The 144,179-nt window shown below is 37.5% G+C and overlaps 2 protein-coding genes across 17 annotated transcripts; one reads left to right on the forward strand and one right to left on the reverse strand.

The window, feature by feature from the left end:
* Positions 1-1,345: 1,345 nt before the first annotated feature.
* Positions 1,346-73,032, forward strand: MSH5 (MUTS-homolog 5). Of its 16 annotated transcripts, none has more exons than XR_016049316.1 (35): positions 1,346-1,714; positions 2,825-2,856; positions 13,745-13,839; positions 15,646-15,726; positions 15,797-15,866; positions 17,445-17,508; positions 19,516-19,670; positions 19,753-19,854; positions 19,927-19,954; positions 20,031-20,062; positions 20,164-20,221; positions 22,298-22,384; positions 23,084-23,140; positions 24,729-24,830; positions 24,974-25,018; positions 44,955-45,029; positions 46,152-46,202; positions 46,297-46,375; positions 46,981-47,054; positions 47,155-47,254; positions 52,265-52,361; positions 52,583-52,672; positions 52,822-52,886; positions 52,966-53,024; positions 57,208-57,284; positions 57,392-57,478; positions 57,571-57,632; positions 57,773-57,877; positions 70,276-70,329; positions 70,420-70,508; positions 70,640-70,671; positions 70,755-70,778; positions 72,197-72,312; positions 72,404-72,509; positions 72,612-72,959. XR_016049316.1 is itself a non-coding variant. In XM_020674485.2 (35 exons), the coding sequence occupies exons 1-34, from the start codon at positions 1,667-1,669 to the stop codon at positions 72,488-72,490; spliced, it is 2,436 nt and encodes an 811-aa protein (XP_020530144.1). In that variant the 5' UTR covers positions 1,346-1,666; the 3' UTR covers positions 72,491-72,509; positions 72,612-72,959. The 16 variants fall into 16 exon arrangements, 12 of the variants coding, with proteins under 12 accessions (XP_020530144.1, XP_020530145.1, XP_020530146.1 ...); XR_016049317.1 differs by having other exon boundaries at positions 72,636-72,959; XM_020674485.2 differs by having other exon boundaries at positions 57,816-57,877.
* Positions 73,033-86,496: 13,464 nt separating this feature from the next.
* LOC18445745 (GDSL-like Lipase/Acylhydrolase superfamily protein) lies at positions 86,497-88,564 on the reverse strand. The gene is made up of 5 exons (XM_088858194.1): positions 88,234-88,564; positions 87,933-88,075; positions 87,606-87,842; positions 87,150-87,399; positions 86,497-86,912 (listed from the first exon to the last, which is right to left on the reverse strand). The coding sequence occupies exons 1-5, from the start codon at positions 88,478-88,480 to the stop codon at positions 86,692-86,694; spliced, it is 1,098 nt and encodes a 365-aa protein (XP_088714320.1). The 5' UTR covers positions 88,481-88,564; the 3' UTR covers positions 86,497-86,691.
* Positions 88,565-144,179: the final 55,615 nt, after the last annotated feature.

A 144,179-nucleotide genomic window follows, 5' to 3' on the forward strand; every position in this document is an offset into this window, starting at 1 on the left:
GTATTTAGTTAGGTTTTAATAAATATTTGATGAGAATCTTCATACAGGGAAAGAACATCTCAATATTCGCATATTGATGCAAAAAAAATAGAAGTTATTAATGTAGTACCCTCATTTCTTATTGGAATACTAAAAAACAACATTTATAATGATTTTTAATAATTTTTTTGAGGTCGAATCCAGCTGATTCGGCCAATTCTAAATCCGAAACACCGATTCACTGACTCGGATGGGTTTTTGGCGAGTCGCAATGGACTCGCCCAAGTCGACACGTCGCATAGCTATTTATAGAACAATATGTGACACTCATCCTTGGATGTGAGATAATTTCCACAAGCATTAAATTATAACATAGCTTTAATATATATTTTTAACTTTCCATTAAAGTCATACAACACGACGTAGCCTGGTTGGTTATCACTTCCACTTTCTTTGTGGAACTCTCGAGTTTGAATTTCAGCCTGATCACACTATCCATTTTATTTTTGTTGTCCAAAAAATAAGCAGAAAATAATGATTTTTTAAAAAATAAAAACTAAAAAGTTTTTTCTATTTGAAATCTCTCTTTTTCTACCAACAATCTCTTTTACTAAATTTATTCTAGAAACCTAAAAAATTAAATTTTTGAAAAATTAAAATTTTATTTCGAAAATTGGTACGCATTCTAATAATTTCTACATTAATAACTGAATCTTTTATTTTATTTATTAATTTTTTCATTATAAATCATGTAATGTACTATTTTTCTTACAGTTGTCAATAATACATTTTAGTTTAGATGATATTATAAAATATTTTGGATTTGTTGTTTTTTGTATGATAAAATAATTATAAAATATAAACCAACATTTTTAATTTCAGTATATCATATTATAGTTAGTTAGGTTGTAATAATTTGGATTTCTTTTAACGGATTAGGGTTTTCCGTCAATTCGAGATTTTAGTGGCCATTTTTTCATTGATTTAGTCAGCTCTTTATTGAAGTCCATATATGATTATATACTTTATCCATGATAATTCTATGATTTTTTTTTGTGTGATGTAAATTTAATGGTTAACATAAGTTTATACAGGGAAAGAAACGTCTCAATATTCACAAATTGATAAAAAAAAATGACAGTTAATAATGTAGTACCCTCAATTCTTATTGGATTCCTAAAACACACTATTTATAATGAATTTTAATAATTATTTTGGATTTTTTTTAAAATTTAATCCGGTCGATTCTCGATCCAGATCGATGATTCACCGATTCGGATGGATTTTTGAAATGCCCGATCCATGGCACTGATACGTTTTTTAAACCACTTATCCGTTTTTGAGATGTGCATGCACCGATCCACCTATCCATTTTTTAAACCTAGGACTCGTATCATCCCAAGAATCGGTCCCGGTCATTACCAACCCAGATGGATGAACCGAATCGGAACTGGCCGGAGTTTTGACCCGTCTATTCGTCAAAATTCATGGCCCTCTTCTCAAAGCGCGCACCGGCCGGAGCCAGGCTGGAAAGGCGACTCGTGGCCTAGCGTTTCATTTTGCCCTTCCCACTTTCAAATTGGAAATAGAAGAGTATTTATAGTTCAGTCTTGGCGCTCAAAACTCATACGCAGAGCCTACACTACAGTTCTTGGTTGTTAGAGAGAGAGAGAGAAAGAGAGAGAGAATGGATCCAAATGTAGGAGTCGCTGAAACTGAAGCTCAAGAATCACCGGTGCTCTCTCCATCTCACTCTTCTCCATTTCACTCTCTCTAACTCAACTTTTTATTTTTTTTCCGTCATATTTTTATCTGTCTCAATTGCTTCACTGCAATTTATCTGAGGCGTAAGTTGACTCTCTCTGACATTTTTTTGGTGCATTTTATTTGATATTTTGTCTGAACTGGCTTTCACGTTCAATCTCTTTGGTATTTTGGCTCGTTTGGGATAAGTCTGCAAAACTGAGAAATCACAGAGAAGATTGCGAATGTGAGATCGTTCTTCTGGTTTTGGACAAAAGATTCCGAAGAAACAGTGATATAAACTAATTATTACACAAAGCACTCCCTTGATTGATAGGACTCTTAAACCCAAAATGCTATGAGAAGCGCAAATCCTTATATAGATAGATGAAGGCCACAGTTTCTGGTGTGTCGTTTTTAGAAACTTAGACATGAATTCAATCAAAAGGCTAACATGGATCCTGTAATTTTCAGAAAGTAGATTGTTATTTACTAATGGATGCTCTTATGTGTTGAACAGTGTCATTAGCTCTTTTGTATATTTGCATATGAATAGAACAGGTTAAGGCAGTCTGTAAGGAATTCAATGAATTAAGTAGCTAAGCTAGAGTAGTCATGCTGGCCTAATGACTAGGAATTAGTGGTCTAAGCAATATAAAAAGTAGGAAACAAATGCTCCTTATCAATGTTTTAAGACACGAATCTTCCGGGTGGATCAGCCCTCCACTTTACCGATCTGGATTGGCTTAATCGGATGATTTGGATCGGCCAAAACGGTGATCCAGCCTAGTCTCCCTCCTAATCTGATCCAGATATGCGATTCCTGACCTGGATTGCCAATTAAGAATTAATGACAGATGCCCTGGTCGATATAATAAAAAAGGAAAGTAGGAAACAATGGTCTGGCACATAAGTATGATATAATAAAAAAGAAAAGTAGGAAACAATGGTCTGGCATATGATTTCTGTTGAACTTGTGATAATCCCTCTATTTGTTTTATTTACATGTTTGATCATGTAATGTACTACTGGAAAAGTAAGTTGAGGGTCTGGTTCAATATTTCCTGGACTCAATCAAGTTTTTCTTGCAACTGGCATGCAGGTCTACATGGCATGCATCATGCAATCTCACAGGTGATATTACTAATACATTTGGTAGAAACTATTATAGGGTGTGCCTGCTACTTTATTGTCCAATACTTTATTGTAACTTGATAGCTTAACTGAAAATACATTTTGCTACGAACTACATGCCAACACAATATTAACTAGATGATTGCATTTGTAAATTAGTGTGTCTGTTGTGAGATTTTGTCAATATTATCTAGATGATTTCATGGTCAATTTTATGTTTATGTTGTGATATTATGTTCCACATTCGTAGTAGGGGGCTGACATGAGTACATGACATGTTTCTGATGTGAAACTGTTTGGATAGTTTATGATTTCCCAGGTATTACAGAATTCTGTGATTGCCCATGCTAATTTGGTATTACTGCTTTTTTAAAGGTGTTTTGTCATTCTTTTATGGGTCATTATTTTGTCAGAGAGCTCTTGTGGGGGAGTGCATTCCTAGAGAGAGCTTTCGGGTCACATGAGTAAGCAGTCTCATAGCTAAAGAGATATAAAATCGAAAATGCACTGTGCACTTTACAAAAGTGGAATGTGCTTTCCCATGTGCTACAGTGTCTACTGCTTTCCCACAAAAGAAACATGGGAAGCAGTAGTCCAGCAGGAAAGAACTTTCTCATAGAGTTATTTCCCTCAAAGCAAATGTGTTTTGGGTATGTGTGTGAAATTGTATATGCTAGAAGTAATAAACCTGAAGATGACAAACTAAAGAAGTCTTTGAGGTCTTGGATGGCCGAAACATTCATTCTGTAGGTTTACAAAGAGGTTCATTGTATTTTATTTTCAAATAAATCTAGAACATTCACAAAAGCACATTATTAAGGTGATCCATAATAGTTGATGTGGTCATTCTTCTCACTTAATGACCTTTTCCAATCAGCTTCTGTTTATGTAGAGCATGAAGCAGGCTGTTTACTAAGTATAGCAAAACATGCTGATCAAAAGGCTGTTCAGTGAAAATTAATTTCATATAAGCATCAAGGACAAGGAACACATCTGGGAGTTGCCAAATTTTGCTATAGATATACGTGGCACAACTACAGGGACAATTTACCTTGGTAAGGGTGATTGAGGATTGCATCTGCAAGGAGGCAGAATTAGTTTGGTAATTCCATTTACCAGAATATAAATTAAGATGAAGGATCATTTTCAAAGATAGAAGCAAGGAGGGTCTCTATAATTTGCAATCTTGTATAAAAAGCCGTTGAATGCTAGCTAAGGTCAAGGGTCCAGGTGAGCCTTCTAGTGATGTGGCTGTTGATGGCATGTGGTTGTATCAATACTGGACTTCAAAAGACAATTTGTTTCGATATCTCCAATTTAACCAATTGCTACACATCTTGAAATACTCTTATTGACAGTACAATTTCATAGATAGGTTGTACCAAAGTTGCTGTGGCCTAGGCAGTTGGGTGTTGGCTGCACTCTGTAATGTCGGATGATAGCAGATTCCATATGGTTATTAGATTTGAAGAACATACTTAATATATGGAAGTGATGCATGATGATGTGTGTTCAAACATTGATATAAGGCCAGTTAAATGTGAATCAATTTGGCTTAAGTTGCGTTAAACTACAAATATGTTGATAACCTCTTCTAGAAATGGTGGATCAGTTAGTGTCTTCTGTTCTCAGTCTCATAAATGACATATTCAAGATAAACATAGCAGAACATTCTAGTTTCCTTGCGAGATTACTCTCTACTTTTGTGCGAATTACAGTCCCATAATCAGCTGGTGTTGATCTGCTCGCACTTTCTTCAAGTTATTTTTTTGAATTTAGGGATCTTGATTTGCAAAATTGGGGGATCTAGATCCTTGTTAATGGGATCCAGATTCCTCTCATCAAAATGATGAGTCCATGAGTAAGTGGAATTGAGCCTCCACCAATGTGGAGTCGAGTTTACATTGCTACCAAAGATCACTAACACATTTGGAGATTCATTTAAAATGGGGCAGTGGATAACCAACATATTTGAGTTGTTGCATCAGGATCACTACCATTTTCGTCAAACACTAGAGCTTCTTCTATTCCTAAGAACTGAAATTTGAATCCTTATTTTGGGTCTTTAGTTTTACTTCTCACTTATGCAACTGATGGAGGGCAAAATTATTCGTAATTTTAATTTTTATTCAATTTCAAATGATGTACATTATAGTTTTAGTTTTAGGGTTAAATTATAGGGATTGTCTACAAAGAGAACATTTATCTTTTGTCATGGAGGTCACAATCATTCTTACTCGATGTCAAATTGGATGGTTTGGGGTGAGTTATGAAGTCCGAGAATTTTTTTTTGGAACCTCGTGTCTATTCAATGACACTCTTACAACCACAGGGGCAAGAATGATTGTGATCTCCATGTGTAAAAGATAAATGGTCTCTTTGTAGACAATTCCTTATTTATAGGGTTCTTTAGGTTTTTAGGGATTATAGGGTTTTTATATGTTTTATTTATTTCATGATTACTATTCACAAGTACTATTGATCGGGGTAAAATTGTCATTATGAATTTTTAGTTTAAGTTAGGATATATGCGTCAATGTATTATTTGTTTGGACACTTTTTGTACTTGGAGCATTAAATAATATTATTCAGAGGTGTGTGGGGGCCTATGAGAAGGCAGTCATGTGATTTTCCAGAACTAAGAAAAAAGAAAAGCTCAGTCCTTAGCAACTCTAGCTTGGGTATGGAGAAAACCCTAGGTTTCTTTGAATTGTGGTTGTGTTTGGCTTTGTTTCTTGCTGATTTTATTGTTCTTCAAAATTTTCCTACATCAATTTGGTATCAGAGCTTGGGGTTTCTTCAACAACAAGGCCAAGGCACTACATTCAAATCTAGGGTTTGCTGATTTTGGCCCAAGTTTTGCCGAATCAGCCTTGATCTTGCTGATTTCAGTAGGTTTTTGTTGGTCATCTGCCTAGAGTTTGTGATTTCAGTAAATTCATGGCGGTGAAAAGGGCTGTGGGAGGGGGTTTTGTAGACCCGCTTCGTGATCCAGACGACAATTGAGGAACTTGAATAGGAAATTCAACAGTCGAGCAACAGTCAGTGTTGAAAAAGTTGGTTGCCTGGCTGCTTAGACGTAGCCTAGGTGGGTGGGTCTAGGCGGGCCCCTATATGGTTTTGGGTACCCGCCTAGTGCCTGCCACCCCTTGAAAAGCTAAAAAAAGGAGGATAGAAAACCAAAGGCAGATTAAAAAAAAAAGGCCTCTCTCTCTCTTTCTCTCTCGTTTATCTCTCGGTTAAAATAAACACAATTAAAATATAGGGTAATATAACTTGAGTAAAAATACAAATAAAAAACATGTTGACACAAAATTTTAGGAGAAAGACACGAGTCTATCTCATGCAAGGGAGTTGTTGATAGAAAAAGGAGGGGAACATGTGCCCTCGCTACGTGTAAAGATGCATGACCTCCATTAAACCACATTTCACACATCCCATCCCCCTCTCTCCTCTCTCTCTATATCTCTCCTCTCTCTTCCCCCATTTAAATTTGAAAACCCCTTTGAGGTGAGGGAAACTAGGAGGATAGATATGTGGCGACATAGAAGAAAAGCGGGAAGTTTTAGGTGGATGGAAATTGGGGAATAGGGGGGCACGTGGCTAGTCAATATACTACATAAGCCATGTGTCTCAATCTATTCCCCACCCACCCCTCTCTCTCTCTCTCTCCCTTTCCCCTAGGTCTACCCCTCATTTCTCTCACATCTGTCTCTCCTCTCAAATCTCTCTCCACCCTATCTCACAAAACTCTCTCTCTTCCCTCCCCCTCTATCTTACTTCTCTCTTCCTTGGGCTCCCCAAGTATTTAGGCTCGCATCTAGGTGGGTGTCTCTGCCTTTATGAACACTACCAGCAGTTTGTGAGTCTCAATAATGGACAAGATGGTGATCTTTCAGCTTAAGAGTATCTCGAGTACACGCTTTTTCATTTTCGTGCACCGCGGGGGCCATTGAGTGATGAAGATAATGACATAATACCTAGACGTGTTTTTGATTTGAAGGATGAGATTCTCGATTTTGACACATATTGTATTGAAATCAACTCGTTATAGATTGAGATTCACCAGTAAACTTCGATACATACTCTGATGAACAACAAGATCATTTAGGGGATGTGATCTTAAGGATCAAGATGATGATAAAGATATTTTGGAAGAGGGTGAAGAATATGGAGAAGGTCGCACGAGGATTGATCCAAATCGTGGCTTTTGAACATCTCATTAATATCGAAGTTTTAGAGCATTCAAGAAATTTAGGGTATTGGAATCAGAGTAGCACAGCTAAAATGTGGTTAACTCATAAACCATAAATTATGGCACTGATCTTTTTACCACGTATAATATTTTCTGATAAAATGTGGTTAACTCATAAACCATAAATTATGGCACTGATCTTTTTACCATGTATAATATTTGAGCTGACAAAGAAAAAGAGGGTTGAAGAATGTGGTTTTGATGCTGAATTCATTTTAGCACTCTTCAAACTACGATGACGAGTTTTTTCCAACTAGAGGAGAATGATGGAGGGAAAAATTATTCTTATTTTCAATGCTCATAAAGGCGGAGGCGGCTGCGGAGGATGAATTTTTTCCAACCACAGGAGAATAATGGAGGGAAAAATTATTTTTATTTTCAATGTTCATAAAGGCAGAGGCGGCCGCCTAGGTGGCCAAGTTATTGCATCAATATTATCCAATTAAGAAAAACGTTTATATAAGTTGCAACCATAGTTAAGGGAATCTTGTGGGTAGGGTGACGATCCTGCTTTGGAACCTCGATCGGTTCTTGCAAGGGATCTTGTAGGGACTCCGTTTTTTCGATTTTGGGATCTTGCTCCAAAGAAAGGGGACCACTTCCATTCATCGGTGGAATCCAGTTCCATTTCGAAATAGATCCTTGCTCCCATCAACCATGATCCAAGGTTTTGGTAGATTAAAATCTTGGGTTCCATGTTTGTGGCTTCTATTTTCATTAATGGATGATACCAAGTTAGAGATTGCTATTGTCCAAAGTTCCCATTATTTATAAGTTCTATAATGGCAAAATCCAGTCCCTTTTTCGCATAACATGAAGTTTCATTCTTTTATATTCTTAATTTGAAGTAGGCATAGTCTAGAGTGACCCATTATTTTATTAAGTTCTATTGTGTAAGCCATCCCTCTTAGTTGTGAGAATATATATTTCATTTAAAATCTTATATTTATGATGTTCTATTGTCTTAAATCTGATTACAGTTGTGAGATGAGAATATATGCTTTCATTTCAAGCTTTAAAAAGCTTCTTTTACATCAGTCAGAGAGAGAGAGAGCAAGAGTGAGCGAGAGAGAGAGAGAGAGAGAGAGAGAGAGAGAGAGAGAGAGCAGTTCATCTTATCCTCTTGCCCCTTCGGTGAGCTAGCCTTTGAAAAACAATAGAAGCAGAGGAGACTACATTGGAAGAAGATGACTCTTGAGTGGTAGGATTCTGGGTTGTCGGGGACTCTAATGGAATGGTGCATGGCAAACTTGTGTCATGGCCAGAAAATGTATTGGTCATAAGAAAGACTGACTTTAAAGCTACATAATTAATCCGTTGTTATTAACGAAAAAATAAATAAATCCATTGTTAAGGGCGGGGGGACACTTGATAAGGGATCCTTGGTAAATGGCACTTGTGGACCTCGGGGCCAATCAATTGAGGACCTTAATTCCTATACTTTAAGAATCTTGATATTAAAACAAGAGGAACCCTGTTATATGACATACTTAAACCTTGATTCCTTAACCAGGGGAATTCATACTAGCTCTACTTCCAACCTCATTTTTTGTATAATGGAGCTTAGATGATTGCTAGTCAAAACATTGAACCCATTGACATCGGATCTCGCTCCTTGACTTGTTCATTGTACAGATGCCGATCCTAACCCCAAGGGAGCTTCCACTAAATGGTGGTTCGGCGAATCCCGAATGGATCTCGCTCCCGCCTTCAACAACTTTTGGTTGCAATGTTAATGTAGAATTAAGGTGCACGTCAAAAATCCATCATTAAAAGTTGTTTTTATGTTGGAAAACCCTCTAATTAATCATCTCACCATAGCGATGTATGAATATAAAAGAAAAAAATTCAAGTTTCAAAAATAGTTTATCTTGCATCACATTATCCGGACCATCCATTTTCAAGATTTTCATATGTTTATAGATATTATTCATTTGAATCTTTTTTGGAGTTCGAAATTTTATAATTAGCGATAAAAATAGATTCTCAATCCATCCTAAGAAATTTTTATACCAAAATTATATTTAAGATAAAATTTGAAGGCGTTAAGGTTGAGTCTTTTCATATGTAACACCTTCACAATGATATAGAAAAGATATTTATGCAATCTTTTATTGTACAAACAATAAAGGAAATTATTTAGTCAAATCATAAGAATAGCCCTCTTTACGTACCTCTCTTTATTTCAATTACTAATTTAGGAAGGCAGAGAAAAGAGACCCAAAACCGTAGATAAAGCTTGTTGGCACTATTTACATTCTGTTTTTATTGTTCATGCCCCAAAGGTATTAGAAATTCTAACACCTCAGGCCTTTTTATTACACTATGATAAAAATTATCAAACCTACCCCTACTCAGTTAAAACGATATAAAATACCAACATAAGTCCCTTCACTGAAAAGAAAATTCATAATGACACTTGTACCCCTAATAAAACAAATAATTCAATAAGTATTCCAACCACTTTTCTAAACATCTCCTAAAATCCTAAAATTATAAAAAGTCATAGAATTTCTAAAAAAAATTAAAAACATTAAAAAAATAACCCTAGAAAATTCCAAAAATACATCCTTAAAATTCAATAGGAAAAACTCGAAAACAAGAGGCATCTTGTCTTGCATTATTCTCCCCTGGTTGGAGAAAACTCGTCATCGAGTTTTGAAATAAGCTAAGATGAATTTTGAGCTAGTCCTGCAACCTCCTTCAACCCGAATAGTAAAAATGCGATTCTGGGACTTGTGAGTTATTGAACTAATCAAAACACAACGGTTTGCACTGAAACTCAGTCTTTGCAATCAGTTGATATATCCATAAATACTCCATAAGGAAAGGGTCAATTATATGTTGATGGAATAATCATAGGTACATACACTTGGTTCAGTCACATTAACTAGATGAAATTGCATCAGTACAACCGTTGAACTATACTGAAATTGCCTTGGTTCAGCCCTAGAATAGACCAAGGGAGCATCTTCAAGATGATCATCTCCAACCCTTAGTTCACTAACCAAATCGACAACTTCCTTTTCCAAAACTTCTTCATCTTCATCTTGACCTTTGTTAGCTTCCTTGTTTTCCCGGTTCTTGATCATAAATTGGATCACTACCTTCTTCATGTAAACACTCATCAAAGACTGTTGGAGAGTCCCAATCAATGACTTGTTGATTTTGGAAGCAAATTGATGAGAAATTCTTTGGGTTTAACCAATCTGCCTCGTCTACTACTCGGGACGTAATCATACTGCTCCGGATCACCAAAGTCTCCCCATGGTCACTAAATGTAACTTCTGGCTGTTCTACCTCAAGTTCCTCATCATAAACAGGGTCTCTATCAATTGACAGCTTGCTGTCCTCGTCGAGGAACTCCTCTCTAAAGTTCACAAATTTTCTATTCGGGTACCAAGAGGGGACATTTTCAACTCTTGAACACTTAAAGCACTTAAGTGAAGGTACTATTTAGGTGATTTGGGTGACTAGAACTGGCCCCAACATCCATTGTATCCTGCTGTTTGGACGGGCCAGCAGGTCATGAGGATTGTTCCGCCACCAAATTTCCATTAAATTCTCTCCCACTACCACTTGTATTACCTTGGACTGCCCTCCACCTTGATGATGGACACCGGCGCTGTCCTTCAACCTTCACTGCTAGGTTGTAAGACTCATCCAATGTCCAGTAACGCTGCAAAACTACCACATCATGTATAGATGTTCTCATACCACCCACATAGCAAGCTAGGGACTTTTCTTCTCTTTCAAGCACATCACTTTGTGCCCTCAACTGATGAAATTCATCCGTGCACTCATCCACACTTTTTTCTCCTTGACAAAGATGATTCATCTTGTGGTAAAGGGACTGTAGCAATTTCAGGTAGATATTTTTCCTTGAATTTCTATTTCATCTTTTCTCAAGTGTTAATTTTGGGCTTTCCCATTCTCTCTCACCTTGCTCTCAACTGTTTCCACCATACCGAAGCACTTTTCTTCAAATTAAATGGCAATAATTTTAAACCTTTTTGTTCTCTAGTACATCCTTATAATAAAAAACCCTTTCTGCTGTGTTTCACCAGTCTATAAAGTTGCTGGGCTTCGACTTTCCTTCAAAATCAGGAATATCTATTTTTAGATCTATACATTTTGAGTGCGGCCCATACCTCCAATCATATTCCTCTTCACTCGAGTCATCCCGTAAAACACTATAATGAAAAGGGTTGTACTGAACATCATCTTGGACAGACAAAACTTTGTCTTGCCCACGATCGATGCCTGCAATCCTCCTTGTAAGTTCTGGAACTTGTTGTCATAGATAGTCTGCCTTGATCCCGCTTATCACCAGGTGGATCCATATGATCACCCTTCCCTCGACCTCTTCTTGTTGCCATAGGTTCACCGAAATCACAAACCCTAGGTAGAGAACCAACAAAACTTAGCCAAAAACAACAAATTTTAGGCTGACTTGGCAAAACTTAGCCTAAAATCAGCAAACCTTAGACTTAGCTGTAGATTTTCAGCTTTGTTGTTGAGGAACACCTAGGCTCTGATACCAATTTAATGCTGGAAAATAGAGAAAAGAAACAAAAAACAGTTTAATGACCATCAAAGCATGCCAAATTTGAGTGGATCTGGCTTTTCTTGTACAAAAAAGTGGTCCCAAAAACCCTAGATAGGGCTTGCTGGCATTACTCATAGTCTGTTTTTACTCTTCACTCCCCAAAAGTGTTAGAACTTCTAACATCCCAGGTCCTTTTATTGTATTATAATAAAAAAGATCAAAACTACTCATACTTAAGTTAAAGTATTATAAAAATACCGACATAAGTCCCTTCACTTAAAAGAAAATTCGTAATGGCATTTTTACCCCTAATAAAAAAAGTAATTCCATAAGGCTTCCAATCACTTTTCTAATTATCTCCTAAAATCCTAAAAAATATAGAAAGTCATAGAATCTCTAAAAAAAATTTAAAAACTTAAAAGAAATGACCTTAGTAAATTCCAAAAACACATCTTTAAAATTCAATGGAAAAGATAAAAAATAATGAGCTTCTTGTCTTGCATTAATTTAAAAAAAAAATTGAAAGTTTGAGATAGAGAGAGCAAATATGTATGTAAATCTAGAGAAATCATTCTCTCTTGTACGCATTTGTAAAAGATGGCGCCATGCAAGTCAAAATTCCATGACTATTTGTGAAATAAGTTGGAGCTACCATTCCATGCAATAAGTCCTATTTTGGGAGCATAGAATTTAAAATTTTCTACATAACTCTGCCTTTGCCGGCCCCTAGCCGATCATGTTGGTCCCAAGCTTGGGTAAAGGAGGAGGGTTGTGTTAGGTAGGGAAGCAAGCATAAAACTTTACGAAATCTTGTCATGAATCTTGAACCTGTGAGCAGAATAGCGGAACGTGATTCATTTAGGCGACTCCAAATGGTTGGGATAAGGCTTAGATGATGATGAATAATTTAAAATTATCTCTTTTTGATTGATGCCAATCGAAGAATCTCTTTCCCTTTAAAAAGTTTATTAGACATAGTACTCAATATTTATTGCCCTCTTTCTCTATTGATATGCATTTATTAATTCCTTTTTTTTTGATGGATATGCATTTATTGTTTTCCTTTTGGATTGACATATTTTTTTCTCCTTAGAATACCTAAAGAATATGAGTGTGTTGACTAGTTGACAAACCCTTATTTGATTGGGCTTGCACTTCTCCATGGCTTGTAACCAGACAACGATCCTGCTTATCCCACTTTCCTTGAGTGGGATAGCTACCGATGTTATGAGATCCAAAAACTAAGTTCCTTAAAATAGATTTTGAATCCATAAATAAATGAGTCGGGAATGTGAGATGCAAGAAGCTACACTTATTTGGTTAAAAAGTAGTAGCTGGTGAGGATCTCTTTACTCTAAGAGTGTTACACCTAAGCCTTTATTTCTGTCCATATATACTGAATCACGTGTTAATTCTAATGCCGCATTAGATTTGGAAAACTGTGTGGGAAATGCTGTTCCTTGATTTGATAAGGAAAAGCCTCTCCAATTTTGCCACATTCTGAAACATACTGATTAATCCTTTATGTAGCACAAAATAATAGAAGACTAAAGAAAACAAACTAAATTTGCTTGGAAACTATGTAGTATTGACACATAAAGAATGCATGATGGAGCAATGATAACCCTCAACACATGTATACATGCTCTAGATATATTGCATATGCACTTTATGATACATTGCAATCTCCACTTTGTACATCTGGTCCTTAATTTGCATGCCTTGATTCATGCAAATTTGGTATGGATCAGCTATTGCATAATGATACATAACCTGTTCGATATGATGCTATCACAGAACTTGAGACTATGTGATGATAACTTTAACGATATGCAGGCTATAAGCCACATAAATTATTGAATTCTTTGCCATCATGGCTTCATCATTTTGGAGTATCCTAACCCTTTTTCTGAAAGTAGTATTTCTTATTTATCTGGAAGTTTTCCTCTTTCCCTAATAGAGAAGAAGAGTTATCGCAATCGAAATCTCATGGGACAATTCATATTGTTCAGACTTTTACTGCTATCTCATCCTATTGTTATGATACAATTGATGATTTCTGACTTGAGTTTGTGCTTCTTCAGCATTGGAGTTGCTTACTATGATACCAGTGATTGTCAACTTCATGTCTTGGAGACTTGGGAGGATGGAAGTGGGGATTTTCCCATGATTGATCTTGGTATGCAAGCTTAGAGTAATTTTTGTTAAATCTCTGGCTATATATATATATATATATATATATTGGACAAGTCTTCCCAACGCCTATAGGCGAAAATGAACAGTGATTTCGCCTACCCTCATCAACGTCCAAAGTTCATTGCACGGCCACGATTGTCTGGTAGTGTTTCATCTTTTATTTTTTTCTACAAATTGGAATGATCTAAAATTTGGAACGTGTGTACATCTTAGTGAGACGCACCTAATAAAAACATAAAAAAAATAATTAGCAATTTTTTTTGACCAAAATACCCTTGAAACTTTTCGAGGGTATTTTGGTCAATTTATTTCATGTAAAATATTTATTTGATATTTTTCTACCTATTTTTGATGGATACACGCTCCAAATTTCATATCATTCCGATTTGTAAAAAAAAAATGAAAAATGAAATACTACCGAACAATCGTGACCGTGCGATGAACTTTGGATGCTGATGAGGGTAGGCGAAATCACTGTTCATTTTCTCCTATAGGCGTTTTGTAGTATCTCCCATATATATATATATATAGAGTTGACAACCCCTCAAAATACAAAAGTTAATGTTAGAAGGGGTTGTAATGGGTATATTTATCAAAAAGATCATTACTTATTGTTGAAAAAATTATTTTAATAGGTAATTTCATCATTAAACAAGGTAAATTTGAAATTTTTAAAGAAGTACAATGCCATTTTAGAAGTTAGTGTCCTGGAACTTTATTTGTAGAGTGCCATTCTCCTTTAGTAAAAATTTCAACTTTATCCTTTATGAAGATGACAAAAATACCTTTTGTCTTGTAGTGATATTTATAAAATTACCCTTACTTAATGATGAAGACATCACAAAAAGTAACGTTTTTTAAGGAAAAAGCCACAAAGTTAGTAAATTCACCCTTCACAATTCATTTTATCATTAACCTTTGTAATTTGAAGGGTTGTGAATTTTACATTATCCCTATATATATATATATATAAAAACTTAAAAAATGCTTATAGGTGAAGTGTTACAGTGTTTCGCCATCGTCATGGATTTGCTATGCTCGTGGCAGTTCATTGAATGGACCCGCAGCCGACGGGGAGCCTTGCTTTGCAGTTCGGCATGTTTTTTTGACCATCACGGACCTAGTATGTCAGTGATGGTACGACCACGGACATGCTAGGTCTGTGGCGGACGAAAAACACACGCCACCTGATTTTTTCTGATGGTAATGAGCCTATGGGCAAAAACGCTATTCATTTTCGTCCTTAGGCGTTGTGTAGATGCTTCCATATATATATAGGAAAAACTTAAAAAACGGCTATGGGGGAAATTCTATAGTGTTTCGCCCCGCCACGGACTTGCTAAGTCCATGGCAATATTTCAAACGAAACCGCAACGGACGGCACGTGGGCCGTGGCGGTTTCCACGTGTTTTTTGACCGCCACGGACATAGCATGTCCTTGATGGTACTGCCACGAACATGCTAGGTTTGTAGGAGTTGAAAAATCCACACAGTTTGAAAAAACGGATGGCGATGAGCCTATAGGCGACATCACTGTAGCATTTTGCCTATAGGTGTTGCGTAATCTCTTCCATATATATATATATATATGTTCTTTCATCTGATGCACTGCTACACATCCTTTTGAGGTGAATTTCTGGATTGGGCTCACTTGATCATAGTTACTTCTTTTCATATATTCCTTGTTCAATCACCTTAGGCAGCCAAAAATTTAAATGCTCTGGTACTTATTCCACTAAATGGATGTTGTCTGCCGTAATGTATTCTTTTTCCTGCCTATGTGTTTCAGTTAAGTATCAAGCCAAGCCCTCTGTCATTTACACCAGCACCAAAACTGAAGAATCATTCTTATCTGCTTTACAAAAGAGAGGTCAGTGGTGCATAACATGGAAATAAACTTATTTGCCTCAAGCTCTTACTTAATTTACGAACGATGACAGATGAAACTGTGGCACATGAGGTGAAGCTTGTGAAGAGCTCAATTTTCAGTTATGAACAAGCATGGCACAGGTATTAGTGACTTGCATTCGTTTTATCAGAGCTTATACATTTTTTGGACTGATTAAGATGCCACGTCATTTAAAAATTGAGGTATTAGACTAAATGAGTTGTGGATTGTTTTTCAGTGGAGTATTTTTAGGGAAACGTGGATTTAAAACTTTATTGATTGGGAAAATTAATGGAAGGTTGAGGATACGGTGAGGATGGCGAGGGTGAATGCATAGATATCTTGAATTGAGAGAAGCGGGAACTGATTGGCGTCTGTTGCTCATAGAGGAATAAAATGTGGCTTGAATGAATTAGAAAAAGCAAGGAAGGAGGAAGTGTTATGGAGATAAAGTCAAGGAAAGATTGGTTTGACTTGGGAGATTGCTTCCATGCTTTAGAAGGGATGGATATATACCACGGCTCAGAACCTCAGAATGGAAAAAGAATTTAGGGTAACATCGCATTTCAGATGTTTGGCACTATTGGAATAATAATTTGAAGCCTAAGTTCTTTCTTTTACATTTTGTGTTTCGTAGTTACAATATGTCTCTATTTGGATGTCTCATATTCCTTTGTGGTGAACAATTTGCTATGAAAACATGTAGCATTTAAAAGGCACTGAAAATCAATAGTACAATCTCCATTTTCTTTTATATTATATACATACATTTTAATTGTACATTTGTATTTTCTATGTATATTTTTATATTGTACATTTGTATGTTCTATGTATATTTTAATTGCACATTTAGTCACTGGCTGATTTGAAATTTTGTCAAATGGCCTTTTTTTTCTTTTCAAATTATAATTGAGCAAATGCCAATTTGGTCAATGAACATGCTCTATGTGGGGGTTTAGTTGTTTTATTTGAATGACAATTTGTTATTGTATGGTGCAATGGCATGGTTGTGCTGGTGGTGATAGTGCGATGATGGTGGGGGCAGTGTGATGGTGGTAGTGGTAGTATTATGATGGCAGTGGTTGTGGTGGCAGAAGTGTAATGATGGTTGTGGTGGAACAGCCGATGTGGTGGTGGTACATGGTAATGGTTATGATAATGGGTATGGTAGTGGTGGTGGTGATGGGAGGGAGGGTGGGACAAGAGAGCGGGGCACGGAGCAATTTGAATTTTTGTAAAACAACTTCTAGTGGTTTTGAATAAAAATTCAATTTGGGGCCCAAATTGCAATTGCAAATAGATTCAAAGCTGAAAATCAAACACTCCTTGTGGTCAAGTTGCAGGTAACAAAAGTTCAAATTGGTCCAAAATGCAATTTGGTCTCGAAATCAACTGTGTTTAGCTTGTTATGGCCTTGGAAGTATTCTGATGAAGTCAGGTACAACATCTTGATTGCGTTTTTCTTGTGCCATGTCTTGGAGTACTTCTTCAGGGGATATAAATTGGATGCATTTGATGCTTTCTTTCTCAAAGTTAATTCCTGTATTCTCCCTTAGGGGATAAATCATAAGAATATTGTGCTTCAAACAATTTGATTCCACTGAGCTGTGGAGTTCATGTATATATTTCTATTGCCAACTTGCTATATATGTTTTCCTTGCTCAAATATAATCGTCACTGGACAAGGTTATCTTTTGCAGGTTGATACAACTTCGAGTTTCTGGAATGGATGAAGGACTAAGCATTAAAGAGAGGGTCTTCTTTGTATGATATCTCGTCTTCATCACATAGATTCTGTGACGATTTTGTCATGTGCAATGTATTGTTTTATATAATGTGTTTCATGTGCATTGTGATGCATCTTCTTTGTATTTTGGAGCCATGGCAGCCGATATTTGGCATTTAGTGGTCAATCTATTTTTATTTTCCTTTCGTCTCTTTTCACCTCAGGCTGATATAACTGTTGTGCAGCGATTTTTGGTGTAGTAACCCCTCAGATAAGGAACATTGCATGCGTTCCATTTTCCTCTCTTAAGTATCTCGAGATCTTAAGGGCAAGTTAGCTATCTTGCACATTGTGTTTGCCAAAGTAGAGTTCCAACGAGTGGTTGTGGTTAAATTTGGAGATCTGCAATTCCTGTATATTCTGTTGCTTCTTCTTGATGCTCATCTCCCTCTTCTCTCTCTCTCTCTCGTGTCTATATATCTATCTGCCTTTCTGTGTGCAAAGACCCACATCCTATGTTGTTCTAAAGTAATGATTCAGACTTGATTTGGAGCATCAGAAGTAGGATTTTGTACTGGACGGTGAGCCATGGCTTGTGTGAGTAAAACTTTTTTTGTTGTTGTAATTATTGTTGAAGTGTCTACATTTGTTCTATTTGGTTATGTACTATACTTTTGTTTTATTTAGTCAACGTGAGCAGCTTTTTCTGATAATTTTCTTGGAAATAAGATGTGGTATGTAGTCTACGATGATGTAGTCTATAGGCTTTTCAAAGAATTCAATCTCACCTGATTTTCGACATTCTGTTGGCGTATGTTGTGCCTGTGAAGGACCTTTAAGTCTGTTGATGATATTTTTTGTTCTTTACCTTGTCCCACATGCTGTTATAACATGGGATTGCTTCAAGGAAGCTCTTGAAGGACTGGTTTGAATGTTTATGTTCCATAGCATGATGCAAATGATTTATGGGTTAGGACTTTCTCCATTGAACTGCCCATAAAGGGTTTATAGATTCATTTCCTTATTCTGCTTTATCCTACTTTCTATGACTACCAATTAAATTATGGTTCTTTAAGCATAGCTCAATATGCGTGTTATGTGAATCTGGCAGCTTTTGATGCCAAAAGTTCATTCTAATACATTATATTTTCTAGAATATTGTACTTTTCTTCTAGATTGCGGTACTTCTGTTTCTAGACAGTACTTTTTTTCTCTAGATATCAGAACTGGTCAAAAGGAATATTGGTCTCTTGAATTCTTCACAGGGAATGGGCATATCTCATGACATGTGGTGTTTGATATGTTTGTATTTCTGTTGGTTCATTGGGATTCTTCCATTTTAAATGACAGTGGAGTTTTATATATGCTTTGACTACTCTTGAGATTCTTTCAGTGAAATTTTATATTCTTTCATACATTTGGAATTCAAGTTGATTTCAGGCGCTTCACAATTTCACATAGTGGAATTCTATTTTTTAGCTGCTATAATTGGATTTTGTTGTAAAAACTGCTTTGGTTGCCAGAGTAATGATTATGAATTTCGTTTAAAGGTCTTAAGTCTATGTACAAGGACATAAGAGTGTGTTTGAGAAACTCAATTTTCTTCAGATTTGATAAGTCTGTATTATATACAAGGACATAAGAGTGTTTTTGAGAACCTCATTTTTCTTCAGATTTGATACGTCTGTATGTCATTTTGAGGGGGTGGGAGGTGGGACTTTAAGTAACGTTGAGGACTGTCATAGTAAAACTTCAAACAGTAAATTTATGCAAAGTATTTGAAGTTTCAAAAACATGTCTTTTGTCTTTGGCATGTGCCCATAACTTTGGACATGTGTTCCAAGTTCCATAGATATTAACAGCTATTTTATGCTTTCTATCATCTGTTGTTTGGATTCCTTTTGAGTGCGTGGTGTACATTGTATTTAATTGCAATCTAATCTTGTCTTGTAGATTATGATGTTATTCTGTACTGATACTTTTTTCTGTAAAATAGATTGCCTTGAATGTCTTTTTCAGCCTAAATGTTCCCTTGTTGACTACAGCTGAACTCAATGATGAATACTGGAAATGAAATGTTAGTTCGCACAACTGGCGGGCTTCTTGCTATTCTAGAGAATGAGATGCTTGTTGATACCGTTGGGCAGGTGGAATCTGGAAATGCGCTGATAACCATAGATTGTGTGACAGAGATCTCACTGTATCCTCCATACTATGCTACTGTGTTTTTATTGGTGTTGTTAGTTAGCCAGGTTGATGTTGATAACTTAAGCAAGCAATAGACGGAATTTTCTCAAGGTTGATGCCACTGCTCATGAGGCACTGCAGATTTTCCAAGTAGACAAGCATCCAAGCTATATGGGCATAGGGAGAGCAAAGGAGGGGTAAGTTGTGCTTGTGGATGATTATATTGCTTAAATGTTAAAGCATTCCTCATGAATTTCTCAAATTTGCAGGTTCTCGGTTTTTGGGATGTTGAACAAGGTATTTAATGGTTACATGATTTCAGGGTTATCTTGCCATGCTAAAATTTGGACTAAACTGTTTCTGGTATTTGCAGTGTGTTACAGCCATGGGCAGGCGTCTCATGAGGTAAACTCTTTGGCAAATGTTAAAAACAAAAGCTGGTGATGCATTTTATTTAGAATCTCTGAAAGCTTTAAGAGATTGAAATAGGTGTTTCTACTTTCCAGAACTTGGTTTTTGAGGCCGATATTAGACCTTGATTTATTGAACGATCGACTCAATACTGTATCCTTTTTCTCACTGAAACATAAAATTAAAGTGAGCTTTGCATGCTTTGCTGCTTAAATTTGAAATTTGGTTCCTATCCTACTATAAATGTTTTGAGGTCTCTGCCCTTTCAACTAATAATAGTTAATTCACGTGGTGCTTTAGATAATTATAGGAAACAAACGAAAACTTGGAAATTCTTGGAGGACATAAAAACAGAGGAGAGGAAAAGGGAATCAGAAATCCCTCTATTTCTTTATCCCTCTTCCTAGAGAAAACAATAGTCTCTCTCTTCCAAACATTTGTTACCTACCGAACCCCCACCTTAGCCAAGCAATGTCATCCAATGTTGTATGAGAATGGATGCCTCTCTCTTTCTTTCTCTCTCTCTCTCTCTCTCTCTCTCTGCTAAAATAACTCTTTACCTCCAACGCTTTGGAGAGAAGATGACTATGGCCAAGGTAGTTCACTGCTAGTTTCATAATAGTAAATTAACTTAATTCTTAATTTCAGAATTTTCATTATCCAAAAACTAGGAAAAAACCTTAATTTCGGATTTTTGGATTTGAAAATCCAAAATTTTAAAAACTAACTCAATTCCGAATCTTGAAGATCTAAAATTTGGGCAATTTCATCATTCTAAAAAGGTTTTAGAAAGAAATGGGTATGAATCTCATAATGGAAAAAATTTAGGTAAATTTTGAATAACATAAATTATAGGGATTTTTGGGTAAATTTTCTTTTTTTTTTATGATTTGATCTCTTCCTCTCTTTCTTTCTAGTTTTGAGGCAAATTGCCTCAAACTCAAAATTGATTTAACATTTTGATATTGTTGTGAAGATTTAGAATGGTTTCTCTCTCTCTTTCTCTCGACAGCAAAAGTCTTTTGTTGTATATCGAAGGTTAAATAAGAAAAATTTCTCTATCACACCCTTTAAAGGACCATCTATCTCTTTGCATTGCATTCGTGGTCTGTTGGGATGTGTGCATAGTTACCCAAATTTCTCACTGAAGGTTGCGGTTCCGATTTGGCACTCCAATTCGGTGATTTTGATTAGGAATCTTCACGTAACCCATTTGTATGAAGTTTGGACTTTCGATGCCTTATTTGAGGAATCCTGATTCAACACTTATAGAATCTCGTTTTTATTATTTGTTGATTCTCAATACTGCAATTGTGAATATCGATTCTACACTTGTTGAACTGGTTTCCACATTTCCCGGAATTTGACCACTTCCCCATCCCCCCCAAGAAGTTTTCAAGGCATCAAACTATTCGAGCTAGACACCCAATCTCAAGCTGTAAAATGTAGTCATCTTTTTTGACATTAAAAGACCAATAGAAACCAAAGTGATGGTCCACGTTCTCTACTTAATTCTTTAAGTATGCATTGTATTAATCCAATGGAGAATTTGCAAATCCAAGATTTTAGATATCATGTAATACAAATCATGTAAGCATGCATATATGGTATGTCGGTCAATTCTAAAGATATCGGAATCTCAATTCCATAAATGAAAGACTCTCGATTCCATATTTTGGCTGATTCCAACTAGGTTGGAAACTCGATTCCAACGAGCTAGGAATATCAATTTCATCTCTGTAGGGATCTCAACCTATTTTGGTCGAATATCGATTCCTGAAAATAGGAATCTCGTCCCCCACGATTTTTCTTGTACGAATGTTGATTTCAAAAATAGGAATCTTCTTAGCATTGGCAATTCTGTGCTTCCGATTCCTAAATTGATGCGGTTTTATAATCGCTTCAGGTAACTATGGATCATGTTCTTATGTTTGATGTATGGTAAAAGATATTTGCTTGGTTGTGTAAGAGGGATATATTGGCCAAATTTATTTAAATACTTAGCGGTGAAGAGAAGTTTCCATTCTCATTGTGATTTTCACCTTCATCTATCCTCCTCTACTTCGTTTCCTAGCTTCTTGTACATTTTTTCTATCATCATTCGAGCTAAGTGCCATGTGGAATTAGCATAAACATCAATTTTTCAAATACAAAATGAATATTTTTCTCGAGTTTTTTAATGTATAAATTGTTCATCATGAAAGGAGTTTCCCACCTAACAAGAATAAGATATCTTTCTTTCACTATTGTGAGGAATTGATGGTTGCTTTTCGAGAAACTTTGAAGTCTGTGAGAGATATTCCCCACATACTGAAGGTGAAATTCTTTTCTTGGATGGGATTATTTTCCCTATTTCCCCTTGCAAAAGGCGACTCAAATGCTTACCATTCTATATGAATGCACTAATTTTGAAACATAATCAAAGGCTGAAGTCGTTGATCTTTTTAGTTGGGTTAATCAAAGCTTGTTTTATACTAAATATCATTTGCAACGTTTTGGCTGTACACTTTCTTAAGTGGCCCCAAAAATCATTTTCTATATCATATACGATGTTATGAATGTCATGCCTTTTGATATATTTGATATTGTTATACACACGTGCTTTTCTGAGGCATTTCTCATATACACACCAATTAAATCTTGTTCCCAATAAAAAAAAAACGTCGAAAGATTGTTTGTGGTTTGTATGGATTGTAAAGCCTTTATGCCTCTCATGTTATACCTTTTTTGTTAAGGCTTGTAAAGCCTTTGTCCCCCTCCTTTATGCACACCAATAAAGTCTTGTTCCCAATAAAAAATATCAAAAGATTGTTTGCGGCTTGTATGGCTTGTAAATATCCCTCCTTTACAAGGTGGTAATTGTTGAATGATCTATCCTTTCTCTTTCTAAATATACCGATGAATCTTTGCTACATGAGCTCTTGATTCCTCGCACTTCAATGCTGCTTCTTTGTTTATTTTTGGACTTATATCTGATAACTCCGAACTTAACTATTTGTTTTGTTTTGTTTGAAGAAATTCAACTCTCCTAGTTCGATTTCTACAATCGATGAATGGTCAACCATATTAAAGGTAGGTTCACTTTTTTCGTTTCCTTATTCTATGGTGTCTATTGCATATAAGCTTTCATTTCTTTACTTTTTGCAAATTGAATATGCAAAGGTTAGGAGGTCCAAAGTGGCGATTGGTTTAGATGTGAAACTTTTTACCTCTTCTTTGAAGCATCGCGTGGGTGTCTCTACTCTCTGGTTATTCGATCCTTCCTGAATTTGCTTAAAGAAGTTTAAAGAGAGATGGTATGCGTATGTTTTAATGGTCTTAAATAAATCATTAGGAAGCATCTACTGCTGTACCCAGCCATTTGTAAAGAATGCTAATTATGTACATTTGTTGATAAGGAATGGATGTAATCATCATTTTCAATTGATATTTAGATGTAACATACATCAAGGCCTACACTTGCAATAAAGAACTAGGAACTTCATATTATCTTGATGAGTTAAGAGCTAGATTCACAGATTAGGGTAATTAGAGACTGCTTTATTGGATTTGGTGATCCTTTTTCATCTCATGTGGTTGAACAGAAAAAAAGAAAAATTATGTTGCACATTTCTTTCTTTACTGGACTTCTGCAACATATGATCCAACTTGTGGACACTTTTTTGACGTACATAGAGCTAAAATACTGATAGTAATTCTTCTCTTGCTTTATTAATTTTTTTGAGGAAAATTTTTTTTATTAAGTCTATTATTGTGTAATGATGTAAGCTACATTTAAAATGTCTATGGTTTAGCTTGACTTTGTTATTATGCAACAAAACATTTGTTCATGTTTCTTTGTAAGTCAACATTTCCTCACAAAAATGTTTCTTTGTAAGTATTTGAAGGTTTCCTTGTAACTTTCCTTGGGGTCATTATAATTTATATTTTCTTAAGCATTCACCTTAGGTTAATTGTGATATAATGATCTTGTATTTGTAATTATAAGTGGCATAGAGAAATTTACAACAGGAGAAGGGCGTAGAGAGAAGAGAAATTTGGCCACAAACACCTTGATATCAAACTCAACATAATACTAAAAACAAGATGATAACAGCTAACTGTGGATGTGTCTTCAAGGGACATTATTTCTTTCTTCTTCAAAGAAAGTGCCTTTATATGTGAGGGCCTTCTCTCGTCTTTTTATACACGAAAAGAAGAAATAAAGACAAACATGGACTTTTGTTTTTTGTTTCTTTTTGTTTTTCATTTCCATCCCCTTCCCCTAGCACATCACCCATCTCTCTCTAATCCTTGCATGCACGAACACATCAAATCACACCAAAATAGGATTTCCACATGATCTTCCACTTGAATGGAACCATGAAAGTGAGTGACAAGACGGCCCTTAATTATGGCAAGTCCTCCATATTCAATTGTGCTGTTCTCCTGACTCAAATTACCTTTTAGTATTATCACATTGCTCCCTGATTATATATTCCAGAGGATGTGCTAACCATTGTTTTCTTCATGCTGTCCTATATTTTTCCTATGATACAAAATCAACTTTCTGGTCACAATTTTGGGCTGCTTATTGGGCTTTTTTTTAAAACATCTCTCTAGTCATGGTTGTACTATGTATTGTTTGAGCGAGAATCCTTTTGTTATTTCTTCCGTCTAGAGCATTGCCTCTCTTTTGCACATTGGGAGACTTTTTGAAGTTGAAGTTCCTGGAAGGTTGCAACAGCAATTGGAAGGTTTGACGTTGCACATTTTTGAGAAGGTAGAATGGTTTTTCATATGTACCTCTTCTATTGGATATTAATATATTGTCAAGAATTTGTGTTGCTAGTACGCATGTATCAATGTTCTCAAATCTGATAGTGAGATGTTTATTGGAATTCTATTGCTTTAAATTCTGTGCAGGCTTGTACGTCGATTACGACAGAGTTGGTCTTTGTCTACGAATTGGTCAGTTTATTTCCATTTTGTAGATGCTTGTATCACGGACAATTGGTAAATGAATTTATGACAAACATGGCTCTCCTCTTCACTTTGTCTTGGTGTCAAATTGGCTGTTTTGTATCAATTTCTTTTATGCGTCCCTCACTTTCTATTGATGAATCAAAAGTTTTTGATAGCTGTCTTGCGTTTGAAAATGGTTTTATGGTCTGGATCATGGAATTTCAACAGGAGTTACTGGGTTGTACAGAAGATGCTAAAGTGATTTAAAATGGTACACTGTAATGAACCTTTATAGAATCCTTTCTAGGGTGCTCATTGGTTGTCCTGTTCTTTTGTTTGCAATGATCGGAAAATTTTACGGACTTGCTGTCACTATAAATACCTTTGGGATTCCACAGTATAACAATTTCTACTAATGAGTATTTGATAACAAATTATAGGAACTTTGTACCTGGGGTGACAATGGGCTTTTCTTAGGGAATTGCTGTCCTTCGCTCGCTCTTGGACCTACTTGTCTAGGTGTTCCTTTGGTGTTTTCTCTAGAGTTGTATAAAGTCAATTGTTTTTACAGTTTTAATTTTGGATTTGATGTATGAATTGTCTTTCTTTAACTTAACCAGGAATACTGAATTTCAATCATGTTCCTTGTAACCTACATAGGCAGGAGAATGGCGATGCTTGATTTCTAAAGTTATGAACTCTACATTTGGATTGTATCCTCCTTAATGACTGGAATCATTGAGAAGGCATTAGGCACACCCATATATATGGGGGACTGATGAGGGAGAACAGTCCATTTGTGAAACCCTATGTGGATTGAGAAGCTTGTACGAGATGTGTAATAGTTTAATAGTTCACTTGCCTAGATCAATTTTGGAACACTATCATGGAGACCAATCCTGTTTCGATGGTTGGTGGCATACTTTAAGGATCGATCTATTTGAGGTGTCACATCATTGACTTGTTCATCTTAGTCTCTCCACACTCAGTTATATAACTGGCTATTTTGCATGATACGAAGAAGTCTAAAGTGAACAATACCTAAGAGCATACTAGTTGTTATTCTCATCATGGTAAATCCTCTTGGACTTGTGCTTTGATAGGATTCCTTGACTGGGCATATCTATATCGTGGTTCATAAATCTGTCAAGTTGACTAAGAACTTGCCCAGGTCTAGAAAAGGCTTAAAATCTGGGAAATCTTGATTTTCTGCATCTATCATCAATACTTGATGGGTTTCTGTTGGTTGCGTGGTTTGTGTGTGATAGGGTTTGCATTTCAAATAGTTTTAAGCATCTTTTATTGATTTCATCGATCATGGACAAAATATTTCAGATTTTTTTAGCATCTTTTATTTATTTCACCGATCATGCACAAAATCTTGCATTTGCAACGCCTATTCTCCTTTGAAAAATATAGACAGAGAAGAAAAACAAAGAGATAATAACACCTTATGACATCTTTGCTATCATGTTCTAGAACAAGCCATGAAAGTAGACTTATCATTAATGTTTATACGGGGTTGAATTCAGCAGAACAGAGACATGGCATATCAACTAGTTGAACACTTAATATCCCTATTTCTGTCTACAAATCTATTGCATATTTCCTTTGGGATAGACTATTATCATACTTGGACCTTGCTACCTCAATCCAATGAGAATGCCTAAACTCTCTCAAGTCTTTCGTCTGAGCATACTGTCTTAGGTATTCCTTCAATTTATTAATTCCTTCTTGATCACTTCATGTAATAATGATATCAACCAAGAGGGTCTAGATGTGCCTGTCTGAATTAGAATCATCTTGGCTATATGACTCTTAGGTAATTTGTGAGGTCAGAGAGAAACAAATCTGAGCCATCCATCCTTGGAATCAATCATTATGATTTAGGGAGGAAACTAGGAATCTTATTGGTCGAGGCCTAATTTTCTTTCGTTCCTCGCAACATGCGCGCCGGGGAGAAAATCCTCTCTCAAACAATCGCGGGAGGTCCGCACACGTGGCAAGTTTGCCGGTGCCCGTACGCAAGCTCTCTTGAGTGCGGATAGAAACCAACAACGAGAAAGATTTTACGGCGGGGATACGTTCAGACGCTTACCTCGCCGTTTGGTTTTTGGGGAACATGCCGGGTGGTTCGTCCTCTGAGAACAATAACGAAACCTCCGGCTGTCTGCCAGCGCGGTTTGGACACGGGCTCTCTTCAGGCATTCAACAGGTCACTTCTCTCTCTCTCGTGCTTGCAATTGTGATGGGGGTTCGATTATCCCTCTCCGTGACGATTCTCTCAGGGGGGGCTGACTGACAAAAGGATAGAGTGCGGAGGAAGGGTGGTGAAGGTCTTCCTCTTCGCACGAGCGCTAGGCGTCCAAGCACTTGAGGCAACCGAAGAGTTGGATCCCTCTTGACTACCGGCTCAGGCTGACTCCTCTCGAGTGACTGAGGAAGAGAGCGTGTGGGTCTCTCTGCTCAACTCGACTATACAAGAGGAAGTTAGAGCAGTGGTTCGAGGGTTAGAACTCTTGAGTTTGCTCGTGACCACGCGTTTGTCACGGACAGGGTTACTGTGCAGAGCAGGTAGTGATTAAAGAGGAAGGGAGAGAGGGCTTGGGGTGTAGCCTGGTTTAGGAAAGAGAGGGAATGGGAGTGCGCACTCAGGGGTATTTTCTCTCTTTGAAAGTTTTCTTTCTCCTCTCAGCGGGATTAAGGGTTTAGGAGCAAAAGACAAGTGAAAAGCAAGTGTGATGCCTTTATTTGAGTGATGAATAATCCGCCTTTTTACACTTGACCCAAGCTTGTTTATATTGAGAACTCACCAAACAGGGGTGAATGCTAAAAAGCTACGCTTAATTAGAATTAAAAGAATTTAGAACAAAATCTCGAAATTCGGTACAATCATCAAAATGCCCCTAAAACCTTTTGTGCTATTGACGAAACCATCCCTCTTTGAGGGGTCTCCTGCTATTGCTTGATCTTGGAAGCTTTTTCGGAAAATTGTAGCGATGGTTTAGACGATTTGCCATTATATCTTCAATGTTCGTTCGATTTTGGGCATTTTGATGCCCTTTAATTGTACTGAGGCAACCCTTTTCCGAGGGGTGGAAGTTTGGTTAGATTCGTGAACTTTTAGCGCCAATTCCATTCGACCTGTGATGTTTTGAGTCTTTACTTTGTTTGCAGATGAAAGAGGAGAATATCACAGTCATTTCGCACCGAGTTTGGTTTATTTTGGTCTTCATTTGCAGCATTTCTTAATTTGGGAGGTCACCGAAAAAAGGGATTCCGGTGACCAGGCGGACGTGCTGTTTTTTGTAACCTTGGGATTTGTGCTTAACTGACTTTGGATTAAGTACAACAAGACTACCAGTTTGCAGCTCTTCGTGAGGTGGTCGCATTGAACTCGGTTTCGTGATGATCCGATGTGAGGATCTCGAGTTGTGCTTAACGAGGTTCGAGATGTCTTCCTCTTGAAACCTTGATTTTTCTGGTTTCATGCTCATCTTCTTTTCTAGAAGAAGTTTGACTCTAGGTCATGCCATGGTGCATGCCTTATGTCAAAATGACGGGGTGGCCACGATTTAGAATATGTCCAAATTTGAGCTTTTTCTTATTCCAGACGAAGTTTCTATGGATCCTTGAAGTCCATTTCGAGATGTGAAGTCGCAACCTTCAGGATTGGGGACTGGTTCAGTGAAGCCGTACTGTGATAGTGTAAAACCTATCCGTTTTGAGGAAATTTGGGAGTAGGACCCTTTTGGGTGGTCCGATTGAGCCCAAATTTGGTCCTGGGGGTTTTTTCAATATTCGGAATGCAACGGCGGTTGTCTAGTACTGTTCTGAAGCCACTAATACAGGGCTACAGTTGTAAGGTCCTTTTTAGGCATGATTGTACTCTTCCCAGGTTGTCTAGTTTGAGGCTTATTTTGCAGTACAACTTTGGTCTGGTAGTGTCTTGGGTACCAACAGTACCAAGTTATCACTGACTCTCTCCTTATTCGTGTGGGGGATATAACTACGTAAAAAATGACGTACAACAACTTGCCCTGACGGATGTTACGCTTCGAGAGAAACGAAAACTGCAAAATTCGAAATGAAAATTTTGTCGTCGAAGTTCATCTTTCGAATCCTCACTAGGACGTATTTATTACCTCTCAACAGATATTTTTTTCCTGATCACCGGCGTCAGCGCAGTTCTTGAGGGGTAGACCTTGCTGAGCGTTTCTCTGAGGGACGACAAAGTGGTCTCTAGCAGTCTGGAGCCTTGCTTAGGGGCTTTTTTCCCAATTCTACTGGAGTTCGTTTTCTGGGAGGATGTGCTGATAGGCTGCCTCGTGGAGGGCTTACCATTCCATGTCAACAGAACCTCCTAATGTCCCGGCTAGTGGGTTCCCTTGGAGGGCGTTGCTCCCAATCTAGTTGGTAAGAAAAGAAAATTTGTTTGGCCTTGAGGCCGGTGGTGTTTGTTTTGGCGCTGGGGCTTCAGCATTGGGGTCGGAGATTTGTTTTGTTGGCACTTAGGCCAGAGATTTGTTTTGGCGTTGGGGCCAGAGAGTGTGGTGTCGGCGCTGGGGCTAGAGAGTGTGATGTTGGCGCTGGGGTCGAGAATTGCTTTGACGCTGGGTCGGAGATTTTGATTTGGCACAGGGCCAAGGATTTGAAGTTGGCACTGGTGTCGGAGATTTGTTTTGCTGGTGCTTGGGCCGGAGAGTGTGGTGTTGGTGTTGGGGCCAAAGAGTGTGATGTTGGCGCTGGGGCCGAGAATTTCTTTGGTGCTGGGCTGGAGATTTTGATTTGGTGCTGGGCTGGGGATTTGAAGTTGGCGTTGGGATTGGAGATTTGTTTTGTTGCCACTTGGGCCGGAGAGTTTGAGGCTAGCACTGGGGCTAGAGAGTGTGATGTTGGCGCTGGGGCCGGTCTGGCATTGGGACCATAGAGTGTGATGTTGGCGTTGGGGTCGGAGAGTTTGAGGCTGGTGCTGGGACAAGAGATTTGTTTTGGCACTGGGGTCAGAGAGTGTGATGTTGGCACTGGGGCCGGAGAGTTTGAGGCTGGCGCTGAGACCAGAGATTTGTTTTGGCACTGGGGCAGAGAGTGTGGTGTTGGCGTTGGGGCCGGAGAGTTTGAGGTTGGCGTTGGGGTCAGAGAGCGTGATGTTGATGCCAGGGTCGAAGAGTTTGAGGCTGACGCTGGGGCTGGAGAGTTTGAGGCTGGCGCTGAGGCCAGAGAGCGTGATGTTGGTGCTGGAAACAAAGAGTTTGTGGCTGGCGCTGGGGCCAGAGATTTGTTTTTGTTTGGGACAAGTGCCATTTCAGGTTTTCGCTTGAACCGGGTAAGAGTGGTGCCACGAGGGTGGTTTTCACCAAGTCCTTTTGTTAAGGCATTTTTACCTGTGACTTCAAGGTCACTTCCACCTTTTGATTTCCATTTTTACTCATGACGCCCTTGCAGGTTTCCACCACGCCCAGTTTTCTTGTTTTTAGGACACTCTTACTCATAGCTTCATGGCCGTGCCCGCCTGTCATTTTTGCTCATGGCGCCCTTACGGGTTTTCACCATGCCCATTTTTTTATTATTTTGATAATTTTACCTATAGCTTTAGTGGCTATGTCTGCCCGAAAGGGGAGTGGGAAATCATCTTTGGGACAAGCTGAATTTAAATCCCAGAATTCAATAGAGACCTTGATCTGCTCATTTTTCTTTTTGATTGGCACAACATTAGCCAACCATTTTGGGTATTTGACTTCCCGAATACATCGTGCCGCTTTAAGCTTGTTTACCTCCACTTTGATCTGGATCTCCAAGTCCGCGTTGAATCTCCTCGGTTTTTGCTTGACCAACTTGTATGATGGGTTGATCCCCAATTTGTGAAACGCCACGCGCGGATCAAGACCCGACATTTCCTCATAGTACCAATCGAATACATCTCGGTTAGCCTTTAGGAATTTTGTGTATTCCTGCTTTTCTTCGGGAGACATGATGGCGGAGATGAAAGTGGGCCTTGGGTCGGTTTCGTTGCCCAGGTTTATTTTCTCCAAGTCGTCCTCCGTAGCTTGTCCGCTGTCTTCTAGGACTTCTGGGGCCTCATCTCTTTCTTCCTCATCGGGAGGCGATGAGTTATTGATCGGGCCATGCTTCTTAGGCATCTCGACTATTTGTTCTGTGGGTGGTTCTCCTCCCTTTGTCTCTCTTGCCTCCAGTCCCACAGACTCTTGGACGGCTTGGCCGGTTTCTGTCATTTCCTGTGATCCTTGGGTGGGGATTTCTTCAGTAGTAAATTTTCGGGTGGACGACGGTGGTTCTTGCGATACCGTTACTTTAGAAATTTGCTTGGTGGGGAAAGGCCACTGGGGTAGGCTTGGTCGCCCCCGATAACCAAGGCCTTCCTGTTGATGGTGCTGAGACGATGTAGCTTCGATGATAGCAAAGGGCCCCAACATTTCTTTTCCATTGTTCAAGCCTTGAATGTTAGACGGCTCGTAGTCCATAGTTTTCATGATTTGATGAGCCTCATGGCTGTATAAGTCCCATCTGGGTATGACTGCGGCATCTAGGAGGGGATTACTTCGTGGATTTATCCGAACAGCCACTTCTCGAGTTTCTGTGGGGAATCCCGATAAGGGAGCGGGAGTGGACTTTGGAGGGGCAGCCTCCTCCATCTTAGTCTTTCCTTTCCTCAGAGCCTCCGCTTGGTCAGGCGAATCTTGTTTCTGATCCTTTAGCACTGACATTGGATCTTGTATTTGGGGCTCATATTGCTGATTGAAGCTATCAGCAGGATTGTGGATGGGGGAAGACGGGCCATTTCTTTCCTCCTGCCAAGCGAGTTGAGCCTCTGATAGGGAGGTTGGAAAGAACAGTCTTTTGGGTGTTCTATGTGTGGTAAACTTGGCCTGTGAGCTTGGTTTCATTACGTTCTTTTTCAAGAACGGGAAGGGACATGACTTCGGGAATTTGTAAGGTTTTGTTGGGGCTTCGCTAATGTATTGCGGGGGATCGGGACAAGTCATCTTTGTTCTTTTCAACGTGCAGCACCTTAGGTATTTGCAAAACTTTGAGTCGCTTTGTGGGATAATTGGTTTGAGGAGTGGAAGCATCCTCCCACTGTTTTAGATAGACAGGGATGTGTAAGACCTTCTGATCATCTTTTCGTTCTACCTTAATTGCACATGCCGTTCCAGCTTCGAGAAGGGGGATGGGGATATGTAGCATTTTCATGCCATCTTGAGCATAGGTGACTGTAGATGTTGGTGGGCTTACACCTGTAGCAGTGCGTCTGCTACGCTCACTCTGGGTTTCCACTGGCAAGGATTCTTGTGTTGAGGGAATCGGGGGTGAAACTTCCTCTTCGTTTTTTCGATCTGGCGTGTCTTCCGGGGGTGAGGCGAGGTTCTCGTCAACAAGGTTAAGAGGGATTATTCTCCCACATCTCTTTTCCTCTTGAAAAAGATGATTAAGAGATCCTGTCATGCCTCTACATCCTCATGAGAGGTTGCGGCAGTTTCTCTCAATTTCGAGTCCGTACGAGCTTTCACAGGCAATGCAGGCTCCTGAAAGCGTATTGGATTTGCAAAATAATATTTTGCATTTGCATAGTGTGATTCAGCAATGGGGAATGACCTTTTGTTAGCATAGACCGCGTGTTGCTTCCCATCCCCGCTATATTTGAAACATTGATGAAGCGTGGATGGAACCACACCATGCTCATGCAGCCAGGGACGACCCAATAGGATGTTATAAGAGCTACCTTGTCTGAATGACATGGAATAAAGTGGTAGTGTTCAAATCTCCAATTTTGAGTTTGGGTCGGATCGTACCAGCTGGCTATTCTCCAGACTGATTAAATCCTTGAACCGTTAGGCTTGTAGGTTCGAGGTGGTCTACGCTCAACCCAATTCAGGTAAGGATCCTACGGCGCATTATGTTCACTGTTGATCCTCCGTCGAGCTTGATTCGATTGACCTAACTGGCGTGCAGCGCGCCTGTCACGAAAAGGAGTCGGTTGTGCGGTTTCTCCCCCAGTTGTATGTCATCGTCCAAAACCGTGATTGCCATGCAACCGTTGAGTATTTACAGGGTCTACCTCGAGTTGCTCGACATCTATTTCATATAATTTTGGACTGGAGAGTGCTTGTACCAGGACCATTCGGAGGTCATTGGACGACATGAGGGCATCGAAGATACTTAGGAGAGCTGAAAGTTTTCTCAGATGCCCGATCACGTCGTATTTAACTTTGTCGGCCTCGAGATGGGTAGTTGCCCAGCTCTCCGTTGATTTCAGTGGAACAGGTGGCAATGGGATGGTTTTTGTGATTTCAGTGGAACAGGTGGCAATGGGATGGTTTTTGGGGGAGAGGGGTTTGTCACAGCCGTCAAGGAAGCGTCAGCCGTTGTCGTAGGTTCAGATAGAGAAGGTTGACTAGGCTGTGCAGCTGGAACGGGCGTAGGGGGAGTAGGATGGGATGAGGACTGTGCAGGCGCGAAGATTTGGGCGTGGGCAGGCAAAGTGTTTGCATGAGAGATTGGTGCGGCTCTAGGGTGTTTCAAAAAGGGGGGCAGCTCATTGAAGAGAGTGACAGGCTCTGAATAGGGGACCGGTGGTGGTCCAGGATATTTCAAGGTTTTGGATGCGGTGGGCCTCTGGTCTAATTTTAGTCTTCTTGACCGTAGTCGCATCCAGTCAACAGTGGCTGCTGTACATCCTTGATGAAATACTAGCATGTGGCATGCTTATCGATTCGAAGAGTTAGCTCCTCTCGACTCCCTTGGTACCTCTCTCGAATCGGACTTGACAGATCGCTGGGGTTTCGCTGTTGTAGGCTTGGCGCTTGAAGGCCTTGGGGCCAACACGCAGGTCGGTCGGGCTCAAGATAGCCTTGGGGCCATGTTTCCTTTATTTGCTCATGACGGCCTTGGGGCCGAGGGTCGGATGGAGGAGGCCCACCCTTCTGTGCCCCGATGACATAGTAGTGAATAGTGTTGCTCGCTTCAGGTTCTTCCGCGCTTTGTAATAGTTCGAACCTGTTTTGTTTCAGCAAGTCTTCTGAGGTAGAAGACTCTACTTTTTGCTTTCGGAGCAGCACTTCCATCCCTTTTGCTTGTTTAAACCGTAGGCTCTGGTAGACCTTCCCCCAAAATCTAAAACGATTCCAATTTCCTTCTCGATTGGCTCGCTCCACAGAGGCGCGGGCAAAGTTAGTCAACTCGGGCAGTGTATGGCGCCCGGGAAGAAGGCAACTCGTAGTTGACCTCGGGGGCTATGGTCTGTCTGAAGAAGGGGGGTGTTGACTGGTCGTTGTCTAGCGTGTCCTCTTATCTCGAGCCCTACCTCGGGGGCTAGCTCGCACGTGCAAGGAAGGAGGAGTGGAGAATCGGGGAACTTATTCGAGTACCATGTAGCGAGTGGCTTTGGGAGAATCGGGGGCACGATGGACGTTAATTCCCTTTATCGCTGACATCGCCGTTGGATTTGCATGTGTGTGCATGATCCACAACAGTGTTTGGGGTGGTTCTAGGCCCAACCCCTTTTGAAGTGAGAGGTTGAGTATTTGGAATACTCGCTTGTTTAGTTGGAGAGGCCTTGGGCTCGAGCATGTATGTGCACTTGTTTGTGAGACCTTCGATTATCTCGAAAGTCGTGTGCTAGTTTGGTTACAGGATTCTTATGCATGGCATTGGTGGTATTGGAACCACCTGTGTTGAGTCCGAGTCTGAAGAAACCTGAAGTAGTTGAGAAAACTGGGATGGGCCGTTGCCTGCCCCGGCTCTTCACAGTGATGATTAGACTGTTAGCGATGACGTGAGTGCATGTGTACACTGCGATTGCAAGGCTGCGCGGACTGGCATAAGAATTTTCAAAGCGTGGTGTGTGCAGCGACGTGCTAGTGGTAGCGACTCCTTTGTGCGACACAGGTGGGGTTACGTTTTGGTTACCCACAGAGACGATGGTCTTATTGAGACCTACCATGAGAAGAGAAGTAGTGGCCTAGGGACCATGTTGAAGCTTGCGACTGAGGGGTTGCCCGCTAATGAAAGGGTGCTTATGCGAAGGGGTGGCTGTGGTGCCACCCATGCGGTTGACATCAACGGGTTTCGAGGATGATAGACATGGATCCTTCTAATGAGATACTCTTGTCTCAGGAAAAGCAGTATACTCAGAAATTGCAAACTCTTCTGACCAATGAAGAAAGATTCTGGAGGCAAAAATCAAGACAAAACTGGTTAAAACAGGGGGACTCCAAGACCAAATATTTTCACTTATCGACCGTGGTCAAAAGGAGGTCTGATAGAATTATCTCTTTGAAAGATCAAAATGAGAATCTCTTATCTACTGAAGATGATATTGAAAATCATATGATTGGCTATTTCAAAGACTTACTTGCCGCCTTTCCATCTCAATTCTTCTCAAAAGGACAAACTAGTGGACGCAATATCTATGGAAGAAATTAGAGCATGTATTTGGGCTATGAGAAATGAAAGTGCGCCAGGACCAGACGGCTTTTCAGTGGAATTCTACAAGTTTGGATGGGAAGTCATTAAAAAGGATCTTATTCTGGCCCTTAAAGATTTCTTCACTAAGGGTAAGCTGCTCAAGCAAATCAATTCCACTTTTATTTATCTGATTCCTAAAGTAGATGCTCCTAGGGTGATGAAAGATTTTCGACCTATAGGTTTGTTTAATGTCTTATACAAAATCATCAGCAAAATAATCTCCAATCATCTACGAGTTGTTCTTGCTGATTTTATTGACCCTAGGCAGGCTGTTTTTTTGAAAGGTAGGGTTATCACTGATAATATTCTCATGGCAAACGCACTTTTGTCTCTTTGCCATAGGAACTCAGATCGTCCTAAAATGTGTCTGCAAATCGATTTGAGCATGGCAGAGTTTCTTGGGATTTTATAGTAGGTAAGATGCATGCTTTGGGTTTTCCTGAACTATTTGTTTCCTAGGTTCACTTATGTATTTCCACTACGTCTTTCTCCGTTCTAAGGAATGGCCCACCCAAAGGTTTTTTAAAGGTAAGCGAGGTTTGAGGCAAGGGGATCCTCTATCTCTTTATCTTTCGTTGCTGGTCATGGATATTTTTAGCCATCAGGTTGATTGTGCTTTTTTGCAAGGCATGGTTTACAGGACGTTCCCTTTAGGGTGTGACTATGGGGCCTCGCATCTCTTTTATGCTGATGATGTGCTTATTTTCTGTGAGGCATCCATCTCTACTGCCACAGCTATGCGTGTACTTATTCAAAAGTTTGAGAGGAGTACTGGTCAGATTTTGAACTCATCTAAAAGCAAGGCCTTTTTCTTCGGGGCACCACGGAGAGGACGGTGGAGAATTCCGTCGGAATTAAAGTTTGTTGAAGGGTTTTTTCCGGTTCGCTATTTGGGCCTACCATTATTTCGTGGACATCTGAAGCATAGTTATTGCCATAATCTGGTGGGTAAGATTTTTGGTAAGATAGGGTCTTGGCAGCCTTTATGCCTCTCATATGCCGGCCGCCTTCAGCTGCTTAAGTTTGTTCTAGGGGCTTCATCAATTTTCTGGCTATTATCCTTCATTTTTTCGAAGAAAACATGTAATATGATAGAGAAACTCCAGAGAAACTTTCTATGGGCCGATGAAAAAAAAAAAAAGGTGTTCATCTGATAAAATGGAAAACAGTATGCCTACCTATGGCTGAAGGGGGTCTTCGGGTAAGGGATATGGCGGATTTCAATATCGCAGGTATGATGAAGTTAGCATGGAGGATTTTGGAAAATCCATCTGCATTGTTGGCACGATTCTTCAAACATCGATATTTTAGAAATTCCTCGATTTAGGAGGCTGAAGGTAGAAGAGGATGTTCTCATGCATAGAAGGGGGTTTTACTTGGCTTATTTCATTTGAGAGGCAATATGCTGTGGAATATCGGTAATGGTCAGTAGGTAGATTTTTGGATGGACCCATGGTTAGAAGGTCAGCCTCTCGTCCACAAAGCTAACATTCAGGAATCTTTGGTGGTTGCTGTAGGAAGGAGGGTTTCAGATTTTATCAGAGGAGCTCCTCTAGCTTGGATTCTGCCGCATCCCACATCTGATTCTTTGAAGAATATATGGAGAGCGGTTGAGAATTATACTCTCCCTCTACAGCCCAAGAAGGACTCACTGGTCTAGATTTATTCTGCTGATGGATCTTTTCTGTTAAAAGGGTATGGAATTTTATTAGGCATCACGGTTCTTCACAACCTATTTTTCTTGCACTTTGGTCCTCCAAATGCCACCTAAGGGCGAAGTTGTTTTCATGGCTGGCCTTGCATAATCGATTACCCACTTCATTCTTACTACAGCAGCGAGGAATGCAATTGGACTCTTTATGTCCCTTTTGTAGTAGCCATGATGACAATCTTTTTCATCTATTATTTCAATGTGCCTTTGCACAGGATGTATGGAGATCACTCGCTTAGAGATGTGGGAAAAGGTTTGTCCTTGGTACCTTTGTCCCTGATCTACTTAGGTGGTGGCTCTTCAGGTTTAAATCAGATGAACTTTGTAGTATTTGGTCTTCCATCTTTTTGACTGCTATTTGGTTTTTATGGGAAGAGTGCAACAGAAGAGTTGAGTCAAGACCCACCAAGAGAGAGCTTATTGTTAAAAGGATTACCATACATGTTCAGGCACTAGCAGAAGTTAAGAAATGGTCTATTCATTTATCATAAAAGGCAATCATTGGTAACCTTCGGATAACTTGCAGCAGCAGAGGGCTGTGACATTTACCTCTGTAGAGTGGTCTTTTCCTGAGACTCACAATTCTTGAGAAATCCAGGCTTAGCAGGTGGTGGTGGAGTTATTAGGAACAGTGTGGGTGGTTTTATTGCTGCTTTTGCAAAGCATTTTGGTCTTTCTTCTAATAACCATGCAGAATTCTTGGCATTTGAGGAAGGAGTTCAATTCGTTATTCAAGTTAATTGCTTTCCAATTCAGATTGAAAGTGACTCGGCTTTGCTTGTGAATGTCATTCAGAATCGATGCAATGCTCCATGGAGGCTAAAGACGATTGTTGCACCAGACTGTCTTCTCATCGATGGTCCATCACACATGTTTTTCGTGAGGTTAACATGGTTGCTGATGCCTTGCTAAAAAGGCAACTGCTGACCCCGGTGCTACTTTGTGGTGCCATAGACCATCAGATTTTCTTTCCTCTCTTTTATTACATGATCTGGTGCAAGTACCTTTTCATAGGGTTGTACCTTAAGTGTTTTCCTCTGGTTATTTATTAATGAAAAATGGGTAGGGGGCCTTCTCCCCCATTGACTTACCCATCAAAAAACACATATCCCTTGAATGTTTGACCTACAACCACTTTTAGTCAACCTAGGATAAAACCAATAAAAAACACATCTTCTATTTTGACTAGAATTCCTTTTCTCTCACAAAAATTGTAGGATTTCGTTAAAAAATATTTAGTCAAGATCAAAGATTGAAAAAAGTATTTTTAAAAACCAAAACATTCTTTATTCCCACTAACTACGCTCACTAAACCTTCTTTATGGATTTCACAAGATTTCTTTCTGAATTTTTTTGTTGTTGTTGTTTGTGGGCAATTCCGTGGGGAAAAGGTGGTAGGAATGGAACTCAAGATGTCACATTGTGGAACCCAACTGCCCTAACCACCTAGCCTTGACCCCATTTCTTTTTTTCTTTTTTTTTAAAAAGCTTCATTTAAAAAAGAAAAGAAAAGCGGATGAGGGTATCTCATTACTATGTTTGATGGGTGGGCCTTATGGAACCCATATCCCACACATGTAGGTGTGACATATGTGGGAGGCTGGATCCAAAGCTGTCATGACCCGGCCCCCTGATCCCTGCCGTACTTGCCGGAGGGCAACAGAGTACGAGACTGTGAACCAGGGTAGCGAATGCCACTCAGGAAGGAGTGCGCTCAATGCCTTAGAAAAACGGTAATCAAAGTAAACCACGAAATAAAATATGACTTCCACAACACACACAAATACATCAAAAGCTGGATAAACCAGTCCTCGAACTGTAAATACACTGATCATAAATTTCCCAATATATTACATAGCCTTCAAAATTAAATACATAACTATGACCAAACGGCCATCAGAAACATGCAATAGAAGGGAACTTCTGCAAAAGCACGAACTCCAACCACCAGTCGCGAATCCTGAATCGTCCGCCTTTGACCTACGGCTATCAATCTACAAGGATGGAAGTAAATGGAATGAGCTATAAAGCCTAGTAAGCGGATCACGGTACCATGCTTTCCTGTCTAGGAATGTCATCACACAACAATGCTAAAGGTGTTATGCCATTCATATAAACATGAGCCTTGTGTCATACTCATATCTATTAATATATCGTGCTTGATTCATAGTAAAACAATAACAAATCAGATCAATCATATATGATAGGAAGTAAAGATCAAACAAATCAGTCATTCACACCAATTCTAGCACATTAACGTATCAAAGTGACATCAATAATTACCAACTAACTCACTCCCTAATTCGCCTACTCCCGAAGTAGAAGCCCTATTCATCAGGCCAAGCCAATTTCATTGTTTAGGACTTCTACCATCACGCAAGAAGGAAGACAATGACCATGAGTGACCCATTCAGTAATGCCTTCACACGCACACACGCAGTCCTCAGTGCGCTTTGGGGCTTTTGATAGGCACATGCCTTGTAAGACACGGTTCACTTTTTTTTTTTTTTTTACATCACATAGAATTTTGGGGGGTGCGACCCGCCCATCACATACTCATCCTAACTCCCCTCCTATCATAGGGAGTTAGGGAAATCAAAACACGCCACTGGATCACATATCAGTTATCACATCATGGCTATGCAATACGCTCAAAGCATGCCAATAAATCACGTATCACTTTGGTTGTCTCAATATCATGCACACATATCACTGATCACATGGGCCTTATCACATAGCACTTATCACATGGCTGACCGCATAGGTCATATCACATAGCTCTTATCACATAAGATTTAGCAATTGGCACTTATCACATGGCACTTATCACATGACACTTATCACATGGCACTTATCACCTAACACTTATCACATGGCACTTGTCACATGGCACTTATCACATAACACTTATCACATGGCACTTATCACATAACACTTATCACATGGCACTTATCACATAACACTTATCACATGGCACTTATCACATAGCACTTATCATGGCACTTGTCACATGACACTTATCACATAACACTTATCACATGGAACATATCATGTAGCACATATCACATGGCACTTGTCACATGGCACTTATCACATAACACTTAGCACATGACACTTATTACATAACACTTATCACTTATCACATGGCACTTATCACATGACACTTATCACTTGATTTGGTCAGTAAACAGTTCATTACAAAACATGCAACAGTTTTGGAAATTTCTTGCAATCACAACAGTGACACCTTCATAGAAAAAGGGATATAATTTTCAAACTACAAAGAGTTTCGGCATGGTTCCAAAACCATTTTTGAAGTAGACTCAGTAATATTTCATTTAAAAGTGATTTGGGCTCATTTGGACATGATTTGGTCAGTAAATAGTACAATACAACAACATGTAACAGTTTTGGAAATTTCTGCATTCACAGCAGTGACATCTTCATAGAAAAAGGAGTATAATTTTCAAACCATAAAGAATTTCGGCATGGTTACAAAACCATTTTTGAAGTAGACTCACTAATATATCATTTAAAAGTGATTTGGGATCATTTGTACATGATTTGGTCAGTAAACAGTGCCATACAAAAACATGTAACAGTTCTTGAAATTTCTGCATTCACAACAGTGACATCTTTATAGAAAAAGGAGTATCATGTCCAAACCATAAAGAATTTTAGCATGGTTAAAAAACCATTTTTGAAATAGACTCACTAATATTTCATTTAAAAGTGATTTGGGCTCATTTGGACATGATTTGGTCAGTAAACAATACAATACAAAAACATGTAACAGTTCTTGAAATTTCTACATTCACAACAGTGACTTATTCATAGAGAAAGGGGCATACTTGCCAAACCACAGAGAATTTCGGCATGGTTCCAAAACCATTTTTTAAGTAACTCACACATGTTTCATTTAAACGTGGGTTAGACTCATTTGGATACCATTTGATCAGTGAACATTATTATACAAAAACATGTAAAGTTCCTGGAATTTCATTACAGAGTTTACAGAAAATGACTAATAACTTCCAAACAAAAATAGGAATCAACACAAGGTCTTTTCCATCTTAAAAAAGATTCACAGGGGTACTGTCCGACGAAATTTCATAACCAACAGAGATGTCTTCAATACTCAATTTATCACACAAATAAGAGTCACACTTCTGGAAAAACAGGGCACATTCTAGCATAATTTCAATAACATGCAGCCACATTCATATTCAAAATCATACCTATAACCATGCTTAAATCTCATACTTTGAACTCCCATTCTCATTTTCAAAATCACATCTAGAATCATACTTAACTTCATACTTGGATAAACTAAGAATGCATATTTCTACAAAACATGAAAGCATGAAAGCTGAATCCACTTAAATGCACCAAAGACTCCAAGCTTCCCTTCACACAGCCAAGCTTCCAAAAGTGGTTTCAAGCTTAAGGCTCTAAGTATAGAGAGGGAGAACGTGGGTGAGAGAGAGCAAAACCTTTGAGAGGTGTGTGAAGGGGGGTTACTTATAAGCAAAGAGGAAGGGGCAACATTGACAAGTGGCAGCACACAAGTGACAAGTGGTGGCAGTAAGTGACAAGTGGTGGTAGATAGTGACAAGTGGTAAACAAGGGGGAGAGCAAATAATCAAGAGGGAAAAGAAGAAGTCCCTTGGACTACCCTATTCAATTGTGCACAACGGCTCACATGCACGACGGCTTACATCCTCATTTGCGCAAGGCAGCCCACACACGCATTCGCACTCGGCGGCAACGACCCTCTGCTCTCTGCGGTATCAACTATCTGTGCTCGGCGGTGATGACCATCTGCGCTCGGCGGCATTGTGTTCGGCGGCATCGTGCTCGACGACATTAACTAATCTGCATTCGATGGTGATGACCATCTGCGCTTGACGGCATCAACTATCTGTGCTCGGCGGTGATGACCATCTGCGCTCGGCAGCATTGCACTCTGCGGTGTCTTCTTCATCCAAGTTGCGCACGACAGTGAAATGCGCTTGGCGACATTCTCTCTCTTCATCGTGCACAACGGCATTCTCTCTCTTCATCGCGCACGACGACATCTTCCTTGCACGCACGGCGGCATCTTCATGCACGCACGACGACATCCTTCCTGCACACACGTCAGCTCCTCATGCGTGCACGATGGCATCCTCCTTGCAAGCACGACGGCTCCTCTACTGGAAAAGTTCGGGTCCTTACATCGCCTACATGTTCCTCCTAGCCCCTTTAATTCCATAAATTTCTAAAATACCCTTTAAGGGTTTTCACATTTGGAAAAAGATTTTAAAATTCCTATTTTTTTTTTTAAAAAAATTACAGAAACATTTCTTAGACAGAAAATAAAATTTCTAGAAGTGCATTGATACCAACGGATCACTAAAAGTGACTATTAGGGCACTCGACTTGACCCACTTCTCAAACTAACCCAATAAGACTCTTGACCCATAGTTTTATGTAGGGCCTCATGATTGTCTCATCAAAACTGGCTTATAAATAGCGAATCCATAGTCCTTTATTGTGGATTATAAGTTTCCTCCCTTAAGAGCAAGTCACGTACCCATATCACTATAGTGCAGGAGGGACTCTCTCTATGCAAATATACACATATCCCTTTGTAAGGTTGCTTTGTGGTATGCGACTGTCATGTGTACATGTCATGAGAAGATTTTTTGAGAATTTAGCCTTGGCTCTCACAAGCCCACATCCGCACACAGGAAACCACGAAACTCTTCTGGCCTACAACCCATTGCTGGGCATCTCTTCGACTTCAATAAAGTATGCCCTTTTGGAAACCCTTCTTGGCAGTGCCACTTGCCTAAGGTAAGGGTTTTTGACGTGACCAAGGCCATAGACCCTCTAACCCTAGCTCAGCCAACCAACATACACACGTCTGTTGAAGTGTGCAAGCCACTATAATCCTTTATTACATGTTCTCACAGACTTGAAAGGCCACAAAATAACTGCTCCAGATATGATCTCTCGAATAGAAAATTTGTTGAGCAATTGGAGTAAATGTCTCAAAATAATCAATAGTAAAAGTTTGCGCAGATCCCTTTGCAACTGACGTAGAATTTCCAGGCTTACTTTTTTTAGCTGTGAGGTAAGACAATCACAAAAAAAAGGATATGCAAGATTATATTTGACCGAGCACTATTAGAAGCCCTAAATCACTGAATTGAGCCTTATAGATCCAACGGATTACAAAAGGCAGGCGGTTGCAAGGAAAAAGACAGCACAAACTGCCACATAGTAACTTGTAGCCACAATACTTATCAGTTAGATACAAATGAACAAGGATCTCTCTTCTAGAACTCATAAATGAACCCCATTGGGTTTCCTTTGGCATCGGCCAAGCACTTTTAACACTATTCAGCAACTATTTCCTTATATTTTCATCTCCAAGAAAGGAAATGTTAGCAACACACATTCATAGCAAATGCAAATTACCATATTGGTTTTCTGCAGTGAAAGAAGACCTGGGTGCTTCTTGGTGTGATCATCACTAGCAAAAATATGGTTTCCCCCTTCCTTTCTTTTTCCTCGAAGGAAAAACAAGGTAAGAGGATCAGTTCACCTATAAGGATCTTGTTCTGACACCATGTTGAAAAAGTTGCTACAAGAAGAAGACTGGAGAAAGAGATGGAGGGGCTTGAGAGAAGAGAGAATAGTGCGTGTGAACAGAATTGGGAGAGATGGCTGGAGCATGTAGCCTCCATGCACCTCTCATACTCATTTATAATAATAAATGGCTTTACAAATTACAAAAATGCCCCTATATGTAGCCCTAATGTAACTAATGTCCTTAAGTTGATAAAGAAAAACAAGAATTGCACATGACCCATAAGAAATAACGTATAGACAAAATAATCCAATCTTTGACAAGGTTAACTCCTTTGATATTCCCTTTGTCTTTCACTTGTGGAAGAAGGGGCTTCTTCTCTTTTTTCTCATTGTCAATTTTAGTCCTCCGGTTGCCCACCTCTCTCTATTTAAAACTTTTTTGACAATTTGTTGGCTTATGCTGTTTTTCATGAAGGTTTTCGTATGAGATAAAAAGGTTGATAGTTTCCTATATTAAGATTCAAATAACATGCAATCCTTGTAACCCTTCAGATGGAATGTATTGAGTTATTTATTGATATGGAGAACTTATGGTTTTTACGAGTATTGGATCAAATTACCACTGTATGGGCTCCATTTCATTGCATTAAGGCTTGGCCACTTCACAAATTCCAAATGCATTGTCTTCTCTTGGTTAGTGAAACTATGACTGGAGCAAACCAAATGCTAATATTAACCTTGGTCATACCTTTCTACTCAGGTTTCGACGAATAGTAAACTAGAGCATTCAACATTCTTTGTGATGAAAAGTGTTGCCCTTGCACCTTGAAATTTCGATGTCCTATTATACTATTCCAACACTAGTTCACCGATTGTCAATTCCACATGAAAATGTTTTATAACGTAGTAATGTACTCTGTGAATCTGAGGCTTGCATATCTATTGTATTTACATGCTAATATGACAAAATAGTTAAATTGTACTGGCAAATTTGATATGTCCATACGTACTTGAAGTGGTATTGTTACTTTATTGGAACACTTTGCAATAGAAAAGTAATTTGTTCTGAGCACTTTCCTGTATGATTCATGAGTAAAGTAGTTAAACGATGGTTTTGCATGGGTAACTTACTTACATTTTGCATTAATTCGAGTTGGTTTTCTTCAGGTTAGTGGAGTAATTGATGTCAGTAGAAGCAAGAAAGAGTGTGGGACTTTCATCAAACAAGGATTTTGTGACGAGGTTTGAGAAACAACATTTTCCTGTCTCTTTTGATGTTTTGTGTGATATGTTCGAAGAGAAATAGGATGTTATGTGTGATACTGTAGCCTACTGTTGATGCAATAACTTTAACATAATTGGCCCTTTTCAAACATGTTCTCTTTCTTATCCTATGTGTGGTTAGTAGAATCTAGATGCCCTTGCCACTTGAAAAGTAATGTTTTTAAGTATGTAAAATCTGGTTTGGGAGATTGATTCACAACTATTGTAGATAGAAATATTTTTTTTGTTGCTTGTTCCATGTTCCAACATCTTCAATTCATTGTAGGATTCAAACCCTTGACCTGGGGTTTATACGAAAAAACCCATATCACTGTTGTCTATAGGTCCGGAAGTTTGATCTTCTGGTCCATTAGTTTTACAAATCTATCCCCCTTTTAATGTTTTTTATCAGTATATAGATTAACAATAATGGGGTGAACACTTATTGTTTTCTTCAATATAAACCGGGCTCCATAGTAAAAGTTATTAAGTTAATAAAAGACAATACAACATGACTTTTCAGTTTTTCCACTACAAAGAATACTACTTTCCTTCCTTCTTTATAGGGAAATGGTAGGTTAGCATGGTTGGTTTGAATTCTTGGTCTCCCTCATGCATTCTGAAAGCCTCATCACTAGAAGAAAGCCCAAGTAGAAAGGATACAATTTCATAGCTAAAGTAGATTTAAAGGGTTTTTTACCAAGTATTTGAAACACTGGTTGCGTTTACTTATACTATGTTCAAAATGTGAAATAGAGTTCTATGGACTGTATGATATATAATGGTGTCATTCATTCCATATATTTATTGCTTTAAACTTAAACAATGAGATCTTTGTTTTACATGCAAAACTCCTTTTCGTTAAGGTTATGATTTTTAGTTGGTGCTAGTTCTGATGGTTCTTTCGTCTCAGTTTCTGCTTAATTATTTTTCTTCTTTCTAGTTATGCAATTTTAAAACAATTTTACATCTATTTACTGGATGTTGTGGATTGTTCACTATAATAGAAATTTCATGTGTTTCACACAAACATCTTTTCTCTCTCAACTGTACTAGTTGGATGAGTTGCTAAACATCTTTTATCTCTTTCGACTGTACTAGTTGGATGAGTTGCAAACCATATATGAGGAATTGCCACAGTTCTTGGAGCAGGTAGAAGCTTATTTCTTTTTCATGTGGGATTTCAAAACTATGATTTGCTCTGTTTGATGCTGGCAAAAAATGAGTTTTATGTAAATATCTGCAGGTCTCGTCCCTTGAGCTCACACGGCTTCCTATGAATGATAGGAAACCTAGTGGTTGTATTGTTTATGTGCAACAAATTGGTAAGCCTGAACTTGATTTGGCTGTGCTTTAAGTTTATAATGATTCTGTTTTGCTTTGCATTTGCATGGAAATTTTTTTTTGCCATTTGATACTTTGTTTCAAATCTGTTGTTTGAGTGATTAGTCCTAAGGGGTTATTTGTTCATTATATCTCATGGAGATGAAAAAGATATTAATAGAGGTATCATTTCTTGTGTGTTGGATATTCAGGGGCCGTGTAGCCAATAGATAAGTTGAGGATTGGACTTTATTATTATTTTGACTATTTTATTTTGGTGATAAAACTTTTGATTGATGATATGAAAACATTTTGATGCTTAGAACAATTTTTCTAAAATGCCCTTTTGATGGACTTAGATAATTTTTGAAGGCGTAGGCAAAGTTAATGCACTGAACAATCATGCTGGCATGTGGAGAATTGTATAAAACATGTTTTCTGTATTTCTTAGTCATTGCCTGAAGCCATATCTATCTGTTATTGTTTATAATCATATGGATGGTAGTCACTTGCATTCCTTAAGGTCATCCAACCATTTTCATATTGATTTTTGTTTTGTGTACGTTTTTTGTCAAGGAAAATTAGTTGTTTCTAGTTTGTTGTGTAGGGTATTTGATGTGCATTTATGAAGAAAAACTTGATGAGACGATCATTGAGAGTCTTCCAGACATTGAATTTGCTGTAAGTCAGCTGTATTTGCGATAGTGATTTTTTTGTTCTTGCACTTATGATTACTAGAACTATTCTTGAAAAATTTGTTAACCAGTTGATAAAATTTCAGTTTGCAGATGGGGATGATGTTGAAAGAAGATTTTTTTACCGTACATCAAAGACAAGAGAGTTGGACCTTCTTCTTGGAGATCTTTACCATAAAATATTGGGTCCGTAGTTTCAATTTCCTGTGTTTCTCCTCTTTGTGATGTCCTTATATGCATTTGTCTGGTCCTTTTTTATCTTATGCCCTCTCCATCCGTGTCCTCTTTATTGTTTAGAAGTTGAAGATTAGAATTTCTAGTATGTGAGTTCTCTCGCATTGCTATAAACTATGAGTGTCTTTTCTGATAGTTTATTTCAAGGGTAATGATTGTAAATATTTTATTTGATGTTTCATTTTCCCTTTAGATTTTAGCTTTTTCAGCTGATGAGAATGCCTAGATTTTCTGTGAGTCTTTGTATTTTGCTGGGGGACAAGAATTCAATCATGTGGCTAAGAGAAAAGTGAGACAGTTTCTCTAGCTCAAATGGTGAAACTGAGTACTGTAAACTTTGTAATTGTTGTAATGGAAACCGTTACATGAGGTTTTCTGAAGGCATACAAACTGATACACAACAGCTATAGGTGAAGAGATAAACTAGTAACACAAACAACACATGTCGACAACACTGAGGTCTGGTCCCACTAAGAAATATTACCTACTATATGGTCTTCATGTGCTAATGAATCCACTAGATAGTTGGCCATTTGTCGGACATGATGGAATTTACTATGCGAGATATATGGATTGTGGAATACACCATGTATTGTAACACTGAGAGAGTCACAATCATGTGGCTGACGTGCCTTTGTGATTAGAGAGAGAGGCCAACTTAGTCACAAGTGTGTAGAGATTTTCTCCATAGAGAGTATTTCTAAATCAGAGGCTAAGGTTTTGGGGCCTAGAGTTTTGCCATCATTATGAGACTTAATCTTGATCTTTGACAATAGAGACATGTGAGGTGAAGAGATTTCAACCCTTCATTCTTTAGATAAGCCATCATGATTAAAGGAATGAAGTGGAACCATTATTGCCCAGTTTTCTTAACTCTATTCCCATCAAATAATTATGTAAAAAAAATACTATGTTTTTGGAAATCTAATTTCAATCAATCTCTACACTTACTTATTTGAAATCAATTAAATCCAACTCATAACACTTTCCCTTAATTTATAAACAAGTGGATGGCTTCCATCACAAGCAACATCAAAAGGCAAGAAGAGGAAGTGGGGTATCCCACACATGGAGGGCCATGTCGGTCCCACGCCCCCACTAGTGGGCTCCTATGTGGTGGGCCCGAAGTCGCAGTAGGCCCTCACACCCAAAATTAAATTTTAAACTAATAAAAATAATTTTATAGAACCAGTAATGATTTTATCTTGCTCTCTAAATTAAATACATCAAGAAAATTGATTTTTTCCTTATTTAAAAATCCTTTTTCAATAAAATAAAGTATTTAGAAAGGTCTAAAAAGTCATTTTGATTATCTAAAATATAGATAAAATATAATTAAACATATTTAAGAAGATTTAATGGGAATGGGATCCAAGAGTTAAGAATATAACAAATATATTGAGGACTTCATCATTTCTAGAAAATCGCATCTCACTGTATCTTCTCGACTGACCCAACAGTTTCCATGACCCACAACCCTTTGCAGGGGTTCATGATTTTGGACTATCAAAGTCAGTCAATAAATGAAGGAGACACGATCCTAGTACAACACAGTCCAGTGTTGCAGGGAGTCATCTGTTCGGTTACTTCGGTATATGTACACAACACAAACCCTCATCAAGAGGGCTGCTTCCCGAACGGTTATTTGGTGTACATGCCGTGTGATGGTAATGATGAAGATTTTGGTCCTTGTCCTCTCCGACCGACCACCACACACAGGGGTCACACCCAGTGCCCTGGCCAACCACCTTGAGCACAACTTTGACTTCATCAGGGGACCTTATTGGTTGTGCACAAATGCTCAGGGCTACGGGTTTTAGACATCAACCGTGAGCCCTAGCTTGTCAAAGCTCAAATGCATTAGCAATGCCTCACAGTCCAACTTGGACCACACTCCTACTGGAGTTATCATATCACTATAAATAATTTTAGTACATGCCCTCATAAGACCTTTCAATGACCACATAACCCCAATAGAGATCGCCTTCATAACATTATACACAAGTTGGGCGTGCATGACATACATGCAACTAGAGGGGTAGTAGAGAGAGTGTATATTTTTGTATATGTAGTTCTAGGGATAATTGTGGAATTTTCTTTTTATTTTGTATTGTTTTTGTCATTGTTTAGGACTGACTAGTCATTTTTTAAATTGCATGGAACAAAGTTGTTTTTTGTAACTTACTATGTGTATACATGTATAAAAACAAAATCTAGGCCAATCGTTTTCCCTCCAATGTGCCTCCTTTGCCTCTATCTTTGCATGCTCTCTCTCCCTTCAATCCTAGAGATCTAGGCCAACAAACATTTCAGGATGCTAACACCACGATCTTGCATGACCTCAAGTCCTCTCCTAGTGAGCGACTTATTTTTTTTGTGTGATTCAAGGCTACTAAGTGAGATCCTATTATGCAGACTGGGCTAGGCTATCCCATTGATACACACTCTGCCACAAGTCAAAGAACTTTTATTGGAGACAATTTTGTGACCAGGAAAAATGAAAAACATGTTGCGGCTCGATCCAGTGCAGAGGCTGAGTATCGTTATTACTATTGCAACATGTGAACTTATTTTGTTAAGAACACTTCTCTATGATATGGAAATTTATCTTTTTTCACTAATTCCTCTTTACTATGATAATCAGGTTGTAATGGAAATTGCATATGACCTTTTTTTCTATAGGTGCACAAAAAATATTGAGGTCGACTGTCATTTTGTTCATGAAAAGTGATTGGTACGATCATATTACTTTAGATGTGAAGACAGATCAGCTAGCTGATATCTATACCGAAGCTGTGGGAAAGACTTGCAAGTACATATTTAGTTTCAAGTTGGGCATGGTTGACATCCATGCACCAACTTGAGGAGGTGTCTAAAAGATAGTATTGTGTATTATCTATGGAGTATATTATGTATTATAGTCTATAATTTGTAGAACTGAGAGTGTCATTGATGTTAAGGGCACCTACATAACTACTTTCAAGGAACAAAGAGCAAACATGCATTGCATCATTCTAGCAAAAACATACTGGACTGTAACTTCATCCATTTCTCATTCTCTATAATCTCTTATTTTGCAATTTAAAACCCTAGAATGTCAAATTTTCCTAGGTCTTTGCGAACTGACTTATCTCGTCACAAATCATGAATTCCCTCCACGATATCTGCAAATTTCCATGGGGAACGCCACCTGCTGAGCCCATCGGGTAACTTTATATGGAATCTCCTTCCACTTGGAGACTATCTTGGAGACAGGAAGAGAATGCGTACTCCTATGAGGAGGGCTATATATTTAGAATGCATACTCCTATGAGGATGGCTATATCTCCAGCTGTATTATTATCTCAAACACGCATTGGCCTTTTGTAAACCCAAAGTGATCTCTGCTAACCCCTCTACAATGGATGGACCTGATTTGCCAATGGAACTTCCAACCTTTAGGGACTCCTAGAGGTGTCTTACTTCATAAAGTATAAGTGGAATGATCTGGAACCTAGCTCTGTACCACCTTCTCTCTTCTTACCAGTTCCATTACTCAAGGGAACCTAAAATCTTTCCTAGCGAACGCCCGATGCATAATCATATCATGTTTCTAATCCACATGGATTCAGCTTTGGAGTATATCCCCTCAGATTCTCTTGTTCTTGTCTAACCAAATACGCCAGAAGATTGCAGGAAATGTATGTTCCCACAAAGTCCCACCCTTCTGTAGTAATGAACATCTTTCCAACTAAGTGTACCTATGAAACTTTTTCGAAATAGTATGCCAAAAAGGTCCAGAATGTATGCTCAGATCGCCCTAGCATAAGGGCAATGTTAAATGCTCCACTGTCTCTTCTGCATCATGGCACAAGAGGTATATAATGGGGAATTGTGTATCTCTGTGTTGTAGGTGACCTCTGGTAAGAACTATATCTAGCACCATCAGCCACCCAAAGCATAAAACTCTTGATTGAGTACTGCCCATTATTTTTCCTGGTTTCCAGTTTTAGCAGGGAGTGTTAGAAAATGAATGAAGAACCTTTATCGGGTAAGGCACAAAAATCACATTTGGATTGCAACAACTGGTTCTCCTTCAATTACTGCAAAAGCTCTAGGATTAGGTGTAGAGAAGAAGGCTATCAATTTGTCTGTGAGAAGTTTACTAATATTACATGTGATGCTGAAGTTGTTAAGACAAACGAGTTAGTTTCATACCTCATCAAGAAAGCCTTGTCTAATGAAAGCATCATCTACTCGGAGATCTAGTTAATTGAATGTAACCTCATATTCTCTTGGGTGACTCCCTCAGTCTTATTGGATGGCTTAAAATCAGAAGTAGGTCCTGCCTTTGATACTTATATTATATACTATGGTTTCACTATTTTATGTTGTACTAGATTGGTATTGGGATTTTATCTTTAGTGCCACCTTCAATTATTGCTCTTAACTAAGCTAATGCTTACAAAAATAAGTACTCTTTCCATATTTCCCTTAAGTTTTATTAGTTTACAATGAAAACCATTGTGTTGGAAAGGGGGTATTTATGACTACCAAAAGTCCTTGCTAGAAATTGTATAGTTGAAAAATTGACCTTATTTTGACTATTGGCCCAATTTTATCGCTTTGACGTTGAGCTCTGATATTGGCATGCCAATATTTATTTGTGATAGAGTATAGAGAAATGTATCTCTCCAAGTTAATCTTCGTCACAACTGAATTTAAATTTTTGTAGAACACATTGTGCAGTTGAGGGATAGGTTCTTTGTTTAAAAATTTGTAAGTTTTATGTTTTTAACCTTCTGTGAACAGTGGAAATATGGTTCTCAAATGTCATTTGGTTTTTATTTTCCTATGGAATGTTATTTATATCCATCTTCATCTCCATCTGAGACTTTTAGATGTGATATTTGTCAACTTTCGCATGCACTGTGTCCTTGTATATGTTAATCCATGGTTTTTATAATACTTTTCATTTCACAGACATGGAAAGAGCGATTACAAGAGACTTGGTTTCTCAAATCCACCATTATGCGGGTCATCTACAGAGGGCTGTGAATTTTACGGCAGAGCTTGACTGGTATTGTCACTATGAATTGCAAGAGGATAAGTCCAAATCTTTTGATATATTGTCAACTTTCAATTAATATGAAAACATGCAAATAATTTACTCTGTTCGAGTCTAAGTTTCTTTTTTTGACTCATATATGTGCTTGTATACTTAAATTAAGTAACGTTCTTCAGTTTTTTTTTTTTTTTTTTTTCTCTTTTTTTGTTTCTTGGTTGTTTTCTTGTTATTAGCATTCTCTCTTTGGCATTGGCTGCAAAACAATACAACTACGTCAGACCACTTCTAACGGAAGAGTCTATCATTAATATACGCAATGGCAGGTTAGATTTATTGCCTTGAATCATGGATAAGTCAAAGCATTGCTTTTAAGATTATTTTTAAGGTTTTGAAAAGAATTATTTTCATCCAAGTTTCTATGTTTGTATATCCAGTTGTAGAGGTATTGGTTTTAATTGAAAGGGTATTGCAGGCATGTGTTACAGGAGATGACGGTTGACACTTTTGTCCCAAATGATACACAGATCATATCTGACGGTGCGAAGTAATGAAACAAATATTAGTAGCCTGTGTTGTATCTCTTATATATTAACCTTTCAAGGCTGTGCTATTTCAGGATGGATCAACATCATTACTGGTCCTAATTACTCTGGCAAAAGCATTTACATCAAACAAGTTAGTGCAATAAATATTTCTTAAAATTAATTTCCACTAAATGGAGATGCATTGATATGTTTGTTGGACTTTCCATTACGAGGCTATCTTCTTTTGATCTTGTATGATTTTTACAATTAGATAATGTGATGGCTAGTCATAGAGGTCTTAGCCGTAGGGATACCGATTTGATTTGATTGTGTAAGGAAATCAATAACTTGACGGAGAGGGTTACACAGTTGTTGCGTAAGCGAGAACAACAGCAGGGTTACACAGTTGTTCCGTAAGCAATAACAACAGCATCATGCTCTAAATGAAAAGGAATCTATAAGCGCAGATCCAAATCGTGAGGGTTTTTTGTTGGGATTTGTGGCCTTTAAAGTTTGTGAGAGTATGTAAATAAAGAATTATAATAGATTATACACTTCAGTGCGAGTGTGTGTGGTAGTTGATTTATCTTGGGTTAAGCATTCTATGGCCCTGGTCATATGGCACTACTAAAGATGAGTTTTTAGAGGGTCATCACTTATTGAGGTTAGAGAGATGCCCAAGGATGGTTTGTAGGCTAGGAGAGCTTTGTAGTCTCCTGTGTGTGGATGTAGGCTTGTGAGAGAGACAACTAAATCCTCAACAAGCTTCTACACGGCATGTACATATAACAGTCGTATAATGGGAAGCAACCTTGCAAAAGGATACATATACATGTGCATAGAGAGAGTCCCCCTTGCACTATAGTAATATGTAAAAGGATACATGTATATTTGCATAGAGAGAGTCCCCCTTGCACTATAGTAATATGTGTGTGTGTCTTGCTCTTAAGGAAGGGAGACTTTAACCCGCATTACGTGGTTTCACTATTTATTGATCAGCTTTGAGGAGCTAATCATAAGCCGCTGCATGAAATTGTGGGTTATGGGTCTTGGTGGGTTGGTTCGAGAATATAGTTGGGGACCATGGTTACTGCATTGGGTGGATTGCCTTGACAGTAAGTTTTTTTACCTATTGGTGCCAATCCATTTTTAGAATTTTTGGTTTCAATCTAAGAAATATTTTTGTGCTTTTTAAAAATTGTTCAGAATTTTCAAAGTAATTTTTAGCAGTGAAAAAATCTTAAAAGGGCATTTTGTAATTTCTAAAAATCTCTAAGCCTAGTGAAGAAGCCCATGTCTTTACATTTTTGTTATGTCTTTTAATCATTCTTATCTTACATGCGTAGAAGTGGATATGGGTCAAAGATTCAGGGAATAAGGTTCTTAGATTCCTTCCTATATCGTGATGGATGATTCATGGGATGAATGGCTCTAATTTGCTTCTCTCTCTCCCCGCATATTAAAAAGAGGGGCATGCCCAGTTCTAATAAGACTAATAGAGGTGCCACTTGTGACATGACCTAGAAAGGTCCAAAGGGGGTCTAGGAAACCCTATTCATGTTTTGTAATTTTAAACCTACATCTAAAAAGGTATTGCCTGATGATCCTTCCCAACTCATAGAATTCAACAGGGCCAATAGGATTAGAGAGAGCCATTGGTCAGGTAATCGGGTGTGGGGTGTACCAAGTCTTAAGAGGGTGACCCTAGCCAAACTCAAGTAAGTCTTCAGGCCTGTTCTTGGTTTATTTACATCATTATTGGTTTATTTATTGTAATTTTCAGGAGTATTATTTGTGTTAGGATTCAAGGTTAAAGTGATGACGGGCAGAGCACAGTGAGTTGCCATGACTATCTTATTTAGGAATGACAAATTTCTCCTAATTTTGCCTCATATTTGGAGCATGAAAACCCTAGGAGGGCTTCCAAGAAGAACAAGAAGAGCTATAATTTTTCTTTTTTTTGTTTAATTTTAAGTTATATTTAAGTTAGAACCTTTTCAAAAGTTTAATCGTATGGGCAAATATTGTCCAAAACATTAAATAGACAATATTTTAAGTGGGGTAAACAAACTTCTATTGAAGAAGAAAGAACAGAAGCCTACGTAAGCCCTAGGTGGGGACAAAACCTTGGGGTTTTCTCAAAATTGCTTGTGTGTGACAGAAATTTCTTTCTGATTTCTAGCTGATTGTTACTATTTTCTCAAGTTCTTTGCATCATAAAGTTTATATTTTGTCCTTGAATTGAGTCATACTTATTTGGCAGTAAAAAGAGAAGATCTCAAGTTGTATTTAGGGTTCTTTTTCTCATTTACAACATTGTTTCATGGTACCTGTAAATGGAATTCAGTTGTATTAATAAAATGAAAAGAAAAAAAATTGAATTTTATTCCCTAGAATTCCACATAGCCACTTCCTTCATTTTTATGGAGGTTGGCATGAATTAAAGTCCGAGTCTAAGTGGGAACGAATTGATGACATGTCAAGTTACGAAAATGGGTTTGATGTGCAATGACATTGATGGGAGCATAATTTTGAAAGAGAACAATGAGGAGCCAAACTTCAATTAGATTCATTAATCTTTAAATCAATGGATGGTCCAATCTTTGATAGTGCTCCTATCTTCAGTAGTGATCCTATTTTTGATAGAGAACTAGTTGATCCTATCTTTGATGTGATCTTATTTTTGATGAAAATGAAGAACTTGGATTTCCTATCGATGATGAAGAACAAGTTGCCAGCGATTGTGATGGTAATCATTGCGATAGGGGTGGTGGTTTAATGTTAAAATAGGAGGCAACTGGTGGCAGTGAGGCTAAAGAGCTCTTTTCTCACACCAATGGTGGGGCTAATGTTTCCTGTTTCCAACTAGGGGATTCCATTCCACAGTGGTAGACTACTATAGCTGCGTGCACTAAAATCCTTAGCAACTTATTTTTTTATGGGTATTTTGATTAGGGCTATAACTCGTAGGTCTCAGGATCAAGCCCAAATGTCAATGTGCAATATTTGAGTTGAAAGAAACCTTGTATTGAGGGGAGGATTCGTATTAACTCATTTCAAAACCTGAGGCCAAGTTTTCTCCAACCAGTGGCGAATGAAAGAGATCAAGTGTTGGGTGATTCAAAAATTTAATCTAACTTTTTTATTTTTTAATGTGGGTGTACATTTATTTATATTATTAGGATTATTTTTTTACGGATTATAATGTGGGGATTAATCTCCAATACTTAGTTTTTATTTTTTATCCAATACTTAGTTTATATTTTTTATTATTATTCTTTACTATTCCCTGGTTACTGTTCATGGGTACTGTTTACAAATATTATTCATAGTATTGGTATTACTATTCATGGGTATTGTTCATGTTTTACTATTCATGGGGTTTTTTGGGAATTTTAGTATTGTTTAGGGTTTATTTTAGAGTTTTAAATTGTATTTTTGAATCTCAAGTTAATTTTAGGGGTCTACATGCTTGTAAAACGTGGGACGTCACATCATGCATTGGAATGAATTTTATTTTTATGCAAGAAGAAAGTTCTTCTTTTGGCTTGATTTACAGCCATGCTTTTTCTCCATTATTGCTGATTTTTATTTGTTGAGGTTTAGAAAAAGATTGATTTAGTTCGTCACATTTCCTTTCTGCATCTTTTTTTGACTTACAAATTGGGGTGAGGCTGTAGTCACTGGGATCTCCCAATCAAGGGGTGAATCCTGCTCTGGATGCTCGCTTATATACTCTAGAAATCATTAATTATATATAATAATGTTATGTGGATTGTGCTAACTACCCAGGGACCCTAGTTCAGTGCATTCAAGGACCTTGTTTTTAACCAAATGGAGCTTGGATCTATAGAACTTACATTTGATCCCTAGAAGTTGGGATAGTACTCCCCAACTTATTGGGATCTTGATCTCTAAATCTGTAGTACAGATGGTGATCCCAAGCCAAGGGACCTTCTAGCCTTTCACAGTTCCTCGCTCCTGATTCGATCCTTGAACTAGTCCCCGTAGGATGAGGCATATAAACTCACTTTTCTATCCTACCACTTTTCTATCCTACAATACGGATAGAAAATTCAGTATTTCTATGCAACATTCTAGAAAAGACTTTTCATTGACTTCTCAAAAGCCATAAATGAAAAATCACCATTTTTACTCTTCACTGATTGTGGCATGCCTGCGTTTTGTTATGCACATTCTTTTTCTTTCATACTTTTTTGAATTTTATAGTGTTTGTCATTATATTTTTTCATCTCATGAAAAGTTGCAGCAAATAAATATTTTTCATTGTGAATTTATGATGAGGCAATCTTATAATGCCATTGTTGTCTCAGGTAGCTCTGATTGTTTTCCTTTCTCATATTGGAAGCTTTGTGCCAGCAGATGCTGCTACTGTAGGCTTGACTGATAGGTTTGTCACATAAGAATACAAATAAAATATCATATATCTCTGTTTGTTCTAGATAATGTTAATTAAAAAAATCATGCGAACTTCTTTAGACACCTATTGTCATGCAGAATATTTTGTGCAATGGGAAGCAAGCCTTTGGCAAGTGAAAGGTCAACATTTATGATTGATCTGCATCAAGTTGGAATGATGCTTAGGTGGTTCTATATGCCTACCATTTCTACATTTACAATCTATATTGTTCTTCATCCATCTTACCTGCTATATTGATTGTCATAATACCGTGTAGGCATTCAAGTTCACGATCCTTGTGCCTGTTGGATGAATTTGGAAAAGGAACACTAACTGAAGGTGGGAAATTTGGCTAGATGTTACCTGTATTGGATTGTGTTTAAGTCCTTGTAAATTATGTTGTATCATTTGAATTTCTTTTCTCTATGCACTGCAGATGGTATTGGCCTCCTTGAATTTCTTTTTTCTATTCACTGCAGATGGTATTGGCCTCCTTGAATTTCTTTTTTCTATGCACTGCAGATGGTATTGGCCTCCTTGCTGGAACTGTTGAACATTTTGCTCAGTTTGAACATCCACCTAAGGTCTGTTATATATATATTCATGTTCACTATCTTTCCTGCTATATTTTGTTGAACTTAAATTTATTTGTTGGATTTGAGTATGGTAGTTTTGAAAGAACCAAGCTTTGAAAAATCAGTTATCTGGATTGGAATCGCCCGATCCAGATCAGATTTTACCCTGCTCATTCCGGATCATGTAACGTATTGGTATCCGGCTGAAACCCCCAGAACCGGCTGTTTCAGAGCGGTCTGTACCAGTTCTATCACCGGTTCCCATGTTCTAATTTTTCAATTTGCGGTTCTTAACTTCTTTTTCAATTAAAAAAGTGTAGTGATGGCCCATGGCCCACCACAATAAGCAATGCACATGTAGTGATGGCCCACCAAGGTATGCGAGCTGCCTCCATTGTTAGACATGTGGCCCTTGATTTCCCCATCGGTGAACTTGACAAACCTAACATGTGATGCTTTTCCCATAGGTTGTCTTGTTAAAAATCAAACGTGGCTTGGCTTCGCCATCGCGTGCTTCAACCACTTACCAACGTTTAAGTCCCTTTATACGGCCTTTCCCTCCCACATTTCTTCGATGTGGACAATTCTTCTTTGTCCCTTGTATTGTAGTGAATAAACTCAGTCCAATAGTATTAGCTCATGGGATAACTAAGCTCATTGGGATTGAAAAAAAAAAAAGTATTAGCTAATTGGGATATTAAAAAAACAAAAAATGATACTAATACTACTTTGTTGAACATTTTTTTTAAAAAATAGTACTAGCTTATAGGATATTTTTTTTAAAAAATAACACTAGCTCGTACCACTTCAGAATCTATTTTCAAGTTGTTTTATCAATCATTCCACATTGCAAGTATGAATTTATTTATTCATTTTTTAATATTTTTAACCATGATTGCAAATTTATGTTTTTAAATTCTATATTTTTGTCCATATTAATTATTACACAATAGATTTATTTATTTGTGAGGTTGTATCATAGTTGTTGGAGGTAGGAGCAGGATCGGGAGCGGTATTCCTCGAACTGCCCTATAGTTGAAGCTCCCTGGGGTTAGGATCGACGTCCGTATAATGAACAAGACAAGGGGCGAGATTCTTAGGTTTATGAGAGCGAGATTCTTAGGTTTGTGGGAGCAAGGTCTAATGTCAATGGGTTCGATATTTTGACTAGCAGGAATTTAAGCTCCACTATAAAAAAAAATGAGGTTGTAAGTAGAGCTAGTACGAGTTCTTGTAGTTAAGGAATCAATGTTTAAGTATGTCATATAATGGGGTTCCTCCTATTTTAATATTGAGATTCTTAAAGTATAGGAATCAAGGTCCTTAGTTGATTAGCCCCAAGGTCTGCAAGTACCATTTACAGGGATCCCTTATCAAGTGCCTCCCACCCTTAACAATGGATATATTTATTTTTGCGTGAATAACAACAGGTTAATTATGTAGGTCTGTAAGTTAGTCTTCCTTATGTCCACTACATCTTCAGGCCATGACACAAGTTTGGTATGCACCATTCCCGTTGAACCCCTGGCAACCCAGGATCCTACCACCCAAGATTCATCTTCTTCAAATGTAATCTCCTTTGCTTCTATTGTTTCCCAAAGGCTGGCTCTCCGAAGGGGCAAGATGACAAGATGAACTACTCTCTCTTTCTCTCTCTCTTTGATGTAAAATAAGCTTTTTAAAGCTCGAAATCAAAGCATATATTCTCATCTCACAACTGTAATAAGATTTAAGACTCTAAAATAATAGGACATCATAAATATAAGATTTTAAATGAAATTTATATTCTCACAACTAAGAGGGATGACTTACACAATAGGATTTAATAAAACATAGGTCACTCTAAACTATGCCTAGTTCAAATTAAGAATCTAAAATAATGAAACTTCGTTGTATGCGAAAAGGGACTTGGTTTTAACATCATAGAACTTATGATTCCTAAATAATGGGAACTTCAGACTATGGCAATCTCTAACCTGGTATCATCTGTTAATGAAAGTAGAATTCACAAACATGGAACCCTAGATTTTTAATGTACCAAAACCTTGGACCATGGTTGATGGGAGCGGGGATCTATTTCGAAATGGAACTGGATTCCACTGATGGATGGAAAGTGGTCCCTTTTTTTTGGGAGCGAGATCCCAAAATTGAAAAAAAGGGCCCATTAAGATCCCTTGTAGGACTCGTGGGATCGAGGTTCCGGAGCGGGATCATCACCCTACCCAAAAGGTTCCCTTAACTATGGGTTGTATCCTTGTTTTCTCTCTATTTAATCAATAGGTCCAAAACTATTATACACTTTCTTTTTTTTCACTATAAATTTGACTTAGAGAGATCTATTCTCTTGCAGCGAGTTGCATTTTAAATTTCATTTGGACTATAAAATGAATATAGTGAGTAAAAACCATTCAGACATGAGATAGGTTCCCAGAACTTTTGTATTTTCAACAAAATAATAAAAAACTATAATGTAATACCACTATTTTTTTTAATACCTAAAAAAATAGATTTTTACGAAATTTTAGTAATTTTTTTAAAATTTTTTATTGCTGGACCTTGTCGATCCTGCCGATTCTCAGATTTGGATCCCTGATCCGTCGATTTGACCCAGTTTTCGAGATGGACGATCTGGGTTACCGATCTGTTTCTTTTCAATCCTTGTAAAGAACCATACAATGAGCCCTCCAAATTCCAATTGTCATGTTTTTCTTTGTGTTCCTTATTTGTTAACTATAATACCTCAGTTGTTTCTGACTATGCACATGCATTCTGTGCATAAACCATGTTTCGCCATCTTATATCCCCATCGAAATACTCAAACAAGTTTTTCATCATCCGATTGTTTGTTTTCATGTTTGTTCTAGTGGATCTGTTGGAGCTAGTGAAGGCTCCCTCCAATTGCATTAATAAGTTATTAGTTAAGGGACAGATAATCACTAGAACATCCATTCTCTATCAAAACCCTTTCCAGTACATAATGATGAGGTTGACCTCTCCAGTGTGATCATTAATTTAATTGTTGAAATCTGCATTACATGAATCTCAAATCACGCTGTTGGAGCTTGTTTCAGCCCATATACTAACTTTCTCAGTCAACTTACATGTTGAGAGAACTTGTTATAGCAAATCCAAGAGGTTGTGCTTTGTGAGCCTCTTTCTTTAAAGATGATATATGCAGAAATGCATTTTTTGATATTCATTTGATTAATCTCCCATCCATTTATGAACTCCAAAGCGAGAATAGCCTTTGTGGTTGGCGCTTTGACTACGAGACTGAAAGTTTCTTCATAGTCTTCATGGTGTCCTTTTGCCACCAAGTGCAGTTTGAATGTTTCTACACTTCCATCTCGTTTAAGTTTTACTTTATAAATCCCTTTCGAACCCACCACTTTTAACTTTATCAACCCATTTTAAAGCCACCACATTTTTCCTTTTAAGTAGAATCAGCTCCATTGTTTCATTTTCATGTAAGGCACCAATTTCTTCCTCCACAGATTTTCTCCATCCTTAACCTTGAATTACTTCTTCATATGAGTTACATTTTTTTTTTTTTTTAAGTTAAATGCCTTGGTCATTAAAACCCCATGTTCTTTAGAGAAATTATCAAAGGAGACGTATTGATCCCTTAGATTGAAAGAAGTGGCTATGCGGAATTCAAGGGAATAAAATAAAAAAATTTCCTCTTTTATTTTATTAATGTAACTGATACCACTTACAAGTACCACAAAACATTGGTGCAAACAACAAATAAAACCCTAAATACAATCTAATCTCTTTCCTTTTACTGCCAAATAAAATAGACAAAATCCAGGATTAAAAAATAAGCTTTGACTATAAATTTTAGTACAAATAATGATCCTGAAAATACAAGTAAACAAGTAAAGAATGACTGAAAATAAAGCCAAACAGCCTTACTTGAATTTGCATAAGATCACCACCTTAGGACTTAGTATACACCACATCTGTTTTTTTAGCCGATGATGCACTTTGATCTTATAAGCCTTGCTGAATATTTTGAGTCACAAAGCTTCCTTAGTCAACACGTCACAAATCTATGGTTTTTTACACAATTAGTGTTCTAGATCCCTTTCGAGCCTTTGGGGCCCCTTTTCTCTCTTTCTATAGGTGCTTGCCACCCCTATATCCATATAGGGAGAAAGAGAGAGAATAGGGTATGGAGTAGAGAGGGAGAAAAAGGGAGAAAGAGAGAGTGGGGTGTGGAGGAGAGAGAAGGGAGAGAGGGGCTAGGAATTGTGGTGAGAGACGATTAAGTCTGAGCAATCCATCCTAAAAATCATCCATCATTATTTAGGGAGGAATCTAGGAATCTTATCCTTTGAATCTTTGACCCATATCCACTTCTAGTCAAATTAGGATAAGACTAATTTAAAGCAATCTTTAGAACTTATCTCACAAAATTGTAGGAATTAGAAAATGAAAGATTTAGTCAAAGATACAAAAAATATTTTCAAAAAATAACTCCCACAAAATAAAGACATAATCATCATCATCATCAGAACCTTATCCCCACTATTTGGGGTTGACTACATAAATCATGTTCTGCCATTTTGCTTTATCAAGGGCTACACCTTTGGTGAGACCATAAGTCTCCATATTTTTTTCACTACTTTCATTTATGTCTTTTTGAGCCTTCCCCTTGCCTTGTTAGAGCCTTCCACTTGAAATAAATTGTACCTCCTAATCAGTGTTGTATTGGGTCTGCACTGCACATGGCCAGTCGACTTAAGTCTTTCCGTCATCTTGTCACCTATTGGAGCCACCCTTAAGTTCCCTCGAATGTACTTAATCCAAATTTTACCCTTTTTTTCTTGTCATTCATCCATCTCAACATTCTCATCTCAGCTACACTCATCCTATGGGTATGTTCTTTCTTGTCAACCAAAATTCTGTCCCATAAAGCAAAACTGGTCTCATAGCGGTCTTATAGGATTTCCCCTTCAGCTTCATTGGCATGTTGTGATCACATAAAACTCCAGTTGCACATCTCTAATTCCCCACCCGGTTCTATTTCTATTCTAAGATACCAAAAACACTTTGTTTGAATATTTCTTAGCCATCAATCTTAGCTAGTTCCTCGTTTCGACTCCTATTGTTATTAAACTTGTATTCCATATATTTTGCCTTGGTCCAGCTAATTTTAAAACCTTTAGATTTTCGTAGCACCCTCCAAAGTTCTAACTTTGCGTTGACGCCGCTTCTAGCCTTATCGATCAAATCCATGTTATCTGTGAACAACATACACCATGGTACCTTATCTTGTAAATGCCTAGTTTACTTGTCCTTAACTAAAACAAAGAGATATGGGCTCAACACTAACCCCTGATGTAGGGCAATTATCATTGAAAACTGCCTTGTCTCTCTACTAGTTGTCCACACACTAGTTAGCACTCCCTCGTACATATCTCTCGCCATGTTAATATAGCATCTGGAGACTCCTTTTCCAACATCCACTAAATTAAATCTCTAGGCCCTATTATAAGCTTTTTTTATATTAATAAAGACTATCTGGGGGTCTTTTACCTTCTCCTTGAACTTTTCAATCAGTTGTCTACATAGAAAAATGGCCTCAATTGTTGACCTCCTTGGCATAAAACCGAATTGATTTTTTGATGCACTCATTTGATGCCTTAGTTGTTACTCAATCACTCTTTCCCACTGCTTCATAGTATGGCTTATAAGTTTGATCCCTTGATAGTTCACATAATTCTGTATATCTCATTTGTTCTTGTGAATAGGAACCATAATGCTTTTCCTCCATTCGTCTAGCATTTACCTTGTTGAACAACTTGGTTAGCCAACATATGCCAATCTCCCCCATGCACTTCTAGCCTATATCGATACTATATGGTTCTACAGCCTTTCCTGTTTTATCCTCCTCAAAGCTTCTTTCACTTCAGATGTCCTAATCCTATGAATATATCTATTACCTTTGTCAAAATTGTAGGGTCCTAAAGCCTTTCCTATCTATCATATTCTCTTAGATTAGCTTCTTTACCCTCACTCGTCTAGAATGTTGCAGGAACCCTTGCTTATTTTTCACCACAATCGGGAGGCACTGCAGCACATCACTTCTAGAGAATGCCCTAGCTAAGCCTTGCTCATTCTCACTGTACTGGAGTTTCGGTATTGCACGTTGCTTATGGGGTACACCCTAGCATAAGTGGATATCTTATCCAGATTCATGAGAAGTTTTGGCGAAGTTTTACGTTGGCTGCCTACCTAAGACAACCCGCCCCTTGTACTCATGCTTGGAATGGGTTAGGGGAAAGTATATAGGTCTATAGCTGACTCTAGCTCATTAAATTATGTATATTTTAATTTTAGATTTAGGGTTTATTTCGAAGGTTTTTGGGATTCTAGGGGTTTTTTATGTTTTTTATTTGTTGTTACTATTCATAATTACTGTTCATAGGTATTGTTTACGTGTTATTGTTCACATGGTTATTTTTTAATTTTACTATTGTTTAGGGTCATTTTAGAGTCTTAAATGTTTACTTGGATCTCAAATTGATTTCAGGGTTTCATAGGCTTACAAAAGGTTGGACGTCACATTTGGGGGGCTTATGTATTATTTGGAATGAATTTTATTTTATGAAAGAGGCACTTCTGCATTTGGCTTGATTTAGAGCCATGCTTTTTCTCCATTATTGTTGGTTTTTTCTTTTGAGATTTAAGAAAAAGGTGGATATAATTTCCCACCTTTCCTTCCTACATCAAGTGGTACCAAAGCTCGATTTTAAGATGGTTAGAGATTGCGATGACTGGTCATAGAGGTCTTAGGTGTAGGGATACCGATATGATCCGATTGGGTAAAGAAATCAACAACTTGACAGATAGGGTTATATAGTTGTCGCGCAAGCGAGACTAGCAACAACGATGCCCTAATACATATCCAAACCGTGAGGGTTTTTATGGAGAATGGAGCGAATCAAAGTTCGAATCTAGATGGGAACAGATTGATTACGTGTTAAACAACATAGATGGGTTCGATGCGTGATAGCATCGATAGGAGCATAATATTAAAGTGCAACAAAAAGGATCCAATTTTTTTATTAAATTCAATATTTTTTGAATCACTGGATGGTCATATCTTTGATAGTGCTCATATCTTTGGTAATAATCATATTTTTGGTGAAGAACCAGGTGATCCTATCCTTGATAGTGGTCTTATTTTAGATAAAGAACTAATTGATCCTATCTTTGATGGTGGAGATGAAGAGCTTGGGGATCCTATCTATGCGAATAACAAGTTACAGGTGATGGTAATGATGGCAATAAGGGTAATGATGTGGATAGTGGTAGTGAACAGTTCGAAGAGGAGGCAATTAGGGGCAGTGACCATAGTTACACGAATCTCTTTGCCGAGGTTGGAGTTCCGGTTCGGAATCTCAATTCGGCGATTTCGACAAGGGATCTTCACACAAACCATTTCCTGAAATTTAGGAATCTAGATTCTATAAGTTAGGAATCTCGTTTCAAACCTTTTTATGAAACTTGATCCCATTATTTGTGGAATCTCGGCCCCAAATTTTGCGAATCTGAATTCCAACATTTATTGAATCTTGATTCTTGAAGTCTACATGTGATGAATATTGATTCGTTATGGTTTTGAATCTAGAATCTGCCACATAAAATACCTCGGTTCGTAGGAACAGGGAATTCTGCTTCAACCTCAATAAGATACCTGTTTAATGTCAAAATCTCTCTACCATGTGTTGTTTTTTAATTCATGGAATAGTGTATCCATATGTGTGCTTGATGTTTAGACTGAATTTCTCCCCTATTTCAATGGCATAATATGAATGCAAGCAAAAAAACTAAGATATATATATATATATATATATATATATATATATATATATATATAAAATAATAAAGAAAACAATTCGAAGTACATAATATCCATTTTCCTGAATGGTTACCACTTTTTAAAGGTAATTGGAGCAGAAATCTTCATTCGATTTGAATGCTTCTAATAGTGCTACTAGCTCGAATCACATTTCTAATAGTACTAGTATGGATTGCCTTTTCTTTAAGGTATAATTGGTTACTACAACACATACAATAAATACCATGGCACCAAGAACATCCTATTTTGTATAATAATGAAGTCAAGATCACAATTTGGAAATACATGGGATAACATTTTTATCTTTTGTAGATAATTTCCCTAGTGGATTACTTGACCCTAAGTTCAATAATCAATACATTGACTTCAAATATGAGGAACCTTTTTACAAGTCTATTAGGAGACATTTGATATCGATTGCTTAAATAGGTTTCAAGTCGGTAAAGTGTGATATATCATTATCATATGAAACTTATTTATATGGGATATCGTACTTGACTTCATAGAGGTACAAATCTCAATTGCCAATTCGGATCAAACTCGATTCCAAACTAATATGAGTCCCGATTCCAAACTGGTATGAATCTTAGCTCCACATAGGTCAAAAACTCGATTCCAAATATGTCGGAATCTCGATTCCAAACTGGTGCAAATATCGATTCCACATACGTTGGAAATTTGAATCCTAGGATTTTTGAATCTCGATTCCTTGGGGTTCTATTTCAAGGAGGTAGGAATCTCAATTCCAAGGAGGTCAGAATCTTGATTCTACATGTGGCGGATCTCGATTCCGTTTTGGTCAATTCTCGATTCCCAATGGGAATCTCGCTCCCGCGATTCCCATTGTATGGAAATCAATTTCAAAAATAGGAATCCTCTAGCTGGCGACGATTCCACCATTCCGATTCATAAAACGATTCAAGTTCCCAGGTGTTTCCAACAACTATGGCAGCGATCGTAAAGAGCTCTTTTCTCTCGTCAATGGTGTGGCTAACCCATGGGTCTCAGGATCAAGCCCCAATGTTAATGCATAACATTCGGGTTTATAGAGACCTTGTGTTTAAAGGAGGATTTATATTAAAACACTTCAAAAAGGGGGAACAAGTTTTTTTTCCAACCATAGAGGGAAAAATTAATGTTATTTTTAATATATTTGTTTAATTTCAAAAGATGTATATTTTAATTTTAGTTTTAGGATTTATTTTTAAAGTTTTATATTTTTTAGGGATTTTGGGTTTTTATTTTTGTATTTTTGGTTTACTATTCACTAGTTGCTAGTCATAGGTATTGTTCATGTGTACTTTTCACGTTTTTGTTCACACATTACTGTTCACAAGGTTATTTTTGAAATGTTAAGATTGTTTAGTGGTATTTTAGAGTCTTAAATGTTTACTTGGATCTTAAGTTAATTTTAGGGTTTCATAGGCTTGTAATAATTTAATTAAAGAATATTTTTTTAAAAAGATTATCTTGGTGATTTTCTTGTTTTCTAGTAATCTTTGACCAAGTTTTGAATTAATTTTAATTCCTAATTATCTCTTTATAAGAGAATAGGATTTCGAAATTATTATCCTAGATTGTTCTAGATAATTTTAGAGAATGAGTTTTGACTAGTTAAAGTTCTAGGTGGATTAGAAATGGATATGGGTCAAATCTCAGGGGATAAGGTTCTTATAGATTCACTCTAGATTATAATGGCTTATCTTGGAGATGAATGGCTCAAATTGAATATTCTCTCTCACGTCACAGATCACCAAATAATTCTAGATAATGTTGAACTCCTAATCTGACTGGGATTCCCTAGGCCCTAAAGGTCTATAAATAGGGGCTTCTCCCCCTCATTCTATACATCTAACTTCTCTCCTCTCTCTCTTTTCCACACCTCTCTCTCTGACTTCTTTATGCTTTCTTTCGCTAGTCCTCTCTAATTCTTTCTAAGAGGGGTACACCACTCTCCCTAAGTGTCTAGGGTGGCATTCCCAGCATTAAAGAGAGAGAAAAAGAGGGGCAAGCCCAGCACTAGCTCTAGTTTTATGGGAGGTGCCAGTTGTGGCATTGCTCAAGATTGAAAAAGGGTTCTTAATGGAATCCTCATTGTGACCCTAGCTCTCTTGCCCTATAAAGGTAAAGAAAGAAAGTTTTGAGTTTATAACATGGAATTTTACATTGCCATTGCTTTCATTAAAGTTTTTCTTTTTTTGGCTCTATTTACAGCCATGTTTTTTCTCCATTATTAGTGGTTTTACTTGTTGATATTCGGGAACAAGGTAGATATAATTTCCAACCATTCCTTCCTGCATTGGAGAGAGATTTGGGGCATGGAGGAGAGAGAGAATTAAGGGAGAGAGAGGCTTAAGAATTGTAGGGTTTGAGAAGGGGAAACACCTCTTTATATAGGTCTCAAGATCCGCCCCTAAAGTATGCCTATCGAATGACTCACTTTGACCAATAGGAATTTAGAAAATCTCTAAAGTAAGAGAGAAATAAATCTGAGTTATCCATCCTACAAATCGGCCATTATAATTTACGGAGGCATACTAGGAACATTATCCCTTTAATATTTGACCCATATCCACTTCTAGTCTAATTAGGATTATACCAATTTAAAAACCTTCTAGAACTTCCCTTTTATTTCCCTTAAATTAGTAGGAAGTCAAAGATAAATATTTTGGTCAAACTAACTCCCACAAAAATAGGCACATATAATCTTTCTTCTTTTAAAAGACTTCCCTTAACTAACTTAAAGCATCTTTTAATTAAAACACAATCTAATCATGAAAGAAAGCAAGAAGAGGGACATGCCACCCCAATGGGTGATTTGTGGGCTTTACGCCCCACCCATGGGGTGCGGCACACATGTGGGGCTGGATCCAAAGGCCCCACTTGTTCCCTTCCTCATGACCAATATTTTGAAAATACCCTTTTTCGGGAAATTACAGCAGAAATTATGGGGCACACATGAGAGCATGTAAAATGTACAAGAAGGAGCCCCAGTGGGTAAAAAGACATTTCTTGGGATACATAAAGGAGCCCCATTATAGGTAATGCACAAGAACAACCTTGAGCAGTTAGTGCAATGCCAACAATAGTATATTGATATTTACACCAAATGTATGTTAAGTATATAGAATGACCATTACTTTATATAGAAAAGAAATGGAGCTATGAGGTGACTAGCCTTATGCATACCCTCTATTAAAATCATGAAATTAAGGTTATGACCATGCACTTTGCACAGGTCTGAATGAACTCCTTGAGGACTGAATATCTAGGATCCAATATTAGTTGGTCTGTCAATTTTTTTAGTTAGGCAACAGAAAAGCATGCATCAACATTGTGCATCACTTTGAAAGAATGTATGAAGGAGCTTCTATACAAAATGCTCCCTGAACTAGTAATTTGCCTGCCTCCAAGCACAGGGGGGCTATAACTAAAGGGCTCCATTGTGTACATTTGTGGAGTGATTACCTTACCCCTCACTTTTGAAGTAGTATCCTTGATTGGTATCCCAAAAGCATAGAAGTTCTATCATGAGTCTCACTGGGGTAAGGCCTGACAGCAGCTATGAAATTTTCTCTTTTTATTTGACTATGGTACAACTGATAGAAAAATCCAACATAATGTTATTTAAACGATAGACTTTTATTTATCTAGAGAAAGTTTAAAGGTGTGGATTAATGCCTTTTCCAAAGCAAGGTACATTGTTTTGGGCATCAACCGTTTCAACAAAGCATACCAGTCCCCTTTTGGAAGAAAGTTGCTTTGTTTTGCAAATACCTTTTTATTGTAAAACATGGTTCAATAAGCCACATAATGATGCACAACTCTTCACAAGAGATTTAAATATTTACACCTAAGCAGATATAACTCCAAATGACATTAATCATTTCTTTTATTTGACCCACCATGTTGCATTTCCACAATCTGCTTATGGGTTTGAGTCCATAGGTTAGTGGCTCTCCTCATGTAAGCCATCGTAGTTTAGCCTGTGCCAGGAAATTGGACAACCTTATAACAAGGCAGAATTCTGGGAATATCTAGTTGCTTATGATGCTGAAAGAACATCACCTAGGTAGTGACAGTTGATATTTGTGCGAAAGTTACTATTCAGCAGATACAAATGAAACTTCATCATATACACCAACTAAGCCTAAAAAAAGAAAGTTGACTAAATACATCCTGTATCTCTAATTTTTGCCAAATCACATCTTATATAAAATTAGAAGAAAGTCCCAAGAATGTAATTTATGATGTGAAAGACTTATCAAATACCAAAGCAGTCCCAAGAATGTAATTAATACATAATTCACTCTTCAATAATGGACCATAATTCGTTTCGTTACAGTATAAATATGCTCTTTAACACATATTCCCAGTCTCAATTTGTAATTTGAACAAACAGGTTTTGACTATACATCATGGGCTACCTTCTTGGACCATTGAATTCTTAACTTTATTTTCTATGTTTACCAATTCTTCATGATAAATAAGTTAATGCCTATATGCATAACTGTATCCCTAATGCTTATCTCTGCAGGTTTTCATTTGCACACATTTAACTGAGCTATTAAGTGAGAAATGCTTGCCGAAGGTCTGAAGAATCTTACCTTTGTTTACTAGCATATTAAAGAAGGTCATGTTTTGTAGTAGATATTAATGTCATAAAAACTAACTGCTTCAGTCGGAGAATATCAAGTTTTACACCATGAATGTATTGAGACCTGACAAGTATTGCATAAATGAAGCAGAAGACATTATTTTCCTTTATCGGTATGTTCACAGTATTCTAGCTCATCTCTCTTTGGTATTTAACTCTTTGAGTTCTTAGCCTGTTAAGGTACTATAAGTGTTTTAGTGCTTTTAGAATCTTTTGAGACATGAGATTTTAAACCATTGTCCAGGCTAGTCCCAGGGCATGCATTTCTGAGCTATGGTATGTATTTTTTTGTGAAATTTTTTAGATGTCATATTTCTCTTGGAAATTCATCCTCCAACTAAAACCCTTATCTTTGGCAGGATTACATTGTGCACAACTTGCTGGTATGTATCTTGGAAAATTTCAACAGACATCTTATATGTTGAAACTCATTTTGCATACAAGAGGTTTTCTTGCAATATTGGAATAGAAAAAGTACAAAACTCGAAAAATTGAAAGAAATAGCACAAATTTGGTTAAACTCTTGAAGTCGTTGACTATATAACAAGCAATCCAACTTAATCTGATAAGTGGACCCCAAGCTGATTGGACCTTTAATCAGATTGAGGTGGATGTTCCCTTTTTTTTTGGGGGGGGTTTTTGGGGGGGAGGGGGGTGGGGGATGAAATGTTCCTTTTGTAGATCCTTCTTTACCATCTTATCAAGAGGAAGAATTTTCATTCCATTTGCAGTTATATATATATATATATATATATATATATATATAACGTTGCATTACATTCTAAATTCTGCGTTTTAATCTTTTCACAGTTGTTTCATATGTAACTTGCATCAATTAAAGAATATTTGGTTTCTTTTTCCATAAGTGTTCATTGAGATGTAGAGAAATAGGCTCATTGTTGCTAGACTAAATATGAACGTATCAAAAACGCTAGGCGGCCAGCCTGGCGCGCAGATCCTCGGGTGCCCTGTAGTGGACAATCATCCATTTTTAGCTCTGTAGTGGAAAATCATAGCAATTTTAAAAATATTTGTTATCCTAATATACATAGATACATATATTTGTGTCAAATTTTGTAATTTATTTCATTTCGCAACATACGTTTTACTTTGGGGGTTAAAAAATAAACCCATATAACTTTTTTATACAAACTTGGGGGGCAAAATGACCCATTCTACCCTTTTGGGCGAATTTAAAAAGAAATTTCTGCCTGACTTCACTGGGCGCCCGCCTAGGTAAAAACGGCCTTTTTGGGGTGCCTTTTCATGAGGCGTGCGGTTTTTTGTTAAAAAACCCCTAGGCGTGGGGCAGACCGTTGTTTTAAACAATGCTAAATACGTAGGAAGTCTAGAATGTCCATCTTCTTCTCACTGCTTCAACTTCGGTGCTAAGCATCTCAACTGATATTTGCTGTATTAGTTTTAAAATATGTGAATGAACTATACCGACAAATACTTACCACGGGTGATATTTGAAATGCTGATATATCACAAATATCCTTTTTTTTGTCAATAATGTCAGATGAAAAAAGGCAGAAGCAGATCCTTTCTGGGAAATGTCCAATCGTTGTAGTGTCTGAATTTAGTGTGTTACATGCTTCAAACATCAATATGTATACTGATTCTTGAGTAGAATTGTTGTTAACATTGTAAATTTCGTGCCGCTGCATTTGCGTACTTTATGAAGCTTGACATTTTGAATTCCATAATTTTGGTTGCAATGGCTGGGATCAGTTTCTTGATGTCTGGCATAAGCTTTGTGTCAGCAGTAATTGATTATATCGGTGGGTCTTCTTTGTAGGCGTGCCTGAGGAGGTTCTGGAAAGAGCCAACCTAATATTAAATGCAACTGGGAGTGGTAAGCGCTTGGGACGCTTGTACAATGAGAAATTATCTATTAAAGATCAGCAATATAAGGTAGAAGAATTCACTAAGCTGATAAACACTTTTTGGTAATTCAGACTATTATATCTTCTCAATAAAAAGTGACGGCTCTCACTAATTTCAGGATATGGCGGATAGATTGTTGGATTTTGATATCAACATGGGTGATACAGACCACTTCCTATGTGATGTATTCTCCTCAACAACATAGAGCACATTCTGAAGTAAAGGTATGGCTTTATATTCAATTTTGATTCCCATAGATAAATAAAGGACCATGTAAAAAATGAAATCATATGACCATGCAGAAAGATTGTAATTTTGATTCTCAGGAAATCCTCTGTTTCTTTCAATAGACATCTCGGCAAAGGCAACACGGATTCATGGATGCTCAATCTGTGTTCAATCTATGTGATGGGTCAGGCACACCCTAGAGAGACGTGCGATAAAATTTCTCACTCCATGAAGATGAAATAGTAAAAATGAAAATTTGTCCACTGACTTCTGCAAATTATGCTGAATCATATAATCCGAAGAAAGAGCTACCAGAATATTGGTTCTCTGGGTACATGTGCTCTGTTGTATGTTGTCGTAACACCTGAAAATTTTGAGTTCACATATTTTCTGTGAGAATCAATGACGGAATGCCTGAGCTTCTGAAATATTTAAAAATTTCCTTCTACTATGGTTCTTGTGGAAATGTCAATTTTGATCCTACTTTTTAGAAAAAATAGAAATAATAATTCATGACCACCAACATTTTTTGATATTTTGTTTTTTATTTTCTTTTTGGGGTAGTTTGATGTCTTTGTTAGAGCTCTCAATCTCTTGAATCAACTGCATGGCAGCAATGATATTAATTTGAGTGGTAGGTTTTGCTTGTTTCATGCGATTAAGGGGAAGCGGATTCCGTCTGTGATAATAACTATTTATGACTTATGCTGGTCACTCGAAATGTAAATGAATTTTCATGTCAATGGAAACGAAATGGATCATTTGCAGAACGTATCCAAGTAATTGAGCCTAGAAGATGGCAAGTTGTGTAAGATTTATCCAAACCTTTTGTTTCTTTAAATATAATCTCCAACATCTTTTATTTTGAAGGAATATTTTAAAAAATGGATCGGTGGGGTGGATCGTCTACTCCCCAATCCCTATTGATCTATGGGATTGTCAATTGGGTAATTTTTCTTGAGAAAAAAGGAATAGAAAAAATAATATACCTCCAATTTAGCCTCATTTTTCTTTTTCTTATAATGCTCCCACTTTCTCTCTCTCTAAGCCGGTCCAACACATTTCAATATAAACCTGTCTGGTAGATTTTGTACCACCAGACCAGTGAAATTTTACTATCAAAAGCCGGTCTGGCACTTTTTTTTTCAAACCGGCACATTTTGTCAAAGGCCGGTCCGGCCTATCTTTGAGTGTGTCTAGAAATAGAGAAAGAGGTGTTTTGAAGGAGCGTATGTGTAAACAATAGCAAACTGAAATTGAAAATTACAGAAGATTGTTTGTTGGCTTAGTTACCAAAGGATGTAGGGAAGTATCTCTAGTTGAGCTTTTATATAAGTTCAAGGAAGTGGGAAGTTTGAGAACCTTAAAAGGCGTGTTTGACAAAGCATGGGAGATGGCTCTTCTTTCAGCTTCCAAAATCCCACTAGTTTTAACGTGAAAAATTTCCCCCGTTGAAGGCCGCACTTCCACTTTACAGCTTTCACAAGTTGTTATCAAACTTCCACGTCTCAAGAACTGGCATGTGGAAACCCCCACTAATGAGAACTTTAAAATTACGTCTTGACGGCAGTTTTTTAGGCAATCCTGGACAGTGAGGTATTGGCATTGTGGTGATTGGTGAGAAATCATCATTGGCGATTGTAACTACTAATAAGGTAGAGGTTAAAGCAGAATTGCAATGTTAAAAATCACAGAATATTATTGTTGAGGGAGACTCGTTGAACACGAACAAATGGTGTGAAGGTGAGCAAAGTGTTCCCTGGAGGCTGCTACCACTAATTTATGAAATCCAAAATCGTTGTGGAGGGCGTAATATGTAATTTGCTGATATATACAAAGAGTACAACCAGGAGGAAGATATTTGGTCATGCAAGGTGGTTCAAACTCATTTTTGATATTAATGCAATGGAATATTTTACTAGATGGCTAGCTGTTATGTCGATAGAAGCTAGAATCCTCTAAACTCAGAAGTCACTCCCGTTAAAGCTAAAAAAGAAATGGGGCTTACCAAGCAAAAATGGAGAGTCAACAAAATTAATAAAATACCAAAGAAACACATTGTATTTATTAGGGCTGGCAAAGGGCCAGGCCATATCTGGCCCGAGCCCGGCCAGGTCCCTTTAAGGTTGGCCCGGGTTGGGCCTGATGCAAATAGGGTAGAGGAGGCCTTAGCCTAGGCCTGGCTCGGGCTGTGCTAGGCAGGGCATACTTGACTCAAGAATTAAAAGATGAAAAATAAGGGAAAAAAACAGGGCCTAGCAAGGCCTGCCTTAGCCCCAGCCAAGGCTTAGCCAAACCCGCCTTCGGACAGAGTCCAAATATGACCCTAGCCAAGGCCTAGCCAGACCAGCCCTCGGACAGGGCCCAAATGTGGCCCTGGCCAAGGCCTAAGCTGACCCGGCCTAGGGCAGAGCCCAAATGTGGCCCTGTCCTCGCACCAATTTTGTAGCTGCCCTATGCTTTAAGGGCCAGACCAGGCCGTCTTATACTTGATTTAGTGTAATTGCGCCGAACGAATCCCTATGCTTTGTTGTTACTAGGGATTGGGAGCATTCATGGTACTTCTGGTTCCGTGGACGTCTTCAGCTATGTGGTGGGCATAAATCTTTCTAAATGAAATGCAAAGCACCGCTTACTGGTTATTGCAAGTGCGAGAGGTGGGTCGACTTGATCTTGTTGATAACTAGAGCCATATCATTAAAAAAGCTCCAACTCGTGCTCCTCAAATAAGATTTGGAGATTTTTAGGGTGTGGTTTATATAAGGTTGAGGCCCTAATCACTCGAAGTAAGGCACTATGGCCAGAAAAGCAATTTCATCTGCATTATAAAAATTAAAGATTTAAAAATAGTATAAATCAAGCAGATCTACAAACACTTGAAAACTTAAAAAATTGATGGTTCAAATGAAACATTACAAAATACACTATTTTCAAGATTTGAAATCTATTTTTTCTCATGCCAATACATCTTGAGGTAAAGATGATGGAATTGAGGTTTTTTTAAAATTGAAACAACCTCTTCTAGTGAATATTTGAAGTGCATCGCGATTTGATTTTTTAGAGCCACACCTTTATATAAACTTTTGGCTTTTTTACAATGATAGTACGTCAATAGTATGATATAATGACATATACTAGTCTCCGTTTAATTTACAAAATTAAGCCCCATGTGGGCGTTTTGGTCCAATCTTTCTTGTTCTGTTCTCTTTACGTAAAGGAAAATAGTTTGATAGGGCTGCAGTCCTATCAAATAAGTAAAGCCTCAACTCTTAACTCATAGAAAATTATAATTCAAGTATTGAAAAACCTTTAAATTGATCATCTCAGCTTAAATATTATGGTTGTAAAAAAAAAATTAGGATTTCAAGTTCTAAAAATTATGCATATTGCACCAAATTATCTAGACCATCCACGTCACTCTAAAAATAAGTGTTAATAGATCCACAAGATCTATACCATTATTTGAGTTTCAAATTTATTTTCCATGTTAGAAATTAATTTTAGAGCCATCATGAAAATTTCTGATGCCCAAAGTTCTTTCAGGATGAGGATTTGAGGTGAGGCTTTATTTTGTTTTCATTAGCCTAGGCCTTATAGAAACTTCATCCTTAGGTGGAACCTCTCGCCGTCTTCTTATTTTGACTAGTTGGTTTTCTATTTGGGAAAATTACGTAAATATCTAATTTTGTTTTCGTTATTACCAAAATACCGAATACTTTCCGTTATTACTAATATGTCCGTTTTTTTTAAAAAAGACGAAACTACCCATTTTCGGTTTTTCAAAAATCGAAATCAGGCCAATTTTTGTTTTTGAAAACCGAAAAATTTTAAATTTTAAATTCTTCAATAACTGAATTTTTTTTGTCTCTCTTGTGGGTCCTCTGTGTATTCTCTCTCTATATTACACTGGTAAAAATAGTTTTTTTTTGAAACTCTGTCTTCCCTTCACCCGGTGTCTTTTTTTTGGGTAAGTTTCACCCCAGCATATTGAAAGAGAAATTCGGCCTGGTCAAGATATTCCTATAGCTTAAAGAGGTTGAATTAAGGAGAGATATATTCTTCAAGGTAGGGCATCATGGGCTGGGACATGAGCAGCTTGAAGAGCTTGAATTGAGGAGAGATCTCTTCTTGAAGGTAGGGCATCATGGGCATGAGCTTTCCAATCTCCTATGATGTAGGGCTCAAACTAGTTTTTTCCCTTGATAGAAAATGCCACAAGAGAGGTAGAGAGAGAATATGCCATAAGAAAGAAAACGCCACAAGAGGTAGAGAGAGAATGTGTCACAATATTTCTCCTAATCTTCTCATCTTATAATCCATGAGATTTCTTCTAAATTTAGGGTCTCAAACTAGTTGTTACTCCCTGATTTTATCGGATAACTATAACTTTAGAGAGGTAGAGAAGAATTCGTCATGAGAGAAAAACATTTTTCGGTTCTTGAAGAACTGGAAATTTAAAATTTTATGTTCTTGAAGAATCCAAAATTTTAAAAGAACCAAAAATTTTCAATTTTCGATTTTTCAAAAACCGAAATTCGGCTAATCGAAAATGGGTAGTTACGTATTTTTTTTTAAAATGTTATGAAGTCAAAAAAACGGATATATCAATAATAACGGAAAGTATTTGGGATCTTGGTAATAACGGAAACAAAAATAGATATTTACGTAATTTTCCCTTTCTATTTTAACGGGATGTAATATTTTGTTGCCTCATTTTGACAATAATATAAGACTCTAAATCTTAGATTTTGGGTCTCTGCTGCGCCCTTTGTTGACATGTTTTAATTTATTTGTTTTTTCAATTTATTTGTTTACTTTTTTTTTTTTTTTTTGTACAAATTGACATAGTTTGGAATATAAATTTTTTATTTTCAGTTTACTCGTTTTTCCGACAATTTTATTTTGCTGGAATGGGCGGTCCGACATTTTGAAGTTGTGGTCCGACGTTTGAAGTTGCGGTCCGGCGTTTTGATATGGAGGTCTGGCATTTTGAAGGAGTAGTCCGGAGTTTTGAAGTAGCGGTCCGGCGTTTTGATATGGAGGTCTGGCATTTTGAAGGAGCAATCCGGAGTTTTGAAGTAGCGGTCCGACATTTTTAAGTGAGCAGTCCAGCGTTTTACAAGTGCGGTCCGACGTTTCCTTTTATTGGGATCCAAAAATGATTTGTTACATGAGGGAAGGGTACTTTAGTAAAAAAAAATTAACTTTTTGTATAGGGGGTATTTGCTAGGAAACATAGTTTTTTGTGGGAAGTTGCTAGGAAAAGTTGAGTATGGGTAAAATGCGCAAAAAGTTCATCTTGGGGAGCTTTTTGTAATTTTTTCAAAAGTTTATATAAAGTTGCAACTTTAAAATGTAGAATTACATATGCAACTCAAAAATCCATTAGAAAATATTATTTTAATATTGAAAAGCCTTGAAAGATGTATGACTATGAAAAAGAAAAAGAAAAAGATTTTAAGTATCAGAAATAGTGCATCTTGCAACATATTATTTAGACTGTTCATTTTTAAGATTTCCATGTTTATAGATCTACTTAATTTTAATCATTTTTGGAGTTTAAAATTTTAGAACTTGATATGAAAATATATTTTAAATAATCCCAAGAATATTTTACCCCAAAAATACATGTTATGATAAATTTTGGAGGTATGCCCTTAATTGGATGGTTAAGGTTACAACCTTATAAAAACCACAGCCTTATAATATTTAATTGTTTAGAGCAGTGATTTAAAAATCGTCGAGTCAGCACAAACTTGAGCGAGTCATCACGAGAATCGATCACCCCCTGTGTCGATTCTAATAATATTCACCCTATTATCTGATTCTAGAGAAAAACCGACGAGTCTGCCTGAATCTCTACAGTAAACTTTAGAGCATCAACCCAAGGTGGTTTCATCTAAAATCTCTACGGATGGGGCTGTAAATAGTAGCTCAAGGAATAAGGAGTTAAGGAAAGCCAAATTCAAATTTCAAAATTTTAAATTTGCTATTGAGCCTGAGATCAAATTTCATCGCAAAAAAGCCTAGGATAGCGTGATCTAGCGTAGGAAAACATCCTGAGCTATGCGTACGTTATCCCTACTGGCAAAAATAGTCATGGATGATCGAGTAGGATGGCGTGACTGTCGAAGAACAAGAAACATCAAGAAGGACAATTGTAGACCCGACTTTTGAAATTGGATGTATTTCCAAGTCCCTGAGCTTAAAAACTGAATTGTAAACCATATCAGAACCCTAAATCCTACCGGTGTATATAGAACCAGCTCTAAACAATCAAAATAAAGCGCACCATCAATAAATGTGTTTTCAATATTGAAAATCTTTGTGAGAGTCCTAAAATTTATTTTTATATTTAATTATAAAATTTAAAACACCAAAAATAGTGTAGATCAAGTGGATCTATGGAAACTTGAAAATCTTAAAAAGTGATGATCCAAAAATGCGTTACAAAATGTACTATTTTCAAATTTTGAAGTCCGTTTTTATCTAATGTTTATGCATCTTGACGTCGAGATGATCAATTTGAGGATATTTGGCATAAAAAAAACCTCTCCTATTGACATTTTTGAGGTGGGCTCTAATTTTATTGTTTAGAGCCTCGGCTCTATATAAACTTTTTTCAAATCCTCAAGCCTACAACAATTATTTCCAAAAACCTTAAGAAAAACAACCTAGAATAGGAACCATACTAGTATAGTAAGGCTTAGTGTGCTATAATTCATAGTTTCTAGAAAGACTTAGTGTGCTATAATTCATAGTTTCTAGAAAGGACATGATTTCTATGCAGCCAACCTGCATATTGTAGAAATGCGGGTTTGGCAATAAATATATTTTAAATACAATTAGATCCTAATTTTTAGAGAATATATAATCTTTAATATGGAGATCATGAATATAGAAAAAAAAAAAAAAAAAACAACAAAATTAAATATTAAAAATCCATTTGGACAGTTAGTTACACTTAGTTTAGATGGACCACCTATTTGCATCCAACTTTAAGATGGATGCTTTATATATATGGGCTGCATATTGTAGAAGCGTGGTCCAGCCTGCATGAAACAATTTTCCTTTTAAAAAACTCTAAAAAATATTTATTTGGAGTCCGAAATCCATAAATATTATCGAGAATAGATAGGAACAATCAAAACCTAGAAAAGACTAAAATCGTCCTAAATCCAAGTTGTTCCAAAAGTTTATCCAAAACATATCAAGGTAGGATTGATGTGGCCTACAAAATGAAGCAAAACGCATCAGCAGCGCAAATCACTTTTTGGGTGTCAAGGAGGTCAGCAACACAAATGATCCAATGGTGTGTGAAACTGTGTAGAACAATTGTTTCGTCCAGGCTGGACTGCATTTCTACAATACGCAGTCCAGAGGTATAAAGCACCCATCTTAAAAGATGAATGTAAATAGGTCGTCCAACTAAAAATAATTGTAATTAATAATTCAAATATTTTTTTAATGTAATTATTATTTTTAATTTTTAAAATTTATTTATTTTTTCATATCATGATCTTTATGTTGGCTGGCCACATGCTAACCGCGTCCAACTGTGTAAATCAGCCTATAAAAAGACCCTTCTCAGGTCTATAAGTCTAGTTCAAAGCAATTCAAAGTAGTTCAAGAGAGTTCATGAACCCTAAAGAGACTAGAGATCCCAAAAAAACATAGAGAGAGAAAACCCTAGCCTTAGGAGAAACCAAAACGTGCAACTTCATCTCTCGTAGCCATAAAAACCCTAGAATAACCATTAGCAACCTCAAACCCTAGGCCTACACACCTATACCCTAGAAATTGAATTGACCTTAGATTAATTTCAAACCAACAATAATTTTAGCAAATTCTTGCAAAAAAAAAAGGTAAAAGGTATAAAACAACCGGCCGTATGATACAAGCATCAACTCTGGGTCCTAGGTATCTTATCGGGATTTGATTATAAACAAGCCTATTTATAAATATTAAAAGTGCTTATTTTAAATACATAATAATAATAATAATAATAATAATAATAATAGAGTAATGATCCTATGAGACCCTCACACACCCATGTGTATAGGACCTCAAAGGATCACCATTAAATTTGATACAGATTTCTAGAAAAGTCAGTCCCACACCTATGTGATAACTTGAAATCTGTACCAAATTTAATGGTGATCCTTTAGAGTCATACACCTATGGGTGTGGGAGGGTCTCATAGGATCATTAATAATAATAATAATAATAATAATAATAGTAATAATAATAATAATAATAATAAGAGTAATAATAATAATAATAATAATATCAATAATAATAATAATAATAATAATATCAATAATAATAATAATAATAATAATAATAATAATAATAATAATAATAATAATAATAATAATAATAATAATAATATCAATAATAATAATAATAATAATAATATCAATTTTATAATATTAATTATTTTATTTTGTAATTATATAATTAAAGCAATATCCTTTGTCAATATTCACGCACTATTATAAACTATCACAAAAACAATTTACACATTTCATTAAACAAATTCAATCAAAGTAATCATATTTCCTCATTCACTATATTATGTCTTGTAGTATTTCCAGAAAGAACACATTACGCATGATTTTTCAATGAGAGCCACGAAGCACGTGCAAATTAATACCACGATACCACTATATTTGACTGGCCTTCTAAACAAATAAAGATGTTGTTTAACAAAAAAAAAAATAAAGTGGAATAGGTTTTTTACTACATGGCTAAAAGTAAGTTTGTTATGATTGACCTACACGGGTTGATATATCCGCGTACATTGACAAACGTCAAAATTTGGGTCTCCCAAAGCTAGTATCAGAGTTTAGAGTAAGAAAAAGAAAGAATTCCTTTCGAAATAAAAAAGAAAAAAAAAAAAAACAAACCATGTTCTCATTATTTTGGGAAGTGTTATAAAAATCAGCGAGTAGAACCGAACTCGCCCGGGTTCGACTCGAGAACCGGCACAACGTACCGGTTCCAGTACAAAACCAAGAACCGTCCGGTTCTAGAGAAGAACCGCCGGTTCCCATCCGGTTTTACCCGGTTCACTCCCGTGAACTCGTGCGACACACACATGCACGCGTGCGACACATGTGAGGTTGCTCCAATATTTGTACACAAATGCTTTGATATATTACATAAGTATTTATATACCAAAGTTGAATATATTTCAATGTGGGATAATTCCCAAACATCATTAAATGAAATAGAATGTAAATATATTCTATTAATCAGCAAGTTATAATTATATGTGATGAGGTGGTGTGGTGGTTAAGACCTTTGCTTTTTCATGTGACCTCTCAAGGTCGAGTCCCCCTGTGAGCCTTACATTTTTGTGTTGTATATAGTGTATAAATATTTTTGTAAATAATATAAAAAGCATAAAAAAATGAAAAATAAAAAAATTAATTTTTTGTATAACAGTTAATTTTTGTTGTATATAGTGGTATAATTATTTTTTAAAATAATATGAAGAGCATAAAAAAATAAAAAATAAAAAGTTTATTCTATTTGAAATCTCTATCTTTCTACTAACAATCACTTTCACTAAATTTATTATAGAAACCTAAAAAAATAAATTTTTGAAAAATTGAAGTGTTATTTCAAAAATTTGTACGTATTTTATTAATTTTTATGTTGATAACCAAATTTGTTATTTTATTTATTAATTTTTACATTATAAATCACGTAATGTACTATTTTTCTTACAGTTGTCAATAATACATTTTAAATTAGATAATATTATAAAATATTTTTAATTTTTTATTATTTTTCTAATAAAATAATTATAAAATGTAAACTAATAATTATAATTTCATTATATAATATTATAATTAGTTAGGTTTTAATAATTTTGGATTATAGTTAGTTAAATTGTAATAATTTAGATTTTTTTAGCGGATTAGGGTCTTTCGCCAAAACGAGATTTTAATGGTCATTCTTTCATTGATTAGTCTACTCTTTATAATAGTCCATGTATAATTATATATTTTATCTATGCTATTTCTATGATTTTTCTTTTATGTGATGCAAATTTAATAGTTAACATAAGTTTATACAGGGAAAAAGCATCTCAATATTTACAAATTGATGAAAAAATGAAAGTTAATAATGTAGTACCCTCATTTCTTATTGGATTCCTAAAAAACAATATTTATAATGAATTTTAATAATTTTTTCTGATTTTTTTGAAGCTTTAATCCGACCGATTCAGCCGATCCAGATCGATTGTTTAGGTGCCCGATCCGAGTCACTGATTCGCTTTTTAAACCATTGGTTTTGGGTAAAAACATACACACATACTACTAAACTCATACAAAGTTAACTTCACCCAATTTAATAATCTAAAGTGTCAAAGCAAATATTACAATGTTAAGGAGAGTGTTTTTCTAAAATATTTGTGAAAATAATGGTCCAATTTTTATTTTATTTTATTTTATTTTCTACTTCACTTAAAAATAAATTTTAAAAGGAACTAATGATTTATATAGGGAAAAAGAAAGAGCATAAATGAGAGAGACAAGTGGCCATTGAGAAAACACTCGGCAATTATCTCTCTATGAGGGTCCTCTCTCACTCTCCTTTGGGTGCGGTTTGTATACAGCCGAGGCTTTAAACAATTAAAGTAAAGTGCGCCTTCAAAAAGTGTCGAAAAATGTGGTTTCAGAATTGAAAATCTTTGTGATAGTTTTAAAATATATTTTTATCTCAAATTATAAAATCTAAAGCTTAATAAATAGTGTAAATCGAGCAGATCTATGAAACCTTGAAAACTGACAGTCCAAAAATGCATTGATGCATTATTTCCAAAACTTGAGATCCATTTTTTTCTCATTTTCATGCATTTTAGGTCAAGATAATCAATTTGAGGATATTTGGGCATCAAAACAACCTATTCTAGTGAAATTTTTAATGTACGCCCTAGTTTAATTATTTACAGCCTCGCATCTATATGAACTTTTTTCTTCTTTTTGTGGCTACATATGAGAAATGATTTTGGAGAGGTCAGGCACCTTGTGTGAGCTCCGACTCTCTCTCGTAAACCTCTTTCTCTCTTAAGCTTTCTTGGGAGTTGATTTCTTGTGAGTTGGGTACTAGGGACATGCCTCTCATCTCTGGGAGAGCTCTCCAGTATCACAAGATAAATTACAGCACAGTGTTGCATCTTACAGTAGCTTCTTTCTCTAAATTATTTGTTAATCATTGTTTTGTAGCAAGCTTATCTTCCCTCTTATGTAATATGTTTATTAAAACACTTCAAGTTTCTCTCTAGAAAGGCTACAAAATTGGGTATGTAAATCTCTATGAATTTGGTGAGTTTCTTCCAAGTTTTTGTTCATACTTTATAGGAAAAATTACAAAAACCTCAAAGACTACACTTTCTATGCAACTTACCCCCAACCTAACTTCCCTCATTTTTTTCCTCAAAAAATATACTTTCTATGCAAATACCCCCTAACCAAATAAAAAATAAAAAAAATGCCTAAACTACCTTTCCTTACTTTTACCTTACCCATGCCTCTGTCTCCTCTATGTATGTGCGCTCTAGCACTGTGTAAGTGCACTCCAGCAGTGTAACACTCTGGAGTCACAAAGCTCCAACCCTATCTATGTGCCCTCCGACAATGCGTACGCACGCTTTGACAATGTGTACGTGCGCTTCGGCATTATATGTGCACTCCGGTACTATGTAAGTGCCCTCCGGCAGTGCAACACTTTGGAGTCACGGTGCTTCGACAGTCGATCATGCGCTCCAGCACTGTGTAAGTGCGCTCCGACAGTGGAATCTGGAGTCACAGTGCTCCGACACTATGTATGTGCACTCCAATAATAGATGATGTGCTCCGGCATTGTGTAAGTGCACTCCGGCACTGTGTAAGTGCACTTTGGCACGATGTAAGTACATTCTGACACTGTACAAGTGCACTCTAGTAGTGCAACACTCTGGAGTCACAGTGCTCCGGCAGTGGATCATGCGCTCTGGCATTGTGTAAATGCACTCTGGCAGTGTAATCTGAAGTCACAATGCTCCAGCACTGTGTATGTGCGCTCTGACAGTGGATCATGCACTCTGGCACTGCAGTGGTTCGCTTTAGCAATGAGCTCCGAAAGTCAACGTCAAATATGGCCAAATTGATTTCTGTGTACGAGAAGTGCATTTTCATCTAAAAAAATGAACTTTTTCCCTTGGGGGGTATTAAAATAGAAAGTGTGTTTTTCGGAAAAAAATGAGAGAAAAACTTAGGTTGGGGGTAAGTTGCATAGAAAGTGTGGCCTTGGGGTTTATAATTTTCCCTACTTTGTATCAAGGATAGTACTTGAAGTTTGGGAAATTTTGCATGAGTTAAGGGCAAATATTATAGAGCATCATTTTAGTTTGTCGGAGTGATTTATATTGGGTTTTTTATGACTAAATGCATGCTGAAAATTACATTAGAGTTGCTTAGATGAGGCTTACAATTATTGCAATTGATTTTAGATTTTGATTCTTTTATGGATGAAAACATCAGTGAACTTTATGCATCTTTTTGTAGTCTTAATGAAATTTATAGCAAGCTTTTGAAGTAGTTTATATAAAGTTAGAAAGTGTTGCATGCTATATGTTTGTTGATTTTCTAGTTGAACTCAAAACCCAATTTGTATGTTACTGCAGCTTTATTTACTTCAGAAAACCAAAAAGACCATAGTATTTGGGCCAACAAGGAATTATGTACAAGGAGAACAATCAGATCATTTAAACATTTTCTTTTGGTACACAAATATCATATACACCTAAACCATAAGTTGTACAACCATTTCTCCACCCGAAGTCTAAGGAAATTTCTCCTGAGACATCAAGGTGATCAATTATATTACATTATATTACAACTTGAATCTAGAGGAGGTGGATTGATCTGCAACGCCGATTCGGGCTGGATCATCTTCTCCAGTGTGAGAATAAGTTCAAAAAACTTTTTATCATAAAGTTTAAATTTAAAATATTAGATAATAAAAAATAGAAAAAAATGGGTGGCAATCAGGTAATTCAGCCAATCCAGATCACCTATTTCTGATCCAAATCAAATATTTTAAATCACTGATGGTGAGAAAAGCCTGGAGAAAGTATAAAAAGGTTTAAAAGTATCGTTTCCTCTCCCATTATTATAAAATAAGAAATACTATAAGATCATTTAAACTTCACAATTACTCCTTGTCATCAGAGATAAGTGCAATAAGTGAGCAATAAGTGAAATCGAGAAGCGGCTGGAGCTCTACCATTGACCCTGCGATGAGAATTTATAAGGAGAAATGGAAATCTGATTTTACAGGGAAACAAATTTAATGAATCGGTAAATAATCCATGTATATCCTTGTTAGATTTGTTACTAGTAGAACTTTCACCTTGCTTTGACCATGGTATTTTGTCTTAAGCCTCTTAAGCAAAAACAGAAAACAATGTTTTAGAGGAGAGCAAACAATCTTTTGTGGATATCCAAATGTTATTATTGTGCCTCTTCTTTACCTGACAACCAAATATAAGGCCCAATTTACACAGACATCAGAAAGGCAAATGTTGGTACCCAAGAGTGAGTGACTTTCCCTTTTCCACTTGAATGAGGAACCATAGGGTTTCATGAATCATTTACAAAAGTTACCCGTCAATTATTCGTAATAGCAAAACTATCCAGAAGAGATTGAGAAACTCACTCCACCCATGCCTTTGTCAAAAACAAAAAAAAAAAAAAAAAAAAAAAAAGGAAAAATGTTTATATAAGGTGTATTCACCTTAAAAATTAATAGAAAAGAGAGTTCTTAAGTTACAAAACCTTCCAATGGATTATCTTAATCTCGAGATCAATAGATATAAAGCAATAAATATACAGAAGAAAACAAATTTTAAATCCTAAAAATAGTGCATCTTATAAGAAGTTATCTGGTGTATTTTCAAATGTTTATAGATCTACTCGATCTGCACCATTTTTAAAATTTAAAATTTTATAATTAAGATTGAACATTGATTTTCAAGCCATCATAAAATGGCTAACATTAGAACTATATCTTCCAACAAAATTTACTGGTGTGTCTTACTTGCACAGTATAAGGTGGGCACCTTATACAAATAAGGTGGGCACCTTATACAAATATCACCAAAAAAAAAAAAAAAAATCAGTATCACATGGCTAGCAGTTGCCTGATGTTAATGGGGGTAACGAGGGGCTCTGAACCATCAAAGAAGGCGTCAGTGAGCATGTGAGAAACAGTCTCCGTTGGATGATAAAGGTCCCAAAACACATGGTCTTTCCTATTTGAACAATAGGTGGATATGGGCAAACATGCCACTTTAGCGTTGAATTTTCCAAGACCACAGCAAGCTGCCTTCACCTCTTTGAAACCTTGCAACAAAAAAATTAAAACCCAGATCAATGAAATAGAGAATGAAAACCCCAAATCCAAGAGAATGAAAAACAAAGCAGAGGACCGATTCCATTACAAAATGGAAAAGTCCAGTCCCATGAGAGAAAGAGGGATTCATTCTACACACAAGAAACTGTAGAGGGAGATTGATGTCCAAATCCACATGAAGCGAGAGTAATCTAGGCTGGAAACAAATGGAAAGAGTTGTTTGTTACCATGGGCTGCTGGGTTTTCGATGAAGTCGAGAACAGCATCGTAATTATGGAAGAAAGAAAAGTGGAAGTTCTGATACTGTGCTTTCATGCCTCGCAAGAGAGAGAGGAGCCCTTCATTGTATTTTTGAGACCAGTAGTTGGTTTCTTGGTTGCAATTCCCAGTGTTGTTCTGGTTCCTCTGCGCAGGACAGCACCCAATTGGCCCCACTCCGACCGTTGCCATTTTTCGCGCACCCAGGTTGTATAATCTCTGCAAATATAAGCTCACATTCACAATATTAGCACCTCCACAGTTTCATGAATTTGTTGAATCAAGCACTTCAAAAATGAGGAAGGATTTTTGCACTCTCTCTCTCTCTCTCTCTCTCTCTCCTGAGTCTCTTGTTTTGTACATTAATTTCTCTTTCAAATTGATTTTATTATGGAATGTGTAGACATTCAGTTATGAGTGACTACCTGTAATTGGCCTTTGAGAGTGAGGATGAGGTTGTCTATGAAGTTTTCCGGTGAGATTTGGCTACGAAGCTTTGAATTGGGTTTGAAATAGCCAAGAATGTCGTTGCTCCCAATCACGAGTGCGAAGAGAGACTTAGACAGATAAACTTGCGATCCATTGTTTCCCAGTTGCTGCACAATATCTCCATAGACTGCTGAATAGTACTCAATTTGCTTATTCAATGACAGACACTCTTGCTGCAACTCAAAAATTATAATGCAAGAGTCAAGTGATTATCAGGAATATTTTCTGGCTCTATGAGGGGTGGTTTTTCTGCTGAGTCTTACCAGAGGTTTCGATGAAGAGCCATCGAGAATGCCGGCTCCTCCTGAAGCAAAACTAACGCCATTGCTGATGGAACTGAAACTATTAAAGATGTTAGAGAGCGAGAGATAGGGCGGTGGAGAGGTTGGTGCTCCCAATTTCTCAGCTGCAAACAATGAATTATTTATTCGATCAGTGCTGTTGAAGATGGTAGAGAGAGAGAAGAGAGAGAGAGAGAGAGAGAGAGAGAGAGCGAGAGATGTTAGGAATTCTGCATGTTTGTTTCTCTTAATTTTCAGAGTTTTAGAGTGGAAAATTGAATACCGAGGAAGTCGGCTGCATTCCTCCCATTGCTGAATCTTCCGGTGGCCTTTCCGCCGGGAAAATCAACCCCATTGTGGGGAAAATTGGCCTTGGCAAGTGCTAGTTTTAGATGGTTATTATTGCCCACATCTACTAATGAATCTCCAAACACAAATACAGAAGTTACTTGTTCATCCACACCCTCCACATATAAGCCCAACCATGCTAGAACCAAGATAAAGAAGAATGAAGCATACAATTCACCCATTCTCTCTCTCTCTCTCTCTCTCTCTCTCTCTCTCTCTCAATGGAATTCAACCAACTCACAGTTCAATCTCCCTGATTACTCTCTGTACAAAGAGAGCCGGGAACCTCACTGTGCTTTTATACAAGCAGCACAGATAGTGAAAGGCCTACTGTGAGTGTCCACGTAAAGGTGGTATGTAATAAACAATGTCAACACATACAAAGAACCCGTCTGGAGTTTTCACACTTCACTTCTCACACATTATTAGGCAGGAAAGCAAATAGGAGTGCAATGAATGGGTTCATATAGAAAAAGGTTTGATTTCCGTGGACGCGCGTCTGAACACAAAGGAGTAAAGGGCTTTAAATGTCCATTGATGGGACTTGTTTTTTTGTGAGATAGCAAAATATTTTATACTCCTATTTGAGTGTTATGTCCTTTTAGCAAAATCCAATGTAGAAGTCCTTGGAGGACCCCAAATTTTTGAGATGTAACTTCAACCTATGGACTAATTTTACTAAATAAACTCTCAATGTCTAGAAAAAATAAGGAAAAAGTTTATATAAGGTGTCAACTTTATACTGTATGAATAAGTTACACCTAAATAATCCACTAGAGAAGGTTGTTCCTATTGTGAAAAATCCTCAACTCGATCATTTCGACCTCGAGATTCATAGACATGAAAATATTGGGATTTATAGCCTTAAAAATAGTCCATCTTCTGACTTATTATCTGAACCGTCCATTTTCAAGATTTTCAAGCTATGTATAGGTCTGCTTGATCGTCACTATTTTTGAAATTTTAAATTTTATAATAGGGGGCAACAATATATTTCCATATCGGCTTTGTGGCACCAAAACTTCATTTTTTTGCATAGTTTTGAGGTGCAACTTACCTCATAGTATAAGGTTGACACCTTATACAAACCTCACCCAAAAAGTAATCTAAACAGAGACGGTCCAACTTTTGAAGAGTGGTATCTAAGTGTCAAACACTCAAATATTTTTCTTTTGAGAATAATCATTTAGGTAGTTCCCAAAATTTCAAATCGAAAAAATCTTCCAAAGTAGGTCTTTTAACTGAGGGAGTAGATGGAGAGCATAGAGGGTAGCAATGGGTCAGGTATGGGTCGGGCAGGCTGGACCCAGACCCATATATATTTGGGTCTAAGGTTTTGGACCCAGACCCGACCCGTCGGATCCAAAAGTTGGACCCATACCCATAATTGTCGGGTCTCGGGTCTATTCCATTGGGTCCTGGGTTTGGTTGCGTCCATTTTGAGCTTCTCTTTCTTTTTTTTTTCACCCTTTTATTTACTATCATATATCCATATTATTGGCAACAAGGTCATAATCATTTGCCATTAGATTTCAAGCAGTCTGATTTGTCTTCTAATAGCTAAAGATGATTATGAATTTTATTGTATATGATTCACAATACACCCAAATAAATAGGGCTTGAAGTATTTTATCTCCAATAGTTTACAGTACGGGTCGGGTCCAACCGAACCCGAACCTAGACTCGAATAGTGTTCGGATCCAGGTTTTAAACCCAGGCCCGACCCGCGGGTCCAAATGTTGGACCCATACTTGGGCTCTTCTCGGGCATACCCGCCAGGTCCCTGGTCAGGTTCGGGTCCGAGTCCGGGTCCATTGCCACCCTTACGCATAGTACACGTTATGGAGGAATTATGAAGGGAACAAGGTTTAGATGTTGGTCGTCAAGTTGAGGCGGGCGTGGGACATACGGTGAGAGATAGGAGGCAACTTTTGCATCTTCCCTCCGAAAATTTCGTTGTGGGGGGGGAAAGGGAAAGCTATTGGACGGCAACTTGGACTATTGAGAATTTTGATGGGGAGTAAGGGTATGGAATTATTACCACTTTTTCGTCCATGCGTGATCAAGTTGCAATGGTTTTCCTTTTTTTATGAAGTTTTAATGACGCCTAGGTTTTAAGAAAATCAAATAAAGCCTCACCTCAAATTCAAGTACTCCGTCAATGGAAATCTCAACGATGGTTCTAAAATCAATTTTCAACACCGACAATAAATTTTGAAATTCAAAAAATATCATTGTAAAAAAAAAAATATAGATTTTACAAATCTTTGAACACTTATTTTTAGGGCGAAATGGATGGTTTAGACAATTTGTTAAAACATACAATATTTTTAAAGCTTGAAATCTTATTTTTTTTCACAACCATAATGTTGAAGTCGAGATGATTGATGTAAAGGTCTTCCAATACTTGAATTGTAATTTTTCGATGAGTTATGAGGTAAAACTTTACTTATGTTTTGATAGGGCCGCAATCCTATCAAACCATTTTTGTTTAAGTAATTACCAAATCACGGCAAAATTTACGCAAAAAACTTAAGATGTTAAATATCAAATATAATAGAAAATTTTATTGGAAAACTCTTCAAACAAGAGAAAAATCATAGGGCACCGAAATCCACTAAGCAATAAAAAAGTTACAATGATTCTAGTCAAGTCAATTAAAATAACTTGAATATTTGAGAATAATAAAATAGAAAAATACATTGTTACTTTTTTGAAATCAATTTCGTTTCCCCCTTCAATTTCTCAAAAGAGTGGTGAACATGTTCTTTCCCCTTTATTACTACCTTATTTGTCAAATTACCTTTTGATTTGATAAGTGGCTAGGAAATTGCCCCCTGCGATACTTGTAACCTGAGGTGATTCTCTAAAGTGCTAAACCCACTAACCTCAACAAAGGTGATGAGAGGGCACGATGCTTCTAATCTTTCGTGCTCTTTTGTGTGTAGGTACAGAAGGATGTCTAATGCTTTTGTTGATGAGTTTCAAAGCTTGATGGATCTCTTGCATAATGTTTTTTATGCTCCAAATAGAGAAGATACTCTTATTTGATGAGTTTCAAAGCTTGATGGATCTCTTGCATAATGTTTTTTATGCTCCAAACAGAGAAGATACTCTTATTTGAGATCTAAATCCTCATGGTGACTTTTCTGTGAAGTCAATCTATCGTCTTCTTTATAGTGGTATGTTTCGGGATAAAGACCCAAATATAAGAAAAATTTGGAGTTTTCATATTCAACTAAAAGTTAAATTATTCTTATTGATTGTGTGCCAAAAGGATTCATACAATAGATAATCTTTGGAGGAGGGCATTCATTTTAACAAATGGGTGCTTATTATGTCTGCTAGATGATGAAACGGTAGACCACCTACTGCTGCATTGCCCTTTCTCCCAGAATCTTTGGAATTGGGGTCGGTATATGATTCAACTCCATATCCAAGTTCCTCAATCAATGCTATTCGTTAACAATGGATGCAGCCGGATCTTCCAAAGATTAGCAAATTTTTATGGTGATCGATCTTTATGGACTAGTATAAAATGGAATATGTGGAGGGAACGCAATAGAATAATTTTTTAATGTGTGTGCTTAGACTTGAATGTTCTTAAATCAGATACTTTTGTAATGACAATCAATTTGTTCTCGGTGCATAAGGATTGTAGTGGTATACCCAAAAGTCAAGTTTTTCGGAATTGGCAAAACTTCGTCAACACTTCAAGAGGATCATAATTATTTGGAAAAACCATCTCTTTTGAATGGTCTGAAACTTAATTTTAATGGTAGTTCTTTGGGCAACCCAGGCCCAACTGGTTTCAAGGAATCATTTAAGATCACAATGATCATATTCTAAAGACCTTCTCAAGATACAACGATCAATGTTACTAAATCTAGAGGACTTCTGGAAGGACCAAAAATTCTAATGGAGTTGGATGGCCATAAGACAATTGAAGGGGATTCCTCCAATGTTATTGAACGGGGCAAAAAGAGAGATGAAGCTGCCATAGAGAATTAGGGGTTTGTCCGATGAAATTCATTTTGTGTTGCTTCTTTAATCCTGTGTATTGTTGTAGAAAGGGTAATGCTAAGGCTGATATGTTAGCTAAACGTGGAGTGCACCAATCAATGTTGGTCATATCATCTTTAGCTAAAAGGGGAGTGCCCGAGTCAATGTTGGTCATATCATCTTTCTTATAATTTTTCCTTGTATTTCCCTTTGAGACAATGAAATTCGTGGTTAACTTTAAAGAAAAAAAAAGAAGAAGCCATGGCTTTAATATACGACAGTTGTCCTAAGATCCTGCATGAAATGAGGGGGTTAAAAAAACACAACAATACAACATTTCACTTTGGAAGGGAGAGGAAGTGGGCTCTCTCATCAATGCTTTTTCTTCCTTTCCAAATTCAAAATGTTTCCAAATTTATTGCCAAAATGTTCCCAGATTGATTGCCCCTCTTGAAATTTTCAGTTGATTAAAGAAGAATCAGAATAAGCAAACCTTATTATATTAAATTGGCCCTACAGACCAAGTACCAGCTTGAAGCTTGAATTTATGACAGTTGTCATTATACTTATTCTTAAAGTCTTTGACAGTTTGTATTGTATCTCCAATAAATTGAAGTGCTTGTATTATTGAATGGCATTCGATATGGATAATAAGATGGATGGGGTTTCTATAAGTCAGTCGATTCATATTGTATATATGAGGGCCTCCTCTCAAATCTATTTCAAACATGAAGTTTTAATTCAAAATTTTAGGGGTTTATATCTAAGCTAAGATGATCATGAACATAAAAGAAGTAAAATAAAATTTTCAACATTTAAAGTGTGATTATTTTAGAGATATTTCTACACCGTAGGCTCCTACACCCTCTGATTCACTGACAACTTTTCCTAAATTTTACACCAAATCAAAGTCAACCTTGTTGAAGTTTTACACCAAGCAGTTGATGTCCACAAAGGATCAAGATTCTAAGAGCCATCTATTTGTAAACTGGGACGGTCCAATTGCAATATTGGATGATTGGGTCAGTTTGTTCAATATTTTTTGACTTGAGGAGCAACAGTCCCTAATTTTTTAGGTTAAAATGCCTTACAAGAAACTTTTAAAATTAAAGAGTGCACCGAATTTGTGAGATTGAACGCCTAAAGCTGTTATCTCTTTTGACATGTTCATCACACATTGCCAGCATGTGATGGCATCATTACCAACAGGAAAAAGTTCCCTGCGCGTTCTCTTAACTTTTTTCCAACAGGAACTAAAAAATGAAAGCCATCCCATCTACCTTAAGGATAAGTCTGATTTCAAATAGTATATAAGCAGTTCGTCAGCTGTCGATGTCAACAACGGACAGTCCAATCTATCCTATTCTAAGTTCGTCAATGAAATATGGAGGAATGCCATTCCTCAAAGAGTTAAGAGATGGCAATTGTAATATACAAAACAAAAGGGGACTGAACCTTTGTATTTTCACGGGATTGTCTACCGAGAGGCTATTTTTTTTTTTTTTTTTTGTACACCGAGGTCGTAGTCATTACGGGTGGTTGTAAGAGTGTTATTGACCAGATACAAAATTTCAAAAAAAAAAAAATTAAAAAAAATTAAAAAAAATTAAAAAATAAAAAAATCTCGGAATTCATGACTCCCAAATAATCTAGTTTGGCATCTAATGAGCGAGAATGATTGACTTTTATGTACAAAAGATAAAATGATATCTTTACCGACAATCCCTTTTATTACCGGTTCACAAGAGAGCTTTTAAGTGTGAGACTATTTACCTTTGGTACAAGGTGTCATTGCAACCATTTGAAATGAAATTTGATAGCTTGGATATGTCATAGAGTTCGAAAATTTTTCTTTTGAAGGTTGAGCTTGTTCAATTGAATAACTTACAACCACCCAACTTCACATCCAATGGTCAAGATTATTGTGACTATTTTATATTAGAGGTAAATGGTCTCATTTTATACTTTTCTATTTTCTTTTACTTTTTTGGGTGTGGTTTGTATAGAGCCTAGGCTCTAAGCAATCAAATTAGAGCCTACCTTCAAATAGTATCGAGAAATGTGGTTTCATTATTGGAAATCTTTATGATAGCCTTAAAAATATATTTTCATATTTATTTATAAAATTTAAAGCTTCAAAAATAGTGTAGATCGATAGATTTATGAAAACTTGAAAATCTTAAAAATCAACGGTCCAAAATTGTATTATAAAATACACTATTTCCAAAACTTGAAATCCATTTTTTTCTCATGTCTATGCATCTTGATGTTGAAATGATCAATTTGATGATATTTGAGCATCAAAACAATATCTTCTAGTAAAATTTTTGAGGTAAGCTCAAATTTGATTGTTTAGAGCGTCGGCTCTATATAAACATTTCCCTTTCTCTATCTACCCCCATTTAAATTCTTAAATTCATTCACTCGCTCCTTTCTCTCTCTCATGGGATTGATTCTCGGTAACGAATAAAACCTTTTTCTCACACTCCCACTTTCTCTGTAATGAATAAGACCTTTTCCTCACACCCACATTCTCTCTCTAGCATTTTCTCTCTCTAACACTTACACTGTCCGTACGTACAATGGACACTCAACCTGGAAATTTAATTTTTCTTTTTTTTCTTTTTTTCTCTTTTTTTGTTTTTTGAAAAAAAATTGTTTGGAAAAGTAATCCCTAAAAGATAAACACAAGGGAAATGTCAGGTTTTTCTACATAGGGAAACAAGAAATATGAACACCAACTTTGCATGATGGCTCTGGTACCTATGTTAGATCCCCCTGTCCGACTATGCAATGGAAAATAAATAAATGTAACTAGAAACTGGGTTGTATAAATCTATAATCCTGTTTTTTTTTGGTTCTCTTTCATCTCTTTTTTTAACAAAAATAACTTCACTTGTTGGGAAAAGGCTTTGATGGAGTCTTGAAGATGACAATGATGATGAAGACCACTTATTCGGGTTGTCCTTTTTTAACTTTCTTTTAAAAACTTTTGGAAATTAATAGAACAACCCAAATATTTTGAAGAAGTTTCGATCTCACTTTCTTGAACTTTCACGTGAGATGAGATTGTATATTTATAACACAAGATATACATACTTTTGGATATACATGAATGTATTGTTATAACAATATTTTGAATGGGTTTGACTTTATATTTGTGACAACAACTATTTGAACGAGATTAACCACAATATTAGGTTATCCTTTTAGACGCCCCTTCAAGCGTAGTGGAACTAGCAAGCGTACAATATTTCGCCTATGTGCTTGAACGAGCCACTGTCTGTTGTTTACAAGAGCTCCAAGATAAAAGATTCGGTCCTATAAACAACAAACATTGGCCCGTTCAAGCACAAAGGCAGAATATCGTGTACTTGTTAGTTTCGCTACAGAATTAACTTGGCTGCAATCGTTCCTTGGGGAACTTGGCATCTTCTTACGTAAACCACCTATTCTTTAGTGTGACAATGTGGGGCCACCTATCTTAGTACCAATCTGGTTTTCCATATATGCATTAAATATGTAGAAATCGATTTTCACTTCGTTCGTGACAAAGTATCAAAAAAAGATTCATGTGCGATTTATCTCAAGAAAGGATCAACTTGTTGATATTTTTACAAAACCTTTATCCAATAGCAAGTTTCAAGATCCACAGTCCAAACTCAATATTCATGACAGTAGGTTGAGCTTGAGGGTGTGTGTAAAGGAAAACCCATAATTATCCAAATCTTTGAGTTATCCCTAATATTATGGTCAATCTCACTCAAATAGTTACAAATATAAAGTCAAACCCATTCAAAATACTGTTGTAACAACACATCTAATGCATATCCACAAGTATGTATATCTTGTGTCATAAATATACAATGTTATCACATGTGAAAGTTCACTATAAGGACTTCTTCAAAATAGAACAACGCAAATGGCTGAGAAGATCATACCCTCGAAGAATGGGCATGAATTGAGATTTCCAAAACAAATAATTGGTAGTTGTGAGTTTCTGCGGAAGAAAGTGATGGAGGTTATTAATGGGAGGGTTGGGTTTATTGGCAACCAGTGTAGGTACTTTAGTTATAGGCGTGGCCATCCTTGAGTGTAATGAAGAGGGTAAAAAACAACAAAAGAATATGGGGAGGATAGGTGGGCACAAAGAAGCTGCTGGATGCTAGAGGGAGAGAAAGATATTTTAGATATTTTAGAAAGAGAGATAGGGTTTAGACGGAATTAGTTAGAATAATGGAGAGAATGTGATAAAGGTTAGAGAGAAAAAAATAAAAATAAAAATAGCTTAACTAGTAATGAAGAAATGGATTTGTAGATAGAAGAATTTAGGTCAATGGTAATGGATTTGTAGAGTGAAGAATTTAAGTTAATGGTAGGCTGAAAGGATAGACTTTCCTCTGATACGATAATAGAACAACCCAAATATTTTGAATAAATCTATCTCACTTTCTTGAACTTTCATATGAGATAAGATTGTATATTTATAACACAAGATATACAATTTTGAATGGGTCAACTATTTGAACTAGATTGACCACAATATTAAAGATAACCCAACGATTTGGATGATTATGGGTTATCCCTTTCCAGAGAAGAATAACCGTTCCTCAAAGGATCGGCAGAAGAGATACCAGAGCTGTCCAAGAAATTCCTGAGCATGGTAGAAGCTGTAGAAGACTCAAAGCTGTAGAAGACTCAATAAACGAGTGAGGGAGGATGGCAGAGGGACTAAACACAACCATCCCTTTTGCTACATACTGAATTGAAAAAGTCACATAAGCAACGCCCACTAGGCCTTGATGCTAAGGTCCGGTCCCAAGGTAGGGCAATAGGCTTTAAATTTGTGCCTGGCCCGACCCAACGTGCCCAATGAAGTACCTTGAACATGACCACCCTTTAAAAGTGGTCAAGCAAGGCACAAAATTCCTCTAAAAGTGGTTAAACATGGCTCAAAATTCCTCTAAAAGTGACCACCCTAGACCCTACAATAATCGAAATAACAAGAATTAATTTAAAGTAAAAAGTAAGGTTTTCAATCCACAAAAAAAAAAAGACCTACAACAACCCATCAAAATTTTACAATTGCATACATATAGAACTTATTAAATCTAAATGTCCAAATAAAAATATTTTATTTTTTTAGTTGTCCATAAGCTTGACAGCAAAATTCATTTTTCCATATCTTTTTCTCTCCATCATTTTCCATCGATTCTTTTTCTTTTAATTATTTTTTGACAACCTACAGGTCCAAGATGGCCCATTTACACCCCAAATCCTATCATGGGCCCCTCTCTCTCTCTCGATGCATGCCCTAGATGGCCGAGACTTGGATTTTCTTTCAAAATCAAACTCTCATCTCTCATAGGAAAGATCACCATGTCCATCTCTGAACAATTCTTATTTTAAGAATGCTACTAATCAATCAAATCCCTCGACCCATCCCCAGACACCTGACTCCATGGCACCCACTACAATGGAAGCTATTATTGATATAGTTAAGAGATCATATACAATAAAACTGTTTACCTAAATGTAGCTGTAAAATGTGAAATCTAACATATTAGGATAACTGGGGTTATGTCATAAAGTTCAAATATGCCTTGGCACTTTTGACCGTATAAATATCACACCTCCAAGTGCCCAATTTCAAAGTAAAAAATTGGAGGTGTGACCTCCTTGCACCAAAAGTAACGAATTTTAGAGGTACACCTTACTTCTAAAGTTTAAGGAAGACGCCTTATATAAACCTCACCCTCGGCAAATGAAGATACTTGCGACTAGGGATCATTGGACATTATCAGGGAATGCTGGTATCAAAACCCATGTCTAAATCAACATCAACAACTTCATTGTTTGGGACCTGCCTACAGAGCTGGTGTGCACCTCAGCTACCTTCCACACTTAGTTGCTGAAAGATTCATTTATTCTCGGAACACCGGATAGCTAAATGGAGTTTGCATTCAGAAGTCTTGTCAATGCCCATCATAAGAAAAACCATAACGTTCAATAAGAAAGTTAACAGGAAAACATCTACAGTTAATGGGAAAGCATCTATCCTCTGCACCCAAATTGTGCAAAAATGTGAGGTCGAAAAAGAGTGGCAAGCAAATATCTTACTGTGAAATACACCACGCGTAGATATGGAGATTACTGAGAGAGAGAGAGAGAGAGAGAGAGAGAGAGAGAGAGAGGGCTGCATCCCCATCCAATTTAAATCAAGAAGTTTAAAAGTGGGATTTGTGAGGGAGAAAGATCCTAGCAATCTTCATGAAAGAAGTTGTGCACTTCAGGAGAGCCCAAATACAAAAGTTCCTTTTGCATGAGCAGTCCGGAAAGGAATGGATACAAGCCAGGAAATCAACCTATGCACGAAATTGGTACGTGCACATACATGTTAGGAATAGAAAATAGTACATAGAGACCTCAACCAGTGGGAATCATGCGGGTCTTTAATTTGTGTCTGCCAACTGCGATGCAAACAGAACCGCATGAACTAGAATCTCTTTTTAACACATTTACAAGCAAGTGGCGAGACTCATGCCAGTGCAATTGACATAATTACCATCAGCCTGACATCTCATAAGCTTATTTGGCTCTTAGAATTCACGTATTGTGAAGGAAGAAAAAGTAATCACATATCCTAGATGAACAAGTGCACCTGAAGAGCTTTGAAGGACAATCATCCTGAATGTGGTCAATTCCAGTTATGCACCATTGTGGCCTCTCTGAAGTCCAAGGACTCTCCAACCTTACATAATCATAGAGGACTCCCAAGAACTCATCTCCTCCCTTTGCTAGTGTAAGAAATATGGTGTTATCCCCCTCGACCAAGAGAGATGAGATCACATCAATGCTAAACAGCCGATACACACCATGAATTCCATGACGTGCTATAGTGTTGTCTCCGCCCACACCAGATATTCCAAACAGAGGTTGGCTTTCATTTTGATCATTAACCCTAACCTTCATTTATAAGTTCAAGGATAAATTTAACAATATGAAGGTCGATAGAAATTGGGATAGGCTCAAGGCATAAATGGTCAGGGTGGTGGGTGCCTGACCATAACATCTTGAGCTTCATTCCTACCATAAGTACGAGACCTATTCCCCGCTGATCTATACAAAAAAATAAAAATGCGAGTGGAAATTAACAATCGTAAAATTCACCTGAAGGTAAGCAGGTGTTGCAGATGCTATTGATAATCTCAGCTTGTATACTCCACTGATCACTGCCCCAAGATTGAATCTTATTTGCCATGTTGAAGGATAGCATCTTTTATCCGCTGCCCTCCTGTATGGTAGTGAGACTTGAGCGCATTTATCAAATCATGAAAAGTTTAACAGTGATCAATTTATGCAAGCGGAGTTAGGCTTAGGAAGTGGAAAATAAGCAAAAGAGGGAAAGACTTCACTCAAAACTTTCATGCATGAGAAGGGTCAACAAAAATGAAAGGAAAACATTATAAATGCTAGGCAGCCCAAGCGAAAAACTTTCATGTTGACATTATCAGATATAGATCTTCTTAATCTTTTGTGTTTGGAATGGATTTTCTATAGAGTAACAAGAATCTACATACCTAATGTAGTAATAGTTGCACATTGATTAGCAGCATTGAAGAGAAACATTCATATCAAGGTGATTAGAAAGGTTTGAAAAACCATAACGAAACTGAAGTGCCCGTCAAGAGTAGTAGGTAGAACACATTAGCACATCAATTTGTTGAAATGGGCACCCGGTTAGTAAAGAGTTGTCTATTCACTACTTTGACCAATAACTCTAAATTAGTAGGAGTTTGTACAGCCTTTCTATATCCTATCCCTCATTAACCGATCAAAATAATAGATCATGGAAAACATTAGATCGTTGGCCAAGCAAATGAGCAACTTAAAGATAAGCGTTAGTAAAAGTGCTGCTGTTGGCATTGCCACCTTGTCAAGTGTATAAAGCTACATGATCACTTGAGCCAAGCATTAAAGACGAGACCTTGTTCCCGAGAAATCAAATTAAATGGCATGTGAAGAGCCAATTGTACAAGGTATTGACAATTGCAGCACTTACATCCTGAGCTTGAATCCCACTACTAACCTACACGGACCCCATCCCCACCAAACCCACCAAAAAAAAAGAAAAAAGAAAAAGAAAAAGAAAAAAAAAAAAAAAAAAAAGGGTTAAAAAGGCAACCAGTAAAATCTCTAAAGCCAGCAACAGGGCTTAAATCACCCTGAGCTTTCATTTACAAAGTCCCTAAGCAAGAATAGCCACAACTACAGGATGAGGAAGTCCTGTAGGGGAATTCTGGAGGGCTTTTCTTAGTTTGTTTTTCAATAAACAGAAACCAAAGCCTCATCTCCAGCTCATGTATTTTTCAAATATAAATCACTAATTGAACACACTTATAAATGAGCTTCTGAAGAGTCCTAGTTTTTTCAAGAATGACATGGATATTCTATTAAGGGAATGACATGTCATCAAATAATTTCAATATCCATCTAAAGTCGGTGAGTAATCTCATGAAAAGTCTAGTATCATCTGCTAAAGTTCTTGAGATGTAAGGTTGGTAAATTTAAATGGATATAGGGTCACTGGGGGCGTCTTAGAACACTACCTAATCAAGGAACCTAATGCCATGATGTTTTTCTACATATAGCGTGTCAAGTATCTTATAACACTAAATTTTATTTGGCTTTTTCTGGGTGGTGAGGGGGGGGGGGAACAAAAACCTAAAAACTGAATTATGCCTATTTATCAGCACTAGAAAGCTCGACTTGGTCATAGAAGTGGTGGCCACAACCCCATCAGATGGACATTACAAAGAGCAGCTCATTGGGTTCACCTATCCTTGTGCATTTATCAAGGAGCTTTAAATTGGTATTAGCACATACATGTGGTTTTCTCCAATGTGAATTGCACTTTTACTGCTGTCAAGTAACCTAGAGAGAGATGAGAAAAGAGAAGCAAAAAAGGAGAGAAGAGAGAGATATAAAAGACGAGAGGAGAGGCTGTCGTGAGGTTTACTCAACCCTCATCCACCTCTCAATTTTTCTATACAAACAAAACGGAAGCAAGAAAAGAGAGAGATATGAAAGACAAGAGAGGAGCCATGAGATCTACTCAACCCTAACGCACCTCTCGATCATACGTATAAAAAACTTATGTTATGGAGAAAACTGCCGATACAAAGAAACATAGGAGACTTAGGTCCTGGGACTTAAATAACAAAGGGCTTCTAACACTTCCCATCAAGCCAGAGCATAAATGTCGGCGATGCCCAGTGTGGAACAAATTGTTTAGAGCATACTACGACCAAGGCCTTTGGTGAAGATGTCTGCCAGCTGATCCTTAAATTTCATATACGAAGTACATATCAGCATACTGGCAACTTTCTATTAGATAAAATGACAATCTACTTCAAAATGCTTGGTCTTTTTATGAAACACTGAATTACTGGCTGTATAGGTTGCAAATTTATTATCGCAATATATCTTCACAGGTTCCGCAATAGTAAACCCCAGCTCCAACATCAGTGTTTTCAGGCACATCAATACATACGTAATATATGCCATTGCTCTATAGTCAACCTCTGCACTAGATCTAGCCACAACATTTTGTTTCTTGCTTCTCAATGTTACCAAATCTCCACCAACAAATGCACAATAATTTATGCTAGACTGCCCTATCAGATGGTAAGCCTGCCCAATCAGCATCTGAGTAACCTTTAATGGCTAAATCATTATTTGGCTTGCAAATCAAACCTCAACCCAGGGCTCATTTCAAATTCTACAAACAAAATCCCAGTGAGGAATCCACAGAGCATGCAGAAGACAACTCACAACAATTATTGCAAAAGCACTATCAGGCCTAGTGATGTTCAAAAAAATCAGCCTCCCTACCAATCTTCTAAATCTTCCTGGATCCTCAATCAACTCCCCTTGATCAGCTAATAATTTTGTATTTGAATCCATAGGAGTATCGAATGGTCTAGCACCCATGCTTTGATCTGGCTACTTCCAATTCCTATAAAATACCTTAACTCGCCCGAATCCTTAGTCTAAACATATTGTTTTAGGTGTCTCTTCAAATGTGACTGATTCCTTCTTGATCATTGCCAATAACAACAATATCATCAACACAAACAACTAAAATGATTATTTTGAAGTCCTGTTTCCAAATAAACAATGAATGTCCTACATGACTGTGCTGAAATCCATATGCTATAAAAAGTTCACTGAACTTTCAAACCAAGCCCGTGGGGACTATTTCAGCCCATAAATGGCTTTCTTTGACTTACACACTTTTTCTGAATCCCCCTGAGCAACAAACCCAGGTGATTATGCCATGCATACCTCTTGTACATTAGTATGAAGGCAAGCATTCTTGACATCAAGTTGCCACAACAGCCACCCCTTTTTGACTACCACAAATATAACCTAGAACTAAATTACGTTTAACAACAAGAGCAAATGTTTCAAACTAGTCAATGATGTTTGCGTGTATCCTTTGGTTACCAATCTTGCTCTTCTACAGTGCCATTAAGTGATTTGACTGCACAAACCCATTGACACCCAAGAATCCATTTTTCAGCTGGTAACTTGGTGAGTTCCCATGTATCATTGAAATGGAGTGCATCCACCTCCTCTTCGTTTGCTCTCTTCCAACCATTATCAAAAAGTGCTTCCTGATAGGTCCTAGGAACAAAAATAGGTGAAATGTCAAAACTTTGATACGATGGGGCAAAATTAGTAAAGGTAGCAAAATGTACAATCGGATGTTGAGTACAAGACCTGATACCTTTATGGAAGGCAATAGGTACATCATCATCATAGAAAGGAACTAACTTGATCAGTTGACAAAGATGATGATGGAGAGACCAGCTGAGTTGGTGGGGGGATATCCATTTTGCAAAAATTTTGTTTTGGCGTAAAACCTTTAAGGGCTGCTCCTGAGAAACATCATGATATGCAGGTGTACTAGATTTAGTGGAGTCGGGCAATTGGGATGAAAAAAAGTATCAAATAGGAATTGGAAGAGGAATCATAGAAAGTGAGGACTTTGAGACTTCATTAGAAGTAGGATAAAAATTATTTGTATGAAGCACATGCTCTCTTCTAAAAAGTAAGGAGTATCTTCAAAAAATGTAACATCGGCACACAAAAATTTCTTTTGTGAACCAAGATGCTAACAACGATAACATTTTTAAATGCATGAATACTCGAGAGAGACACACTTGACAACCCGGGGATCTAGCTTAGAATTACTAGTATGTAACATATGAACAAAGCAAACACACCCACATACTCGAGGAACAACAAACAGTGGAGCATCATGAAAGAGAACCATTGTGGTGTTTTTCCATTTAAGACTGAAGAAGTTATACAATTAATTAAATAGCATGTGGTTAGTAAGGTATCTCGCCAATAAACCTTTCAACGTGCATATTAATGAGCAGAGGACGAGCTACTTCAAGTAAGTGCTTTTTTGAGAGAGTTCTACTTCAAGTAAGTGTTATTTCTGCTTTTAGCAACCCCATTTTGTTATGGAGAATGTGCAAAAACGTTTGGTGCAAAATTTCATTTTGAGTAAAATAATTCTAAAATTCTCTAGAAAGATATTCTTTAGCATTATCAGAACGCAAAATACACACAATCTTTTCGACTTGAGTCTGGATCTCCATGTGAAAAAATTTGAAAATGGAGAAAATCTCAGATCTCTCTTTTATTAAATATAACCACATCATTCGTGAATAACATCCATGAAAATTATAAAATATCAATTATCAGACAAACTTTATACTCTAGTGTTAGAATGAACAATAGTAAATAGAACAAGTCTCTATTTGTCAACTCTAAGATGAAATGACATCCCATGATGCTTTCCTAACTGACAAGCTTCACACTCTAAAGCAGACACAAATTCTAAAGAAGGGCCTAATAATTTCATGTTATTGAGATAGGTATGACCCAACCGACAGTGCCACAAGTAAAGAGAATCAACAGAGTGAAAAGCAGCAGCACCAATGAGTTATTATCCAATTCACACAGGCCACCTAACTCATACCCGTCACTAATCACCCTCTCCATCTTTAGATCTTGAAGGACACAAGAACGATAAAATGTTACAGAGCAATGAAGAGATTTGGTTGATTTGCTCACAGATAATAAACTGAAGGGAAAGTTTGGAACGTATAATACAGATGAAAAGAAATGGAAGTAGGCATAATTGTGCCCTTCCCTGGCGCATTGAACAAAGATCCATCAGCCACGATAATGACAGATTTGATGCACAAGCCGGACCCTGACATCACAGCTAATAAAGATCCTGAAGACCCGCAAAAAAGAGGTGAGCAAACACGAGGACAAGCGTTGAACCACTCCTTCTGTCTTTCCATAAACCACGACGGATTCTTCCGGAGAAACACAAACTCTCCGAAATGGCTGAACTTGGTGACCGAGCTACACAAGATGATTGATGAATGGGCTCGCTGATCCCGTCTCATCCCCCAGCACAGTGACTACGGGTGGGTTTGAATTAGGCTCAACACCTAGGAATACACTTATTTAGGGAGAATGGTCAGAGGGGTTGGGTGAATTGAGAGAATGATCAGAGGGGTTCCAAACTACCCAAATACCTCTAGAGGGCCCATTCGCTGCTAGGGAGACCCATTGGCTAGGTCTTCTACCCCAAACCTGACGAATCAATTGGCGGTCAGGATCAAGTAGTTTAGTTTCAATGAGAGCAAGAATTGCAGCGGAATGTTTTGAAGTGAGATTCTTGACCACTTCCTTCTTGGAAAGGTATCCTAGACCTCTAATATTTCAGACCAACAACTTCATTTATTAAGACTACGAAGGGGAGAGGAGGCCAGTCTGGGAGACCTCCGCACGGTGGTTGGGTTTGAAATCAAAAGAAGACTGTCTGTAGGCTGACCCACAAAAGGAATAGAGGAAAAAAGATTACATAATTCTCTCTGACCTCTGAAATTCACCTGCAACCGACTATGAGCGTCAGCTGTTAAGAACCTCTGGGCCGGTCCTTTTGTCCCGTCGTAGGCGAAACCCATTACGTTATACATTTCGCACATACTGGCCTCAACCCTGTTTGACCCATCCCCGTCAACCGCCTCTGTCTCAACGGAAGCCAAAGGGGGAGAGATGGGGGTTGTACCGTCGTCCTTGTTTGTCCCACCCCCGTCGACTTCCTCTGTCTCTACAGGTGGCAGAGGGGAAGAGATGGGAGTTGCACTAACGTCCTTGTTTTTCCCATCCCCATCGACCACCTCTATCCCTGTAAGAGGGGGAGAGATGGGAGGTGTCGTTGCTACTCTGTGTCCCATCCCAGTCGACCACCTCTATTACAACAAGGTCCAGAGGGGGAGAGATGGGAGTTGCAGACGGTATTAGATCCTCGTTCTCCTAGTTCGAAGAAGGTGAGAAAGAGGGGTAGAGGTCTAGAGGAAACGAGGGAAAGTCGAGGGTGTAGAGTGCAGCAGGTAGGGGTAGAAACTAGAGGGGGTTTGCGCTTAGGGGGGGGCAAGGTTACCAAAGTGGAAGGGATGGCATATAAAGGGGTCTCGTAATAAACAGTGGGGACATAGGCGATGTAGTGATAGGTCTGCATGGAGGAATAAGAGGACAAAACCACAGGAGAAGATGGGGGCCGGGCCACCTGGAGGTTGTGTACACTGTGGATCTGCACCAGGTGAGGAGTGAATATAAGGTGGGGGGCCAGAATGTTGGGGGGAGAATGGTCCATAGAATGGACGATGACAAAGCCCAAAGGAGTGTTGTCTTAAGGCAGGGAAAGCCTAATAGAGCTATGGGAACGAACACGTACCAGAGAGAAGGGGAAAAATGGATGGAAGATGGAACTAGAGGGAGGCTGGGGGACAAAGAATGCGAGGGAGGAGGCAGAGCAGAAGATAACTCTGGCTTCTGCTGGGAAAGGGAAGAACCGGGGGAGGAAGAGGGGGAAAACCCAACGAAAGGCGACTGGAGATCAAATCCATCAGGGGACGGCGGCGGCCGGAGATCTTCAGAGGCCGACTATGGCCAGAGGGATGGAGGCTGGGACAGTTGTGGCGTCGGCAGGGGTAGCGAAGGAGGCGAGGAGACAGAAGTCTCAAACTCAAGGACGGCAGACTGGGACAGCTGGAGTGTCGGCAGAGGCAGCGAAGGAGGTGTGGAGATAGAAGTCTCAGATTGAAGGACGGCAAGCTAGGACAGCTGGAGTGTCGGTAGGGGCTGCTGAGACGGCATGGCGACAGGTGTCCCAGGCAGATGGACAGCGGAAAGGGGCTGCGAAGACTCCTCAGAGAAGATGGAAGGACACAGTACCATGGGAGGAGGGGCAGAGGCACGTGAACGGGTGGGCGCACACTCTGCCTGAGAGGTGAGCTGGAAGGCGTGGAGAGGCAAGTGGCGGCAAGAGAGGAGAGAGGGAAAGCGTGCTGAGGGGTATACGAAGAGGATGGGTCGGGTTCACCGGATTGGCCCAAGTGAGGGGGGAGGGTGAGAGGTCAACCCAGACCTCTTTACCGAGCCGTTGGTTAAGTGGGGCAAAGCCCGCTGAAGAAGGCTCCTTAATGGGTTCAAAGCAAGGGTCGAGAAAGTCTTAGGAGGAACAGAGGGAAAGGCACGTGCCTGCCAGCTCAGCGTCGTCTTTGCGTTTCCAGCCCAGGCTCTCACAGACACCTGGGCTGGGTCGAGCGGATGCCGGCGTCACTACTTGTGGTGCCGTTTTTTCTTGAACACCTAATCCAGGGCTGGGATGGATTTTTCGGTGCGAGCTCCGAGGCTGGAGGAAGCCAAAAGTGAGCAGAGGGAGGGGAAGCCAGCTCCCACGAGATGTTGTTTGGGTAGAAAAGACCTTCGACCTCAAGCCAAACAAGGAAAGGGATCCGACTAGGGTCAAGAACATCCAGTAGCAGACGAATGGAACTTAGCAGGACGGTTTCAAGGGAAATCCAATGGATGGAAATAACAGTGCCGCAAGCGGTTGCGGCTGTCCTGAAGGTCGTGGGAGACCAGGCATGAAGGGGAATGTTACCAAGAGTAATCCAGACTCTTTGTTTCTTGAAGGAACCCTCCTTAGGCGACCACGACCGAAGGGAACACACAACCCCTTTAAAGGAAAGATTGGATCCTTCCTGAAGAGCGTGTTGGGCTGCAGTTTGAGAAGGAAAGGAGAAAAGGTAGTCCCCAGAGTGGAGACGTCTGCAAGTTAAATTGGGATCCTTCAGAGAGTTTTTTGCCCAACTTTTGATGTCGTGGCTGTCATCCCTTGCGGGTAGGAAGCTTCCAATTAACGATACCTGAAACTTCGTCCTGTTCGCCAACACTTCCTCCAGAAGGGAATGAGCAACAAAGGGTAGAAAAGGTGAAGGTTCGAGAGGAGGGGGTCCAGAAGGGGACAACTGAGTTAAGGGGGACAAAGAAAGAAGGGGATCACTAAGAGGGGCATCCCTACCAGCCAAGCTGCTGTGAGGTAGGCCGGTGACCTAAGCAAAGGAGGAAGGTTGACCAGTTTAACAGGAGGTTGAGGCTTAGAGGAGAGAGAGGTAGAAAAAGGATGGTGAAAAGAGGCAGGAAATGTCACAAAGTGAAGGTCTGTGATGAATCTAGGTTGAAGGATACAGTTTGTAGATGTCATTCCAAGACAGGGGAAGGGGGCGCTGAAAGCGTCCGTTCCCATTAAATTGTGTTATTGTTGTAAATTGGAAAATTATAACTATGGCTTTGATAATAAGTTAAAGTGTATGATAATGGATCGAGTGGGCATTGGCTCGATCTGAAGTTTATTACCCACTCGATCTAAAGTTTATTATATACTATTAATTAATGTCATTTTATATATAGTGAAACTCAGACCCTCCAAGTCAAAACCTTGATCCTATTAACATGGGATCTCGCTTCTAGGTATCCCAGGATCTAACTCCTAACGTGTTTAATGTACAGATGCCGATCCTAACCCAAGGGAGCTTCCATCCTATGGCAGTTCGACGTTCCCCAAACCAATCCTGCTCTCGAACCCACTCCCGCCAACAACTATGACCCAATCGATGTATTTAGACCCTAGAGGTCCATATTAAGGATTTAAATTGCCATAGTATAATGTTCATATTACAGAAATTTGCCATATATGGCATATCTATGGTGTTTATGGCAAGTTTTAAAGTAATACAAACCTACCCAAACAGACACCAGCATATGAGAATCAGATATAGAAGAAACTAGAGACGGACTGTAAACATCAGAATGTATCAAAGCAAATGGCTCATAACTTGACTCTTTGATAGAAGGAAAAGGCAGACAACACTGCTTGGGGACTCGACACACTTCACAATTCAAAAATGTGTCATCTGGGACATTAAGGAACAAAGACTTACAGAATTTTCACAAGAGGACATCTAAAGCGAGCATTCCATAACTCCAACTCAAATGGTTGGTAACAATGGCTGAGGGAGCCTTATGGAAATAACAGAGTTCCATCGTTCTCAAACCCTTCCCATTAATCTTCCCAGTCCTCATGTCCTGAAAAACAAATTGAGTAGCTTCTAAGGAGACAAAATTTGTAGAGACACCCTTTTGAAAGGTAGAAAAGGAAGATTGACTACCTGTCATATGCTCATAAGCTCCAAAATCCCAATCCAAGGGGGCAGACATGGTGGCAATAAGAGAGTGGCAGTCACCTGAGCCATTGGAGTGGTTGCATGCTCCTTCTGATTGAAGTTAATCTATGATCTCGCTTATCCCTTCGACTGACAGTAGGGAACTTGTATGTCATTACTTGGACAGCTTGTTCCTCTAAAAGTGACATTGCAGGCCTGCCATGAAATCCTAGTACTTAACCTTCATGCGATCCAACTTATCCCAGTATGTGCAACATGGTCTGTCTGAGTTAGCATGACCACATGTCCTCCCCCTGAACCCGGGATTCTCATGTACCACAGGTGCAGATACCATGGCCTCTCTTGTTTGCTCTTCCCTCAGCGAAAGATCATAAACAATATGGAGTAAAGGTTATTTCTCATGACCAAAGAACAAGCTCCTAGCAGGTGTTCTTCTTTTATCAGCAAGAGCCCAGGAGGCTCATTTACTACATGCACTGATACCATGGCCTCATTAGCATGGATCAACTCCTAATAGTAATACCATGTGTTAAGCCCTGCAAGCAACTCATAGGTCCTTCACTTCTCGACCTTGGCTACATGTTTTTTAAGCCCTGCATGCACATTCACATCGGGAGGGCCATACCGACTCATCCCACATAAAAGTTGGATACCAGGATATGCAGCCCCTGTACAATCACCCTGCTTGCAACAAGTTTTATCTTTATACAGCTGGATAACTTCAAAAACTTCTCTCTCCAGGGAAAAAAAGTTCTTCTACAATAAACCAGATTTATTTTGTTGTACCAAGAACATGAACCCATTCCCTAATATCCGCCTCCACCGAATTCAGAAACCAAGCCATTACAATAGCATAATTGGCGACCCATTTATTATAACATAAGTATGTTGGGCTAGGTGATTTTGAAGACCAATCATATGACCCAACTTATATATCTTAATTGAAAACATTCAAATAATTCACCACATACAACTTCATAGAGGTGATTACAATACTAGGATTATCAAGTTGCACATTCTTAGAGGAAACAATGGTAGGAATTTTGGGGCCTTTGATTGCCATGGCTTCTAGGATCTTATGCAATTGAGATGACAAACAACAAATGATTAATTGAGGGATATACAACAGAATTTCGAGTTGCTAAAAGAAACCAATTGCCAAATAATGACATCTCTGAAGAAATATCAACAAATAGGTCTGCCTAAACCAACAATAACCCATACACCATCTTTTATACATAAAATTCTCAAAAAAAAAAGGAAGATATATATGATAACGGGGAGGTCCAAGAAAAATAGACCCTTGTAAAGAGAAAAGTTTGTTTCGAATAGATTGAAGGGCAATGGAATATTGAGCACACAAACTTGCCAATGTAAAAACTCAGACCTGCTACATATTGTCTCATCCTGGCTCGAAACAGAATATAGATCTGATATCCTCAGCTAAATCTGCCCCAAATGATACCCTCAATCGAAAAAAATTTAGAGTTATCCACAGAAAATATAAGAGTAAAAAAACTCACAAGAAAAATTCTTCAATCCAGTTGAAAACTTCCAAATCATATCTAAACACCTCCAAAATGGGTATCAAAATTATCAGCTCGATTAGCCGAGTTAATTCCCTCAAGAAATTTGAGAATCCAAGGCATGCATACGAATGACATCAGCACCATATGGATGGTGTCATCATCCCAAAACCATGGTGGGATCTCCCTCTGTTATATTATCAAAAGGATGAGCGGCTTGTATGGGATCAATTGCTGCTCCAATACCATGCAAATCTTAGGCAGACTGGAGATCCTAGGGCTTTACAGTGCAGAGAAAGGCAAAAGATTGTAAAAAGATGAAAATCTGGCCCAAGTCGAAATACACCAGGTTTCATTAGAATATATATGAGATATGATTACATGCTTTCGTTCTATTCATTTACAGTAATTCCATGTGTCCTTCAATGACAGTGAGTTTCTGACACCCTCAGTGCTACAGTACATAGTATATTCCACAGGCGACATACAAAACTATCTTGTACAATCTATCTTGCACAAATCAAAATCTAGATCCTCTTAATTTAATTTGTTATCTTTCTTTCCCAAATCTTAATTAATCATTTGAACATTTATCCTACTTTCCCGAATAGTACTTCCTCAAAAGGCATTATGAAGCAGACACTCTAATACTTAACATATCATAGTCAAAGGTGCATTTAAGTGCAATGGCAATGAGTTTCCAAACCACCTGCTGGTCACCATTAACTTGTCCAACTTAAGATTGGACAAATCACAAAAAATAAGTAGAACTATGAAGAATGAACCAATGTTTTTCGGTGGACAATGAAGGATCAACAGAATGCAGTTTATGCTTTGTTTAAATCAGAGTTCATTCAAGTCAACTCCAGCTCAAAATTTACCATTATAGAGTTTCAGAATTAAATGATCATTTCGTTAAACAATATCTAACTAAAACTATATAAAGAGAAGGTGGGAGATATACTTCACCTATAAACATGTGCAAAAAACCAATCTCTTTTACAATCACTCGCACCTACCATATACACTTGGTCAGATGTAGGATGCATATCCGTGTATCTGTCCCATAAACCATATTGCCTATACCTGCATATCCATCATGCTTTAATTATTTGTGCAAGGCCTCAGGTGGAGAGGGGGGAAGTGTGTTGGGGGGGAGGTGTGTGTGAAACTACAAATTGACATTTCTTTTCATTGATATATAACATATTAAGAAATAGCTGAGCAAGCAAAAACTGTGGAAACCTACTACTAGACATGTATAACTACAATATTATTGACAAATAGATGTGGAACCAAGAGCTGTGGAAACAAGCATATGCAAAAGTTGATATGGAAAAGAAAACGAAAGTACCACGAATTCAGGGTAAGGCCATTGATAATTAAGATAATGGACAAGAGAGCTGGTTTTACCCATACAAGGGCACATAGTCATACAGTATTGTGATTGTTTGACTCATAGTTGAAGTATCCCACAGTATGTATATTAGAATTATTGTGCCTGACCAGCATGGGATATGAACTGACACAAATTTATTATCCTACTCGCACATTCTAAAGTCACGTGATGGTATAACAGCCAAATGCTTAGACCTAGCATTTGACTCTTCATAATTGTAAACCTAATAGTATGATAAATCTAACTTTGTGAGAAGATCCAGTTTCATAAAAAGGTTCACAAAAATGCCTGGATTGATCATATCTTAAATTAGTTATTTACTGAAGGTTTCGACATTTATCATTGATCCCTGCCATTTTCTTTTAAGTGTGTAACATGTGGAGCAGAGTAGTAGGAGGTATGTATATCAGGGTTGATAGGGTACATTTCAAAGCTAGATCACCAACAAATATTTTGTTTTAGAAGCTGGCCATCAGTTGAAGGGTTTATAAAGACAAAAGATGTCACAGAAAGTCTGCCAACCATATCGGATGTGAAATTTAATTTTGCAAGTGATAGTTCTGATTAACTCTGCTAGGGCATTCCTTGGAAGAGAAGCACCACAACAACGCCTTGGGTGACAGGTAGGCAAGATTTCTCGCATCATTCTGGACGAGCGCGGGTAAAGAAGCTAGCAAGGACATGGATTGAAGTAGTGGGAAACTAAATTGTGACTTATGGTCTTACTGAGGATATGGCCCTTGATAGAACAGAATGGCGGAATAGCGTTTGTGTAGCCGACCTCAACTAGGTGGGATAAAGCTTGGATGACAATGATGTTAAAGTGATAGTTCTGATTGATTTATAGGTTATGAACCCTAATACAACAATCGAAATCTATTATTGTCCACATGTTTTTCACCCAAATTCACAGGTTTTGGATGATTCTTTTGTCCCACCCCTAATTATTCTATCAGCCAATAAAGCCAGTTTCAGATAATATATAGTCCCAACTCCTATGAAAATTGAAGTGGTGAGTGCTCACTTGCCCCAACTCCTATGAAAATGGCCTGGTGAGTTTTTAATCCTCTTACCATCTGATAGAAGAAAGAATAAGCAAGTCCTGTGAGTGCTCAGTTACCATTGGTATCCTCAAAATTGAAGTGGCTCATATTGGAACACTCTTTTCTAATCGAGTGCAAGCCAATGGAAAGCCTTTTACCTCTCTAGTAACCTCCATACGGAAACCTCATTGAAATAATTGACACTACTAAGAAAGAGGTAAGTAATCTCATGTAAGACCATTTTTTTCAGATTCCTTTTGGTTGGTGTTTTGTCTTCTTTTTCTTGTTTAGGTTGGTGTCATGGTACTTCTTGTACAACTCCAAATGAGAAGACAAATAACATTGCTATGATCACTGCTACGATCTCTCTTACATGGTCTGTGGTTATCACATAAGCCCACTCTGGGGCATCTACACATTTTGAAAATCAAATTGCCACACTCGATCGTTGTGGTCAATACACATCAGTCCATTCAGGTGTATGGTCAGCTGCCACTTGCACACGAACGATGTACATGTCCCTATAGGCCGTGTTGCCAATGGTCGGACCAACCAAGCCTCAGCTAATTAAGTTTCAGTGGACCATCAAGTCCCGTGCCTTTGCCACTTGTGTCCACCATCTCGGCGAAGGCCTCTTACCATGGGCTTGTGCTCCCAGTTTACGTGTGTTCCTCTGTGAAGCACACCACACCAGCCTCATCTCTCATCCAAGGTCATTCAGGGCCAAAAGTTCTCATAATGTTTTGTTGGTCTAAAGCAGAAGACCGCCAAGAGAGAGCTAAACTGCCCAACATAATACAAGCTTGTAGAGCTCATCAAGTAAGCATCTCTTAGAATGGGGCCTTCTATCAAAATTTTATTTATGAATGCCACGTGGTTTGCATTCTATCAATCAATTGTAGTTAAAATTGTCTTTGGGGGGTGGTAACATGAGTGTGTGTGCTACTTGACAGACCTAGGGTTAGGCGATCTATGACCCTGGCCATATCCAAAACCCGTACCCCTAGGGATATGACACTATTAAAAACGGTTTTCAAAGGGTTGCACCTTGTTGAGGTTTGAGAGATGTCTAGGTATGATTTGTAGGCCAAGAGAATTTCAGGCACTCTTGTGTGTAGATGTAGGCATGTGGGAGCAAGGGCTAAATCCTCAACAAACCTCCACAGGGCATATGTGTTGGGTTTTGTAGCTTTTAAGGGCCTAGAGAACTTGAAAATATAATATTTTATAGTGGAATATATGCTTCAGTGGGAGTGTGGATGTTGACTGACCAAGGTTTGGGCAGTTTATGGCGCTGGTCAAGTCCAAAACTCATGCCCTTGGGCATGTGGTACTATCAAGAAGAGTTTATAATGGGTCATCCCTTGTTGAGATTGAAGAGATGCCCAGGGATTACGTTTGCAGGCCAGGAGAACTATGTGGTCTATTGCGTACGTTGCAGGCCTATGAGAGCAAGGGCCAAAGCCTCAACAAACTTCTGTACAGCATGTACACATAAGGACCACATTATTGGGAAGCAACCCTACAGAGGGACACGTGTACATGTGCATAGAGAGAGCTCCTTGTGTATTGTGGGGACAAGTGCTAGACATACTCTTAAAGGGGAGAACTGAAATCCATATTCTAGAATCATGATCACACTGCTTAATGTCCAACTTTTACAAGCCAATCATGAGCCCCTAAAATGAGACTATGGGTCATGAGTCTTTGTTGGGTTGGATAAGAAAACAAAAGTGGATCATGGTTCTTGGGGCAAGTGGAGTCCCCTTATTGTTTCTAATTTTGACCCATTTGTACCAGTTCACTCATAATATACTTTATTTCAGTATTATAAATATTTTTATGATTTTTACATATATTTCAGAATTTTAAATATTATTACAATATTTTTTCTACTATAATATTTATTAAAAGGGTAATTCTGAAAATTTCAAAACTTGACAAGGCACATGTGGGGACCAAGGATCCAGCCCCCACATGTGTGTGCCACCCATGTGGGGCCCACATTACCCCCTAGGGAGGCACGCCACTTTATTTATCAAAAAGTGGCGTGCCACTATTTTAGCAAAAAGTGGCATGCCATTTTTTAGGAGAAAGGGGAGCACGCTCCATTTTCTTAATATGTAGTTCAAATTTTAAATTAAGTAAACTATAGATAATCTTTTAATTTTAAATAAGATTTGGTTTCCTATTCTAGTAGGAGTTTTAAAATATAGTTTATCCTTGATAATGGGAGATCTAGATTATAATAAGATTGGTTATATTTCAAATTTAAATAGGAATTGGACTTAGGTACAAATCCAAAGGGCTAAGATTCCTATTTTCCACCCAAAATCATGATCGCTGATTTGTGGGATGGATGACTCTAATTAAAACTACCTCACCCCACAGATTGCCTAATTATCCTAAAGGTCAAGCTGGAACTTGGATAAAGCATACTTATATGGGAATCCCATTCAAATTAGGAGTTAGATTTCATTCTATGCAAAGACCTATTTGAACCTCTTTGAAATGATGACAAGATCTTTCTCTCCCATGCAAAGAATCCTCTCTCTCTCTCTCATGCCCAAGTTTTCTCTCTCCGTCACGTCTCTCTCTTTTCTCCATGCCACTATTTTCTCTCCCTAAAAAAATTTGAAGTTACATGCCTTCCCTCTCTTTACCGCATAAGGAGGCATGCCACCATCTCTCCTCTTTTATTTTGAGAAACTTCCTAAGAAAAAAAAAAAGGTGGGATATTTCAAACCTTAAGTGAGGTTTGTTGATTTTTGAAGAAGAAACGAGGTACAACCAGCCAAGAGAGAATAAACCATCAAGCGTTACCCAAGTATGTTCTGATAGGGTTTATACGAATCCTAGTTGATTTTGACCTCTCTAAAACCCTAGAGAAAGAAGTATTGCCCAAATAGCTTTCTATCTCAGAATTTCCAGCAACACCTAAATGAGTAAAAGTGCACCATCGGTCAAGGAATCGAGTGTGACAGTGTACCTAAGAGAATAACTCTAGGCATCTTTCAATAAGCCTTCCCAGTAGTTTTAATTAATTTTCAGTATTATTTCTTATTTTTTGTAAATTTTCAGGAACTTGTATTGTATCAAAAATTATAGTGGAAGTTTGTTTAAAACTCTTTGATAGTTTCTATTTCTTTTGGCAGTGAAAATTAAGATCTTAGGTTGTATCTAGGGTATTATTTTAACTTATAGTAACAAAATAGTGGCCCATATAAGTGAACTTCAGGTATATTGAATAAAAGAAAAATGAACTTTTTGAATTTAATATCTTGAATTCCACATAACCACTCCCTTCAGTATATACACATGACAACCGTATTACTCACAAGCAACTCTAAAAGGGGATAGGTGTACATATGCATAGAGAGACCCCTTGCACTATAGTGATATGTGCGTGTGACTTGCTCTTAAGCGGAAGAACCTGTAATCCATATTTTGGGACTATGGTTCTACTCTGATAAACTAATCATGAGCCCATGAATAAGACTATGGGTCATCACTCTCATTGGGTTCGTTTGAGAAGATAGTGAAGGATCTCAGTTACTGGCTCAGGTGGAGTGCCCCGAAAGTCACTTATCTTGATCTATTGGTACCATTCCATTTCAAGATATTTTGTTTTCAGTGTAACAATTGATTCTGTGAATTTTTTAGGGATTTTGATCATTTTTAAAATTAATTTCAAGCACAAAAAAACCCTTAAAGGGTGTTCCTGAAAGTTTGGTAGTGTGGAGGGGTACATTGGGGGCCTTCGGTCCAGCCCCACATGTTCGCCACACCACATTCAGTGGGGCGTGGAGCCCATGGAGCCCACAACACAAGCACGTGGTGATATGGCCCCCTTCCTTTCTTCTTTTTAGTTTTGTTTTACATTTTAAAACGTGTTTCTAAGTAAGGATTTTAAAAATAAAAAAACATTATGTCCCTATTTTGTAGGAGTTAGTTTTCGATAAGATTTTGGTATAGGGAAATTTGATGGAACAATAAAATCAGCAAGAAACAAAACCAAACACAAGCACAATTCAAAGAATTCTAGAGTTTCTTCTCCATACCCAAGCTAGGGTCCCAAAAGCCTATGCTTTCTCTTTCAATTTCTAAAACTCATGTGGAATGACCCCCACAAAGCCCCACACACCTTTTATATATTAACTTAATTTTTCAAGTACAAGAAATGTCCAAACAAATAATATATTGACTCCTATATCTTAATTCAAACTTAAAATTCATAATGACAATTTTACCCCAATGAACAGTACTCATCAACAGTAATTACAAATAATACTCATGATGTAAATGAAAAAATAAAAGTCCTAGTTACCCTAAAAATTGAAAAACCAAAGAAGTAAACCTTAAACAACCATAATTTACATCCTTCGAAATTGAATACAAATTAAAAATAAAAATACTTTTGAACTCTATCATTCTCCCCTAGTCGGAGAAAACTGGTCATCGAGTTTTGAAGTGTTCTAAGATGAAATTGACGTTATTCCAGCAACATTCTTCAACTCGAATGTTGTAAACACGATCTCAATACTTGTGGGTTACTGCACTAATCAAAACACAATGATTGTGAATTGGAATTGAGACACGCTCTAGGACAAGGTCACTGTATGTCGATAAAATATTTTAAATCACATAAACTTGTTGAAATTGCATCACTTCAACCATGTGACATTGCTGAATTTGCCCAGGCTTAGCTCTAGAACACACCACAGGTGCATCTTTGAGATCAGAGACTAAAACAACTTCTTCACCTATCAATTCTCCTTTGAGTCCTTCAACTTTCTCTTCATCAAAATACCAATTCCACCACGAAATCTTGATCATCATCATAGATTAGATTTCCTACAAAATCTTGCTCTTTATCTAAGTATGCGTCGAAGACTAGAGGTCAATCCCAATCTACAACTTGTTGATTTTTTATAAAATCTATGTCAAAATCAAGAATAACATCCTTCAAATCGAAAACCTTGGAGTTATGTTCCCAATGTTTATATCTTATGTTATTATCATCATCACTTGACTCCCCACACAAACCGCAAAAGTCAAAAGGCTTGTACTTGAGATCCTCTTAGGTTGAAAGATCGTCGTCTTGCCCATTATGGAGGATCACAAACTGCTGCATTAATTAATGAACTTGACTTTCAAGTTCCTCAATTCTCTCATCTCTAGGACCACGGAGCGCATCTATGAAACCCTCCTTGCATGGCCCCTTTTTGGCACCAAGGGATCGTCGAAATCACAAATCTTAGGCAGATGATCAACAAAAACTGTTGAAATCAGCAAGATCTAGGATTTGTTGTTGATCTAGGGCAGAAAAGTCGATACTACAGTAATATGCTATAGTACCATTTTTTTTTGGGTAATTCAGTGGGGAAGACAAGCCCCTACCCTTTTTTTCAAGTAGATTAGGTTTTAACTTTTTCGAAGGTATTAGTGGTGGGAATGGAAACCACATCGTGGTGACTAGGCTATGGTGGTGTTACCACCACGACCCCAGCCCCTTTCCCGCTCTGATACTAATTTGATGTAGGGAAAATTGAAGGAAACAATAAAATTAGCAAAAAAAACAAAGCCAAACACAAGCATAATTCAAAGAAACCTAGAGTTTCTTCTCCACACCCAAGCTAAGGTTTAAAAAGCCTAAAGTTCTTTCTCTTTCAATTTTTAAAAATCATGTGAAATAAAGCCCTCAAGGCCCCAATCACCTTTTATATTTAAAATTTAATGTTCCAAGTACAAAAGGTGTCCAAATAAATAATACATTGACTCATATATCTTAATAATTTATAATGACAATTTCCGCTATAAACAGTACCCATGAAATAGTACTTGTAAACAATAATTATGATTAATACTCATGATGTAAATAAAACAAAATAAAAACCCTAGAATCCTTAAAAAACTAAAAACCCTAGAAACAAACTTAAAATTCATAATGACAGTTTTACCCCTTTGAACAGTACCCATGAACAGCACTCATGAACAATAATTATGAATAGTACTCAAATGTAAATAAAAAAATAAAAACCCGAGAATCTCTAAGAAGCTAAAAAATCCCTAGAAATAAACCTTAAAACTAAAATTATAATATATATCGTTCGAAATTGAATAAAAATTAAAAACAAGAATACTTTTGTCTTCCATCAGATTTTGACAATATTGCTTATCTTTTGAATTCCTAAAATTTTAAGAGATATGGGAGTTCTAGAAGATTAGGTTTAGATTGATTGAGTAGAAATGGTTATGGGTCAAAGATTCAAGGAAAAGGTTCCTATAATTCCTCTCTAAATCATTTCATTCAAAAAATTCTTCTCTAAATCATGATGGCTGATTCATAGGATGGAGGCCTAGATTTAATGCTCTCTCACCTCACAAATTTCCAAAAATCTTGTTGGACATAATGAGCCATAATTTTAGATAGGCATACCAAGGGCCTTTGAGACCCATATAAGGAGTGCCCTCCCTGCCTCCCCCCCCCCTCATTCTCAATACAATTTTCCCAACCCTCTCTCTCTCTCTCATCTCTCTAGCTCTCTCTCCCTTCTCTATCTAGGTGGCACGTCACCCCTTATAAGTCTTGAGGGGGTGAGACGCATCACCCATAGTCAGAGAGAAAGGGGGCATGCCCAGCCAAAAAGAAGTGGTTATGTGGAATTCAAGACAACAAAATAAAAAATTCTCGTTTTCTTTTATTAATAACCTGAATTCCTGCCACGATACACTAATGTAAGTAAGAAACAAAACCCCAAATACAACCTAGGACCTTTGCTTTTAACGACAAATCGAATAGACACAATCCAAGAATAAAGAAAACAAGCTTCCACTAATAATTTAAGTACAAATAATTTTCCTGAAAATTCAAAATAAATAAATAAATATGAATGAAAAATAAAAGCTACTAGTCGGAAAGACAAATGTGCCTGGGGTCATCCTCATAAGACTTGGTACACCTAACACCTGATTTCCTGACCGATAGTGCACGCTGGTCCTATTGGTCATGCTGAATTTTCTAAGTTGGAAAGCTTCCTAGGCAATACCTCACAAAACTAGGGTTTTAGAGAGCATAAACACAATTAGGGTCTATTCGAACCCCTTTCTAAACAATTAGGGCATGCCACAGGGCACCTCCCATTTTTGGGGTTGGGTGTGCCTCTCCCTCTTCAAACCCTTACTAGGGTTAGCCATGCCATCCCCTTATGCCTTGTGGGTGGCATGCCACCTAGAGTGAGAGAGGAGAGAGAGAGAGATCTAGAGAGATGAGATAAGAAAGTGGGGCGTGGAGGACAGAGAGTCAAGAGATAACGAGGGCCTATGGAAATTATGGTATCGAGAATGAACGGGGGTCCCCTCCTTATATAGGCCTCGAGCCCCTATGCCTATACAATTATGACTCACCATGACAAATAGGAATTTAGGAAATATGTAAAGTTAGAGAATTAAATTTGAGCCATCCATCCCATCTATCAGCCATCAAGATTTAAGGAGGAATATTAAGAACCTTATCCCATAAATCTTTAACCTATACCTACTTCCAGTCAAACAAGGATAAGACCAACCAGGAACCTTTTAGAACTTCATTGCTTCATTTTATCTCTTTTACGATTGTAGGAAGTCTAAAAATAAAATATCAAAATAAAGTATTTTTCTTTATTAATTGCTGGAAATTCTATTTACAGATGACACAACACAACAAAAAGCAGACCTCCTACAATCTAGTATCTTTAAACCTTACTGGCAAAATAAACTTTATTCAAACTGAATATAAAATAACAGTTTTAAGAAGTAAAAAAGAAAATAGCAAAAAAAAAATTAAAAGACTGAGGCAAGACTTATTGGACTTCTGTCTAGGGTTACCCCTTAAGGCTTAGCACACCCCAACACCCGATGACCCAACCAATGGCACACCTTATTATGGATCATGTTGAATCCACCAATATGAACCTGGGAAGCACCTCTTTGACACCCTTATCTGGAAAGTATTGGGCAGAAAGCATAGGTCACAATTGGGTTCAACAAAGAACCCTTTTAAAACCTTGGGGCATGTCACAAGTGGCACCTCCTTTAACCTAAACCTAGGGCTGGGCGTGCCCCCCTCCTCAGCTCTCTTTTGAGGTGCGTACCACCCTAAACTCTTGTGGGGGTGGCATGCCACATTTTAGAGAGGAGCCAGAGAGAAGGTGGCATAAAGGAGAGACATCTGGTGCAAAGAATGAGGGGAGGTCTCCTCCTCTTATAGCCCTCAAAGGCCCTAAGGTGTCCCAATCATATTGGGTTTCAGCACTATCCAAATTTTCTAGGTAATCTGTGAGGTGAGAGAGAGAAACAATCTGTGCCATCCATCTCTAATATTATACATCATGATCTACAGCGAATATTAGGAACATTATCCCCTGAGATTTGACTCTTCTATTTCTAATATATCTAGACTTTGACCAGTCAAAACGTCATTTGCTAGATTTATCTAGAACTATCCATAATTCCTTCTCTCATAAAGGGATAATAAGGTATTCAAAATTATTCAGATCTGGTCAAAGATAACAAAGATCACACAAAATATATCCAATAAACTAACACGAAGAAAATATTTTACGATAAACTCGACAAGGATATTTATTCCCTTTTGAAATTAACACCCTTAAAATAATATCTAAAACAAAGAATTAATGGGGTGTCCCACTTAGTGGGGCATGTGGCCCATATGGGCCCCACACATGTGGGGGCTGGGCCCTTAACCGGTAAAAAAAGCCTGGGTCCCACCTATATAAACAATTTATAAAATGCCCTCTTATTTGGAAACTTACAGAAATATCCTTTTAGGTCTTTTTATGCATTTAAAAATAGTTTTAAAATTCTGAAAAGATATAAAATTAGCTAAGAACAATATTTATGGAGTTCTACAATATCTAAAACACACAAAAAATGCTACTTAGAAGTGGATTGGTACCAAAAAGGTTAAAACTAGTGGCACTCCACCCATGCCAAGATTCATGAGCTAATACTATCTTCTCAAACCAACACGAGACAGATGATTCATAGTAACATGCATGGCCTCATGATGGGTTGTCAAAACTTGTCAATAAACAGTTGAACCATAGTTCTAGTATGTGGATTACAGGTCCCCCCCCCCTTAAGAGCAAATCAAAATGCACATATCACTATGGAGCCAAGGGATTCTCTCTATATACAGGTACATGTGTCCCTCTATATAGGGTTACTTCCCAATAAAAAAAATGGATATCATTTGTATATGCCATGGAGAAAGTTTTGTTGAGGATTTGACCCTCGCTCTCACAAGCCTACATCCGCACACAGCTTCCTAGCCTACAAACAATGTTCCTGGGCATCTCACAAATGTCATTTTTAAATATCAAAGTACAAAAACTAATTTTAAAAATTCTATAAAATTTTTCAAAATTCACTAAAATATTTCATCATCATCATCATCATCATCAGAGCCTTCTCCCAACTATTTAGAGTCGGCTATATGAATCCCATTCTCCCATTCTACTCTAGCAAGGGATGTACCCTCAGTAAGACCAAATGTCCCCATATCTTTTCTCACTATTTCCTTCCATGTCCTTTGGGCCTTCCCCTTGCCCTTTTAGAGCCCTCTACTTGAATCAAATCACACCTCGTAATAGGCATTGCATTGGGTCTGCCATTCCATTGGGTCTATGCTGCATATGGCCGGCCCACCTAAGTCTACTTTCCCTCATCTTATCACCTATTGATGCCACACCTAAATTGCCTCGAATGTATTCATTTTAAATTTTATCCTTTCATGTCTTCCCACTCGTCCATCTCAACATTATCATCTTAACTACACTCATCCTATAGATATGTTGTTTCTTAATCGCCCAACATTTTATTCCATAAAGTAAAGTTGGTGTCATAACTGTCCTATAGAACTTCCCATTCAACTTTATTGGTATGTGGTGATCACATAAAACTTTGGTTGCACATCTCTACTTCGCCAACCCAGCTCTAATTCTATGTGCAACATCTTCATCAATGTCTCCATTTTCTTGGATTATCGACCCAAGATATCCTGACCATCAATCTTAACTACTTCCTCGTTTCTACTCCTATTATTACTAAATTTACATTTTATATATTGTCTTAGTCTGGCTAATTTTAAACCTTTAGATTCTAGAGCATTCCTCTGCAGTTCTAACTTTGCATTGATGTCAGATCTAATCTCGTCGATCAAAACTACGTCCTCCACGAACAACATACACCACGGTACCTAATCTAGGGGCCGAGTTAACTCATCCATAACTAAAACAAAAAGATATGAGCTCAATGCTGACCCTCTGATGCAGGCTTGTTGTCATGAAAATTCACTTGTCTCTAGACTACTTGTCTGTACCTTGGTTAGCCTCTCAATCACGTCAATATAATCTCTCATCACGTCAATATAAAATCTAGAGACTCCTTTCTTTTCTAACACCTAACAAATTAAATCTCTAAGAACCCTATAGTAAGCTTTCTCTAAATCAATTAAGACCATTTGAAGGTCATTTCCCTTTTCCCTGAACTTCTCAATCAGTTGCCTAAGTAAGAAAATGACTTCCATTGTTGGCCTCGCTGGCATAAACCGAATTGATTTTCTGATATATTCATTTCAAACCATAGTCATTGTTCAATCACCCTCTCCCACAACTTCATAGTGTGGCTCATAAGTTTGATCCTCTGATAATTCACATAATTTGGGATCATTCACCGAAATATTTCTAACACTCAAAATAAAATATATAGAAGTGGATTGGTACCAATGGGTCAAGATAAGTGATTGTCAGCGCTTCCACCCGACTCGAAAACTATGATCCATGATTGTCTTCTCAAACCAACTCAACAAGACCCATGAGCAACAGTCTCATGCAGGGGCTCATGATTGGCTCGTTATAGCTGGTCAATAAATCATCATCAAAAGCCTTTTCCCAACTATTTGGGGTCGGCTCTACGAATTTCAGTCCACCATTCTATTCTATCAAGGGTCATACCCTCAATAAGGCCATAAATCCCCATATATTGTCTCACTACTTCCAACCATGTCCTTTTGAGCAATACCCCTTGCATATTTTTAGCTTCCACTTGAACTGACTCACACCTCCTAATATGTGTTGTACTAAGTTTGCAATGCACCGTCTATTCAAGATTCATGAGAAGTTTTGGCAAGTTTTATGTTGGCTACCTGCCTAACACATCCCACCTCTTTTACCAAGGCTTAGGATGGCTTAAGAGAAATTTTAAGGTCTTCACCCTTCTTAGACCAAAATGTGGATTACAGGTTACCCCTCTTAACAACAAATCACGAAAGAACATATCACTATGTGCAAGGGGGACTCTCTTTATGCACATGTACATGTATTCCGTTTTAGGGTTGCTTCTCAAACGCACAGTTGTTATATGTACATATCGCGAGGAAGTTTGTTGAGAATTTAGCCCCTGCTCTCACAGGCCTACTCCGCACATAGGAAATCACCCATCTCTCCAGGCCTACAATCCATCCCTGCACAACTCTTTGACCTCAACAAGAAATGACCCTATGTAAAACCCTTTTCGGTAGTACCATACACCTATAGGTAAAGGATTTGGACATGATAGGGGTCATAAACCACCTAACCCTTAGTCAATCAACCAACACACTCCCATTGCAGTGTATAATCCATTATAACTGACACATGGTCTCACAGCTTCTAGAGGCCACAAAACCCCAACACAACCCTAGGTTAAGATTAGGGGAGGTGCCACAAAGTGGGCATGCCCAAAAAGATTAAAAAGGGTCTTGAAACCCTAGTCATTCATGCTCTCATAAAACCCTAGTTTGTGAGGTATTGCCTAAGAATTGCCTAAAGAATTGCCAGTTCAGAAAATTCAGCAAGGACAATAAGATCAGAGTGCACCATCAGTCAAGAAATCGGGTGTAAGGTGTATTCAATCATATGGGGGTAAACCTACATAAATTCGAGTTAAGTATTCCCCGCTGTTTACTTTTTATTTTTCAGTCATCTTTGCATGTTAATATTTGAATTTTCAGGTATATTATTTGTACTTAAATTGTTAGTGGAAGCTTTTCTTTAATTCTTGGATTGTGTCTACTCTGTTTGACAGTAAAAACAAAGATCCTAGGTCATATTTAGGGTTTTATTCTTGTTTACAGCTGTATATCGTGGCACTTGTAAGTGGAATTCAGATTCATTAATAAAAGAAAAAGAGGAATTTTTTATTTTACTCCTTTGAATTCTACAAGCATATATAAAAGGTGAATGTAATACGAAAACATAGATCAGTGGCAATAGACTAGTGAATTTGGATTATTAGAAGTCTTGATCATTTATTACAATGTGTCCTCTCATGCATAGGAAACTAATGTTGATGGAAAAGCTATTTAATTGTCATCAACTTTTCCTTATCACAGGAAGATAATTGGGAGTAGATTGACCTTTTGAAATGAAGATAACCGAGAATGTGCAATATAAATCTCCTCATAAAATCACAAAGTTTATAATAAGAAAGTATTTCACTTGGAAAAGGGTAGAAGAAAGCAATTGGCCAAGTTCATAGTCTTGTGCTTTCAGTTGCAAATTAAACAATCAAAAGTTTGAAATTTACAATCATACAGTTTCTCATTTAATGATATATAAGGAAAATAAAAAACATTTTTTATTATCAACTAAAAACAATTTTAATATAAAATTCCCAAGTAACTCGTAACCATAAAACAAAGGTCAAGATGTGTCAAGATAACATCTCAGGATTCCAACACATCAAACAAAGAAAACTACAAAAGCCTAGAATGAAGTATTGAAATATGAGAGGGAAACAAAACTAAGGAAACCAGCCAATGAGAAAATGCGCTCATGTTTATTCTGACTGCAGTAATCTTAAAACTATGCAGTCAGATGAATAAGACCAAGCATTAACGCATAAGTCATCGAATGGATAATAATGATCTTAGCATCAAAGTGAATTGTTGCCCCAATATTCATAACAAATGAAACATCAGGAAAGCTAGAGAACGGATGCTCAAAAGAAGAGAGTAGCTTACCTCTCGGTACTGTGGAGGTACAATTTGTTAACGTAGAGAGGATTTGGGTCAGGAACATAGGATCCTACAGCTGTTTGATCAGGAAAACCAATCTCCCACTGCGTAGGACCATGTCTGGGAGGAATGTAAGTCAAGTTGCCAAGTTCTTTTGTTGACCCTAACAATCATCATCAATTCATTTCAATAGGTTCATCAACTAAAACAGGAAGAAAGAAATACCGACACCAAAAACAGACACAGCAACAGAAATAAGTCAGCCATAGCTTTGCATTTAAAATAATAGTAAATAGAATTGTGATATGGAATACAATTGCTCAAGCAGGAAAGATACTTAGTAGAATCCCAGACTGAAGTTCAATGCTCAAAAGAACATTCCTTCGGCAGGCAGTCAGATAATCAGACGTCATTGCTCTCCATTTATCAGTCTTGAAGTCAGATGGTTCTTGAAGGTACTGCTGCCCTTTATTTCACGTAAAACATTTCACACAATCCATCTCAAATCTTAGCTTTCTTAACTGCTCGAAAAACATAAGTGATCAAGTATTACAGTCATGCAGAACCTCATTAAGAGATTTTGCAGCCTGTGGCTGCAACAATGAAGACACATCTACTTCGTGTGCCACCTCCATAAAAGAGTTTTCATTCTTGTGAATGGATACTAAATGTACATAACAATCTAAATTTATTAAATCGCACTCCCAGTTTCTTGGTTATGGGCATTTGATAAAAGGAAGTTTTAGATCTAGAAATTACAAGTTCCGGTTTCTTGTAGCACTTTCATGTTTGTTCAAAAGAAGTGCTACAGGAAACTGGACTAAGGAAGTATTGGGTTCCTCAAAAATAGAGAACCTACAACTTCCAATAGCCCAATATGGAATTTCGCTTATCCTCTTCTTTAGGAAGTTCACCTCTCACATTTTCTTTGGCTTCTTGTGTCCTTCCTCTCTCTCCAACTCTATCTACTTTCTCTCTCTAACCATGACCGTTCTTTCTCTAACTCCTCTCTCTCTCTAATTGTGTCCTTTCTCTCTCTAAATCATTTTTCTATTTAAATGAGCCCTTTCTCTATCTAACTCCCCTCTCGTTGACTGTGCTGTTGCTTACAAACTCTCTTTCTAACCATACCCTTTATCTCTGTAATACCTCTCTCTGATTGTACCCTTTATCTCTGTAATGCCTCTCTCTGATTGTACCCTTTCTCTCTCTAACAATGTTTTTCTCTCTAACTCATTTCTCACTCAAATCATGCTCTTTATCTCTCTAACTCCTCTCTAATAGTGGCCTCTCACTGCCCAACTGCTTTCTGACCATGTCCTTTCTCTCTCTAAGTTATTTCCCTAATCATCTCTTTCTCTAACTCCATTCTCCCTCTAATTGTACCCTTTTCTCTCTAAATCCTTTCTCTCTCTAACCGTATCCCTTCTCTCTATGTTCTCTCTAACCATTTCCTCTCTCTAACTTCACGCTCACTAAATGTTCCTCTTTTTCTAACTCCTTTCTCTATCAAAATGTCCTCTCTCTAAGTCCCCTCTCTCTCTAAATGCGCCCTTTCTCTTTCTTCTATCTCTCGTTCTCTCTCTATAAAGCTGTTAAGCCTAATCTCTGTGAAGCTTTGATCATTGTGAAGCCTGATCTCTGTGAAGCTTTGATCATTGTGAAGCCTGATCTCTGTATTCGAAAACTACTATAGACAATTTGTTAAATACGTACAGATGAAGTTTCTATAACACTTAGGCTTTATGAAAATAAAATAAAGCCTCACCTCAAATCCTCATCCAAAAAGTACTTTCGGCAATGAAAATCTCTATGATGGCTCTAAAATCAATTTCCAACGCCGACAATAAAACTTGAAACTCATAAAATGGTATAGAACTTGTGGAATTGTGAACACTTGTTTTTAGGGTAAAATAGACGCTTTACACAATTTATTATATAATACATACTATTTTTAGAGCTTGAAATTCTAATTTTTTTTTTACCAATACTATTTTTTTTACATAATTCAAGTCGAGATGATTGATATAAAGTTTTGCCAATACTTGAATTGCAATCTAAGATGAGTTATGAGGTGAGGATTTACTTATTTTTATAGAGCTGCAGCCCTTTCAAACCATTTTCCAATACGTATTGTACAACTTCTAGATATCAACTATTCCAGCATTCAAGGAACTAGAACTTCTAAGTTCCAGGGAATCCCCAGCTTCCAGTTACCAAGCATGCCTAAAAGATTTTCAAGAATCTTTTATAGGTCTTGCTCTAACCAACGATATCTTCGTGAGTGAAGACAAAAGAGAATATTGTAAAAAATTTTCAAGGAGAATATGATCCCCACAAGATCACAACTGTGAATTGTATCAAAGAAATAACGTGACATAAAAATTTGATAGCCCAAAAACGACTTTACTCAGTAGAGAGAGCTATAATTATTGTTGGATGTATTAGGTGAGGAATTGTGAAGCATTAACATGCACAATGATCAAAGCTGTGGGAACAATTTTCTCGTGAACCATATGCAGACACTTGCCCCCTTCATGAGTATCGATCCCTAAGTCCATTCCTGCCACTATTTAGACATGAGGTAATTGAGTACTATCAAAGTTCATAGATCACTGGTATTTTCTATACACATTGCTAGTTTTATTAATATCAATGTTCATGAATGACATTGCAAGAATTAAACCTATAATGGCAAAACCTTTCACAGAATTATGATCTACTTAACCTCTGGGTCAAGTAGGAAATTATTGGCATATGTGGTCATGCAGGCCTCATGGATACATATGAAAAGAAAGCCATTCATGTGAAATGTTACTTCACAAATACTTCGATTATAGGTTAGTATATTAGATTCGTTAAAAAGGACATTTATTTGGCTAAAGGAAAGGCCTTGATGAAAGACATTTTGTTATTGGCGTGAGAGAAATCTGCTCATAGCACATCCATATGACCCACAAGTAAATTGGAAAACCTAAAATGTGTAAGGGATTCTTGTTTAATATCTTGTCAGCAATGGGTACGTCAACAACACAATAACCATGACCCATTTATTGATGTTGACCTAGTAACCTGTTGCTTTAAATCTGGTGATAATGGACTAATTCGGATCATGCATATATAAGGGGTGGGTGGATATTTACAACCCAAGGCAAAATAACTCCCAGGGCTCTTAGGTCACTAGCTATGCTAATGCTTAATAGCAATTCCTTATGTTCTCCATCTTTTGTAATCTCGTTTTTCCAACAATTATTTATGTCCCTACCTAAGGGTATGAGGTAGTAGGGCAGGAAAATAAAGTTAAGATCAGAAATGCTTTATCTTGAAGCAACACACTAGTAGATAGAATCTCAAAATCCATGAACTGGTTGCTTAATTGTGCGAACCTCCTACTAGGCCTACACTCCCAGTCTGAAACCATGTTTCTCCAAAGTTACACTTGTGGCTCCTCAATCCTAGAACTGTGGTTCAGGAAAGCTTGAACTGGTTACCTAACTGACAAACATACATTATTACCAGTGAGCTAACATGTACAACCACTAAATAACAAACATTGAGTGAGTGTGCCCACTGATTTCCCAGTGATAGAACATCGAGTTCATGCAGAGTTGTAAGGCACGAAAGCTGGAACAACCCAGAAACCAAGGAATTTAATCATTAAGGGGGAAAAAAAAGAATGTTAAGGGAAAGAAATTTCATCAATGGGATTTTTCTTCCCTAATTTTGTTGGCACATTCATAATTCAAATTATTAGGCATGTCAATATTTTTCTAAGAAAAGATAAAAAGTTGTGGGAGTCAATATATGTCTGATACAGATATATTTCACAGGAAAGAAAATCCAATAATCTTTTCATAGGAAAATTAACAAAGAAGCCTACAAGCCAGGTTTCAATGGTATGCCCCATTAAACCAGAAAAAAAATCTCAAAACTCAACTCTCCATTCTAAATTATCTACACAAACCCTATTTGTAATAAAAGACCTTACTTTGAGCCCAAGAAATCCTAACTCTAACTAACATATAAGTCCTAACTAAAACAAAATTTGTAATGACATTTTTACCCCTTATAAAACAAAATATTTCATACGCAATCTAACTGCTTTTCTAAACAACTCCTAAAATCCTAAAAATATAAAAAATCCTAAAATCCCAAAAAACTCTTAAAAACCAAAAAAAAAACCCTACTATTAAAATTAAAATACATCCTTTGAAATTAAATAATCATCATCATCATCATCATCTGAGCCTTATCTCAAATATTTGGAGCCGGCTGCACAATCATGCTCAGTCTACTTTCCCTCATTTTATCGCCTACTGGAGCTAACCCTAAGTTCTCTCGAATATATTCATTCCAAATTCAATCCTTGTCTTGCCACTCATCCATCTTACCATCCTCATTGCAATTACCCTCATTCTATGGAAATATAGTTTCTTCACTGCCCAACATTCCATCCCATAAGGCATGGCTTGTCATACAGCCGTCCTATAGAATTTTCTCTTCAATTTCATTAGACTCCAGAAGCACATCTCCATTCCATACACCCAGCTCTAGTTTCCTCAATCTCTCCTTTATCATGGATAATCGACCCAAGATATCGAAAATAATATTTTTTAGGTACTTCTTGATCATCAATCTTAATTAATTCCTTGTTTCTACTCTTATTGTTACTAAACTTGCATTCCATATATTCTATCGTAGTCCGGTTAATTTTAAAACCTTTAAATTCTAAAGCATCCATCACCCGATCTCTAGTCTCATCAATCAAAACTATGTCATCTGCAAATATGCCATGGGACCTCACCTTGTAGATGACTAGCTAACGCATTCATAACTAAAGCAAAGAGATCTAGGCACAACGTTGACCCTTGATGTAGGCCTACTAATACTGAAAACTTAGTTCTCTCGACTAGTTGTCCTCACATTAACTAGCCCTTCCTCGTACATATCCCTAGCCATGTCAAAATATTCTTTTGAGACTCCTTTCTTTTCCAGCACCCAATAAATTATCTCTCTAGGTACAATATTGTATGCTTTCTCTAAATCAATAAAAACCAGATGGATGTCTTTTCTCTTCTCCCTTAACTTCTCAATCAATTGCCTATCTAAGAAAGTCGCCTTCAGGGTTGACCTCCCTGACATAAATCCAAACTGATTTTTCGACACACTCGTTACATGTCTTAGTCATTGCTGAATCACTCTCTCTTTAACTTGCATAGCATGGCTCATAAGTTTGATCCTCCAATAGTTTATATAACCTTGGACGTCTCATATGTTTTCATAAATAGGTACCACCGAACTTTTCCTTTCATTCATCTGCCATTTTCTTTATTGTCAAAATCTTGTTGAACAGCTTGGCTGAAAAGAATATGTCAATCTCTCACATGAACTTCAAAACCAATTTTATTATATCTGGTCATAACGTCTTTCTTATCTTCAACTTTCTCAAGGCTTCTTTCATGTCAGATATCCTTATCCTATGAAAGTATCTATGACCCCCAACCTCATTTATGTCAATGGTTCCTCCTAATGTTGAGTTCCTAAAACAATAATCATTTAACAATTTCTGAAAATAGATTCCCCACCTTTCATTGACATCGTCATCCTTCACCAACACCCTCTGATCCTTTCACTTAATGCATTTAACATAATCTAGGTCCCTAAATTTCCTCTCTCATTTTTGCTAGTTTGAAGACATATTTTCACCTTCTCTTGTCCCTAATTTATTGTCCAGATCATCATATGCCTTAAGCTTAGCCTTATTATTTTCTTAACATTACTCTTAGGATATCTATATTCTTCCAAATTTTGATTATTTCTATTCCCTTGCAAGCTTTGTAATATGATCTTTTTTTTGGCTAATAACCTTTTGAACATCATCATTCCACCATTAAGTTTCATTATCTAAAAGTATTTTCCTTGTAGATTCTCTTAAAACTTCTTTTGTCACTTTCTTAATACTATCAGTCATCCCTTTCCACGCAACACTAAATTCATCATCACAATTTCATATTCAACTCACTCATCAATTTATTCCAAAATAAGCCTATTTTCTCTCTTTTTAAGTTTCAACACCTAGGTCTTGGACACCAATTAATGTCATTCATTCTCTTCCATCTCTAAATGCAAACATCCATAACCATGAGTCTATGTTGCATGCTCAAAATTAAATAAAAATAAAAAATAAAAATAATATTAAATAAATAATAAGAAATAAGAATCCTTTGTTATTAAGCGAACATCCTTTGAAATTAATAAAATAAAAAATAAATTATTCCCGCATGAGTCTCCCGTGAAAAAAACTCGTCTTAGAGTTTTGAAGTGAAGATGAATTCAGCATCAAAACCACCTTCTTAAACCTTCTTCTTTATCGGCTCAAAGAATATTTGTGGTAAGAAGAATTCCTCGAGAAATGGATCATTATATGTATATTGAGGAATCAATACAAAGTTATCAAATTCAGCTATTCTTAAACTTGCATTGAAAATTATGTAGGACACTTCAAACTCAGTTTTTGGCCTCTAGCAGCTTCTTCAACATCTATTTCATTACTCTCTAAATCCAGGGCTACAATTTGTGGTTTATGAGTCGACTATGTTTCCATATTGCAACTTTGATTGCATTTCTCACAATCACTTGAATGCCCCATCTCTTCGGTATCATCGAGATCTTCATCTTGAACCTCAACATAGATTGGATTGTTCATTTGAGCATGTACGGAAGATTGGTAGCCTATCCCAATCAGTCTGCATCAAAATCAAGAATGTCCTCCTTCAAATTGAAAAACCTACAATGATGTCCCCCAACATCTAGGACTTCTATAACTTTCCTCTTCATTCAGCTCCTCACATGGAGCACGGCAGTGAAAAGGATTAAGTTCGACATCTTTATTGGTGGAAAGAACCCAATCTTGCCCATGAGTGATGTCCGCGAGCTGCTGTGTAAGCTGCCAAATGTGCCCTTTGAGGTCTTCAATTGCCTCATCTATGGGATCATGCAGTGGGCCCACGAGGTGCCCCTTCCACACCCTCCTTGCTGCCACGGGTACACAGAAATCACAAATCCTAGGCACAAAATCAACAAAACCTAGATGAAATCAGTATCATTTTGACAAAATTAGCATAAATTTGGCTGAAATCAGTTCATTGGCATTGTTGTTGAAGAAACCTGAGCTCCAATACCAATTGATAATGAAAGAATTTGCGGGGGAGAAAATCCAATAATCCATTGAGTTGTATCCATTCCTATTTTAACACATTACCATCTTCAAATAAATGGCATTTGCAACTATCTGGACAAATACTTTTCGGTTTGGCATCTTAACTAGAATTGCCAGGCATTGGAGATGATGTGGAGCACAATTAGGTGTGACAATCAATAAGAAGCCTAGTGTCCTCCATTTTGGTTTGGCATCTTAACTAGTATTTTCCATTATATCCTCCACCAATTGGAATGTAAGATTATTCGTGCCAAAGTGTATTTCCTCTTAGATGCCTACCTTTGTCATCTTTCTTCTAGTCAACGTTCAAAAAGTCGAATGCACCCACCTAGGTGGTTTGGAGGGGGCGCCGGCCCAAGAGCAAAGACAGGTTAGGCCCCAAGGAGTTCTCAGCACAGGGGTTTCGGCTCCCTAGAGAGTTCTTATGGTAGTTTTCGGGCCCCAAAACCCCTTGAAAACAAAAAAAATGAATAAGCCCAAACCAGTAAATATTCACAAAATGTTCCAACTGCAAACATGTACAAATATCAAAAAAGAAAAATAAAAAATAAAAGAATATTAAATCCTAACGCATTATTATCATCATCATCACCATAGTCGTTTTCCAACTATTTGAGGTTAGCTAAACGAATCATGGTCCACGATTCTGTTCTATTATGGGCCAAACCGTTAGTGAGGCCATAAGTCCCTATATCCTATAGAATTTGCCCTTCAGCTTCATTGGTATGCGGCGATCACAAAAAACTCCAGTTGCACTTATACACTTTGCCCACCCAGCTCTAACTCTATGTGTGACACACATCTTCCTCAATCTCTTTATTTTCTTGGATTATCGATCCAAGATATCGAAAGTGCGGTCTTTTTGGTATATCTTGGCTGCCAATCTTAACTACTTCCTCATTTCTACTCCTATTATTACTAAACTTGTATTTTATATACTTTGTCTCAATCCAGCTAATTTTAAAACCTTTAGATTCTAGAGCATCCCTCCAAAGTTTTAACTTCACGTTTGTACCGTTTCAGGTCTTGTCAATCGAAACTATGTCGACCGCAAGCACCATACACCATGCTACCTCATCCTGTAGGTGCCCAATTAAGTCGCCCATAACTAAGACAAAGAAGTATGGGCTCAATGATGACCCCTGATTTAGACCTATTGTTACTGAAATCTCACTCGTCTCTCCACTGGTGGTTTACACACTAGTTAGTGCTCCCTCATACATATCTCTCACCAAGTCGATGTATTATCTGGAGACTCCTTTTTTTTCCAATATACACTATATTAAATCTTGAGGTACTCTATCATAAGCTTTCTCTAGATCAATAAAGACCATTATTTCAAAAAGCAGACCGCCCAACGCCTGGGCGGCGGCCTAGGTGGATATCCCTGGACGCCCTCCTGAACCCACCTAGATAGCCTCCCAGAGGCAGAAATGCGGCTCCTCTAGGGTATTTTTGGGTCATTTTTTTAATACTAAAGACGAAAAACTTTGGGTTTTAGATTTATTTGAAACCTAAACTCATTAGACGTTATTTTAGAGAGAGAAAACCCAAAAAAAAAAAAAAATCTACTGGGCCGCCCAGGTTCTGAGCACCTGCCTAGGCGCTGGGCGGCCTAGAGCCCTCGACCGCCTAGGTGCCACCTAGCACTTTTTGAAACACTGATAAAGACCATGTGGAAGTCTTTTTCCCTTCGTCCTAAACTTCTAAATCAGTTGCCTAAGTAGGAAAATAGCCTCAGTCACTAACCTCCCTAGTATAAAACAAATTGATTTTCGAATACACTCATTTCATACATCAGTCATTGTTCAATCACTCTCTCCCACAGCTTCATAGTGTGGCTCATAAGTTTGATCCCTTTATAGTTGGCACAATTCTGTATCTCTTTTGTTCTTATAAATAGATACCGCAGTACCTTTCCTCCATTCATCTGGCATTTTTTTTATTCTCAATACTTTGTTAAACAGCTTGATCAGACAATCAATGTCGATTGCCTGCATGCACTTCCAAACCTCTATTGGGTTACCATCTGGTCCTAAAGCCTTACCTATAGTCATCTTCTCAAAGCTTCTTTCACTTCCGATATTTTAATACTACAAATGTGTTTATGACCTCCGTTCTCAGTTATGCCAACAGTTCCTTCCACTATTATGTTCCCATTGTTTTCGTCATATAATAATTTTTTAAAATAAACTCTCCACCTCTTTTTGACCTCTTAAACCTTCTCACTCTTATGCATTTAATATGGTCTAGATCCCTACACTTTTTTTCTCTCATTTTTGCTAATTTGAAGACAACTTTTTCACCTTTTCTTGTTCCTAGTTTATTCTATAGATTATCTTTGCCTTAAGTTTAGTCGTATTATTTGTTTAGCGTTCTTTTCAGCATTCTTATATTCTTCTAAGTTTTGATCATTTTTTTTATGTTGCCAAGTTTTATAACATGATCTTTTTTCTCTAGTGGCCTTCTGAACCTCATACTCCACCAAGTTTCCTGATCGAAATTTCTTTTCCCTCTAGTTTCTCCTAAAAATTCTTTTGCCACTTTTTTAATACAGTCAATCATCTCATTTCACATAACATTGACCTCATGTTCCGATTTCTATTTTCCTTCTTTAACTAATTTATCCCTATACAAATCTATTTTCTCATTTTTAAAATTCCACCACCTAGTTCTTAGAGACCTATTAATTTCACCCTTTCTCTTCCATCTCTTTATGCAGATGTCCATAACCACGAGCCTATGTTGCATAGTCAAACTCTCCTAGGATAATACCAAAAAAAACAAATCAGAACCTAACTCAAATAATGTAATGCACTAAGATTTTCAAAATGAATTTCACATAGGCCCAAACAGGTAAATATTCACAAAATATTTCAAGTTTTCAACTACAAACATGTAAAGATATCACAAAGGAAAAAAGAAACATAAAGGATTATCAAATCGTAACACAGTATAAAAAATACCAAACCCTAATGAGCCCAATATCAAAATGAAACCAATATCGGCCCAAACTAGTGATCTTTGGTCGCCAAAAATCGTCTTATGCGACCACTCCAAGCTCCAAAAACTATCAAGAAGTATATCTTTTGATTTTGCAAGAAATCGAAAATGGTAAAAAAAATTTCGATCTTGAGAAAAATCTCAAAATTTAAGTTTTTGAGAGTTTTTATCTCCCTAAAATACACAAAAAGGTTTCGGGGAACTAGAATGCTCCCCAAAAACCTTTGCCCCCAAATATACCCATGGCTGAGAGCCTATTTCCACCCTTGGCCAGCCTGTGTCAAGGCGCCGCCTAGGCAGCCACCTTAAGGTGAGCACCAAGGTGGGAGCCTAGACGCACGATGCCTAGGAAGCCGGAGTAGTAGGCACCTAAGCGGCACCTTGAGCACCAAGGCGGGAGCCTAGATGCACGATGCCTAGGAAGCCGACCTAGTAGGCACCTAGGCATATTAATGTTTGGTTTGGTATCTTGACTAGAACGCCAAGCATCTATGCTGCTATGGAGCACAAATGCATGGTAAAAATAAATAAAGAACCTGAACATTGTGCAGCTCCACCGAGCCAAAAGGGAGGAACTGCCGGAGGCGGATGTGCCAAAAAAGTGGCTTTCTTGTCTGTAGAGGACCTAACAGAAGACCGTGCTCTATAGGACTCCATAGCAATGGCTTATTTTCTATGTTCTTCAAAGAGGCTATTAAATGAAATGAAAAGGAATATTAATGCTCAAATGGTCATGGACCACGAGTTCACATAGAGATGTGAAGTTTCTGTCATTTTCACATTGCCATAAATCTTGTAGTAGTCAATTTCATGCATAATTCCATCCCAATGGAATTCCACCAGTTGATTATTAATCATGCCCACCTGATCACTTTTCTACGACTTAAAGGAAAGCTGTAATGTATACGATAGCATCATTAGTCATAACATCTTTTCTAGTGCTAGCCAAATTATTCTTTGTGAGGACATGAACTGATTGTATTAAGTATATGAATTAGATATAATCCATAGATTCAAAACATAGTTGTGGTTGGCATAGAAATTCACACGGATAATCAATTAATCATAAATCTTTTGTTCCCAAGAAGCAACTCAATATTTTCAAAAGCTGAAGTAATACAACTATTTTTCAGGAACCAGAACACAAAGAACCAGTATCATGCTAATATGGCTAACCAGAGACAGAATCACGAAATCAGAGGAAGAACCTGAGGAGATAGTAATTGGCCCCTTGTCATAGTAGTCCCCAATAAAACCAGAAGCCCATCCATGAAGGCTGTAGGTTCCAGGGATCACATTGTTGATGATAAATTCCCCACTAGAATCTGTTTGCACCCAAAACTGATAGCCCTTTAAATATAAAACACCAAAAACAAATTAACACCATTCAGCATGGACCATCCACTAAGACAATAACTGAGAGCAACAGCCCAAAAATTGACAAACATAGAAGCACAGGACAAGAATATGCTTTTTGTCATTGTAACATCACCTTGCTTTCTATTTGCCAGGAGCCCTCTCCTGCAGCAGCTGCAAGGCCAATGTATGCATGTCTCGCTGGAATAGGATTGATAGAGACAAATCTGGTGATTCAAGTGTGTCCCATAAGGTATTAAAAAGATAACATGCTTCCCCTATTAAAGTTTGTAGTATATCGGAAGAGTAGTATTCTCATGTCAACAGCTAAAGAAAGGGCTACTAACGAGTCTGTAACACTTAATACATCAAGCAAAAGACTGCAGTTCCCTGAATGAGAAGAATGCTATCACATTATATAACACCCAAGTTTTTCTGATGACTCTTACATCACAAGGAGGACCTCACAGTCAAGAAAAGATGCTTTCTTTTGAGAAAACTAACAAAGCCATAGAACAAATGAAGAAGTAATATTTAACACCCAGTATGAAGGATGGTAATTGAATGGGATGAATTAGCACATACTAGAATCTAGAGATTGTTAAAACTGAAAAGAAACATGACAGAGTTGAAACCAATTCAAGGGACACTTTTCAGTTTGTACGAGCGATTCCCAAGTTCAAACATACATATGGAGTTTGCAGTGTTAAAACATGACAAAGAGTTGAAACCAATTCAAGGGACACTTTTCAGTTTGTACGAGCGACTCCCAAGTTCAAACATACATATGGAGTTTGCAGTGCTAAAGACATCCCAAAAGATTGTCTCTTGCCCTCTAGTGACCACTTTTTGGAAAGGAAATCTATGTGTCAATAATTCTTTGATTACCGATGGATCAATCATCGCTAGCTTGTGAGATTTTGGATGAAAACCATTAGCAGTCTTGAAGGAGTTATGGTTGATGCCTTTGTAACTTTATTTGAAAATGGTCAGCTCTGGTTGCAGAAAAGAAATGTCCAAAAAGAAACCCTGGAAACTTTTCATAACATAATTAAACAAACAGCCAGAATTTTAAATCTTATGTAATTGGAATATTTGCCCATGGTTTTGGCACACGTCAATACACATAGGGCATGCATGCAAGTAGAACACTTTCAGACCTTAAATACATCCACTAAAACTTTTCCATTGAAATTTCAATATGAAAGTACTTGATGTCAATTAAAATCTCACCTTCCCCTCCTTCAGATGATGTAAACGTGTATCGTATCTGAAAGGCCCATTTAGCCATGGCGTTTTTTGACATTTGCATCCATGTCAAACTTTTGACATCCATATCCATGCCTTTGTGACATAGGTTTGAATATGAGCTCAAAAATTATGAATGATTACTAAATGATACATCTCCTTGTAGAGCCTAATGTATTATTCAAAGCGGAAATGTTTATGAAGTACTAGTCTATAGAAAAGAAAATTTTTACCTGTCTTGAACAAAGAGTCAACCAGAAGCAGAACCACGATCTTTTCCAGTCAAGAAATATGGGGAGGCAACAAAATCATAGGGCCATCTTTCCTCCTCAAAAAGCCTCTAGGATTAGGGGGACAAAATGGAAAGTGTGAGATAAGTTTATAACTTTTTATGCACATGTAAATGAATATTCAAGACTTAGCAGGTGCAAATATGGCAAAATCATGAATGGGAGAGAGCAATACCTGCCGTTTAGCATCCAGCCATAAGCTGTAAGCATTAGAAGCCTTATTGGTAGAGTTCATATATATAAATACTGGACCGAAGACTTTTCTCCATGGCTCTCCTTCATCAAATTTAGCGACAATATCCTCACCAATATAATGTGTACCATGAAACATCTGTCAAATACAATAAAAAAAATGAATGTAGATCCCGCATTCATGCAGTACAGGAGTCTTAATGAATATTACAAAACCAAATGCTGGAATACCTTATGAAACTGCTACCATCTGAACTCTCGTTTCAAGGACATCATGAGATCCTCAAAGGTATGCTAAAGCAGCCAGATAAGTAAATTCTAAAGCAAACTTCCAGTTTGCCGTCAGATAACATAAAGCCCTCTTGGAATATGAAGTGATATGCAGTTGGAATGATCGTGCCAACCCATTTCTAAGTAGAGATTAAATGCTTCCAAGTCAACCATCATGTAGCAATCCGGCCAAATCCACCGAAGTGGAAAATATGTAACATGTGGTACTCTTAACTCTCAATGACTAACTTTAGATATACCATGGTGTTACTCCCATAGGCAATTTACGTTCCTTTTTCTTTTTTTGGCCTAATTAATTAACTTCATATAACTCCACAATGGCCGGTCCCAAGCCGGTCGTACCAGTCCCAAGCCTTGATAAAGGCAAAGGACTGTGTTAGATAGGGTAGCTAGTCTAAAACTTGCCACATTTTTTCATTAAAGTTGACCCCAAATAGTTGGATATGGCTCGGAGCATGATGATGATGAATTAATTAACTTCATACTTCTGAAGGGATCCGTTGCATTACTACTGGGATGAAGCATCCATTACAGTAGAAAACCCACACAAGGAATGTTTAAACTATTAAAAATAATCGTTCACTTAGTCTGGTAAAACAAAATTATGTTTTCTTAAATTGCTACGAAGTGCATGTGTAGTACAACAATAACTCCATCATTGCCGGTCCCAAGCCCGGATGAGAAAGGAGGAGGGTTGTCTTAGGTTGGCAGCCAGTGGAAAACTTTTACCACATCCTTATCATGAATGACCCCAAATAGTTGGGATAAGACTTTGATGATTATGATGAGACTGCTTCGAATTTGATGAATGATGAATAGAAAAAAGAACTACCATTGACTATTAGTCTATTACATTATAAGATAGTATGGTAAAAAACCAAAAAATCACAGAATTTACACATTTTACACTGAATTAAAGCTCCCAATCAGCATTGAATTGATAATCAAATTGCACCACACACCATCAAAGACAAAAATCCATGCGTTGTTTGCTCATGGCCATGCCACCACCGCTATAACAAATAGAATTTTTTGGTTCTTCTGTTGAAAAGAAAATAATGATCTACAACAAAAAAAGATATATAAAGATCAGTTAACCTTTACTCAAGTTGTTGGAAGTTGAAATACCCAAAACCCCCAATTTAACCGATTAACAAATTTTACACACTCAAAACCAAATATGTAAAATCCATAATCAATAATAAGTTCAACGGGTCGTGTGCAACAATTTAAGAAAATAAATTCAAGATGGAAACATAATCATGAGAGAAAATTAGAGAGACAAACAACAACACGAATTTAACATGGTTCACACCGTAAGGCTACGTCCACGGGCAAACCAGCAAGTAATTCCACTATCAAAAAAGAAATTTACAAACGAATACAATGTTACATCAATAGAGAAAATCGGTAAAATCCATCACCATAATACCTTTGTGAAATCACCCAAAAGCCACAATTTATTCCATGTTTCACTTCTGATGACCCAAGGACATGAGCAATACAAGCTCATACAATTTTTCCACCAAAAATGGATAAGAAAACCTTCTTCACCTCTTTCCCTTTCTCATACAACCAAAAAGAGCCCTAACCCCTTTCTAGAGAGAGAGCAAGACAAGAGTAACTCGAAAGAAAAAATCGTGCCTCCAAAAATCTCATTTTTTAGCTTTTATAAGTCACTTAATTTAGCGACAAAAAGCCCTCAAACAAAACGTTAAAGACATACATGCTAGGTGATTTCTATCACCATTCAAAAATGTCCACCTTGATAACAAATCACCTACTTGCCTCACCGATAATCCCCTTTCTATTTTTTCACGAAGCCTAGAAAAATTAGGCTCCATACCAACTTCTCTACCAGAACCGTCTTCATGAGCATATCCACCAAATTTTCCTAGGTAACAACTTTCACCAACCGAACCAAACCATCTTCAACAACTTGTCGAACATAATGGTATCGAACTAATATGTGCTTCGTCCTCTTGTGATAAACGGGATTCTTAGCCAAATTAAAGGCACTCATATTATCACAAAGTATTTCCATGGGCTTAGAATTGATACCCAATTCTCCCATAAGACCTTAAGCCAAACCGCTTCTCTGCTTGCTGCGGTTGCCGTCATGTATTCCGCCTCAGTGGTGGACAATGCCACCGTTGATTGAAGTTTAGATATCCAACTTATTGGTCCATTTGCAAACTTGAAATTATAGCCGGTGGTTGATCTTCCTCTCTAAAGATCACTGGCATAATTTGCATCAACATAGCTTTGAATGTATCCCGAGCCTTTCCTAAATGTCATGGCGTAAAAATTTGTGACTCTCAAATAACGAAGCACCCATTTTGCACCTTCCCAATGAGCTTTTCCGAGATTTGCCATAACACGACTCAAGACACCAACCGAATATGCAATGTCTAGTCTAATACACACCATGACAAACATTAGGCTTCCCACAATACTTGCATATGGCATTTTAGCCATATTCTCTTTTGCATTTGTTGTCTTCAAACGTTTTCTTGGAAGACAACTTGAAGTGAGGAGTTAATGGAGTCATCACCGGTTTTGCCTTGTTCATGCCAAATTTATCAAGCATTTTCTCTACAAAGCTCTTTTGTGAAAGAGACAAGGTCTCACTCCGTCAATCTCTTTGGATTTAAATTCCAAGTATTTATTTTGCTGACTCAAAATCTTTCATTTCAAAACTCTTGCTCAAAGATGCCTTGAGCTCATCAATCCTAGCCTTATCCTTACATGCTAAAAGCATATCATCAACATACGAGACTAAGATTAAATAAGAACCATCATAAAAAAACTTCATATAAACACAATGATCATAATCACTCCTATGGTATCCAAGATCAATCACGAACATGTTAAAAGTCTTGTGCCATTGTTTTAATGCTTGCTTGAGTCCATATGTAGATTTCTTCAACTTGCACACTAGCCTCTCTTTTCCTTTTTCAAGAAATCCTTCTGGTTGTTGCATACACTTTCTCTTCAAGTTCACCATATAAAAAAAGCCATTTTTAGATCCATTTTTACATTCATTTGTTCTAAGCACCAACCAAATGGAGTCCAACTTAAAAACTGATGCGAAAATTTTAAGAAAGTCGACACCTTCTTTCTGTGCAAACCCCTTTGCAGCTAGTCTTGCCCTATGCCTTTCCACATTTCCATCAATCCCTTTCTTGATTTTGAACACCCACTTGCAACCAGCCGCTTTTCTGCTCTTCGGTAATTCTACCAAATCCCAAGTTTTGTTCTTCCTAAGAGCCAACATTTCATCTTCCATGGCCTTCTTCCTAGATATAGAATCATCCCCTTCCATAGCTTCTTGGTAAGTGCTCGGTTCGTCATTCATAACAACAAAAGCATATAGTACTTCGGGATCCACATAGTCCCTAAACCGCTCGGATTGACGAATTACCCTTGTAGATCTTCTTGTCATGGATGATGCATCTTCTTCATGAGAATCACTTAATTCACCGACTTGCCCTTCTTCATCAATGGCTTCTTCATTGATACTTGTGGGTGCTTCTTCCGGTATATGACCCTCACTAGATGATAGGATATAAGGTTGAAAATCAATTTCTTGGGGGTCATTATGAGATTCTTCATTTTCTTTAGTCTCATTTCCTACACCTCTTGTCAACACGGATGACTCATCAAAATGCACATCTCTGCTTGTAATTATCTTTCGAGCATTTGGATCCCATAACCCGCATCTTTTCACTTGTTAAACCCAACAAAAATGCATTTCTTTGATTTTGGTTCAAGCTTATTTATTTGGCAACTACGAATTAACGCATAAGTATCACAACAAAATATCTTTAAATCGGAATAATCACAAGGAGTTATGAACCATACCTATTGGGGTGTTTTCTCCCCCAAAGCCGCCTAAGGTGATCGATTGATGAGATAAGCCGTCATCACGGCTTCAGCCCATAGTTCTTGCTCCAATCTGCTATTGCTCAATATACTTCTTGCTCGCTCGATCAAAGTGTTATTCATCCTTTCCGCAACACCAATTTGTTAGAGAGTGTAAACCGTGGTGAAATGTCTATTGATTCCTTGATCTTTACAAAATTTTGTAAGCTCATCAGAATAGCCCAACCTCCTATGTCATAAGCGTAGTAGAAGATCATTACTGTCCACTACTAAATTCGCTACATCATCAATAATGGAGCTTCCCAATAACTTATACAAGTTCCCAACTCTAACACCCTTGATCGCAACAAGAGCACCCTTAGATACTTTGAGAACTCCCCCTTGTTCGGTGAATTTATAGCCATTGGAAACCAATAAAGAAAGAGAAATTAAATTTTTTTAGTCCGGCACATGTTGACATGCTCAAGTGTGCAGATACTTCCATTATACATCCTTAATTTCACTGTGTCAATCCCAACCATGCTGCTACTTGAATTCTTTCCTATCAACACGGAACCACCATCACATGGTTCATATGAACCAAACCATGACTTGTGTGGGCACATATGATGTGTAAAACCACTATCTAAAATCCAATTTTGATAGAATTCAGGATTGCAACCCACGACATAAACCTCTTCTTTAATAAAACCGGATGTAAATTCCTCCACTTGATTTACCTCATTTTTGGACTCATTGGTTT

Source organism: Amborella trichopoda, chromosome 2, assembly GCF_054954075.1.
Source record: "Amborella trichopoda isolate Santa Cruz 75 chromosome 2, AtrichopodaSantaCruz75HAP2 v2.0, whole genome shotgun sequence".
Classification (NCBI taxonomy): domain Eukaryota; kingdom Viridiplantae; phylum Streptophyta; class Magnoliopsida; order Amborellales; family Amborellaceae; genus Amborella; species Amborella trichopoda.

Bases quoted from the DNA above. Each gene is read 5' to 3' on its own strand.
- MSH5 (XM_020674485.2), top strand. From the start codon at position 1,667: ATGGATCCAAATGTAGGAGTCGCTGAAACTGAAGCTCAAGAATCACCG. The intron at 13,840-15,645 runs GTATGCAAGCTT...TATGTGTTTCAG, and splicing joins TTTTCCCATGATTGATCTTG to TTAAGTATCAAGCCAAGCCC. The intron at 52,887-52,965 runs GTGCGAAGTAAT...GTGCTATTTCAG, and splicing joins TACACAGATCATATCTGACG to GATGGATCAACATCATTACT.
- LOC18445745 (XM_088858194.1), bottom strand. From the start codon at position 88,480: ATGGGTGAATTGTATGCTTCATTCTTCTTTATCTTGGTTCTAGCATGG. The intron at 88,076-88,233 runs GTATTCAATTTT...CATTGTTTGCAG, and splicing joins GAATGCAGCCGACTTCCTCG to CTGAGAAATTGGGAGCACCA. The intron at 87,843-87,932 runs GTAAGACTCAGC...TTTGAGTTGCAG, and splicing joins GCTCTTCATCGAAACCTCTG to CAAGAGTGTCTGTCATTGAA.